A 116,389-nucleotide genomic window follows, 5' to 3' on the forward strand; every position below is an offset into this window, starting at 1 on the left:
GACATAAGCTTCAACACATAATTGTGCTTAAAGTAACCAAAAATAACCAGAGCATAAATTTTTGTCATAAATTTTTGCCTGAGCATTGATATTGCAGACCTTTTTCTTGACAATTAGAAAAAAAGAATCTTTTTTTGGTTGCTTTTGTTATGATCACCATACAGAGGTGAATGAGGGCATTTTGTGCTCTGGCTCCAAATATACTGTGGGAATCTTAAAGGTTATGGAGGGCACAAAGGACCAAGTGTCGTTTGGAAATAAGAGGTCTCAATGCTGATGTATTTTCCTGCTTACTAAAGTAGGGAAATTTCCCTACTTACTAAAGCAGGGAAAGCTCAAGGGTTAAGTTCATGACTTTGTCGTGCTCTTGAATGTGAGACCTGCTAGCTTTGATGCTGTCGACAGTGACAGTGTGATTAAACTTATGGTGTCCCTACATAATTTCTGAGGATGTCTGCGAGAAAAGAAATTCAGGAGTTTGTCAAAGTGTGAGCAACAAGGGAATAAAAAAAGTTAGGGTTGTGGTTGTTGACTCCTATTGCAATAATCTTAGATATCAAATACATTTCATACAATGAAAAAGGTCAAAGCTGACAGTTACAAAGTAAACTTGAGTACTGATATTATTCTGCTTTGAAAAACATTTTACCACTTTTTATGTTCTTTAAGAAAAATACTTGATATTGGGAAACGTGTAAAAGAGAATGTACAGAGAATGGGCAGGGGTTTTCTTTTTTCTTTAGCTACTACTCAAGAAGTGACTTTAGTACTAAAAGGGAATTATGAAAACAGCAGCTGCAGCAGTCCATCCTGGGTGGAGCAGCAGAGCCAAGTCTGGTGAAGGAGTGTTTTGCCAGGGCATTTAATAACCAGTGGAGACATGGCAAGACTCCCTATTTTTCTGAGTGAAATAAGCTATGCCAGCTCTTTCGAGTGTCGACATGTTGACACCAGGGGCCCTTGCCAAGCTGTGTTGATATGGGACTGTATCTTTTGCCACCTTTCCCTAATTTACATCAGGGAAATTTTGCAACTTGTATCTGACCTGTTTAATTCAAAAAAGAATAAGTAGGCACTGGAGTAACAGAGAACAAATACATGCTTTTGTCCCACCACTCTTTGTTGAAGTCCGAGTAGTAGGTGTAGAGGCAGAAACGTTTTGGAGTTTTGCTCTTATTCTTGATGTTCATTTTGTTCCGTGGGCAAATCAGTGTACTTCTCTTTGCCCTTCTTTCTCAATCTGTGAAATGGAGATAATGTTGCTCTGAGATTTGAGATGGCTGGGCAGTGCCATTGCGGGCTAAATCCCACGGCAGTTTCAGAAACCTGAAGAGGTCAGCATCACTGGGACTTAGTTGGGAACAGTCCTGGTTTGGTCTGGGTATGTGTCAGCAGAAAAATTGACCTCAGGAGGATAAGACTGAAACTGTGACTTTTCTATTAGTGATGTAATGCTGCGAAATGCAAGGCAAGAGCTGCACTGATCTGTACTAAAGGAGACGTGCTTTTTGGTGTAATCAAAGATGTACGTGTCTTGTGGCTGGTTCTACAGTAGCTGTAGATCTGGAAGGAAATTAGGAAATGTGGTTGTGAAAGAAAAAAATATGTTGACCAGAGCATTAGGAGACAATTTCCCCCTTTTCTATAGGAAACCAGGAATTGACTGTTTTCTTTAATGACTGGAAATAAGATATATTCTATTTCAAAGAGACTTTTGAAAGACTGGCTCAGTTATACCAACCTCTCCTCAATCGCACTCCAGCTTGCCCTCTGGGTAGCCCTGTAAACTTGCCCATGGTTTGTTTATAGCCTCACTATCTGCTGTCTAAGGCTCACAGGATGTGCAGGGAAAATGGCAGGCAGGCAGTAGCTGCACTGTGGGAAATTGTCTTTCTGCCAGAATGGAGGCTCTTAAACTCCTATACTATTGCTCTTGTTCCTCTCTGCTTTGAGGAGAACAGAGAACTCCAGGTTATATGCAGATTGTAATTTTTTTCCAAAACTACCTTAGCAGCAAAAAGAGATCAAACAAAATCCCTGCAGGGGAGATTTAACGTACTGCAGGGCTCTTGTCTAATGTGACATGTTACCTGAAAAGTAAAATCTCAGAGAGCATTTATTGGAGTGACAGAAGCCTGGTGTCCTCACAAATCCTTATTTCTAGCTCTCCATTCCCCACGCATGCCCTGCACGGAGTCTGTGCCAGAGCTTTTGCTGCATTGCTGCTGGCTGATGTAGCTGGTATGCTCTCAGTTTCTCTCTGAATGGTGTTTGGGTAGGAAAAGGTCATCAGAGAACCAACACATACAAAGAGTAAAATTATAGCTGAAAATGGTCTCCTTTCAGTTTTATGCCACCAGGATTAGCAGGATCCCACTGACCACTGCTGTCTGGCTGCTCGGCTCCCAGGAAGTTTCTTAACATACCAGAAAATTGCGCTAACCCAGAGCGGGTCAGGACTTCCTCTCCTCTCTTGCTGTATCACATGTGTAAGAGGTTGATGATCCATTGCACCATGCAATGGAAGTGAGTGGCTCTCCTGGCAGCAGCTGCTGCAGATCTGTCTCCGTAAATCAGTCCCAAAGATACTCCTGTGTTGCACCTCTGTGCTGATATGAAGAGAGAAGGGAATTAGGGACCTTTTCTTTAGATGTTTCCTCTCCACTCTGTATGTTTGGACTGCTACTTAGGGTAGGGGAAAAAGGGTGATGGCAAGATTGTGTGTTGCCTTCTTGAAGGTGGGGTGTGTAAACCATTCTGATGCTGTGCTTGTGAGAAGAGCTGGATGTGGGAAGGGAAGCTAGGGTATGAGATGACTGCAGTTTCAGAGGGAGAGCAAGCAAGAAAAGTGCTGCCAGGAGAGAGGAAGGGTATGCCATGGGATAAATGACAAGGAAGAGGGAATATTTGCAAATATATTGCAGGGAGAGCTTGGTGTCGAAATTATATTTGTGATCACTGATCCATCATAGCACCTGGGAGTAAGGGAACAAAAGGCTCTCTGCTGACAGAGAGGCTGCTTGGAAAAATGTGTGCAGGTCCACAGTGAAGTGGTTTGTGCTCACAGACATGGTGGGGCTGAGGGATAAGACAGACTATTTCTCCAGTTCTATCTGACCATTGGCCAAACTATATATTTAAAACAAATAATATTTAAGTCTGTAACAAAGTCTTATAGTCCAGAATTGTGCAAGGGTCAGGTACTACTCCATTCCCCAAATTCCTGACCTCTGCATCAGGTGTTATTTCTGTTCCTTTTTCAGAATTGTGATCAATACTTTAAGAAACAGAGTCCAGGCGCTTGTTTTTCGGGTGTGTCCAAAATTTCTGACCTTACTGCAGTGCCTACGTGTCTTTTCCTTTTTACTCTGTTTGTGCTTCTCTCAAGGCTTTGGAAAATTTCTCCCTTCTTTCCCCACTCATGTAAATTAGCTGAGCTTATCAGAGTGCTCAAAGCCTAGGCAGGGCAGTTTGGGCTCAGGATTGCGGTAGCACAGCTTGAACCAGTCAAACCTCAGATTCCCCCCACCTTGCAGCACACAAGAGCTCTCTGAAGCAAAAGCAGTTCCTCCTTAAAGGCAGCTGTGATATTAGGATAGCTCTGTATGGCAGAGGACAGCTCAGGACTTCTTGTTTCTTTGACACATCCTTGAACAAACATGCCAATGTGTGTATAAACCTGAACAAATACTGTTTCTCTCGGACTTCCACGGGGAGTACGGATGAATGCGTGGCTTAAGCACTCGCTGTTCTGCCGTACAGTGAGTCCCAGCAGCATGACTGTAGACCAGCCAAGCTGTAAAACACCACTGCAGAGAGAGGTTGTGAATTCAGAATTCAGCTGCTCCATCCTTTCTGAAGAGGTGCCATCTCTACAAGCAAACCTTTCAGTGCTAAATTCCTCTCTCCAGGCAGGAAAGGGAAGGAATAGCCCACCTGGAAACAAATTGACCCTAAGAACTTTCTCCCCTCTCAATTTATTAGCATATAAAATCCTTGAACTGACCCTAGAGCAGATTTTTATGCAGAAATGAAGGCAGGTACCAAGGGTTTAGTGGACTTTTACCACTATTGTTGAATTAATGTGGAAGATCACCTGGTTTTGATGGCAGTGATCAGCAGTGCCGAAATGTGAAACAGCTGCCTTTGGATGTAGTGGGTTTGGAGTCGTGGGCTGATAGAGCTCCTACTACCATGTGCTCCTGTCTTAAAGAGAAAGGATGAAAGAGTTATTTACTCACCAGCCAGTTCCACTTAGAAAATAATTTCCACCCCATCATCTTTAAATTGCTTTGTAAGCCTTGCAGGTTCCCAACTCCGCTGTCTGTAGACACCACACCTGTGCAGTGTGGATGTGAGTGGGTAACCATACAAATCAAGCATTAGCAATCCACACTGAATAAGCTGATAAAGCTAATCCAGGGAAGCAGAAGCTACTTGAATACCTTCTTTCAAGGTATTATTGTAGCTAACATTTGGTTTGGGTAGTCATGGAGTTTTTCCTCCTAGCTGGCCTAGTTAGAAGGAAAGAGAGAGACCTCTATTTTGACTTGCCATGAAAAGGAGGTCCTAAATAACTGTTAAGGTAGTTGATGGTTTGCTTAAATGTAACACTGCTGGAACAACCCTTCCAGTCAGTCAGAAGTATCTGGGGCCATCTGTCTTCAGGTCCAGCCTAGCACTGTATTACCCACTCCTGTCTCACTGAGGGTTTATTACTGATGCTTGCAAAGAGCTCTGATGATAAAAGACCCGACGTTTGAGATACTGCCATACTCAGAATTCATCAGTCACCTATCTGTAGATGCTTTGCACTACTTATTTCCTAATGAAAATGGAAGCTCTTTTCCCGGAAAATGGAAGCGTGACTGGTAGGGGAGTAGAAAAGAAATGAGGAAGCTTGCCAGAAAACCTTGTGAGTCTGGGGGTTGTTGAGCCTTGTATTGTGTAATGGCAGTAGATGCTGGGTTTGGACGTGCAACTGAATGTGACATTCCACAAACAGATGTGACAAACATGAGGTAGCAAAATAAAAATATTTGGATAAGCTACTATTACAGCATTTGCACCAAAATAACACTCAGACACTTGGTCTTTCAACAGGTGATGTGTGCAAGCAGCACAGTGTGCTTGTGCATGTATGAAGTTTCAAAAATTAAGTTGCTGTGTAAGTGAAGCTGGGTAGGGGGCTGGGGAAGAGGACTTTGTTACAGCAAAGGTTCAGTCTAATTTCATATGTCTAGAGGCCTGGAGGTGACTGAGCTTTGCTTTGGGCTCAGCTTGTTACAAAGAAGCGAGGATTGCTGAAAAGAACAATTTTCGATCTTAATTTCTTCCAGAACTTAAAGGTTAAAGGAGAAGTTTAGTCTGTCATCACATGAATGTAGCTTCTAAGCCTTTTAAGAAGAAAACCGTGTGCCTTTTTGAAGGAATTGTGGAGGAGTCAAATGCACTGACACACAAATTTGGCATTTGACTACTCCTGCAGGCACTGCAAGGTGTGTAATGCTGTAGAGGGTGGACAAAGTTGGAAGAATTCCCTGTACTTGGAGCTACATGTGCTTTTCCCTTACTGCAGAATGATAGGAATATCACTAACCAACTTTCTCATTTTCGAATGGCCACAAATGATATTAAACAGCCTTCTACAGCTGTGCAGTGGCACTGGCTTGAAACTCTAAGTGTTCCTTTTGTTGCTGCTGTTGTTCCCTTGCAGGTGATCCATGCTGAGTTCTGTGCAGCCTGCTATGATCTTGGATCTGTATTGGAGGGGAATCAAGCTAAAGCATGGTCTGGGGCACAGGGACTGTCTGAAGAGCTGCACTGTGCCATTTTCTGCTGTGGCAAGGAGATGAATGTCCACAGAAGGCTGAGCCTCTCCAGCTCTTAGTGACTGCAGAGAGGGAGCTGCATTTATTGAGCTCCTCAGGTAATGTTTATTCAATGCAACGATGCCAGATAATCAGCTATTCAAAGCCATTTGGACTCATTTGTCTAAGCAGAGTGTCAGCTCTGGGCTAATCTCGTCAATTATTTAATCATCTTGTACCGCCTGAGAGCACTAGTGTGGAGATGTCTCTGAAGCACTTATTCATTTGGGTTGTTTTATACTCCATTTATACCTATGCTTCCATTATTTTGCTGCACCATGGGAAGATGCACATGGGAAGGCTTGGGAAGGCTTCGCTGCATTGGGGTTTTGTACCCAAGGCACGGGGTGGAGGCTTCATCATGAGAGTGATGACTTTCTCCTAGCTTGAGCAAAAGCTTCTTGGTTTTCTTTCCTTTTAACCAGGCTTAACCCAGCAGGTGCTCATGAAGGTTTTAATTCCTGATTTGTCTCTCATGGCTCACACCCATGCTCCTGAGAGCCAAACTGGGGCTGATTTCCAGTCCAGATGTGACAGTAGCTCTCCAGGGCACCCTGCTGCCCTGCTGCAAAGAGAGGGGTGAAGTATATAGATGGTTCTAAGTAACGCTGTGACGCTGGTTTCGCAAGTCCTTGCTGGTTTGCCCTTTTTATTTGGCCTAGGATTTGGATTACCCAGCAGTGGGTGTGTCAGCTCAACTGTTACTGGTTACACACCGTAGTCCTCTACAGGAACCTCAGATAAATGTTGTTTTAAACACTGCATCTTTCAACTTGGTCCACAATTTACCAATGTGATAACACAGCCTGTATAAGACTGTTCATTTCTAAGCCTATAAAATAATTATTGATGAGTGAGCCATTTTCCTGGTGTGGGAGACAGGGAACAACTGTGCCGGGGTAGCAGTGCAGCAGAGGAAAGGGAAAATGCAGTCAGGGTGTGGTACCAGCATGCTGACTATCAGTGCACAGACTCTCACCTGAACAAAAATTTAGCAAGTAATGATTAAGATATTAAAACAAATTTTCATCAAGTAATGGTTTTACCCTGAGTATGAAAAAAACAGATAAAGGAAACTGAAAGTCTACAAGGTAGCATCATGTTAAAAATTAATGTTTCATAACCATCCTGAAACACAGCGTATGAGTTCTAGACTTATGACTTATTTCTAATACTTGCAAACAGGAAAGAGAATTACTAATCCTGACTAATTTACCCCAAGCAAGTGCTTTTCTATGACCTAAAGGACCGAAATAAAATCTTTTTTTTTTTTTTTTTTTTTTTTTTCCTGCGTGGAAGGAAGTAGGACAGAAATGTGGCTCCTGGGGAAGAAAGGGGAATTTATCAGTGGTGAAATTCCTCTGGTTCTCCCCATTGATCACAACTTCTCACTCTTGGTCCTCTTCCCATTTAGTACAAACAAACAAAAAAAAAAAGGCTCCTAATATATGATTTTATAAAAATCCCCTCTCACTTTCCCTAACTGAAAAGCTGAAACACTTTCATGCCAGAAAGTTATTGAAAGAAGGAGCAAGCAGGTGCACAGTGAGCTAAGCAAGAAAGTCTGAGGAAGAAGAACAAACTCTTTTTACTTTTTTTTTTTTTAATTAGGGATTTATGTCTGATTTTGGAGTTGCTGGTCCAAAGAGGAAACATTAAGCAAATTGGAGATGACCTTCTTTTTACCAGACCTTACCATATGAGAAGCCCGGGGAATCTTGTCCTGGATTTCAGTGGAAGTAGGGCTGAGAGAGTCACACTAACCTGTAAATCCCTCAGCACCAAGAGGTAACTTATTTCTGTTGGACTGGGAGTCATTAGTAAAGAATTTTGATGTACACAAATAATCACAGTCTTAAAACTGGGGTGTCATCTGAAGGATACAAATATCTTCCTATAAACTGGAAACAGAATTTTTGACCTTCCACTTGGAATTTGTTTCATGTTTTTATTTCTGAAGGATAATTAACTCATTACTTTTATAATTGTGGTCTCAAATGACTGAAAACCAAGACACTCCCTCCAAAAAACCCTACCTAGAGTTCTGCAGTATAAATGTTCAAAACATTTATACTGCATTTTTCCTAACCAGAGGTGCTGTGCAGCTGCAATTTAGTGAGGGGGCCTTTCCACATTTGCATGTCCTGCAGAGAAGGCCCTGTTTGGTGGGAGGGTGCTGCTGCTCTGCCAACACACCTCCTGCTCTCTCAGTGGAAAACCTCTTAAAGGTCCTTTATTGAGAAATATTTTTGTTACACGAAGAGTTTGGATACTTGAAGTTTTTAGGTTTTCAGAGACATTTTGGTCAAACCCCTTTGCTTTGGTGCTGGAAAACTCTTCAGGAATCCTTCACGGATTCTGAAGGGAATTTTTTTATTTGCTGGAGAACTTGCATTGTAAGACATACAAATTCTTAAACTGTATGTGTCTTTAAAATCTGATCATACCAAGGGTAAATACAACTGTGTGAAACCAGTGCCATTTTACTGTAGATAAAAACTCGCTAAGCAGCAATAGATCTTTTAGGCAGTACACTTCACCCACTGTGTATTATTAATATCCTAATTTAGATTCTCTTGAAGTTAGGTGAAAGATTGTCATCAACTCCAGAAGAAGTTGAGTGAGATTATTAGCTGACCCCAGTGTTCATGTGCTCACATAATCACATAAAGGACTTCTAAAAATTCAGTGGTGCTTTGTTAGTTACTATGGTGATAAGGAGGAGACCATTACTGTATATGGCCTGTTTGGACTGGTTAAAAAAAAGGCTGAAGATGATCTCTGCATTCCTTCCGCTCCCTTTGTATTTCTATTTCACAATCCTTATTGAATTAACCTGTCAGAAATGTCCCTGTGGTTCATCACCCTATGCTACAGTAGGTGATAACAGATGTCAGGAAACATCTGTTGATGGCTTCAGTTGGGTAGCTTTTCCTGAAGTTTAGAATTATATAATTTTCACTGTGTTCTGAATGACAGCACCATGCTGCTGGACACTGACACACTTTCCTGGCATTCCAGGAAAGCTCAAACCACCCTCTCACAGGAGGGAGAACTCCTTTTGCAAGGGGCAAAGCCATGCCCTCCACTACTTTCTGGTAATATGATAAAGGTCCTTTCATCCCTGTGAGAGCAAGATCTCTGATAACTCGGCATAGTTTGTGACTGTGGCTGCTCCAGGGTTTTGTAGGCTTTGAAGGGTTTTTCGTGCTTGGTGGGGTAGATAACAGTTGAAAGAAAGTTGCATTCTACAAGCCTTTGAAGGCAAAAAGAGAATATTGAGTTTACTGAACTTGTATTTTTACAAAGCTAGAAGCTACTTTTCGGCTTCATCACTTACCACTGATGATTCAAGATGAGCCTATGCTTACCGAAAGGGACATGCTACAGGATGCACCTGGTGTAATGTTGCTTCTTTCCAAAGTGGGTACAGAACACAGGGATCACGTGCCCTGCAGCCTCAGAGGCCATGGGCCAGCTGCAGGAAGAGCAGAGCTGTGCCATTACAGAGGGCAAAGCAGCTGCCATGAGGGCGAAAATATTATCCCACTTTCTGGAAAGGTCACTAGGTCTTGGATTTTTTTTTAAATATTTTTTATTAACAGCTAATTTTAAATTTCTAATTTTTCTGATTTGTTAGCAGCTAATCTCTAAATTGTTACCTTAAGGTTACCTCTGCTTTATATTGCCTGTTAAGGTGTGTTAGCTGAAGAGAGCAGAGGGAAGTTTGCATTTGCTTTGGGAAAGAACCTGTGCAAGCTGCACATTTGCAATTTTTTTTTTTATGTCCAAACTTGAAAGGGAAGTGTAGGATACTGAAATTTTTACCACATTTGATATTTGCTCAGGAGTTCTGAAGTTTGTGGTTTCACTCTAAGATGCCATGGGTTTAGTGAGAAGAGAAGCAACTGTATTTAACCTTGTAGGTGTGCAGTTAATAATGTAAGAAAAAAAACAAGTAAGCAAAAGCTTCCTCGTCTGGGCTTATAGGATAATTTTCAGCTTGTCATTAACTCAGAGAAGCCAAACTGATGTCTTTTGCATTCTTCAATGATTTGTGCCAAATCATGTTTCAACCTTTAGTAATTTCAGCCAGAAGTGTATTTTAATCTTACTTTCATTTTTTTATGTGCTCAGCGCTCCATACTAAACCCCTGGGTCCTCATTCTCCATGGTCACCTCAAGAAAGAAAAGTTAAAAAAAACCCCTGCCCTAAATGTGTGCTTTATTAAAATTCTGTCAGCAAATGCTCATGTAATGGAAACTTCATGTGTAACTACAGCAGTACCTGGTGCCACACAGGTGGAGTGGGAATGCAAAGGCAGATTTTGTTCCCGGGCAGTTGGGAGCCACAGGCTTCTCCATGACCTTGGAGTGAGCCTTGCCACCTGTTGCCCTTTTTACATGAAAGTAGCCTGTGCCAACCAGCATGAGTGAGTGCTGACCTCTCCGGGGAGAAGCAAGCAGGGCACAGGAGGGCAGTGAAGCAGCCTGGCGGAGCTTCACTTGGTTTGGAGCACATGAAGTGCTTGTGACCAGCACAAGAGCCCCAGGCTCCACACGCTGCCAGCACTGCTCCTGCCTGCTGGCACTGCCAGCACCTGCACCTCGTACTGCTGTTACCATGTCTGGATACACGAGGCAGTGCTGGCTGCTGGTGTTGCAGGGAGCCCAGAATAAAATTGCTCTCCCAAATTGATTGACTGTGTGATTTCTCTTTAAGCGTTGTTGTACTATTAGTAACTTCAAAACACAAATAATGAATGGGGGATCAAATAGGAAAAGAAACTGCAAAATGTTTATACAACTTGAAATAACATAACTGCTTTCAGTTTAGCTAATCTAAACTTAAGGTTGGCTCAATCAACTCAATTTTTATTTAACATTAAACTATTTTGTGTAGACAACTGGATACATACTCATAATAATAATAATTTGATTAATAGTGGTTCCTTCTAACATAGACATAGACAAACAAGCTTATTTTCCTCTTACAATCAATGTTTTACCAAGCAGAGGCATATTTAGCCTGGTTTTCATGTCTATTTCCCATAAACTCAAGTTTGCATAGGCAGCTTTGTTAGTCACAAGCCAGACCTATTTGTTTTCCTGTGCAACGCTGTGAATTACCCCATCACAGTGGAGGAAGGAGGGTGGAATTGTTTCCACCCATTTCCAGAGACAGGTGATTTATGATGAAGGGCCTTGACAGGTTGTTCAGTTAATCCCTGGATTGGCTTTTATCCCAAATGAAGATGTAGTTTACTGACATACCTTGCTGTGGAATATTTTAATGAGCTGTACGTTAGCCATGCTGATCTTATCCATGTCCTTCAAGCCTTTTATTTAAAGTATTCCCAGGACTCGTCTTTACCACAACCTTAACTTGTGAGTTGGCTCTAGCTCTCTCCCTGTCTAAACACAGGAGAGAGTGCAGGAAGGAGTGCACCAACTGCCAACCTGAGCTCCGTGCACTTATTCCCTCTTTCCCCCAGAAGCCAAGCACTGGAACAGGGCTTGCCACATGTGGGAATTGTAAGTCTTGTCCAGAAGCCTGTGCTTTGGCATCTTTTTTTTGCTTACATGCATGGCTCCTGTGGATCTTCTCCCTTTGTTTAAGGAAGGCAGTTGATAATTTCCAACACCTGCTCACCCATTGTTTTGGTCTGGCATCTTCAGGCTCGACTTGTTTGGCATTTGATGGCCTTGGGCAGATGAGATGCGGGGCCAACCTTTGAAAGCAGAGTTCTGTTTACACACATGGTTCAAGCTGTTGTGACATAAGTGTTGTATGAAAATGCAACCAACAGAATTAATGTACGTGTTCAGTCTGCAGATATGTTTTGTAAGAAATAAGGTTTGTAGAAGCTTTTTTGAATGCTAGGCACTAATTTAAAATCAGAGTATCAAAATCACTACACACAAGCTTTTAGGCCTTGGGAAAGAGAGCTAATTCTTTCTGTTTTCCCTTTCTGAGTCCAAATGAACCCTTGCAGTGCTGCAGCATGCTTTTTAGCTGACAGCTTTGGGGAAATGAGCACACAACTTGAGATATCCTTGAAAAGCAGATGTTCCTTGCCATGACATCTAGCCTGCTCCTGGGGCTGAACTTGCGCTTGTGCATCAATTCTCATTCGAAACAGTTGCAAGGAGGTGTGGGTATGTGAAGAATGTGAGAACATGCTGTGCATTTAGAGGTCATTGCTGGCAAGGGACATTCAGTATACTGTGGGCTGGCAATACCTGGGGTTCTGCTATTAATTTGTGTGTTAAACATGTACCAGTGAACTGTAAATTCTACCAGATAAAACAACTTACTCCTTTTGGGAGCCAGAAAAGGTTGTGATCAGGATATGTTCCAGCAGTAGAGATAATATTTTATTTTTTGATGTGGACACTTTGCTTCTTAGCTGCAGTTTAACCATAATAAATATTTAACTTCTAAACTTTCTTGCTCTGATTATCTCTGTGTAATATTTTGCCTGATATTCAGTTAAGCAGATGGAACATTATTGTTGGTTTATATATTTCAGTAATATAGCTTTACACATTGTAGCTGCTGTTCTCAAATAGATTTTTAGAAGTAAAGAACTTAAACTTTATCTTTTTTTTTGTGATGCCTTCGACCCTCAAAAAGATGTATATACAGAGGAATGATGGTTGGGGAAAATACTTTACAAGTGAAAAAGCGAACAAGTTGTCTTGTTCTGTCAGCAGAACATTCTTCTTATGTTTGTGGTTTCACTTAAATAACTCTCAAATTTGAAAAGCTTTATATTGATAATTTTGATTAAGCAAGTAGTAAACTTGCACACGTACAGCTCAGGGGAGGAAGGAGGTGGAAATGCAATCTGTGAACCAAAGTTCAGAAAATAAAGGACTAGTGGCAAATGAGCTGACACAATTTGATCTGTTGCTGTTTTAGGCTGTTTTTCTAGTCTTGTGTCATTACACAGGTACCTTATCACATGAGGAAATAACATTTTTGTTAGCCTGACATAAGCAAGCTGAATCAGTTATGGCCAGGTTGTCTTGTTTTTACTGGACAGAATACTATTTCCATACATCTCCTCTATCTTCTTCATATCTTCTGGGGTTCAAACTGACACCTCAATGCTGTGAGAAGGGCAGTTTCTGTGTGCTGAGTATGAACTAAACAGAGACTTCGTCAGTTCATACAGAAGTTCATCAGAAGATCCTAAACCATAAGCTACACATTCATCTTATAGGCGGTAGGGTAGCAGGAGAAGGAGAACTGTTTCATAAACAGAGACGGTAATAGAAAGTGGAAGGAATAGTAAGTATAGCCAAAAAATCCTTCCTGTATTTTAAACCCCCACAAAATCATCAAAACACAACAAAGTCATTACATGCTTATAAACTTGGAATTGCTATTTAAGTTGGCTTTCTCGTTTTGTTTCTATTTTTTTTTAACCTCTTTAGATATATTTGTTTATGTATGTGTGTAGATCTATCTATCTATCTATCTATCTATCTATCTATCTATCTATCTATCTATCTATCTATCTATCTATCATCATCTCCTGTCTCTTTTCTGGTGTGCAATAGAAGTTTCACAATTTTTTTTCTGTGCTTTTATACAGAGGATTTTGTAAACATTTTTTTTTTTCCTGATTAGGTATCTCAAGACCTGTGTTTCATGGAACTCAATGCACTCATGAATTCCTTACTTCCATCTTTCTAAGCTGAAGGACTATTTAAGGTCACATATGGAGGGTGACTGAAGCATGGTTTAGGCTGGCTCTGCGCAGACCTTTATGCAGAGTGCCCTGCCAGTCCAGCTCATTCATGACCTCAGTATGTTTGAGTTTGTGTTCATCCGTGTGTAAGGAAGGCAGATGACTGCAGTCTGCAGGAATCCTCCTGCATATATTTTTCCTCTCTGACCTAGGACAGAGTTTCTTACTTCTGGGTGTCTCTTACCTTTGGGTTATTTGCTGCAGTGCCCAACATGATGTGTTGTTTCTTAGAGGAAAATGCACTTGTAAAATGACACAGACTTGTGGGAAAAAAATGCATAGAGATAACCAGATTCAGTTGTCCTCAATAAACCAGTTTATCTATTACAAGCCTACAATATCTTATTCTAGTATCTTCTTCACACAGTACCTTTTTGTCCCATTTAGGTTGGAAAAGACCTCTAAGATCAAGTCCAACCATGCTATAACTGTCATATAACTTCAAGAAACTTAGGTCCCCGTGTCACCATTGTCTTTAGTGTGTGGCAGGAATATGTGCACTTGTAGCCCAGAAAGCCAACTGCATCCTGGGCTGCATCAAAAGAAGTGTGGCCAGCAAGTCAAGGGAGGTGACATACGTCCTAGCCTTGTCTTCCCTGGTGCTGGCTCCTGCTGTTCTCCACCGGGTCTCCACATGGCCCCAAACCTGACTTACCACCTCAAATTACCCAAGGCTGTTGGTCCTGGAGAAGAGCATTGCTTCTACTGGAGTTGTCCTCAGCTCGTTGCTGGTCCCTGACTATGGAGGTACCCCACTCCTCTTTCCTCCTCCCTGTCCTCCCATCAGGACAGACATTCCCTTTCTCCAAGTGTATGAAAGTTACAAATGCAAAATAAACATTATTCCATTTCCTACTAGGAAGAGCATTGAAAAGACGTAAGTAACTTCCTGCTCCATGGACTGGTGTAGATGCTTATGTTTTTTAATTGCTATATATGCTAGACATTTTGAAGTGCTTATTTACATAACATTTCTTTGTTTTTCTTCTTTTGAGATTGAACACAAGTGTTAGCAGATGCAGATACAGAATGGTAGGCTAGACAATCTGTTTTGTATAAAAATGATACACTTGAGATGGTTCTGAAATGATACACTTGGAACTGCCATATTCAGTAAAGTCATGTGCAAACCCTGTAAATAAAAATAAAAGGAACACAGCTAAGAGATTTTTTTCCGTCAGATGCTTAATTTATTTTGTCAATGACCACCAGTACATTTATATAAGAACAGTACTTTGATATCAACATTACTGGGAAAAGCAAATAACAGTGCTGAAAATTCTATAATGTCCATTTATTGCTGAAATGGAAATCTTTTGTTTTGGGTAATCTATTTACGGGATAATTGCCCTGTTAACATCGTGGTCCTGGAGAGAAGAGGGGTCCAAGAAAGCTGATTGATTTTTTAAGGATCACCTTCTCCAAGCTCAAGAGTAGTCCACCCCCCCATGCGGTCAAGCAGACATGATCCTTCCCCTCTGCTCAGCGCTGGGGAGGCCGCACCCGGAGCACTGTGTCCACTCTGGGCTCCTCCATACAAAAGAGACATGGACATACTGGAGAGAGCCCATGAATATGGTAAAGGACTGGAGCTTTTGTCATACAAGGTGAGGCTGAGCAAAAAGGGCTTATTCAGCCTCAAGAAGGAAAAACTTGGGGCTGTGGGGTGGATCTTGTTGATGTGTGTAAATACCTGGTTTGGGGGCAAAGATGGAGGCAGACCCTTCTCAGTGATACTCAGGGAAAGCACAAGAGGCTATGGACATAGGCTGGAATACAGGGAATTCGCTTTAAACAAGAAAGCCAGAATCTCCTTTTGGATGTCTTTATTAACTTAATTTGGTTTATCAGACATATTTTATGAGTGGATTTCCCTAATTAAATGGGTTTAGAGTCTGTATGCCATGTACACCAATAAAAAGAGTTGCTTACACCTCAAATATAATTAAAAATGTATATGTAGTTGCTAAAGGGTCCTAGACCTTGCTGGTCCACAAGAACACCAGATTCCTTAGTACCCCTGTGTAAGTCATTCAATATTGTTACTGTAGACCTTGTTTATGTACAGCTCCTACTTCCACTTGGTCTCAACACAGTTTCTAGAAACACTATGTTTCTCAGCACAGTTTGGTTGAGACTGGGTCCCTATCTTTTCTGCTCAACTGGAAAAAAGCCAGTCTCAGAGAGTAATGTAGTCCCTGGATGTATAATGTGGTGTCAAGGAGCATCAGAGACGATACCTGGCATTAGTGAGATAGCTATTTAAATAGCATGCAGCTGGGACTTCTGCAATTTCATGTTGCTGACAGAATTCATGAAAAGGTATATATGAGAGAGAGAGAGAGAGAGAGATTTTTTAGAAACTCTCTTTCTGGTGAAAGACAAGAGAAAGTCAGTTCACTGAAGTTTCTCGGAAAAAGCACTAAAATGTGGTTTATGGCCTGTGGAAGCCCAGGTGTGGAGAAAGGATTAATTAGCATACTAGCTAACATAATAATAAGTTTTGGCATTTGGCAGATGGAACCTAGATGCATTCAAGACAAAACATGAAATCACCAGTGCCTGAAATGGTGTATGTATTTCTTCATCACTTGTTTCCTTCATCCAAAACCCTGGAAAAAATGCAAAAATCACTTGGCAGAGTCCAGCTGTGTCTACATGAGGACAAAATGTGGTGCAACAGGAGCAAAGCAGCAGATCCTACCCGTGGGAGAGCAGCTGATGTCCATGCTGCCTGTGCTCTGGGGCCTTACTCAACTAGCTTTAACATAGTGCTATGGACTCCATGCCCATGAGCAGCTGCAGTCAGTCAAATGCACTCCTGGATCACATGTTTCCACCTCCTTTCCTGAGAAAGGAATTTATTTTGCATTTCTAAGCCACTCCACAGTGTGAACCCAAGTGAAGTTAAGTGGGGCCTATCACCAGCTTCACAAGTGCCTTCCTCCTTTGTGCTAAAAAGTGAACACAGGTTCCTTCTTTTGATAAAACTCTGTTCTGCAGGAAATCTTTTGCCTGGTATATTCTGGTATAAACTGAAGCATCAGCAAATAGCAGTTGCTTTTATGTAAAATAAAAGTACCTTAGGTAATTTATAAAATATTATATATATATATATGTATATATATATATGAAAGTGCACAGCCTTAACCTCCCCACATTAGACTCTTAAAATAACCCAAACAATACCCATGGGACACAGGAAAATTATGAAAATGCAGAATGTGCAACATTGTGGAACTTTGGCATGTGGGTTGGTGATTTACAGGTCTAATAGACTGATGCAGCAGATGGCCAAACCAAGACCAGGTGAGGTAACAACTGCCACCCGAAGGCACCTAGACAGAGTTGAGAGGTGGGCCTGTGTGGACCTCAAGGCCAAGTGCAAGCTGGGTTGGGGCAATCCCAAGCATGAATATAAACTGGGCAGGGAATGGATTGAGAGCAGCCCTAGGGAGAAGGATTTGGGGGTGTTGGTGGATGATAGGCTGGACATAAGCTGGCAATGTGTGCTTGCAGCCCAGAAACCCAATTGTGTCCTGGGTAGCATCAAAATGAGAGAGGCCGGCAGGTCAAGAGAGGTGATTCTGACCTTCTTCCCCGCTCTGGTGAGACCTCACCTGGAGCACTGCATCCAGCTCTAGGGTCCCCAGCATAAGGACATGGATCTCTTCAAGCAGGTCCAGAGGAGGTCCATGAAGATGATCAGGGGGCTGGAGCACCTCTCCTGTGAAGGCAAGCTGAGAGAGTTGGGATTGCTTAGCTTAGAGAAGGCTCCGGGAAGACCTTACAGCAGTCTTCCAATATCTGAAGGGGGTCTCTGCAGGACAGCTGGAGAGAGACTTTTTGGAACGGCATGTAGGAATAGAACAAGGGGTAATGGCTTTAAACTGAAAGACGGTAGGTTTTGATTAGATATGAGGAAGAATTTCTTTACTGTGAGGGTGGTGAGACTGGAACAGGTTGCCCAGAGAAGTGAATGCCCCGTTCCTGCAAATGCTCAAGGCTAGGTTTGATAGGGCTTTGAGCAACCTGATCTAGTGGAAGGTGCCCCTGCCCATGTCAGGGGAATTGGAATGAGATGATCTTTAAAGTCCCTTCCAACCCAAACCATTCTATGGTTCTGTGACAACTATCAGGGGCTGCTGACATGGCCCCAGCTGCTTCAAGATGCCCCTCAAACCCACAGCCCCTCACAAAATTTAGCATAGATAAGGAGATGACCACTCAAATTTCAACAAGGCCCTTGTCTTCTTCCAACACTTTCATACTGAAACATGCGTTCTTTTAGGATATTTATACGAGATGCAGATGTCCTTTTGGAAGCCGTAAGAAAACCGTCCCTTGACAAGCTGTCACCTCAGACCTGTAAGATGTTAAGCGAGGCACCCTGCAAGTGCCAACGCTCCCCCTGAGCTCCCTGAGCATCCCTATCATTCGTGCCCGCACAGCACAGCACTCCCACAGCCTCCGTGTGGGTTCGTGGGCGCTCCCGTGGGCAGGAGCCGGGGCCGGGACCGGGGCGGGGGCAAGGGCAGGCGGGCGGTGCGGGGCAGGCAGGGCCCCAGCGCCCGCCGGGCGGCGCGGCGGGCAGTGGAGGCGGAGTGGGAGGAGGCGGAGGAGGTGGAGGAGGAGGGCTCGGCAACGCACACGGCGCTCCCGCCGTGCTCGGCTTAAATAGGGCGGCGCCGGGGGAAGCCGCGCATAGTCGTGGTCGCCGCCGCTGCCGCCGGGAGGTGAGCGGGGTTCGGGGGCGCCGCTGCCGGCGGGGCCCGGGGCTGCGGACCTGGCCGCGCTGAGGGGCCGTGGGCTGTCGGGGACGCGCCGCCGGGAGAGCCGGGCTGGGCCTGCCGGGGCCGCCGCCGCGGGGCCGGGGTGGCCTGCGCGGCCGCTGTCACCCGCGGGGCAGTCCTGTCCCGCCGCCGATGCCCGCAGGCTGCCGCTTTCCTTCTCGTCCCGCAGTGGGATCAGCGTCCCGTGGAGCCGGCTCGGCGTCCCCTCGCACGAAGGCGTTCAGAGGAGCGTAGCCGGCCGCCTCCGGCCTCCCCCCGGCGCTGCGGCAGCTCGGGCTGGCCGGGCATTGTTCGGGCCGGCGCTGCCCCCGCGCCCGGCACGGCCCGGCCCGGCCCGGCCCGGCGGGGAACGGCTCGGGCGGGCCGAGCAGCAGGTAGCGGCGCTGACCCCGGGGCTCGGTCTGGTCAGCTGCCGGACCTTGCCTTTAGTGAGGTTGTTCTTTCGGGCACGAATGCAGCATGTACTTGAAGCAGCTTCTTTCTTTTTTTCTTCTTTTTAAGCAGTTTAGGGTGCGTATGGAAACGCAGCGTGAGGCAAACTGGCCTAAAATGGAAGGTTGAGTGGCTTTGACTTTGCAGGCCTCCTCTGCTGTTAGGTAGGACTTGCAGTGCTACAGCGCAGGGATTTTAGCCTGGTTACACGACGCTTTTGTTCTAGGATGCATACATTTCTTGTTCCTGTTGAACAGGAATTGCAACACTTGAAGCCTTCTAAATTTCTAAATGGCATCTCTGTGAGCTCTGTGGGGTATTATGGACACGTTCTTGGACTAAGTAATCCATCTAAACATGCCTCACTTGGGTTAGTGTCTGAGATGTGATGGTCGGGTCCTGTGATAGGAAAGAGCAACTTCTAAAGCAACTGCTGCCAATAGCCCATGGTTCTCTGTCTGTACCCGGACCACAGAACTGTTCCACGTTAGCAGATTTCCTTTTTCATCCACGTTGCTTTACAGGGAATCATGCAGTCTCCTGAGCCTGCTCAGGAGTGTTTACGTTTGCCCTTCTGCTTTGGAACATGCTCTCAAACTCACAAGCTGAGATTTCTCAGCTCAAGGATTTGGATCAGACTTCTTGGATCAAGAAATTCTGAGTGTAAGAGGGCATCACGGTTACTGAAAAATACCTTTCTTTTTCTCCTGCAACAATAGCAGTATTAATAATGCAAAAACTGATACACAAAGTTCCTCCTGGAACCTTGCTGTTACTCCCTGACTTTTTAAAGTTTAAGGATATGTAGCTTGCTTGTATTGGTATATGGACATATTTGAAGGATGGCTGATGGTAAAAACCTTAAGCTTGTCATTACGACTAACTGTTGTGTGTAGTGTACTCAATTCAAGGTCTTGAGCAAACGGCCTTAGCCTAGTCTGAGGACTGCAGGATTATAATGAATTTACAAAGGCAGCTTCTAAATTTGGTAGATGTTGTTTTACAACTACCAATTGGCCAACATGAGGTTTGAAGTAAGTCTTCCTTCTTGAGAAGGAAACCCCCAAATACCCTTTTGCTTCAAGGGCAAGTACAAGGTTGGTATCGGTGGAAAAACAGCCAGCAGTTTGAAATGGAAGGAAAGACAACTTTGAAATAGTTATCTGGGTGAGTGACTATTCTTCTTTTTCTTGAGCAAACTCTGTGTAGCTGCTTGTCCTATCTCATCACTCCACTAGAAGTGAATACTGCATGGAATTTTCTGGAGGAGACAGAGGTGGGTTATGCCTTCCCTGTCCTGTGGATGTTGCTCTCCAGTGGGGAAGAGTAAACAGTTCATTCTCTCTCTTTCCCCTCCAAGAAAACAACACTTGGACTAATGAGAGCAACATAAGGTAATAGTAGGTTTCTGTACTTCGTTTTGTTTTTCTAGATCTTAGTAATATTTCTGATTGAATTAACTAATGGCATGAAGTTTTTTGAATGTGCAGCAGGAGGAGAGAGATATTCTGGCCCAAGGAATACATTGTTTGATAAAGTGGGTTTCTGGTGGTATTATTAATAGACTGCCTGCCATATCCTGCTTCTCTGCAGTGCTAAATTACAAGTTCAGATACGTTAAATATCTTAGTCTGGTAAATACGACCAGTAGTAACTCCAGAGAAATCCTCACAAGTAAGAGGGACAAGGGTTTGTTCATTGGCAAATGGTTTTGCATGGGAGTTTACAGTGCTGTGTGGCTCAGGGAAACTTTGCTGTACAGCACTGACCTTTACAGGCTGTAGAGGGGACCCTGGCTGCAGATAGGGGGCTTGCATTTGTGCAGGTCCTCCCTGACTCCTGAAACAAGGACACTTTATAATAACATAAGGCTTCTGGTCTCTTTCTGCCTTTCATGTTGGGGGTTATTCATTTACATAGGGTATAAGATGGTTCCCTGCCCATGGCAGGGAGCTGGGAACTAAATAATCTTTAAGCTGCTTTCTAACCCAAACCATTCTGTGACAGTAAAATTCTTCTTTTTGATTAGGATTTGAATCTTAGTATTACTGGTAGTTTTTTGGCTGAAAACAGCTTGCATGATTTTATAGAGATGTAGAGGAAAAATGGTCTTTACTTTTGTAGTTGGACCATTTAAGGATTATAGCAGAACAGTTTAATGTCCTGTTTTCAGCAGAGAACTTCTGTATTTTTGTATGAATGACTGTTCTTGAACCCAGAACTCTCAAGCTTTAGTTTGATACTGCTCATGCCATGTTTGGAAAACTTGGCCTCTGCAGTTGGACTGCAATAATGGGCTGGTAAGGTTGAATTGGTTTCCTAGGAAAGCTAGAAGAAAATGCTTACTATCATTGACTCAGAGTAAATGCAGGCATACCTTAATACCCGAGGTCAGAAGGTTGCTTGGTTTGTTATGTTCCTTGTGCTGCTGGTGTTGGGAGGTCACTCAGTGAACCAGTTGCTTTTCATAACTTATTGATTTGTCCGGTCTCATAGGGTTAAGGGATACGTCTTTAAAACAGCCTTCTGAATGTAAACACTATCTAGTGTGATGCAGTGGGGCTTAGTGTGCCTGACCCAGGTTGTCTTCTGCAAGACTTCAGGTGTCATAAGTATGAGTAAGAAACTCATTCTCATGAAGTCTCAGGTGAGCACTTGAAGCGTGTGTTAACTTGATGTTGCATACTGGGTTTTCTGAAGTAGTAGCCTTTTCCTGGGAGGAGCAGAATGAATAAGTTGGTATGATCTACTCAAGCTGTTAAGCCATGAGAAAGCTTCTGGCTTGTAGCAATTTGCTTCTGTAGGGTGGTTTTCATCTCTACTGTATTTGGATTGACGTTGCATTAACAGGGCAGTACCGTGATGTACTTGCAAATTAGAGTTGTAGGGATGTAATTCTGATGGATAGCAGTTGGGGTTGCAAAATAAGTATTTGTAAGCATCTTCTCTGGTTCTTGAAGATGAGAAACCGGTAAGACTGCACAGTGGTATTGTGTGTGTGTTTGGGCATGTATTAAAGTAACTTAAATCAATCACTGTCTGAAAGGTTTTAGTGGTAAGTATTGGTTTTCCTTAATACACAGGGTTACCAAGTGCTGCTGGAGTACTGTAATTGCACAAAAGGCACTGAGCAGGTTCTTGTCATGTGATTCTGCTCCTGAACTTGAATAAACTCCAGTGACCTCACTAGTGTGCACTCAGATTACTTATTGGACATCATTAAGAGGCAAGATTCCAGGTGATGTTCCACTTGATTGCAAGAGGATTGCAGTCAAATGTCTGAAGACAGGGCTGTGACTTTCCTTGGAGATGTGAACAAAGCGTTGAGGCATCACTATCAGATGCAGTGCTCCGTAAAGGTTGCAGCAGGAGCCTTAACTTCAGTTGCAGTTTATGAAGTAAATCACTGTGGCCAACTGATGGGTCTGAGTCCAGCTTCTAGGGTGTTTCACTGCAGGTCTGCCTTGTACCAAACGCAGAAACAGAAGCTGAACCTGCAGAGGCACCTGAACCCCACTGCATGATGCCCTGTGGTTGCTTGGAGCCAGACTGAGGGGGCTGAAGAGGAGTTGCATGAGGGGGATGAATATTAAGGACCTGATGGTTCTTCTCTGAGCGTGGGATGTGTTCTTTACTAATAGCTTTTTAGTTCCTCCCTTTTTACTCCTGCAGGAAAGTAAATTTGTCAGTTACTGCTTTAAAAGGAGGGTTTATAGCTCTGATGGTTGGCTTGGTGAACTTGCTAATTCTGGATGAGATATTTGATTTTTTTTTTTATTTTAGTTGGGGACAGGGCAGGGAGTGAGGTATATGTGGAGATGGAGGGCAGAGTAGGGAATCAGACAGTTCAACAGTTCTTGGTTTGTTCAGGAAAGTCTTCTGTGGCTGAGGAGAGACTGTCACATCATGCATGATATGAGAGGCTGCACCAGAGGAGGCTTCTTGCTGGCCTATTTGCATTATACAGGACTTAAACTGGGATTTCTCCTTCACATCTCATACTGGAGCTCCTTTGCTGTATCTCGAGGGTGATTGTGGTTTGCTCGCTGGCTGCAGTTTGGCAAACAGGTGTTTGCAAGACCTCAGTGAAGTTACTGCCTTGGCTGCAGGGCAGAGGCAGAAAATCCTGGGAGGACTTGCATGCAGTGTTTGGAGTTGCATGGCTTAATGTGTGTTATTGCAACAGTCTGTCACTTTCCCTGGCTGTGATGTTTGCATCTGGGAGCTAATGGTTGTCTGGCCATCAAGACAAGAGTTGATCTAATTGAGAACTAGCATCTCAGCTAATCCAGGAAAACGGTGTTTGCCAGATCACCTCCCTAGTGATGCAACCAGATGACTGCCTGGCCAGCATGGAGAGGGTTGTGGGAACCTTTATCTAGGACAGGTTGGGTTGACTCAAATTTAAGCTAATTGTAAATGTACTCTGATACTAGGATTATGTATTCTATTTGGACAAAAGGATTTTTCTGGTTAATAGCCAAAGCCATTTGTTGTATTTGTTGTACCCTTTCTGATATGTAATATAAGAGCTAGAACATGATCGTTCACTTGCTCTTTCAAAGGTTGAGTGGAAAAAGGCTTAAGTAGAACAGATATATGGGAGCTGTACGGTGTAACCTGTAAGAGTAAGAAAACAATAAACTGCAGTGGCAGGTATCTGGCAGAACGCAAAGGTATATGGGTGGCTGGCTCCTTGTTCCACCATGTCATAGTAAAACATCTTATTGCTCCCAATAAGAGGTAGACAAATTGTCTTGTAGCTTTCTCCTGCCTGCAAGAGGCTGTAGAAATAACACAGCCCCTTCTACACCATGTGGTGGACCTGCCCTTAGGGCAGGCAACTGCAGTGCTCTGGGCCGTTCATCTAAATACAAGAATAGAAAGGAAGAGAGGCCATTGGTCCTTGGGGTTGTTTTCTTTGCTGTGCAGAAGCTGACAGCCGCTCCTGTTCTCTTCCGTTGCACTCGAACGATGTCTGGCTATGGATAGACAATGGGCAGGCTGCTGCCGCCTGTAAATAGACCATTGTACGCCGAGAGTAGGAGCAGCAAAGAACGGCACAGTCCTGCCAACTTGGGTCGTTGCCTTGAGATACTGGCTCTGCTGTAAAGAATGAGTCTTGGGTGCTGCAGGGTGTGCGTGTGTGAGCAGAGAGAGCCGGCATTGTCTGAGTCTTACATATCAATTCGGTTAAGGAGTTCTGTGAGTTCAGAGGGATGCCTTCTTGGGCTGGATTTTGGGAACTGTTTCTGTGGACGTGCTCAGGACAGGTAGCTATCTCTGAGGTAGTTTTGCCTGGTTATCAAAACCATTCTCCCATATCTGTCTGGTTGTGTTTCTAAGAGACCAAGGTCTCCCGCTTGCATTGAGAAAAAGGTACTTTTGACCTCAAATATAGTCAATTCTCTGGGGTTTGATGTTGGTTTTGTTTTGGGTTTTTTTGTTGTTGGTGGGTTTTTTTGTTGGTTTTGTTGTTGGGTTTTTGTTTGTGTTTTTTGGTTGGTTGTGTTTTTTTCCTGCATGTAGCAACCTGAGGATAACAGACTATTACTTTTCATTTGGGATCTTCTTCCTTTGTGTCTCCAGCTGTGTTTCAAACCGGGGCAGAGCTTCTGAGTCCACCTTGTGGTCCAGATCCTGTCTGGTGAGAAGCAATTGCAGGACCTGAATTTGTGAAGAGAGCATGGCTTTTTTGCTTGTCTTGAGTGAGCAAATTTAGCTGGGCCCTTCCTTGAGGATAAAGACTGAAATCCAGATCCAAGCTCCACTGTGATCTTTGTTTCTCAGTCTAAAGGCTCTAAACCCACTACCACTGTCCTTGGTCATGGTGAAAACCTGGGATGTCTGATGTGGTTGGAGTATGAGCCAAGTAAATATAGAGATGGCTCAAAGAAGGTTGGGAGGCACTGATGGGCCATATTTGGATGCCCCATTAAGAATGTGAATTTATTCTCCCTGTTCCATCCAGCTTTGCCTTAAATATAGAAAACAAGAGCTGATGCGATTTAACAGGTAGTGTTAAAACCAGGAATTGCTTAGTCTTGCAGAAAACTCTGCCCTCACCTTGTTTTTTGTGCTGATTAGGCAGAAGGTATAATAAAATATAATCGGTATAAACATAAGCAGCAAACTGTATTACTACATAACAGATAACCTGTGGTATAACTGCTCAAGAAGGGTTTTTTTGTCACAGGCTGCTCTATAAACAGCTGGTCAAGGAAATGAAGAGCAGTGGTGTGCAGCCCTTGTCTTCACCTAGGCTGAAATCTTAGCAGCTCCTTGACTACAGTGAGACTCTTCCATGAATGAAATATGTTTACTTCAGTTCTTGTTGGCTGTAATGGCACCACAGCCTTTTTAAGGAGTAATAAGAATTACATTGCATTCCTAAATCATAACGTGTGTGCAGGGCACTTCAGGACTAATGCAGATAGGAAAGCAATTTTAAAAGTCCAAGGTGCTCACTGTGGAGCTTGAAGAAGCAGCTATGCTTGCTTTTAGCCCTTACACACATCAGAGCCCCCTTTTTTGAGTTTCATGGCATGGTGTCTAAAATATATGCAAAACTTAACTTGTAAGTGGAGACTTCATTGTTGCTGTGATTTTTTTTTTAATTCTTTTTTTTGTCTTACTGTTCATCTGTGTATATTAAAACTTGAATAGTTTTCATATGTGCAATGCTAGTGAACATTATTTGATGCATAAAAAGCAACAGCATGATATTCTAACTATTAAACCAGTAACTGATTTTTTTTTCCAATAAAAATTTAATGCCAAGGGAAGATGTTGTTAATATGTTCAGGTTTTTTTCTACCTTCCATCACTACAACCTGATGTGTCGTGAATTTTGAGTATAGTTTGCTGTGTATCACAGTGCAAATAGCCAAAAGGCATCTCTGTAGTGGCCCTGCACTGCATATCTAGGTGATGCAGTTCTGTGCTGTACAGCTATGCCAGGAAAGAAAGGGAGGTGGGGGGAGGGCAGTGTGTGCAGGCTGGGGAGTACTCCATGGGTCCAGGACTGTTCCAGGGGTGGAACTTGACTCCATTCTGACACTACCCCCCATCCATGACCTTACTTCAGCCTGTCATGTTAACATTGTGAAACCATGAGCCCTTTGAACTAATTTTATGCTTTTCTGCTGTCTCCAGCAAATCCTTGTCCAAATACTGATTAGACTTTTTGTGAACTAGACTGATTTTATGTTGCCTGGTTGAATAACTGATTGTAGCAGTAAAGATTTCAAGGTTGGACTGTGAACTAGAGATTTTCCTGTACAATTATGAAATCTTAACCTGATATGGTGGGTTTTAAAACTAATAAACATATAATTATGCCTATTTGGATTTCAGAGCCTCCTATGCTGCCATCCTGAAGCAGTGCATTGATACACACAGGGTTTCGTAGCTGTTTAAACACATCTTCTGACATTCTTTAGGGCCTTTGTTTAATTTTATCGTCCATAGGAAATAGCTAGGACCTAAATTGCCTGAGTAAATACATCCCTGCTCTTCAAGCAAGCAGGGAAGCGCTGCTCGCTGACAGTGGCCATTGCTAGCCGTCCGTGGGAGTGAGTGCCCGTGATTCCCGGTGCCAGCCGCGCTGCCCGCGGGGGTGCCCTGCGGCCGGCGGTGGGGTGACAGGCTGCGGTTCCCATTGGCCCCAGGCGGGCCTCCTGCTTACCTCTCACCTAGTGGGCACAGGCTGGTGGGTTTGGCATGTGACAAACGTCCCGGGAGACCTTGGCTGTAGAGGAGAGCATCAGCTGAGCTGACTGCAGTCCCTTTTTTTTCCTGCAGCTGGTTCTTGCTGTGGAATATCCGTGTCAGTGAGTGCTGGCGGGGAGCAGCCTCTTGCAGCTCTTCCTTCTGTGTGAACGTGACAAATTAAATGTGCTTCCTGTGCTTGATTATATTGCTGTGTGCTGCTGCCTTGGGCCTCTTTTGACGCTGCTTTAGTCTGCCTCATGACCAGAGATAAATTGCTGGCATGGTGCTGGGAGAAATCGGAAACTTGCTAGTAGCATAGAGGAGCTATGGGAGGATATTGGCTTTGAAGGCAGCTTGCTGTACTGACCTTTCTGTGTGTGACTGAAGGGAGAGTAGGAAAGAGTTTATTTTACTGGACTTAAATGAGTAAAAATCCTGCAACGCTACTCTAGGATTAGGGTGCTCTCTGTTATATGCAGGCAAGATAACCTATGTCCCTGTCTTTCCTCTCCCAGACTTCCCTGTTTGACGCTTAACTGTTTAAACAATCTTACAGTACAGCTACTCTAAAAATAACTATTTCACATTTGTGAAATGCTCTCCTTTACCAGAACTTCTGGGGTTTAATTTTAATGCAGTCTCTGTTAAAAGCAATATTAAAACCCTGAAGAAATTTCCTCCTTTCATCCTCACCTGTTTTTCTAGAGTATGAACCAATAATTGCTTGCATACTTAGTTGCAGCACAGAAGTCTAAAGATACTGCCTGCCTACTTGCAGATCAAGTTATTTTGGTAGTGGGAAGCCAGTAGGACAAAGTGTTTATTGCACTCCTACAGCAGCAGGGAATCAGAAGGGGATTTCAGATTTTTTTTTTTTCTGTACAACTTTCTTTTATACCAACAGATTCCAGCACTGGAACAACTGCACTGAACTGCAATGCAAGCACATGAGTTGTTTAGATACCTACGAATGCCAGAACTCGGGGATGTCAGACAGTATGTGCGCACCCTGCCGACAAATACGCTGATGGGCTTCGGTGCTTTTGCTGCTCTCACGACCTACTGGTATGCAACAAGACCAAAAGCACTAAAACCACCATGTGATTTAGCAATGCAGTCTGTGGAAGTCGAGGTAAGTGTTGCTTGATGGATTCTGTAGTTCACTGAAGTTTGAAGCTTAAATGCAGCATTGACAGAGACCAAACAGTTGATTTGCATAAGTGTTTCTAAACTTACAGTGTGTGGGCAATACATTTCTGAAATATGGCTTGAACTCATTATTTTGCCTTTCTGGGTTTGAAAACCAGCTTGAGGGTTGAGGTCATGGTGGCAATAACTGGTATGGGAGAAAAAGACTGTGCTGAGACAAAGCTTCTGATCTGACTGGTGGCAGGGAGCTTGTTAATGTTAGAATTAGCACAATGTAGTTTTCAGTTCCTTGCCATGTGTGTAGGTGATGACCTATTAAATTAGGTCTGGGGGTTATAGTATATATGGTAGTATATTACTGATTAGGTTAATACTTTACTGTTATTTTTGGTGTATAATAGCTGACACATGAGACTTTATATTGGGTTACAAGCATGAAGAGGGTACTAATTGTCCTCAGATGATCTACGGAAAGAAATATTAGTCTGCCAAGAGATCCCAGCCATAGAGTAGATTGAAATGAAACCAACCACCCGATGAACTCTGCATATGCCAGCTTAGCTTTTGTCTTATGCATTTTAGAGGCAGACAGAGTTACTGGTAGGTGGTGGCTTTTTAAAAGTGAAGTTAAACGTGCAGACAGTCTGACTGGGAGAAACTTGCAAATACAAAAGCAAATACAGAGGACTTATTACAAGGCTGAGGTTTCTTGAGCAGTGGTTATATTGATTCCCCTTTTTCACTACAGCATCAAGACTACTTATTCTTTCAAGACTACTTCTGTATTTCTTCAGGGTAGACAAAGTGTCTTCTCCTTTTGAAGGAAGGGAGACAGCTTTGAGAGGTTGTGATCTTCAAGGGAGATACTTTTAAAATGTAGGATTTGAAAGCTGACAACTTTTTGCAGTAGTCCTTAACGTTAGAAACTGTAGATTTTTTATATATATACTTCCAACTGTAAATTTTTCAACTTTCAACTACTACTTTCAAATGTAGTTTCCCTTTACAGCACATTCTTCTGCATGGATAGACAGCCTCTAGTTGTCCTATATCAAATGCAAATCACAAGACTCTTGTGCTTAGAGTAGATGTGACTACAAACTGATGTAAACAAATGTGTTGGAGCAGTTTGAAATTTACAGTAGGTCAACTTTAGCAAAGCAAACTCCTGTCATAGCCTCAGATTGGGCATTGGTTTTGATGTTTCATGATACTGAGACTGAAGAATGACACATTACTTGGCCCTTCCATTCAGAAGCTTAGTAAGTACCATTTATTTCCTAATCTTCTCAGTAAGCATGCAGTAAGCTTACTGACACAGCAGTCATGCTACTATAGCAAGTAACGGTCTGCCTCTAGAAGTACACAAATACAAAAATATGCTCTGGCAATGTGATAACTGCCAAAATTCCTCTTTTCAAGCAACATATGTAGAGTAAGGATTTAGATGTTAGATCTTACTTCTCTTGGTGAGCTTTTCCCATCCTGACAGCAGCCACTTAGACAGTGGGCCGAATTGTCTTGTAAAGCACCATGTCTTGGTTGCTGGAATAAACTAGCAGTGAAAAGTTTCCACTAAGCATGGCCTCATTGGTCAGTACAGACCTCAGCAGATTTTGGGGGGGGCACTGCATTTTAAGATGGTAAAACAATGGCTCTTAACTGTCCATAAAACCAGTGACAAATGCTTATTTGTTTGAAACTCTTGACAGCAGTCTCAGTTCACTGCCTTTATCTCTTCAAGCTAAATTACTTGTCACTGCTGGATTCTGAGATTGAAATCATTGTCTGGTGGTATGAAACTTCACCAAACTACTTAATGCATCATTGATCCATATTACACTAATTAACATTGGCTCTCTGATCAGAGCAAGATAGGTATAACAGCATTATTTTTCATTGCCTCTTTAGAGAATAAATTTTAATAGGAAGACTGAATAGTAATAAAAAAATGTAAAACAGCTGGTGTGCTAGCAGATGATAAGAGTTCAGACTTGGAGAACATGTTGAAATGAGCAAGATCTATCCAGTTTTGTTCACTTTAAGGGCTACATCTGAAGTATTAATAATTTGTGAACTGTACCAAACTGATCAAATGAGAACATATGTTTTGAAGCAAATTTCAAGTGTCTGTTGGAATTGGTACTTTTATAACAGTAATAAGACTGTAATACAGTGCTTGGTTTCAGTTTCTCACTACATTTTGCTTATAATTTAGTTTCACGTATTTAATTTTCTTATGTATATGTTAAGATGTCACTTCCACGGGAAAAAAAATAACCAAATTGTCTTAACATTTTTTTCCTGCCTAAGCAATACAATGTTAAAAGGTCTGAGGAGTAAAATGTGCTCCAAAAAAGATGTGGCAGAAGGCAATGCCTCTTCTCTACCATTTTAATATTTAATCTACCTGTTCACTAACAGTAACAATTCTGAACTAGAAAAAAAACTTCTATGTAATTCTAACTTGTGGTTAATGCATATTGGTGATCTAAGTACCACTTGCTAGTATACCTTCCCTCTCAGGTAATGAGAAATTCAGTCTCCTTCCTCTGAGGCATGGTGGAGTCCACAGTGTGTTTTGACATTACTGCTAATCCTAAACAGTGTATCATCCTGTGTCAATGAGAGGCAAACCTGTGGCTTGAACAAAAGCAGCTATCTTATATGACCTGAGTAGGAATTGATAGAGTAATATACACCTCTGTTCTAGACTAAATCTGTTTCCTTCAGCTGCTGCTATTCTGAACCAATGCCAAGGTTTTACTTAATGTCCAGCACTTGATGTCTAATGGGGTTAATTTCCTGCAACAACCTGAGCTGCTGCAATGGCTGCTCTACACAAGTAACCAGAAACTGCCCTTGGATTAATCAGATTTTATTGCTTGGTCCCTTAAGAACACTTTGTTAAAACTGGCAACCCTTTTGGACAGTTCTCTTAGATCCCATTCAGATAACTGGTGTGAAGTCCACCATGTATTCCAGTCCTGAGGTTCAGATGTTTGGTGGTTGTAACTACCAGTGATTCTTAGGCAAGTTTGCTGCAAAGAGAACTTGATATTGCACAAATATTCTGGATAAGGACCATAAGCTCTTAAAATAGTAGTTCTTGCTGCTCTGAAGCAAAATGTAGACCAATTCTGTTTTCTAGTAGATGAGTTAATTTAAATCTTGCCTTATGTTCGTGGTTTGACCTTCAGCAAATCTGGAAGTATTTTGCTGCATCAGTAACATTGAACTCCTTATGGTCTTCACACAAGGAACTGTGTGTTTTTCAGCAAAATTCTAAGACTGTTGAAAATCCAGTTAATTCTACCTTACTATGGGGGGAAAAAGAACAAAGTAAACAAAACTTTAAAAGGTTATATTTCCCTTTACTGAAAACTCCTAAGAGCTGATAGGATCTTTTCGATAGTAGTCTGTTATAATTTCTCTTTTTTTGAGACAGTGCCATCAGTCCTGTATCTATGCAGTGTGCTGCCTGACAACTCTCATCCTCAAATTTGGTTAGTGACCCAGGACTGGCAAAAACTGCTTTTGTGGTGCTGTGTAATAGGGCTTGTAAACAAAACAGTACTAGCTCACATGAAGAGAAAGAAATACCTCTTGACTGTTGCTAAGGAATAGCAACTTAGGGTATTGCATTTCACCTGATGCAGAAATTACAGCACCTCAAACGTGTGATACAATGCACTTGTTGATGTTACCTGTGACTGTGGTAACAAACCGCTTTGTGTGATCTTCCTCAGTTTGATTCCACAGGTGGCAAAACAGGGAAAATCTGACCAAGCTGACCTTGGTTATCCAACATCTGAGAAACCAGTGCAAAAGTCTTCCTTTTCTTTCCAGGCAGAGACATATACTAATGATCTGTTAATTTCCTCTAGAGTAGATGTTGGTGTGAGAGCAAGTATACTCTTGGATTTCTAATGTTACAAACTTTTAGAGGTGAGACGCTTATTAACTTGTTCTGGGTCACGTTCACACGTACGTTTCTGCGCACTGTCAAAGGAGTGGCAAGCACTGCATTACGCATAGTGTTTTGCTAGAACAAGTTAGACTTGTTTTAGTGTAAAAATATTTTTTTTCCTCTCTCTGTGCCATTAATGTACCAGTTCGTTTCTGTGGACATGGGCAATATGGTGTCTTCTGCAGATAAAACTGTGTTTATGTAACTTATACATGCAGATGATGTCTGGCCTTGCAGGATACTTTGAAAACAGGAAAAGAAACCAGTGGCCATGAAGAACCTATGACTGCATATGAAAAGTTTTTTTGATGTTGTGAATGATAGAGAATCCAGGCACAGATTTAGTAAGCCCAGGGCTTGACTTTATGCAAGGGCCAGCTGTTGACTACAACCACTGATAGAGAGTAAAATCTTATGCACTGTTTACTCAAGACCCTCTGTTTAACCAGCTGGGCTGTTTTGATAAGAACTTGCTTGTAGGTGTCTGTCATCATAACAGGGCTAATAACTGTGGCCCAATAGTAATTGCATAACTGCAATTTGTGAAACTTGATTGCTATAGATTGCTATAAAATGAGATTGTTTAATCAGTCACTCTAAAAAAGCGTTAAAACTGAACTGTTAGATTCTTGTATTGACTTCCAATTACAGCCTATGTTAAATGTTCACCTGCTGCAAAATTATGTTAATTCTCAAGGTAGCATTGTCTTGACTGCATTTAAATAGATCACGAAGAAACCTTTTTTTTCCAGATTGAACTTAAATTGGATTAAAGGGCTTTATTTTTATCTGGAACGAAATATTTTACTTATGACAACACTTGTTTAGGGTGTTGGTGACCACCCTTAAAATCATTTAGGTTTTGAAACCGCAGATTCAAATGTGATTGTGTTCTATAATCTTAAATGGAAGAGGAGATCAGGATTGTAGCATTAATATTCTGTATAGAATATTAATACAATACACACTGAGGCTGGAGTGATCTTTAGAAAGCTTGATGAAATTAATTATGCTATATACTGCAGTAATAGAGTAAAACATTTCTTAAGAAAAACTGTCTGACAAAATGCCCTTTGACAGTCTTTAGTATTCTCCTTTGTTCTGTCCTATCATAGGTAGCTGAGGAATAAGATTTTTCCTGACAGGTTTTTGGTAATGCAGGGAGCAGTCTGACTCTTGAAACAATGTCCTGGGAAACCTTGCATATCTCTCAAGTTCTCTCAAGAAGAATATGCCAAGGCTCATAACGAAACTTAATGAATGAAGTATTTTTATTCCTCGAAGAAATTCCTGTTCACTTACAGACAATAAGTGTGTCTAACCTTTCTAATTGATTTTCTTAGGGTGGTGAACATGCTCGAAGGTCCGCTCTTCTTAACAGTGATGAACCGCTGGTTTACTACTATGATGATGTGAGAACAGCTTATGATATTTTCCAGAGGGGTTTACAAGTATCAAGTAAGTTTAATTTTAAAGATAATATTTTCAATATGTCAGGAACTAGGTATTTGAGCTCTTCTGAAATGCAGTTGGGAATAGGGGATCTCTATCTAGAGATATGAAAAAATGTTTTGGATGTGAGGTTTATTTTGAAGGCAAATTTAACTGACCTCTTGTGAAGAAGAGTTGTGTGAATAAAGGCCATGCTGTGTTCTTAGCCTAAATGAGCATCTGTGTCTCTGTCCTTCCCTAGTATCCCTCCCTACACCCCTGAAAAAACCTCACCTTTGTTATCTGAAGGTGCCTGCAGAGAATGTAGAGGCTTAAGACTGAGAGTGGTGTCAGGGCGGAGGAGTCAGGGGTAAATTCTGAGTAACTTTTTTTTTTTTTTTTAGGTAATGGTCCATGTCTAGGTTTTAGAAAACCAAACCAGCCATATGAGTGGATCTCCTATAAAGAGGTAAGTGGTCTCTAACTTGGTGTTAGACCTGCTTTTGCTTGCTGAGATCGTTGATACAACGTCCAGTAATGTGATATAACAAATATGAATTATTTATAAATGTTTTAAAGTAGTAGCAGAATATTGCAGAAAGGTTCTAGTTCAAATAAATGCAAGGGAGAGAAAAGAGCATCTCCTGCACTTGGATTAGTACAGTTCTATTTCAGAATTTTTTGGGTCATCTTGGCAGTCTTAAGCATCTCGATGCTGGATTGTTTAGAACTTGGACACTACCTCTGAAGGGCTGCAGCTTTGAAGTAGTGTTCAGAAGCTCAGACTGCTACTACTTTAGGTGGTTGCTTCCAAGAGGCTCACTTTACGTTAGAAGTCCTATCTACAGGTGTTGCTTGGGCTTCTTGACAGCTTTTCTCCCTAGTGCTGAATGGTGGTTGTGTAGAGTGCTAACAGACACGCTTCTAACTAGCAGCATGCTGCTTCACAATCCCTGAAAATATCTGTATGTAAATCTAACAGCTGTGTTTTTAGCTTGCTCCGGCTTAATCACTTGGTCTTCAAATTTGCATAAACCTTGGCTATTGCGTACTGTTAAGGTCATTAAACACGTGTATGTAGCAGGCCTCACTTTTTCCCAAGGTGACTTTGCTAGGAACTTGTTAGGTACAACCTCCCTTCTAGTCAAGCTTTGCTGTTTGAGTCATGTGACTTACCATATGACTTGAATCCACGCTACGTGGAAAGAATTTAGAAAATCACCTTCTCAAGCTTTGTTTATAGAACTAACTGGGTTTTGCCTCCTTGTTCTCCTGCATTTTGAAGGGAGAAATGCTATCCCCATAGACACTGAATGAAGCAGCAGGATGGCATATGTAGTGCTTGTGATTTGAGCAGAAATAAAATGTTGAATCATTCCAGGGTCACTTCTTGAGTTTAACATAGATATAACAAAACAGCCTTTTCTGTTTAATACTTTCAAGTCTGACTGAATTACCTGTCTCCTCTGCTGCATATTGAGTGCAAGTGTAGTAAGTATAATCAGTGCAATGTTTAGGGTGTCAGAGTCACAGAGGACATTCAAAATAGCCTAGAAAACTTCTGTCTTATTCATACCAAATTTTGGTCTTTTTTTGCAAGGCATAGTAAAATAATGTTGAGAGGATTTTGCAATTATAAGCTTGCTCTTACCTTTTTTTTTTGTCTTCTCTCTCTCTTTTACCCCTCCAGGTTTCAGACAGAGCTGAGTGTGTGGGCTCTGCATTACTCCACCGAGGCTTCAAACCATCTCACATTCAGTATATAGGAATCTTTTCACAAAACAGACCTGAGGTAATTTAATTGAGTGTTTACATTTGTGGTCTAGCTGTTATTGAAATGGCCCGCTCCTGTATCTCTTGGCAGTGTACTGAATTTCCCCACTGAGATCCCCTTTGGTGTTGGAAAAAGGCTAAAGGCTGTCACTGTAGACCTACAAGCCATAGGCATGGCATCTTCAGCTAATAACCAAAACTGGTAATTGGCACAGCTGTTAGCGCCTTATATTTTTGTGGGTTTTTTGCTCCCAGAGCTAAATAGAGAAGGCTGGAAGAAACAGGGAATCCAGAAGAACTTAATTGATTATCTTCTACTTTCTGGTTATAGAGGAGGCTTGTTTAATAGGAAGCAAATGTAGTACTTAATGAATGTAAACACTGCTTGCTTTCTCTTAAAAAGTGACATTGGAGTACAAGGTAATTTAAAGTGGTTGGAAGTCACAAGTTCAATCTAAACCTGTATTAAGACAGGAGACTTGTTCTTCTGTTTTGTCAAAAGGATTCTGTCCCTCTTCATTAAACACTGCCGGCTGGGTGCCATTATCAAGGGCCATCTACAATGCTGACAGGGTTAGAAGCTCTGTCAATGTCTTGGTCTCTTGCTGTCACTGAAATACAAGCTGTGTGACAAATGACTTTGGCTTCCTTCTTCCTCTCACAACCTACACCACAAGAAAACCCCTAACTCTAGTCTTGTACGGATGAAAAAAAACCACAACAAAAAACCAACAATTTTTCCAGAGTCTTCAGGCTTCAGTAGTTTGCCACTCAGATTTTCCTGCTGGAATTCTGATTCTAACAGCTACCATTTTATTTCGGTGGTCAAAAAGGCTAGAATATATACAACTAGGAAACTGTTAAATTATATGGTGTTAGAGACACTACAGTTCAGTCTCCTGTGCATATAACATGATTAACTGGAAGTGAAAAAGGGAGATGGATGTTTATCTTGTGCCTGTTTGAACTGTTTCTCTATAGATCTTTGAGTGCAAAGTAACTGGATTACTGGATTTTCTGAAGGAGAGCATGGAGGTGTGGTTTGCTGTTGGACCACAGAGACAAAATGTGCTTGAGTTGCACTGCTTTGAGTTGGGTCAGGAATGAACTGAAAAGACTTGTTTAAACCAGCAATTTTAAAATCTGGGATTTTCCCTTCTGAAAAATACTGAATGAGTGTTGTGACATCCCAAACATAATCACTAATCCAGACAGGAGATTATGTGAAGTTTTTTTTGTATGAAATGATTCACATTTGTCAGTTCAGGGAACAACTGTTGGGGAAAACCCCTGATAGGGAAAATTCCAGCATCTTAATTGCCTAAATATTCACTGAAAAACAATCCTGGATTTGTAAATAAAAATATTACTTTCTCTTTCAGTTACTAAAGTCATCTTTTCTGGAAGTAAGTTTTGTTTTGGATTGAGAAAATGCAATATTGGTTCCCATAGCTCCTTGTTATTTGTTTTGTTTTTTTTTCTTTCCTCCTTTCAGAAATAAAAACTGAGTAGGTCTTCAAAGTAAATAAATGATACAAATTGACACTTTTTCTATAGAAAACTTGCCCAAATAAGCTCTGTCCTATTAGCTTCCTTGTTAGAATTTAAATATGAATCTGTCATGGAAGTCTGTTACAATAAGCAAAACATAGTGATTTTCATCTCTTCTTTTTGTTTAGTGGGTCATCATTGAACAGGGGTGCTATGCATTCTCCATGGTGGTGGTACCACTCTATGATACACTGGGAGCTGAAGCAATTACATACATTGTGAACAAAGGTAGGACACTTTCAGTAGTTCAGCAAGTCAGTATATGATGACAGAGCTGACTGAGGGCAGAACGGTAGCTTTCTTCAGAAAAGTCTTCTATTATGATGTACTGAAGTATGTATGAATGTAGTTTAAACTTGTCACATTGATAATGTAGTTCTCTTCCGTCAGCTGACTTGTCATTGGTTTTCTGTGACAAACCTGACAAGGCCAAACTTCTGCTAAGCAGTGTGGAAAAGGGAGAAACTCCAATACTCAACACCATTGTTATCATGGAGTCTTTTGGTGCGGATCTTGTGGAACGTGGCAAAAAGTGTGGCGTGGAAATCTTCAGCATGAGAGAAATAGAGGTAAGCATGCTTAACCTCGTTTACTGCTTTCATCCCTTTGTAATGAATTAGTTTCAAAATACTTAACTATCTCTTGGATTGACATGTACCCAAAAATATAAAAAATAATAGAAATAAAACAACTTGGTAATAGTATTTCACAGTGCTTAAAGTATAAAAGTGGCTACGCGAAGATGACAGAATGAAAGCTTATTAACATAGTCCAGACTCAACATTAGATCTGAGTGTTAAGGCTTGCCCATGTGAAGCACAACATGATAATTATATACCATGAGTAATACTTCAGAAATAGTTACTTCAGAAAGAGCTTGTGTAGGTTTTGGTCTTGCGAAAAATGACGTTTTTCCCTGTACACTTAATCTTCAAGACACTTCCTGGGGGAGAAGGAAAATGTCAGTAAACTTTTACAGAATAAGGTTATGATGTAGAAGAATGAGACTTCCAGGCTTTGGAAGTAGAAACCATTTTGTGTAACCATCTAATGTCCAAGTGTTACTTTTGCTTGTAGTTATTTTGTGTGCATAGATCTTATGCAAGTGTATTTCATAACTTCACTCGTTATTTGGAGAAGGCTCTCCCAGGATCAAATTGCATAAATTACATCTTTACTGTGAGATTATGAAACTGAATGTAGTCTGGTTTCAGCTGGAGTTCTGGCTCACTAGTCCTTGAATATCTCCAGATAAGTGCACTTGTCTTGTGCAGGTGTCAGTAACTCATGTGAAATGCCTCGTTTCACTGAACTTGTTTTCATAGCAGTTGAGACAGCTATGTTAATAGGGCCACCTTCTGGTAAAGATACAAAAATGTCAGCTTCTAAGAGTTGTTTGATTATATTGTAGCTAAATATTGTCAGCAACGCAGCCAGGCTGAAATGGGGCTAAAAACATCATGCAGAGTAAGTGGCATAGACCTCACTGGACTAAGGTTTGGGTTAGACTCAGAAATGGATTTTCCCGACTTTAGGTTGTTACACTGAAATCAGCATTTTTCCTTGAGTTGAACTGCAGCTTTGGACATAGGAAGATGCTTTCCACTGGATCTTTTAGCCACATAAAACCAAGACTAGGGATGAATGTTGTTTTCACATTAGAAGTTTGTATGCTTAATTAGTGACTTTCAGTAGTACTTTGTAGCTGCATTAATCCAAAACTTTGTGTTGTTAAGTAACAGGTGCTCCAAGAGCCTTTTGTTTAAATCTCTGAAGATAAGTTAGAGGCAAACTTAAATATTTCTAACAGTGCTTCACTGAACAGGAACAAGTTTTATCACTTTTTTTTTAAGGGATAGAGACTTGCTTTTTCCAGAAAGGTAACTATGAGCTGTTTAGGAGGTTAGGTTGCAATAGAACTACTATTTCTAGCTTGAAGTACTTGCTTTCTGGATTTCTGTCTTAGACTTATTGCTCAGCTGTGTTTGGGTTTTGTGACCACTTCCTCTGTGTATCCCCCAGATACAATCAGCTTGGGTTTTGACACCCAGTATCTTTATGTATCCTGTGGCTACTTATTGCTGAGCATCTATGAGTAAATGGCTCTTTAATAGGGAAAGATGGTGGAGTTCTGTTCTAGGAGATCAAAAGAAGTGTCTGGAAATCTCAGCTGTATATTCAGTCAAATACCAGATCTTGCTCAAAACAGGTTGTAGGGAAGTACTGAGCTTACCCTGGTACTTGAAATACAGATGATGTTTTGAGCAGACAGCTCTGTTGTCATACTGGCAAGTCTTTGCATAATGAACCCTTTCAAAAAGGCAAGTCTGCAGGTATGGGAATGTTAACTGTTTCCAGACATTCCTTTTGTCTTAAACATCTTTGGGTGATCTGAGAGGTACATCATACTAAAGGAAGTCTGGGGCTGGTAAAGGAATGCACAGTACTGTTGTTGTGTATTTAGAATGTAAAGGCAATGGTGTAGTTGATGTCTGTCCTCAAAGGGTGCTTTCAAAGCTATACTTAACAAAAGGTCTACTTCAACTTGTGTAAGTCCTGAAGCTAGAATTGTCTGAAACAGCCTTGACAGTAATGTCTTGATTTGAACTGAACCGTCAGCTTGCAAATATTTCTTCTTTATTTGTTGTATCCTTCAATAAAAGGATTTTTTTTGTGTCCTTTCCATTTTGGTGTCCTTTCCGCTTCTGCCTAAAGGCTTCTGCCTAAAGAACCCTGACGTTAATGGTCAGACCTGAGTAAATAAGGAGGGACATGGAAGAGGTTCTGCATGAGAGAGTCCTGTACCTCTACTCCTGTATAAAAGGAGTACAAACCACCAATGATCCCTTCCATGGGGAAAGTGTCTTCCTTCTCACAACTGTTGAATAGATGAAGCAAGACCCATCTCAGTAAGCATCTCTTCAACAGTTGTCAGTGGCACATCTTCTGCATGAAGTATAGGATTGTTTGTCTTGTCATAACACTGCTAAACCTTGAGCATGCCCTTGAGCATGACTTCTGGTATACTAGCTGGAAAACAAAACTCATGAGTTTTAGATAAGTTATCACTCTTGTATTTGTAGAACATAGTAATTATCACATATGTTTTTAACAAGTCCTTTAAAGTCTTTTTTACTCTTATAGTAATCATAGAATGGTTTGAGTTGGAAGGAACCTTAAAGATCATATAGTTGCAACCCTCTGGCTACGAGCAGAGATGCCACCCATTAGGATCAGGTCGCTAAATGAGTTAAAATGCCATAACAGTCTAAATAGTGAAGTATTAATGGTGTTTGATATATTTAAAGCAAGAAAGTTGCATGTATATGTCTAAACTCTCTCCCTTTTCTCTCCTTTCTGTAGGAGCTGGGAAGAGCACACAGGCAAAAACCTATGGTAAGTATGAAAACAGTTTGTGACAATCTGAAGCTGGTTAGCATTCTTTAGATCAAAGCAGCAAGTCTCCCTATCTCCCATAGCTCAAAAGTAATAGTAGTATCTTGATGTTTTGTCCAGAAGAGTATTTTTCCTTGTTATCTTAAGCATACTAATACTTTCTTTACTCTCATAGCCTCCAAAACCAGAAGATCTAGCAGTCATCTGTTTCACCAGTGGAACAACAGGTACACCTCATTACATTTTGCAGAATTTATTGTCCTGTATGTGTAAAATTAATTCAAAAGCCCTCCTAATTTTTTTCCCAAGACTTTCCCCTGCTACTGCATCTTTTCGGCAAGTAGTAGCTGGGGAAGTGTTATGATAAGGCTCCTGTTGATATATTTTTTCTTCCCCCCCACAATTTATCAATATGGGGTTGCAGTGCTGGGGGTGGAGGCGTTAACATTTTTGGTCTTGGAAATAAATTAAGTACTGAACCTGTATTTGCATAGTAATAAGGGCTCTGCATCAGACTTCAGATGATATATCAATTCTTCCATAGTCTTTCTTGTACTGTATTAGCAAAATTGTTCCATACCTCTAAGCAGCCTTGCTGTAAGACCAAAACAGAAAGACTGTCAAGATGTCACTTGCTTGGTGTTTGAGTTAATACCCAAACACAGGCACAGAGCAAAAGGAAAGAGTACAGTGACAGGCTACACTTTAAAATTTCCATGAGAACAGAAATTAGTCTTTGATAGCAGCATCTTCACAGAACAGTTGAATTTTGAATGAAAAGCTTATCCAAGAAACATGACAATTTCTTAAGGATTTATTCTCCTTAAAAAATTTTAGGCCTTCAGCACAAACTTACTACTTAACTGTTGCCAGCTGTTGTTGAAAGTGTTACTAAGTTTTCAGCCTTTGTTTAGTTGATATATAAGAAATGCATTAATATCAAAGCATGCTATCAGATTAGTTTTACCACTGCTTAACTTAAAAGATCTGAATTTCACTGAATCCTGACATCCTTCTTCCTCAGGAAACCCTAAAGGAGCAATGATCACTCATCAAAACATAGTCAGCAATGCTTCAGCTTTTGTGAAAACTACAGAGGTAAACTGCAAAGATTAACATTGTAGACTCGCATAAAGGGAAATAATTTCATGAGTAAAACAAACATTGAAATCTCATCAACTTTTGATTTTAAGTTTTTAGTAAGAGCCAAGTGAAAATGTAACTTGACAGCTCTCTGTCCCTGCTAGTCAGAAGTCAATGTTTACTGATTTCTTCTGTCACTGTCAAGTAACTGTCAGGTTTACAATTTGTTCTGATCTAAGCAAAATGTTATAGAGATCCTGATGTTGGATGTACGTCACATTCTGCTATGGGCATATGTTTCTCATTAGTGCAAGCTCTGTTAGAGGGTGTGTGTAGAACCTAACCTCTTTCCCCTGAGGATGGGAGAAGCTATCATGTGTTTTAAACCCTCAAAATATTTAAAACCTTTGCCTAAAGGAACAAGGAGCATGACTTTGTATTTTTACTTGATACAGTGTTAACTTATAGCTTACAGTAGACAACTAAAGTTCATCTGTAGGCTAGTTAAGAAGATGATTCTAACACATGCAGATGCAGAATAAAAATTCAGTTGTACTTTTTTTGGCCAAGTACTATGCAAATAGAACTGTCTTTAAATTAAGCAACTGGTCTCACAATTAGCTCAAGTAAAGCACTCTTGATATCAACCTTAGTGTAAATTGTTCAAGCAAACTTACTGATCTAAGATGAAAGTGCTTTTTTTTAACCCCTAAGGCATACTCTTTTAACCTTTTTTGTTTTCCCTCACTCCCAGTGTGTGTAATGGAACTTTCTGTGGCTTCTATCAGAGTTTATTTCTATTCATAGTCCTATGAACAGTAAGTTAAAATAATCTAGTCACCAATCAACTCTAAAAGACTATAATTTCTGCAGTGTGTGCGGACTTATGCTAGAAGTCATTGCTGTAGTCTTTTTGATGAAGGAAAGACAAAGCAGCTCTAGAGTTTAAATGCTAGATTTCACTGTTGTGTTTCTTAGGCAAAATAGAAAATCAATGAGAATTAAACTTTTATTAACACTTTCAGAAAACTTTTATGCCTTCCTCTGACGATGTTCTGATATCATTCCTGCCCCTGGCTCATATGTTTGAGAGGGTTGTTGAGGTAAGTATCTGTTTTGTTGTACTCAATTACTTAGAAGCTTGCTTGTCTTACAGAATGCATGTCTTTTGGATCCAGGTCTTGCTTCTTGACTCTTACACATGTATATGAAAGCTTGAAATAAGGTTCAGGAAAACTGTCCCATAAACAGTATCCAGTGAGCACTAGACCATTGGTTTTCATGCTAAAATATAAATATTAACCTTAGAGCTAGGATTAATAAGAAACTGGTTTACTACAACATGACACAATCCCTTAGCACAAGTACATTGCCTAGAAGTTCCTTCCAATATAATCAGTGTACTGTTAAAAATCCATGCCATTCTTTAGTCTGCAAATGTCAAAAAATTTTTTTATAATGTGGCATCCTGTTTGCTGACACAAAACTAACTTTAAGTTAGTTAAACTTATCATTGCTTCCAAAAAATTTCTGTAAAGTGGAAGGGGGTTTGCTTCTGTGAAATTCTCTTCCAGGAAAAAGAAGTGGCTTTTAATGCTACTTCAGTGACAAACTTTGAAGTTCTCTTGGATCACTTGTTTTACTGTACAGAAAAATCTGGGGCTTGATTTTTGAGAATGAGAGGGCTCAGGTTGTCTTAATACTGGCAGTCTTGAGGACTTCTGAGCCCATAGTTGAGTGCTGTACATTACTGAGAGGATGCAATTACCTCAAACTACTTACTTACTGCAGAGGCACAGGTATGAAATTACTGCACTTACTGAAGTTGAATAAACACCTCTTCCTCAGGTGAGATTGCAAATATATATGTTCAGGGTTTATATAGGGAAATAACATCTATGCAAATGTGAAAAGGCACATGGAGCCAGAAATTGTCCTGTAATTTCCGTTAGGAATCCTAAACTTTCTGCCAAGAGTGTGTATGTATACATAGAAAAATGTATATATGTGTGTGTCATGTGTTATGGAGATTATGAATAGGGCATAACTGAGGTGCACAGGCACTCCTAGGCTTTTAGCACTTTTTCTCCTGGTAACATTGATAGCAGTCATACTTCAGTGTCTGTTTTACTCCCCTGTCTTGCACCAGAAGGTATAAGCTCTGTAGGTAACAGCTCTACTCTTGATTATGCAGTAGAAACAGTATGGGGACTTTAATTCTAAAGGATAAAATGAAAAAGTGTTTGGATTGCAGAATTCCTCTGCTGTTTGAGGCCTGTACAAAGTAGGTGGTTACTTCTATATTTACATGGGATGTGAACCAAGAACGCTTTTGGTAGAAAGTAGGAAAGATTTGCTACTCTTTGGGGTAGATATGAACACAGGCTCTGTGAGAAGCAATGTTTAGAGTCCTGTTGTAAAGTTGATGTTTGCTGGTTTTTGGCTTCATAAGGAAGTTAGAAGGTCACTGAACTTGAGAAATATGTTTGCACCTAATAAAGCCAGTTGCTGCTTAGTCCATCTGGACTGATGCATCTGCTGCTTTTAGGAGATGGTGGCAAAACACAAGTGAAGGGGAAAAGTGACACTTTAGCATGTCTCATGCAGAAAATGAGAGACGGGAATGAAGGAGTAGGTGTTAAGGAGGAAGTTGGAGAGATAAAAACAGATAGGAATAAACCCAAGGAAACAAGAGATGTTAAAAAGAACAAGTTAAAACCAAAAGAAAAAAAAAAGGAGAAAGGGAGTGGGTGGTGGTGAAGCTTCTAGGCTCTTAACAGAGAATATAGAACACAACAGGATTAAGTCTGCCTTCCTCTGTGTGGATCTGAAGTGATGCAGAAATAAGAGGTGGCTCTGCTAGAATCTTTTTAAGAGCGTCTTGATCACCTAGCCGATCCTCTGCTCACATCAGTCCTGTGGCATGAGAAGGAAAATCGGAGTTCAAGAGAATGGGAATGAAGTAGCACAAGGCAGAAATCCCCACTGGACTAGTAAATAGCTTGTCCTGAATTTAAATGCAGAATTTCTTAGTATATATCAGGGAACATATGGAAGTCTAGTATTTTTAAATAAACTTATTAAATATTTCAAATGGAGAAGTTCTGCTTTTCAATCTTTTACTGTCTCACTGACACTGCCTTATTTGGCCAGCTGGCTTTTTTGCACAGGGGCTTTTGTGCTAAGCTTGAAAGTCTTTGGCTTGTCTACACTAGGCATGTCTTGCTACTTGGTCTTTCTAGTCCCATCTTATAGTCTGAGAATGCTGCAGAACTAGTCCAGAAGCTGAGAGTATTTAAGGTGGATTCTGCACAGGACATGTCATACATACACAGCTAGAACACATTGTATTTCCTGTGTTTTCAGAGTGTTTACTTTTTTCTAATAGTGCGTGGTTCTGTGCCATGGAGCTCGGATAGGATTCTTTCAAGGGGATATTAGACTACTTATGGATGACCTAAAAACACTGCAGCCAACTATATTTCCTGTAGTACCAAGACTGTTGAACAGAATGTTTGACAAGGTAAGTCTGCAGTCATGTGTCTAGACCTGTGCAGGGTTTTTAAGAGACTTCATAAAGTTTGTGCTGCCGGGGTAGGAGTAACTGTCTGTACTCTGGAGTATTAAATGGGGCATGCCGAGAAATGTGTGTTTGTTTCTCTTCCTAAAAGAGAGCTGAAAGTGCAGGGAGTAGTACTGATTGTATTACAACACTTTCAGGCAGCAAATACTAGTGTTCAGAAGTCTGACTAGGGAACTTGCTTCTCTCTGTCTTGATAAATGACTTACTTTGCTCTGAGCAAGTTATTTAGGTCCTGTCTACAACATGAAAATGAGGCTTGGCATCTGCATGCCACACTTTTAGCATCTGACTCATGGAGTGGAATTTGCAAAGCAAGGTCAGGTATTTGCCTGTGTTTGCATGGACACATACAAGTTTCCTACACAGCAGCCAGTGTGCTCTAGCTGGGAGAACTGTAAGCCAGACAGCTGGGAGTGCTGGAGAGAGAAGGTGTTGCGTAGCTCCACTCTCCTGTGTGTGCTGCTTGCCTGCTCGGGGTCATCTGAGATGGGAATTTGGAAGCAGATTCTTTCTTGAACTTCAGATTTTAAGTTGTCCTTTTGCATATGGACAACTGACTCTTTGTAGCATACAGCCAGAAGATTTAAAGGATATAAGTCCTGTGACTGCTAAAGAAATGGCAGAGCTGTCTATGCTGTCTTAGCCAGGACATTTCTCTGATCATGAGACTAGAGGAACAGCAAGTAACACAAGGTTATGTTTGGCCTCAGGAACAAAGATTCATTGGAGGGGAGGAAATCCTGAGACCAGCCTTTAGTGCTAAAAATGCAGTGCCTCATACTGCACACACATTCCGTACTGGAATTTGAGAAGCAGTGTCAAAGCTTGGGACTTCCTTCTCATGATGTCCTTTTGCTTCTTAAGTCTGATGCCCTGAGGCTTTCCCACTGCTACAGCACTTTCACCCTCACCCAGCCTCGCAGTAACCTGGCATATGAAATTAGCAAGTTGGGGAACTTGAGTGGTGTTGGGGGGGGGGGTCACAATGGTGAAGAGTGGCTGGGTCTTCCTTTTTCCAAGTGAATATACTAATGTGTGACTTGCTGTTGAGTCTGCTCTGTGGCTTCCTGAGAACAACTAGAAGGAGCCTTTGACAATTGATCTAAAGTGCAAGTTTGTAAATGCAAGACAGATCTCCATTTGGTGTTTCTGAAGTTGTCTGCATCTCCTCAGAAGACCACGTGTTACTTCATGTTATGATAGGGGTGCTTTTCAGAAAGCGCCTCAGCACTGATTGATTGTGCTCAGTTTGATGCTAGAATAGAAAAGTAAGCCATCCATTTTCATTCATACATTTTAATGAAGAAGTTATACATTGAAACAGCATCACACAGTTTGGGTATCAAGAATTAGTTAATTTCAACTCTTGAACTGAGGTGGAGATCAAAATAAAAATGCACAAGTATTTCTTACTAGAATTAAGATGTGTACCAATAAAGGTTGTTTTAATTTACTTGGTTTTCACTGTTAAAAGTCTCTATGCATGCATCTGTAAGAAAAAGGGAATGGTGGGTAGTCTGCCAAGCTTCTAACCATAGTTCATCTTTCTTAATAGATTTTTGGACAGGCAGATACTTCATTAAAGAGGTGGCTGCTGGATTTTGCTTCCAAGAGGAAAGAAGCAGAACTCAGAAGTGGTATAGTTAGAAATAACAGTTTCTGGGATAAAGTCATCTTCCGTAAAATACAGGTATGCTTGAAAGCCTCTGAGTTGAAGTTTGCAGTTACTGAATTCCATATGAATGTTTATAATCTGCTATGGCTTTCATCACTGATTAAAGACTATGTGGCTACTCAGAATAAAAATCAGAGCTGTCTTTATTTTCAACCTCATTTATCCAATTCCCTTAGTTCTCATAGTATCAGCTAACTGTATTAAGGAAGTTACTCTGAAACAGTCTGGTGCTTCTTTCTTGCCACTTTGAAAGCAAACACTGTCTTTCTGAAGGAGGAATGCTAAATATGACACAGTGCCACCTGTAGCCCCTACTGTCTCCTCCCTGTTGGTTACTAGTAAGTTATGCCTGCTGTTATATTTGACACTCACTTGCTATGGCCTTAACCTTGGTTGTACAACATGCCCCTGGCTGCTTTTTATAGCATTCAGGATGTATGAGAAGCTGATAGAAGGCAGTTAAAAATAAAGCCATCGCTATAAGGCCATGGCTAAAGCTCTTCAAACTTTTGGCAGAGTCTGCATTGCAGTGACACCACAGCACAGTCTGTATAGACACTGTTTGAGATACCATGTCTTCCAGCCATTAATGAGACTAAAAACACTGCAAGAACGACAGCTTGCAATAGTAGACTAAACTGTGTTGTCTAACACTTGTGGGTGGCACTGTAGGTGAACAGTGGCTGAGGGTGGAATAGAAGGCAACTTTGGAAAGATCTCTAAAATGCTTTTGGTGTCCACAGTATCTTGTGTCTGTTGTAGGCAAGTTTGGGAGGAAAAGTAAGACTCATGGTTACAGGAGCAGCACCTGTATCTGCAAGTGTACTGACCTTCCTGAGAACAGCTCTTGGTTGTCAGGTGAGTTGCCTGGCCTTAATCATAAAACAAAGGTTTTTAATACCTGGTTCCAGCTTTGATGTTAGAGCATTTCCAGTAGTCTGATTATGTGGATAGCTCTGGTATTCTTGGAGACTACACAGGCTCATACTCTTTTTCTGAGTTTCTCTCAGTCCCCTGAAATTTCTGCATTCATCCCAAAGTCTTTTAAATTAAGTAACCAGCTGACCTGTCTTAAAGGGAAGATTTTTTTTTGTTTGTTTGTCTGCTGTAAGCAATAAATTTCATATCTGGATTAAGGTTTTGGGGTTTGCCTTGCTTACAGAAGTATTTGCAGCTACTTTAGAGAATCTAATAATCCATGTGATGATATTGTTGTTTCTTTGAAGATGAGGTTGGGGTCAATCAGTTTGCACACATTGCATTTATCTTCAAAGCCTTGTCAGAGTTTTGGAGGTGAAACCTGAGAAACAATGGCACAGAATGGAGCAAATGTGTTGAAATAAATTTCAAGGATAGAAAACAAAAATACTGTAAAATATTAGACTTCTGTAACTTCTTCATGTTTTTCAGTGGTGTGCTGGTATAACTGCATTTTGCATAGAAAAGCCTGTCTCGTGTGTAATAATCACAGTGCTGTGGTGGGGTGTAGGGATTCCATTCCTGGCTGTCTCAGACAAACCTGTCTTTAAATGATGTGAATGAAGTCACTGCTAGTGCTATGGTTGGTTCTTTATTTCTTTTTCTTGCTTCCTTTGGTGCTTTCTGTTTTAATCTAAACATGTGTTATAAGCTATGTGAAATTGAGAGAAATTTTGGGTAAATATTGGAACTGGAGGTGGAATATAAGCACTTAAAATTTTGTATTGTGATAAAACTAATATAGTACTATTCTTTTTAGAAGATGCTGGGAATTTTGTTACACTCAAATTTAAACAACTAGAAAAAAGAAACAAGATATTAATTTAATTTTAATGAAGAATATATATGTGTAATGGTTAGATAACATTTTGATTCTGCATTCTAGTTCTATGAAGGTTATGGACAGACTGAATGCACAGCTGGATGCTCCCTGTCATTGCCTGGAGACTGGACAGCAGGTATGATGTTTAATAGTCTGCCTTTAAATTTCAGGGTGCTGAAATTTTTCAGAGGTCCCTGGTATTATTATTTAATTTTCAGTAACACCTACCATGAAGGATAACATTGGTTTTCTTCAAATGAAATAAAGTTTTGAAGGGATACTTTGAAGTTTCTACCTCTAAATAGCTATGAATAATCTGGAAAATTATATGCTGGAAATCTAAATGGCATTTTTTGGTGTTGGAATGAAGAGAGCCCTTCTGTCAGCTGTTACATCTCTGCCTCCCTAATTGAAATAATATTGATAATTGACACTATAATGGGACTTCTCCTGCTTAAATATGTCTGTAGAGTGAGGATCCTGATTATAAGAAAAAGCAGGCCTGAGTACATGATTCAGCTTGTAACATTCTGGAGATATCTGGATATTTAATGTTTCAGTGCCAGCAATCTTAAGCTACCTGAAGTCAGTTTTCCATCTTTCTTCAGTGTGAAACCAGCTTATTTTTTTTAAGAATCTGGCTAAAAAGCAGTTCAGACTGTGGAGGTGTTACTCTATTTAATAGGTCATGTTGGAGCACCAATGCCATGCAGTATCATCAAGCTTGTTGATGTACAAGAAATGAATTACTTGGCTTCCAAAGGAGAGGGTGAGGTAAGTCATTTCAGAAGGTCAACATGAGCCTCTTGTGAAATCTTGGAAAATGTTTTTTGTTATTGAAATAACTAAGTTTAGTAAAAGTGCTAAACATGGCCTGTTACCTAAAATCTAAGATGCCTACGTGCAAGACCAGTTAAATGATTCACAGAAGCAAACCAGGAAATAGTATATTGGAGGGAAGAAAAAGCAGCTTACAAAGTTATGTGTTATCCAACAGTATGTATGGTTGTGTGACCACCCTACCATCTTCCAGCTGTGCAGGATAGCTGAGAAGGTAGAAGTAGCTATCTCATACTGCATTTATCCTTCAGCAGAATGCTAGCAGAGAACTTCCCTGCTGCACTGCTGCCAAGTGCTGGAGAGCAGCTGATGCATGTAGCTGGTTACCTAGCATGTGATGTGTGAGATGAGGTAATTTAAAGTGGCTGCAACACTTTTAAGAGAAATGGAGGGAAAAATTCCATGAAGGCTGCTGATGATTTCTGGTGACTGCCTGCACATTTTTCTGCATTTTTTTATGCAGCCTGCACAAATTGCACGTCTTACAAATTGCACTATGAGGGCTCAGCTTTGTACATAATGCCATAGGCTGTCTTTTAAAATATTTTTTCCAAGTAAAATAAATACAGGTTGAACTTTGTGTATATACTTTGAACAGATGTCCGTGTAGTAATTTACTTTCCCCAAGCCGTGAAAGCAAATTAACTGTGGTGTCTTTCATATGCTTTTGAGAAGCCATGAGGGCAGCTGGGGAGTGAGAAGTGAGTAAGTTAAAAAGTAGCTTAAGAAATTGACTGCTTTGTGGCTACAAACAATTTATAATCTTTGTTTTGGTTGTAGTTTGTATTAGACTAGAGACAGAAATATTCAAGGAGTTTGTTGGGCTTGGTGGTGAGAAACTGTTTGCAAGTGGAGAGCAATGTCAAAATTCTCTACTGTCTTGCATATCACCTCATTTAGTCTTCATCAGCAATTTTTACTTCACTTTAGGTAGGCTTTTAAAGCCCAGTCTGCTAGAGGAATCGAGTATAAATTCTTATAATAAGAAGCAGTTGTTTTTTAAAAATATTTTACTTACACTTGCTGTAAAAGTTTGCTGCATTAGGAATTACTTTGGACCAGAGTAAAAATGGTAGCCCCTTAATATATTAGGTACTGTCTTAGGCCTGGCTAGACTTTTTAGCTAGTTCTTTGCCCATTTTACAATTGTACTAATCCCCTAGAATAATAGTTGTCCTAGTATTTTACTGGCCTTTTTTGATATTTATTCTCCATTTGTGCTTAACTTAGACTGTATTTTCTATCCCATATCTTCTAGATTTAGTTCTAGAGTTCTGATACTATTGCTCAGACCAGACCCTTCTTACTATCTCCTGTCATCATGTGTGCCAAGTCACTCCCATGCTAGTGTGATGGTTTGAATCCTTTGTTGCTTCTGAGGACTATTTTATAGAGCTTTTGAGGTTTTTGGACTCCTGATTCCTCAACAGTTGTGTGCAGTGGGCACTTTAAGTTTTGCTTCATTCTTGTTTATCTTGCCTATCTCTGTGCCCTCATTTTTAGGGAAGATTTTCTATAGTCCTGCCGATCCTTAAATAATAAGAGTTGTGTACTCTGTCCCCCCTCTCCCCACCAAAGAAAACGTACAACCTTGGGTGTTATACTGCAAAGAAAGTCTGGGAGTGTCACTGGATGCTTCAGGCTCTATTCCATGTTCCTGAAGAGTTGTTTTATGTTCCCTTACTGACAGACAGTCTATTGTTTTAATTTAGCTTGTAAGATCTGACCTGATTGTGGCAACCTCTTCACCTATAAACCTTTAATCATGTCGGTCCTTTTCTCATATTTTGTAAGCACATTTTTTTGATCCTAACAATTCTCATGCATCCAGTTATATTCAGAGAAGTTGTTCTTGGTTTTCTACTTGGTACACACATAGAAACTTTATTTAATTAAATTGCTGGGTTTCTTTATAGAAAAGGCTTTCGTGCTCTAAGGCCTTAGATGTTAACTAGTTTATTTTGGACAACAAATGTGTCATTTGCTTCATACACAGTTTTTTTTTTCCTACTAGTTTTAGCAAAAAAAATGCACAAAACCCTGAAATGAACATGTTGCCAGGCTGTATTTCTGGATCCAGCAGAATTTCTTCACATAAATAGAAACACTTTTCTTCTGATATATTGAAATTATTCAAATAGGGGATAGGAACACTGCTTCTAGACTGGAAGAGAACAGATGCTTCCCATGACTTCTTAGTATATTTAACAGTAATGGAAAATGTTAGGTCTCCAAAACCCATGAGTAGAGATCTGCACAAACACATGAACTTCATCTTGTCTTTTTAGCGGGGTTTTTTGACAACCATCGGAGAAAGCATTTGTTGCAAATAGTGATTGTTAACTTTCCTTAATACATTAACAAAATGCTATTTTCAGGTGTGTGTAAAAGGGCCAATTGTGTTCCGTGGCTATTTGAAAGATCCAGAAAAAACGGCAGAAGCTCTGGACAAAGATGGCTGGCTTCATACAGGAGACATTGGGAAATGGCTACCAGTAAGTTCATTTACATAGCTGAAATGGTACTTCTATAGCTATTAGCAGTAATTTAACAAATAAAATAGAAAACATATGGTAGTGAACAGAGGGAATTAGGTTAAATGCAAGTAATTTAAGGAGGAGAATAGTTACTGTTGTAGCTAAATGTGTATGCCTGGGGCAAAAGTACTGCCAATATCAATTCTAAGGCTTTCCCTAGTTTAGGTTAGATGGATGTGTAACCTGTTCCCTTCTACCATTAGTCTGACAGTATTCTGGCTCTAGCACAGTTTTACTAAGCATGGTTAAGCTGTGTAGATTGGTTTTTCACTTGAAGTGGCTCTTCTGAGTGAAAGTTATTTCTGTCAACAGAATGGTACGTTGAAAATCATTGACCGGAAAAAACACATATTTAAACTAGCCCAGGGAGAGTACATAGCACCAGAGAAAATAGAGAATGTGTATCTGAGATGTGAAGCGCTTGCACAGGTGTTTGTTCATGGAGAGAGTTTGCAGGTAAGCATTTTTCAGGTAACTTAAAAAATTACTGTAAAAGGAGATTGCAGAAATTTTTTTCTTTCTCTTCCCCCCCGCCCCCTAAGCTTTGGAACTGAAATCTTAAGTTTTTATCTTAACTCTTTATCATTACATATTTTGATTCTAAATGGACTCCAGCAGTTATATAGCATGCTTTTGTATTTAGTTTCAGACCAGGTAGGGGAGCTGAATTAGTTTAATTGGGTATGAATGACTGTATATAAATTGCTAACAGTATGGGGGGGGGGGGGGGGGGGGGGGAGACACACACAACAAAAAATACAAAAACCCTCCACCAAGAAAACCTCCAAGATATCCAAGTTCTTTCAAGTGTTAATAGAAGTGTGGGTCTTAAGACTAATTCTCTCAAGTGCAAGCTTCTGAACTGCAGTCCTGTGTTCAGGTAGCAGAGAGCTGCTGACTGTACAGCAGGATCAGAAACTCTCTCCAAAACCTAACTGACTAGTAAGAAATGTGTAGGAACTAAAGTGTTGGCATAAAGAAAAAAGCTTGAAAAAACTTCCTTTTTAGGCCTTCTTAGTAGCTATTGTGGTACCTGATCCTGATACTCTGCACAACTGGGCCAAGAAAAAGGGAATTGAAGGCTCCTATCAAGAGCTATGCAAAAACAAGGTGAGACATATCTAACTAAACAGCTGTTCTGCATAAACTTTTTCAACTTAGTGCTTATACCAGCATGAAGCTATACCACGTATTCCTGTATCCACAGGACGTCAAAAAATACATTCTGGAAGACATGGTGAGAGTTGGGAAAGAATCTGGTTTGAAGTCATTTGAACAGGTAAGACACGTGTGAGAATCAAACACCTAATTCTTTAGACTTCTCAATACCAATATAATCTGATTCTCCAGAAATTGCTTTTAATTCACATCTAGAAAACTTTAAAGTGATGGGCTTTGTGATATCTAGGCAAGTTTTTTAAAAGCTTTGTCTGTTTCAAGAAATGCAGATTGGCTAATAACTTTTTATTTTCCAGGTGAAAGACATTGTCCTGCACACTGAAATGTTTTCTATTGAAAATGGCCTGTTGACACCAACACTGAAGGCGAAGAGACCAGAACTGCGAAAATACTTCCAGTCACAGATAAATGAACTCTATGCTAATGCCAAAATGTAACTGCAAATGGAATGAGCAAAGTGGCACACATCTGATGTCTACTGTTGGTCTTCATATCTGTATTTTGACTACAGCAAACATAGGGAAGGAAACTGTGCAATCATTAACTTGTACAAAAATGGGTACTTGCCATAGGAACATTGAAGAAATGGAACACTGCCTTACTGTCAAGTTGTGTTGCATACTGTTTTTATGGTGACCTACAATTTCCAAAAAGAGCCTTAACTATAAATGGTAACTATATGTAAGTTATTTAAGATTTCCTTGGCCAAAAATGGGACTTGCCTTCACCAAGGAGCTAAGGTTTTATTGCCAGCATGTTTGCTGTCTGCAGTGTGTTTTGCAGTTGTCAATCCCACAAAGGGTTTGGCAGCTATGAAAATGCCTCTAAGTATCTTGCATCTTCAGAAAAATGACTTAAATCGGTTCAAAAAAACACCCCACCACCCAACCATCAAAAAACCCCAAGCCCTTGCAGTTGTATAGCTGGCATCACATCTTTCATTAGTCCTAATATTAACTGGGGCAAGGCATCTGAGTTGTATCTCCCCTCTATATCTGCAGCCAGTTCTGAGATGAGATGTACTTTCAGAAGGTAGAAGTTCAGCACTCCCCACAAAGGAGACTGATAAATAGAAGTTCTTCAGAGTAAGTCTACAGATGTGGTTCTGTACTGAAAGTGTGGATGCGGTTAAATCAGCAAGTGTATCCTCTGCTATATTATCACGATTCTGGAGTGGTGCCAGCCCTGCAAATGAGCTGATCCTAACTCTGGCAAGAACACTAGAGACTTAAAATCCAAACCATTCAGAGGCTGGGCTATGCTAACAGTCAGGGTAAACACTGCACCTGTACTAGCCACTTGTTTCCCTGTAATGACCTTGTATTTAAAATGCATTTTTAAAAAATGTGCCAGGTCCTCTAAGTGGAAGAGCTTCTGACATAACCTCTGTTTTCCATGCTTTATGTATGAGCCACTGAGTATTCTTCACTGAATAGCAAAATAGGTCAGGTAGAATGTTTTTTTGCCTGATGCTTTGCAGCAGTTGGAAGTATTTATATGTGCCAACAGAACTGTGTGTTGGCCCAGGGTAGGTATTTGTTCAGGGATAAAAACCTAATTCCCAGATAAATTGCAAAATAAGTAGTTACCTTTTGTTTGAGAAATCAGCAGAGATAAGCCTTATTACAGCATAAGTCTTTTGCTATCCTTAACAGAATTGGTTTTGCATTAGCATTCATTGCTGTTTTTTGAAAACATGGATATATGTAAAATACAAGCACAACAAGGTTTGCACTAAGATTTGTGTGTGATTGTAATGCACTACTCTGTAGCATAATTTCATACGTGTGCAATTAAGGTACACAAATCCAAGTCAACTGTTAGAGCAGTAGTTTGTTACATTGGAATTCAAATGTTTGCTTAGTGTTGGCTATTTCTATGTTTTATAAAACCAAAACAATTTTCAAAACCAATGAAGGAAACCAAAATAAATATTTCTGCATTTCAACTCCTTGATGTGTTTGTTTATCAAAGAAAAATGCTGCTGACTAACAAGCCCAGGTGTAATTTGCTAACTGACGTGCTGTAAAACTCCACTGCTTTAAACACGCTAAATACAGTATAAAGGCTGGTTGTTTACACTTTTTGAGAATAACTTCTTACATTAAAATTTTTGGCCAATATTTGTAAGAAAGGGATGCTGTTGTATGTAACTTGCTCTTTCAGTAGATTCCTAAACAAACAAATCTTCAGTTTTTTTATCTGTTTTCAGTATGGTTTCTGGCAGTTGTGTTCTTACCATCATCATAAATGACTTGAATGAAAGCTAGAGTTTTCTTAAAGTCTTACGTAGCTCATGGGTGGTAGTGGTTTTCCTTATTCCTGCCCTTACACTGTGCATCTGGCTTCAGTCAGGGCTATGGTATGAAAGATTTCATAGGCAGAGTTACCACACCAGGGTAGATGAAGCATCGTGATGCACTAGGGCAGTCCTTAGAGCTCCGTGTGAATACACATGTCATTGTGAGATGCTAAGCACACTTCTGTTCCTAGCCACGGTAGACTTTGTCCTCTAAGTGATCTTGTATGTTCCTTTATACATTTCCTCCATACTGAAGGAAATCTAAACCAAATTTTTGTCACTTACTCACTAACATATTCAAGTATGTGTGTATGCTGCTTGGAAAAACAGAGTGAAGTGTCACCACACCTTTCCTAATGGAGATGGCTGAGAGATGGATGACAGCTGGATCTAAAGTTCAGGTTCATAACACATTCAATCAGCTGCATGAGGCTGGCTGCTATAGCCAGCAATTTAGAAGTCTAAAGAGACCTTGCCAACTGTTAATCCTGAAGTGATTGTTTCACTTTGTTTTGGTTTATTGGTTTAGATAACAATGGGTAGCTGGGCATAGTAGTGTGAGCAGCAGATGATCTTTGGGAGAACACTGACCTGTGGATGAAGAGATGTGACATCAAAAGGGGCCCCTCTCAACTAGTGAGACTTTTGATGAATTGCTAAATCTCCTGTTAGCAATTTAATTGGTAATTTAAATGCCAGACATGGAATTAAATGTTCAAGGTAAAGCCTACTTTTTTTTTTTTCCCCACACTATTATAGCAAGTACTATTTTTGTGTGGTTTAGATTAATATCTTAGTATAAGTGCTGCAAGTTTTTGATCTTAGATTTCAGGTTATCTTTAATAGAAGTAACCTCGTCCACTTGTTTTTCCCCGATGCACAGGATCAGTTCAGGGAAGGGGGGGCGGGCTGATTTTTTGTTTGTTTGTGTTTTTGTCTTTGTTTGTTTGTTTGTTTTTAGTTAGACTAATTAACAGAAAAACACTCAGCAGAGTGATGGTTGTGTGAATTCTTGAAACACGGAATGAACGGCACGACTCCTCCCCCGCCTTCCCCGGCCTGGCCGGGGCGGGAGCTGGCTTGTGGCGGCGCTGTCCCGGTTCCTGTTCCGGCGCGGCGGCTCCTCCCCGAGCCTTCCTTTCCTTCCTTCCTCCCTCCCTCCCTTCCCGGGGGCGGTGCTCCTGGTTCGAACGGCGGCGGGAGGCGGGAGAGCGCCCTGAGGGGCCGGGCCGGAGCCCGCCGGTGTTTGCGGGCAGACCGGGCCGGATCTGCCCTGCCCGCCTTTGGGCGCTCGGCGGGGCCTCCTGCGTGAGGGGAACCGCAGCGGCGAAGCGAAGGTGCAGTCGGGGTTTATCCCTCCTATATGCCCGGCTCGTTACTAACTGGTGCATGCTATGTGTAGATAACTTATAATAACGTCGCTCTAGGCTAATGAAGTGAGTTTTACTGCTTTTGAAGTGAGCTGAGAGTAATTTAATTGGGAGTAAACGAAGATATCCCGTTCTCTCCCAGGTACGGCCACAGAGAAAGCTGATTTGTGTCGGGGGCAATTTTTCACTGACTTTCTCCTCAGCATATACTGGACAGCGAAATGTCCTCGAAGAAGAAAATAAAGAAGACTCATCCAAGCTATAAATTAGAGGTAGGTTTTGCTAAGACAAAGCTCACACTAGAGTACAGTATCAAATAGCACAATGTACATGTTTTATACTATCACTTCCCTTAGGGAAAAAAAAAAAACATATCCTGAGGAAAAAATCATCCTTACAATACTTTATGCCATGGCTCCGTAGTTAATGTGGTCCCAGTTAAATGTATTTCTAGTCAAATGTTCTTGAAATTCACTGTCATATTTAATCTGTTGTACATTCAAAACCTGGATAAACTGGCTGTTAATTTCATATCCACCCAGGAACACAAAGCCAATTCCAGTCTTCGCTGGAAATCAGTTCTGCCTGAGGAACTAGATGTCTCAAGGATATTGAAGGTAGCGGAAACAAAACACCTGGAGGAGCTTGATGAATCCTTTGGTTAGTATTAACTTGAATGTCATTTAATGTATGATTTTCACAAACAAACCAACCACAAGGGCAAAATACTTCAATGCTTACCTAGGAAGAGATTATTGGTTCTTTGCCAGGGAAAGTAATGGACAGGAGAGACAGAGGGTTTTTTATGTTATTTTCTATAATTTAGGAAGAAACAAGAATAATGCTGTTAATATGTGCAAGTTAAAGTTAACAGAAAAATACTGGCTATTCAAGTTTTATAGTCTGAACGATAGAATTTCACACATTATAATTCTGCAGTTATGTAAGAATTTACATTTAAAACCCGAAGTTCAATATCTTACTTTATTCTCTCTTAAGCTACACAAATTAGGAAGTGAAATTTTTGCTGTTGTAAGAATATTCATGGCAGCAAATCTGGACATTCACGGGAATAATGTTGTGCCAGTTTCAAATGTTATTTAAAAAAATAACATAAAACCGTACAATTTTTGGTGAAGGATTAAAACCATTTCCAGGCTTTGTATTGGGCTTCTGTAGTGAGGCCTCAGTATACAGGCAGAGAATCAAGTTAGATGAAGTAGGTGCTCCTGAGTGAAGTCCTCTGTTATTGTTATATATAGATAAATAATTGAAAAACCGTGTAATCGGAAGTTGTAGAGAAAATGCTAAGAGCTATTTCTCAACTGTACTTGTTACTACTCTATGAAAATCGTAGAAATGTACATGTGACTACCAGAAAGAGCATTGAAAATGAGCTATAAAAAATTTAGCAAGAGGGTTGTTATAAGGGCAAGGCATCAAGAAGAAGAGCTCTTCTTTTCCTCACTTCTGTGCTGTGTATTTAGACTATAAAAAGGTTGCCCACTGACACTAATGTAAACTGAGATAAAATTTTTGTAGCAATGTGCTTAAAAAAAATAACATTTATACTGCAGAAGGCATGCTAAATCCTAAAGTTCCCAAAGTTCTAACCTATTTTGGTAGCTACCTTTAAGAATTCTACATTTACAAATATTCTGTAGCAACTGTAACTGTCTTCTTATAGCACCCAATAAAGCAGCTTAAAATCTCCATTAACAAAAATTAGAAAGTAGTTGTTTAAATATGTAGAAGGTTTATGTCTGCCAGAGCAAAGAGAGACTTTAAAGGCACTGTACAAAATATTTTGCCTGCTATATGCCATACGTACCTGCCCAGCTTTCCTGCACCTTTGTTTTGAGTTTGTAAACAATAGCAGGTGGATGGGTACATAAAACTTTTCACTGCAGATTTTTTCCTAATCCTCAAATAATACTTTTAACAAGAACTTCCTTTTTAATAGCTAGCAAACCAGAAATACTCTTAACTAAATGCTTAATGGCAAGCAGTGCTCCTTGCCTTAAGAGATGGGAGCAGTTTTTATGCAGTTTGTTTTCTGTTCTTTGTAGATCACCCTTTGCACAGTACTGCTATGGATGCTTATGGAGAGGAGCATTCACAAAACGAGTCACTTGGTCGTGTTTCAGCACTGCAAAGGCAAAATACAGAAAGAAGGTCTGTTGAAAAAAAAATAAAGAATTGCCAGCATTTGATTTAATCTTTGGATTTTTAGATTAAATGGGAAAAACGTTCTGTTTGTCAGGTTTCCCTAGCTGCTTGTTAGACAGATGCTTTAACTTCCAAGATCAGAAACCAAAAGAGTGAGGTTGAAGATTGTGGAAAACAAATGGTAGGATAAATCTGGGTCTGCCTTTTGTAAGCAGTACAGTGATTTAAGTACTTACTGCTGTTTCTATATTGAAAGGATTTTAAAATGTCTCTGTGGTGTCTAAAGGTAAAATTGAAAAGTGGGTAGAAGCCAGTTAAATTATATGTAGCAGAGAAAATTATTTTAAAAATATTTTAATTCAAATCTTTGTATGTTTATCATTTATTTAATCAAATTTGGTTTAAATCTGAAATAGTTCTTATTTGAATTAAATAGCAAGACAGTAATAGTGCTTGTGTGAGAGCATGTTGTATTTGATTTTTCAACCTCACACCTCCCCAACAAAGCTGTCTCCATTCCTGCTAAAATACCCTCAACAATAATTTTGTCTCTGTTTCCAAGTTTCTGCTCAATACACCATGGCTATCCCAGTGTCAGTCGTGAGGGCTGCTGTTGAGGGATGAAGATTCCATTCCCTTTACGTGCCCATTTGTAACTTTTAGTGTAGTCTACATAGGAAGCACTGAGTGACATAGCTGTACAAAATGTTCCCCCAAACACAAGATTTTGTTGTGTAGATGATGAAGATCATTCTTTCTCAGTGTATAGCAGTGTATGTTTTTCTTTTCCCAGTAAAAAAAAGCAACGCTCCAAGACATCTGATGGCGATGGGGAGATACCCAAAATAGCTGATGCTGGAGATGGACCCCTTAAGGAGACTGTGGTACACAAAAAGCTGCATGAGTATCATCAGTCAATTTAATTTTAGCTTACTTCATGCCATGCCTGCATTAGAGGGTGGGGTGAGAGGAAGAACTTCCATTTGTTTCTTAGCACTGCCTTAGTACTTAATTGTATCCAAAATAATCCGTCCTCAAAGTGTTCCTGTGAGATAGCCAAGTGAAATGCTTAAAGCTACAGTCATCATGTCAGCATGGAATATAATATAATAGCCAGGTGTTCTGGATCCTGTAGCCTATTTTTTTTCATTTGAGAATATGTTCTTTCCTTCTTTCAAATATCTTCTTTGTATCTAGAATACATGAGCTTGAAGAATGGCACACCAGATGGAATATGAATCCTTTGTGCTTTTTCAGTATTGAAGTGAAACAACTTTATGAGAGAAAAAAATACTGATAAAATTAATTTTGAATATGCATTAGAATTAAAAGCCATCCAGTTTTGAATGACTGTTTTTCCACACTTACTCCACAATTAGTGTAAAATGCTCTTGGCCCACTTCCAGGCATACAGAGGAAGTTAACCATCTGCAGGCTCAAAAGTAGATCTGTGATAAAAGAAGCTGTGCAGTAGTTTGTATAAATATATGGCTTTTTACATATTGAAATTTATTGGAATTGTTGAAAATGATGTTGTGAAGTTCCGTGCAGAGTGTTATTCCGTCGTCGGTAAACTGGAGGTTATGCAGCACTTTTGTAGAAGTGCTGTTGGTGTCACAAAGTAGTCAAAGCATTTGAGAGAAGGAACTGGGACAGAATGTGGGTGAAAAGGAAGGTGATCAGGCAGTGTTGATCAGAGAAATGTTAATACTGGGCAATGACTGTGCTGAACTGAGGGTCCTTGTGCTCCTTGACATGTGGTCAGTCAATCGGTGCAGTCAGGCAGCTGCTGTCCTGCAGCAGTGTCGTGGTCACTGTGCTGGGATTCTGCTGAAACAGGCCTGTGTAAACGTTACCGATGTTTCAGTCAGGAAATGCTTTCCTGCATTCTGCCTAATTGCCATCTCACAGAATTTTAAGTTAATAACAAGGGTTTATTTTGGAAGTTAATCTGCTTTTTGTGTCACAGAAGGGTCTGAATGCTACTCAGTTCCAGGCGAAAAGGAAGCAGCCTTCAGAGGAGAACACGTCAGACCCTTCTGGTAAAGTAGACTTTTCAAAACTCCCCTATAGCTTTTCCTCATTCGAGATGAATGTTTTCCCATGCTTTTAATTTCTGGTATCTAGCTTGTAGATAAGGCAAAATGGGAAGGTGTATGCCCAGAGGAAGCAAGGTCAAGTGATATGGGAAGAATTCAGAGATGCTGTTTGCCGCTGTAGGGAGAAAATTTGTGCGGCCAAAGCTCAGCTGGAGTTGAAGCTGCCAAAAATGTGGGGGACACTAAAAAGAGTTTTTTCAAATACATTAATGGCAACAGGTAGTATAGAAATATCATCAGCTTGTTACAGGATGGGGATGGTCACCTCACAAACAGGGACAGAGAAAAGGCAGGGGTGTTTAACACTTTCTTTGCCTCCGTCTTCAACTCGGATGACGGACGGAGGAGGTCTCAGTGCCCTGAGCTGAAGGACCATGACTTGTATGAATACAAAATTTATACAAATATGAAATAAATGTAATAAATTTAAATAAAATACAAATATAAAAGCTCACGATTCTTTGCCCAAACTCAGCCTAACAGTTTTTACAAGAGAAAAAATTATGTCTACAGTACAGTATGTAGTTTGTCAGTTAGTTTACTAATGTGTTTCTGGACTTGCTTGTAATGATAAAGAGTAAGTTGTATATGATTGATCATCCCAATTTTAAAGGGCTTCTGGATAAATCTATCATAGTTGCTCAGCCAGAGACAGATGAAATAATTCATATATCACTTCTCAAATTTAACATTAAAATATTTATAACTTTTAGATGGTTATTTTGATGATGGGAACAATAATTTTTCTATTGCTTTAAAACATGTACCTGAGTTGTGCAAGGCTTATGTTTATTCTGTTGTTTCAGTGGATAGCCCACATTCTGTACAGGTTTGGTGTCCCAAAGAGCTGAAGAGATCTCCTAGAGATATTACAGAACTGGATGTTGTTCTGGCTGAAGTTGAGAAGATTGCAGCAAATTACAGGTAAATATTCTGCTTTCCTGTGATTGAATATTCAAAGTTTTAAAAAGAATTACCTGTGGTTTTGCTAGTGGGCTGTCCTTTAGGGAATGCAGTATTGCATGGTTACATTCTGATGTTATTTTAATGATTGTTCAGTTTCTGTGATACAAATGTTTTTTCGTATGTGATCTTGACGTGGTCTCCAGGGATTTGATATTTTTTTCAGACTTCTCAGCTGACATTTTTCAAGGTAGAAATTAAGCTATTGCTAGTATATGAAAGATCTGCAGTTGCCTAGCTGCTTAACACTAGGTTTTATTCATTACTTAAAGGAATGTTTTTGGATGAGATTTCCCCTTTACTAAACTAAGTGGCTTGTGTTTTGTCCCTCTGACTTCTCCAGACAAAGCATAGAATCAAACATTTGCAGAAAGGCTATCGATGACTTCTGTTCTGCTTTCAAGGGCCAAATCACCGATCTTGTAAGTCCACTAGAAACAAAATAAGTTTTGTGGTCAGAAATGCCTGTGGTTTTATATTGTCCATTACACACTTATTTTACAGTATGTAAGTTTTTTCCACTCTATTGTCAGTATAAATAACACAAAACCAGAGTCTGTTGTGTGCAGGTTATGATTTGCTGCCCCTGTGCAGGCTTTCCTTAGAATTGCCTCTAGACACAACACTGCTGTCATGCAGGTACTTTGCGAAATTGTCAGCTTTTGAGAATAGGGAAGCATCCAATAATCCTGAAGTGTTTGTCGTATCTAAATCATTATGCAGGAAAACTAGAGGGCTGCATAATTTGAATGAGCATAACAGCTGTGTTAAACACTGTTTTAAAACCTCATGGACTAGAGTTTTAAAAGGCCAATGATTTTACTTTTTATTACGTGTCTCAGTGACTCTTGTTTGTTGAGCCCTGAGTAAGGCCTCAAACATAGTCCAGGGAAAATCATCCTTTTTTAATGAGCAGTTTGAACATAACTGTAAGATGAAATTCAAGAACAGTCTGGACACGGTCCTGTGCAATGTGCTCTGGGATGACCCTGCTTGAGCAGGGAGGTTGGACCGGATGACCCACCGTGGTCCCTTCCAGCCTGACCCATTCTGGGATTCTGTAACAAGCTTACTGGTTTGGAAGACTAAGATTTCTTCTCACTAATTGGAACCATTAAAGTGAACTCAGAACTCTGTAGGAGGTGTGATAAGTACAGCGGATAAGTACTAAAACTATAGTTCTAAGTGTTTCATGAGAAGGAATAAGTTTTAAAAAGACTAGATTTATACATATATATACAGTTATAGAAAAATTAAGCTAGGTAATATTACGCTAATTGGTACAAGGAGTATTAGTTTCACTAACTAATTTGTGCAACAGTCTTTTTCTGGCATGAGCAGAGAAGAAAGACTCGATACACAAGTGATACACTTGTAATCTCACTTTGAAACAGTGTTAGTTTTTTAAATAGCTCTTTATGTTATTCCAATGTAATTCCTGCAGCCATGGTTTTGGGAGGATAGTGATGAACTCAAGATCCATAGTCTGTCAATCTGTAATTCTTCTTTTCCTCTGTAGATAGCGGGAGTCCAGGAATTAAAGAATATGAAGAGAAAAAATGCTAAGGTAAATACAGATATATCACTAGATTGCATGGCATACAGGAGTGGGCATTGACATTTCAAGAAGTTGACTGAAAGAAATAAAATAACTGACAAAAAGGTGTACTGTACTACAGAATCAACTGCACAAATAGGGGATAGGGAACCACCAGAGTATTTTTGGAAAAGATCTGAGTAAATATGATGGAATGCAAACTCCATACATATACTGATATAGGGTGTAAAAAGAAAGAATGCACATTAGGATGTGTAGATGTCTATGCATGTGAATTACTCTTTTGGTTTTTTGGAGTTTGGTGTTTTGTGTTTTTTTAATGAATACTTGTGAGGCCTCTGGAGAGCTAATTAATTATGGAGAGCTAACCTTCAAGAAACACAAATGAATATAAAATTCTAGGAGAGCAGCAAAGATGGTGACCTGTAAAGGTAGAATTGGATTTCTTAGGTTAAAGAAGTCTATGGGAACTGCATTCCCTAAATATATGCAGATTTTTTGTTCAGAAGAAGGCAGTTCCTCTGTTCATCCAGAACGAGTAGTAATTTACTGAAAGTAGTGTAAGAGCAGAAAAACATTGCAGTGGTTTTACCAGGGAGAGGTGAATGCCCTAGAGCAGAGAGATTTAAGAGAGGCTTAGGCACTGTCTGGCCTTCTGCCCAGATTAACATCTTCTGCAAACTTTTCAAGGACAAAATAGCTTTCAACAAATAAGGTCAACATGAGGCTTATTCTGGGATGTAGCAATTAATATGCTAAAGTCTTGTTGATTTGAGGTGATATGGCAAGCTACTCAGCATGTAAAATGAAAATTTTAATACACATATTGAATTCACAGTCACTCACATTTATCCATAGCTTGACTCATATACATTTGTTTAAAATCAGATTTTTAGTTGCTAAATTTTATTTTAGGATCAGTTTTGGATGTTGCTTTTTTTTTGTTTGTTTTTAATTGGATGTAATATTAAGGAAAGCTTAGTTATGGCAATCGTACTGAACACAGATTCATATTAGTTTTCATTTTTAAAACACAGACCTCCTAGAGTTGGTCACGTTTGTGTTCAAAATGTCACAAACTCCTTTTGTATGCTTGTAAACCCAGTGTTCCTTTAGAGAAATTTTGAATGGAGATAAAAGTTTGACATTTTAAACAAACAGCTTTAAAGTGTTTAAAACACAAATGTAAAATATGGCAGTTTATAAGGTCTGGTATCTTGGAATCTTCCATGAAAATCAGAAGCATAAAATCCCAGAGAATAAAAGCCAATCAAACATGAGTTATTTGCCTTTGAAACTACAGAAACTCTTTCAAAGACTTTGCTCACTATTTGTTTCAGGCATTAACAAGCATGAAAAAGAAAAGGCAGCGACTGGTGCAGCTCCAAGAAGAGCTAATTGGGTATGTTTCCAACCATGCACAGTAATAGCCTGAAGAGCTTAAGGAATCTGTGTTTTGTAGCTCAGAATGGAAAATAACTTTGTTTTTTTTTGTTTTATTTGATGAAATCACTGCTGTCTTCCTTTTTGTTTTTACAAAAGCTCGTGATGACCTCTCCTTTATATATATCAGTTGCCTAGATAGTCATTCTTGCAAGTTCAGAGGAAATATGTTCATAGTTATTCGTGCAATAAACACGCAGATACAAGCATCAAAGCCTTGATCCCTTTTCAGAGCTGAACCTCAAATGACACAACTACAAAGAGAATATGCTGAGATAATGGAAAGGAAATCTTCCTTGAGGGAAACAATTGAATTACTTACTGATTTAAAGGAGCTACAGCAAGACTGCTTGGATTATAGAGAAGAAAACCCAAAAGAAAAAGTGGTAGTAAGTACATATATTTTGCATTTTCCTGAACAGTTATGGGTCACAACCCTCCCCTCCCATTTTTTCTTTTCTGGACTGTTGGGCACTTTTATTCATGTTTAAGTTATATTAAATAGGAACATTTTGTTAATTGTCCTCGTGGAAGCAACTTGAGCATCACTGCTGTAACGGTACTGTGGTATCTCACTTTTTTGCTCTCATGTTAAAAGCTAAAGTATTTCAGAGAGGATTCTGCTGCCTTGCTCTCTATTTCCAGGAGTTCAAAGGACATAAAAGTCTAACAGTTGTCCTCAGTTGTAACTTTTTTATAGAAACTGAAGAAAGATTAACACTGAGAAACAAATAATTAATTTCTTTGGTTGTTATTGTTCAAAGAAAGGGAAAGCTCTGGTACTTCCATGTCTGTTCTGTAAGATATTTAATGCCTAGAACAGTGCTTATATTTCATGGCCAGAGTAACTTCTCATGGAGCCTTAGAACTCCTTCCCATTTTACCAGGACCTGGTGTGGTATTTTCTGTTGACAAGGCTACATGCCTGCCATGCATAAGGGAAATCCTCGCATTTCAGAAGACACTCTTATTAATTTTGGCTGTTCTTCACTTTTAAAAATCATGTTGTGCCAATCCAGATAGAGGAAAAATAACTACAGATAAGTAAGTGATCTTTCCAAGAGTTAAAAATGTTGCCTTGAAATTTTATTTCTGTATCAACAGTATGGAGCTTCCAGCCTCCCTGCTCTTCTGATGGAGTCACGGAGAATTCTAGGAGCAGAAAGACACTTTCAGAATATTAATACGAAACTGGAAGAGGCTCTGGCTGTACAAAGAGAGAGGTTATCAAAGAAAGACTAAGTGTTTTCTGACATTTTTTTAAAAACAATTATTAGAACGGTAGTGCTTAAAGCGTGATTAATCACTGTTGCTCTATTTTGTTTCAATGTTTGAAAGTCAATGACTTGATCGAGATTATCTTTCTATTGTCAAATAGTCTCAGTGTCAGTGAAATGATTGAAATAGCAATCCCACTTCAAGTAATAAAACTTTTCTGTGCTTGTGAACAATGTTGGGTTTTCATCTTGTGCTGTTAAAGTAATGCGATCTTGACAGCAACATATACTTTTAAAGAGAACACAGAGACTTTGGCTGATCTATTTATAGACAAATCTTTTTATTAATTTTTTTTTTTTAAATAAATAATTTCATCCCATTTCTGGAACTAAAGAAGTCTGTTTAACTTGGCTTATCAATAAAACTCGGACCTACAACTAGCAAAACGGAAACTGTACAGCAGAGAGCATTAAAAGTGCTAAGCTTGGAGGAGCATTCACGATGAGTGTTTCAATCCAGCACTTTTCAGACCCCATATAATCTTCAGTGATCTCCTCGTGCCTGTTCAAGATCATCCAGCTAATCTGCTCTTTGGTATAGTGCTTTCGAACTACGTCGCAGTCTCTTTCCAGGGGCACACAGCACACTGCAGCTGTCAGTGCTGGCAGTCTGTGTGCTGGCCAAGCCAGTGGTTAGCTGCCTTCTTTATTGCAAGAGTCTTCTTTCCTTAAAGCTTCCAAAAGAGCTTCATCTGGGATTTCTTCCATGGCATAATTCAGACTATCATTTGCAGCTTCGGCGAGTTCCACATCTTCGGCAGCTTCCAGGAAACAGGCATCAACGCTTGCATTTTCCCACTCACTGTCTAAGTCTTGAGACAAGCTGTTTGCCAGAGATACCGAGCTTTCTGACAAGTCTGACGCATTAAAATGTGGGTTCCACTCTTCTTCTTCTGTGTTCCCCCTTTCATCCAGCGGTGTATACTCTTCTTCCTTTGAGAAACAAGAGGACTACTTACTCCATATGAAAATGGTCTTCATACCTTTAACTGCTCTGCAAGTTTGAAACTTGTACTGTCACACATAATGGATACTACAGAAAGCTGGCCAACATTTTCCAGCACATTAATTTATAACCATGTTAACCCCTGGAAGACCATTTCAGCAGGAGTAGAAATTTGCTGTTTTTCTAGCAACCTTAGCGTATCGACAGGACAAAAACATACCTCTTTGAAAAGAGACAGGAGACATATTCCAGGTGGTAATGGAAAACCTAAACCAAATACATGGCATTAACATCAACATTCGAAAAAAGTGTTAGGTATAATTGCTTTGAGATCACAGACTACATACTTTGTGATTTGAAGTTTTGTTCCCTGCAGACAGGATCATGACACTTTTGATACCAGACTTCGTTCTTCAGATCTACCAGAATCCTAAGAATGAAATTATTTAGGATTTTCAGTAAGTAAATTAATTAACACATAATGAATTCATAAATGAATTCAGAAATGAATTAATTATTACATGTTTTGTCCAATTTCTGATAAACTTCAGGCTTCTTAAGTTAAAAGAAATAAATTTTTAAGACTAACATCTGGAAGTGAAATTCAGTTAACTTCATTACCTTAAGCTTGGAAGACAGTCATTAAAATAAGCTTAGCATACGGGATTTAACTGTAAGATAAGATTTTGTTGCTGCTGCTGTTACAGATAATTTCATTATAAAAGCCACATAAAATCACTATTTCCTGTCAACCGATTAGGCCATCCAGCTTTTTCAGCTGTGCTTTAGAAACACCAAACTTCAAGCAACTTGCTTGGGAAACACCATCTAGCGCGGTGGCTGCAGCGTTTTTTGAATATCCTTGTTTCTCGAAAACCTACTCCTTATGTTTCAGTAACTTTAAATGTTATATAAAATTATTTTTAAGTTAAAATATTTTTACTAATGATATACTGGAATTCTAATGTAATCTAAAAAAACCTGATTTTTCAATCACTTATTTTGCTAAAACTATAAGAAGTCCAACTCCTCGCAGAGTCACTGGCAAAACTCATCTGGACTAAAGCGGCAGCAGGAATTACCCTTCTAAGATGGTAATTCTCAATTATTAAAATGACAGAGTCATTTAAGGTGCACTGTAAATTACTTTTAAAAGTAGTGTGCTTTTTTTTTCTATTTTTCAGCTTCTTAGCTGGAAAGTATAAATGCATAGTACTGCTTAATAGCTTTAACATACCCTGACTTTTATGTTAGCATCTTTAGGCACATATTTTAAATACCATGAATACCTACTTTGTAGAACTATTAGAAATGCAAGCCCAGTTATCGCAAAGCAAACTTGGGTGAAAAAGTTTAGTTTTGTCTGGGTTTTTTGGGGTTTGGTGGGGTTTTTTTAACTGAAGCATTGTATCCTCATAGAGCAAGACAACAGTAATTGTAATAGGTGCTAATTCTATCCATAAGAGATTTTTCAGCTTCAGAGAATAACAATTGAGCAGGAAAATAAAAAAAGCTGTTTAAAACTGAACTAAAAACACACATTATGTTGTTACTTTTGTGAGCTCTTCCAATATTTTCACACCAGCGGTAACCAGAAATATCATATACAAGTATTTCTTTGAGAGAGAAGTAATTCCACTGCCGTATCCCTGAGGAAAAAAAAAAAAATTCTTTAAATTGTTTAAAACTAGTGATGCAGAACACTCATTTGCGAATAGTCAAGTGGTCTCTTTACCTCCTTGTAGCCCATCTTTATTAACCAAAGAATGAACAAAATTATCAATTTCTGGATACGGCGAACCCTGATAGCCTTCCATGGAATCTGTTAAAACAAAGGCCACATATACACACTGTTAGTGGCTTTGCCATTGTTAACATGTAATTATCTCACGTTACACATTATATAGACAGAAAATGCACAGGAATCACATCACACCCTCAAATGTGAAACCAGGGATAAACCCACTGTCACATTCTTGTGGATCTTTTAAACTGCTACTCCCACCCCCAAGAGGAGGGTAAATGGCACTCAGGTGCTGCAGAGCATCCTTCAGTACAGATGTGCTCTGCCTCCTGCAGAAGGGGAGCTGAGGAAGAGCCCTCCTAGAGATTATCAGGTGTACAAGTCGCAGTACATCTAATTAAAGATAACTTTTTTTTTTTCTACAGTAAATAAGGTTTGCGGTACCTTGGCTGCTTCTGGTTGTTTTACTGTTTAAAAAAGCAGACATTTTTCTCTCCTCCTCTGAAAAGCCAGACGACAGAACTTTGGTGTCATCACTGACTCTGAAGAAAGGAGAGAACACAAAGGAAAATGTGTGATTCTTACAGCATAACACAGTACCATGTGAGTTACCATAGTATGGCACAACATAACACAACAAAGCCTTGGGCCACCAGCTCCAGGGGGCCCAGCTGGAACAAAGGGGTGTCCAGGAGACCTCCAGAGGTCCCTGCCAACCTCAGCCAGCCCGTGATTCAGTGTGCACCATTCCCTATCCCCGGAGCACTTTCTCTTCTCACTTTGGCAGCTTCCCTGACTGGCACCAAGGGCAGGGGTTCCTCCTCCTCAGCAGCAACATTTGGTTCCTGGTGGAAGTCCAAGGACCTGCTGGTCCACACTCCTACAGCATATTTATGTAAATACACCCTTTGAAAGGTTTCAATTTTTTTTGTCTCTCTAAAATGAACCCTTTTTTTTTTTGCCATGTTGCTAGCTGGAAACCAGATGATCAAAGAAATCTAAATTCAGCACAGCAGAATTTCTCAGCCGTATTTATGACAGACTCAGCTGATGCCTATGATCTGAATACACTACATGATTTATGCTACGGGGTTGCCAGCATCAGTTCAGGATAATGAATATTTCAGGCTATAAGACCTGAAGTCAGAACAAATCCATGTTTTGAATAAAAATATTACACCATTTTAACCCTCTTTCTGCTGCAGCAATGATTAGGATCTTCTTAAGACAGAGAGTGCAGGGTATGATATATCAGAGGTTTAGCTTAGATACAGAAAAGTTAATTATTGTACATACGAGTACCCAAAGTAAGGAGGGTGTTTGCACCAAATCTGGTATGCAAGTAAACACAGGAATCCTTTTAATTTCTTATCCTACTTTGAAAAATATTCAGACTCTTCATATTTAACTGAGTGGAAATCTGGAATTTTTGTTTTCAGAGCCATACAGAATCTGACCAAACTTATTAATGGTTATGTTTTGGCATTTTGAGTGTGTACAGAGAAATGAGGCACAGCTCAGGGGCTGTGCCACGAGTTCTGTGTTCTTTAAACACTTGAAGGTAGGTTAAAAAAAAAAACCCACAAACCAAAAACCAAGACTCTCAGGAATTTTGTTCTTGTTTTTTCTTCAAAAACAAGAAATTCTACTAGGAACTCCAAAATTACACCTTAACAATGTCAATGGAATAACTGCTCATTTGAAGTAGGTATTTGTAACTGCTGAAGGAAAATTATCTTTTAAATTATCTTATATGATTACCTAATGTTGCAGATTAAAGAGGAAAGAAAATATGCTTCTTCCAAGGAAACATCCTTTTCACAGCTAGGGATAAACTTATTATCCTCTGCTATCTTCAGAATCACATTTTTTCCTGCTTTTGATGATTTATACATCCGGAAGTTTCTATTCTTTGTATAAACTCCTAGAGGAAAACAAATATTTCATAACATAACAATGCTGGCTAGGATTTAGGGTACTTAGCACTTGTAAATTAAACAATTTTCCTTAGACCCAACTAAGAATCTCATGAATGGACGAATACTAACTACAGCTCTCACCCCATAGCTGAAATGCAACAAAGCAAGGTCATGACGCACGTACATTTTTATGTCATAGAAGAACTAAGACAAACACTCAACACCCCTACACAGGCATCTTAATGATTCTGACATTATAATTGCTAAAAGTTTCACTTCAGTATAAGAAACCCATGATTTCACATTAATTTTGTGAAATACAACTGAGGACAAGAAGCTGCACAATTACCATCATAATTCTTAGAGGGTGACACAGTCAAAAAATATGGTTTTATTTGACTTCTAGGTATGAATATGCTTGAAGGAATTTTGAAAAGTATTTGAAAGTAAATCCTTCTGAATTAGTAACGGAGAAGCCTACTGTAGGGCCCACTCTGGGATTACGTTTCAGTAGATCAGACATACTGAGGAGGCCTGCAATAAAAGGGATCCTGAATTCCTCCAGAAGAATCTGAAGGAATGAGGGTTCTTCAGAGGAGTCTGAGAAAAAAAAGACGGTAAAGTCTTGAAGTACATAACACATTGCCGTGCAAAAGCGTGCTGAGCTGTTTTCATTTCACTAGACAAGGCAGAAAGCAGAAAAAACAGATATGGGAATGAAAAAGGGAGGAACTTTCAAAGTTTAGTTTGATTGTGGGTGTTGTGCTCCTGGAGATTAGTAACATTTTAATACCACGAACAGGCTAAGCCCAGCTGGGCCATGAAGTGCCCAACCCAAAATTTCTGTTATTCCATCACTGGAACCTAACAGCTGCCATTCCAAACAGGGAAAGAAGGCTCAATTCATACACGTAGAACAATTCAGAAGGCCATGCCTGTAAGACTTATTCCATAACTAGGCAGCTTCTAATTCAAATGAAATAACAAAAAAATGCAATATATGCTATCCTCTTTTAATTCAAATGGGAGCATTAAGTATTAGGTGAAAAAAAAATAATTAGAGAGTCTTGTGTGGCAAGAATTTCTTCAAATTTCAGAAAAAAAAAATTAAATGTAGTAATATAAGAAGTTCCATGGACCAAGAATCTAAGGTTGCTTTAAAGGATAACACTTATGATCACAGTTTCAGCATGAATTGTATTTCATTTAAATTCTGACCATAGGGACAACAGTGAGAACACCACTGTTCTTACTGTCTGTAATAGAAGATTAGGAAACATCTCATTTCTTAACCTTTGTTGCATCCCGAAGAAGTTTAAAAGCACTAATATTTACCTAGATCCACGAAAAGTTGCTTGTTGCCTTCTTTATCATTTACTATTAGAAAGGAAAAATCCGAATTTTCTCCCTGGTGTGACATTTCTGTGTCCTTTGTTTTGAAAGCAATGTCTGGCCAGCCTTTGGAAGCATCTGCGAGGTTTGTTAGAGAACCATCTAATCCAACTGCTTCTGCAGAAGACTGGAAAACATGTCTTGCTGCTTCTTCTGGAATCACAGCAGCAGCAGCAGCAGCCTTGCTCTCCATTAATCTTATGGCAGGCTGCAAAATGGTTCTCACAAAGTTACCTTAAAAACAAACAGAAAAGGACAAGAGCAGACAATGTCATTTATGAGTCAAGAAAGAGAGTTTCTGTGCAAACATTCCTTAAAATAGCCAAGATGGAAGTGGTTGGAGTTCGGAGTCTCTTTTAGCCCCTTCTGCATTTTTAAAAAAGCCTTTTGATCAGCACACTGTACAAAATGGTTCTGGCCAGTAATGAGAAAACGATGCTTGGCAAGAATTTGTACTAAACCTCTTAAAAAAACCCCAAACACATGAACAAGCTCAAATTTAGGATTCTGAAAAACTTGTGATTCTCCCTCTCACTACTGCTTTCCCTAATATCATTTCCAGAATGATTGAAAATGTTTAGTTGTAGCTTTATAGCGCGTTCATTGATCTAAGAGTTTGATCAAAGCTTACTCAAAGAACAAATTATTTTTACAAAAGTATTTTGTAATGACTTTTCAAACTCCCAGTATTGTAATTCAAATCCATTGTGCCTCCAGGCTCTGCTAGATGGCAACCAAAGACAAACAAATAAAAACCATGGCCATGTTACTTCCAGGCAGAAAGCGGAGCAAAGAATAAATACAGATGGGGGAAAAAAACTACGAAGTCAAAGGAATACTGGCAAGGAGAATTCTGCAGTTGCTGGATGAACCTTCAGTGGGGAAAATGAAAGAACATGAAATATAAGTCTTCCTATGCTATCAACAGAATGACTCAGCATATCAAGCATCGGTGTCATCATTATCCTCATAATTAGTTACAGGACTACTGAGGCACACAAATGAGTCACAGTCACAGACAGCATTTTAACCCTGTGTGTCCAAATACACACAGAGCAAGTCTTAGTTTTAAAACAACAGTTACTTGGATCTTCGGTTCAGGGAGAAAATGGACCTGTTTCAGAACTGAAATTTATTTCAATTGCCATAAAAATTAGAGTATCTGTAGAAATCCTGGCTGACTACTTCACTTTTTTGTGTCTGTAGCTGAGTAACAATCACTGGTGTCAGAATAGCGAGGGTTCTGTCGGTGAAAGATTTAGTTCTTTATCATTCACACACGCCTTTGTTTTCTCTCTTCCAATGCCTTCTAACTGGTCAGATGTGGGAAACAAAGCCTGCATTTCATACTTTTGATCCTTGACTGTATTTTTTTGTATGTGGAATCTGTTATCTGAGCTGAGCAATGCAAATTCATTGATCTCCACAGCTTTCCTATGGACATACATGACCTCTCTCTTACATGAGCTATGAACTCAGCCCCTGTATTTTAATTCTAGCTAGTAACTAATTCCCAATATTATATACCAGAAGTTTTAAATCATATTTAATTTTAAGTCCATGCACTTTGTGCATGACTCCTGACATAAAATGCTTATGAAACAATATCATCCAAGATGTGATATTTCTTATTCTAGTTTATCCCACACAAATACCACTAACTCATCTTAAAGAATTTTTTGCATGAGGCAGAATACCACAGAGCTGAATATAAGAAAATGTGTGAAATATATATATATATAGGCATATGTCTGAAAAATGTATTAACCCTTTCAAGTTTAATATTATACAAAAACCTTTCCATCACATAAAAAATATATTTTTTTTCATACAGATTCTGGGAAATTACTTTATGTAGTTATCTGCATTTTTAGTCATTTACTACAGCAGAGCATTTTGCACAAAGTACAAAGCTAACACACTTTAGCACAAGTTTGTTACGCAGGTTACTAAAATGCATTAATGAAAACTCTCCAGTATAATATTATTGGCAGCATGCATGAATTTAACACTGACATTTATATATCTCAGTTATAAAAATTTGATTTCTACTGTGACTTCAATATCTTGCTGTAAAGGCAAAGGCAGAGTATGAATACACAAGCTAAAAATGTATTTTTAAGTCTGGCAGTTTGTAAACAGGTCAAATTCACGTCACAGTGGAGACACAGAACATTTAAACCAATGGGCCAGAATAAACAATTCAAGCTTCTACTGAAAGAACTGACTGATGTAATTTAGCTATCAAGATCAGAGGCTAAAATTGCTGTCATACCATATTATTCATCATCCATGTATTACTTAGGTGTTTATACTGGCAGAGGAGTTAAAAGGCCATACTTCTGAACTGAAAATTGCAGTACTCTCAGTTAAGTCTTCAGGATTTGTAACTCCTACCATGGTTCAAGTGAGAAATAACTGCTCTGTGTCACGCTTGGAGCTGGCAGCCAATAGTACAGGCAGTATTCATTTGCTTATAACCAAGACAATCTGCTTGGCTTTCCTCGAGCTACTCCTCAAAAGATTTAGGGACACAGATTCCACTACTCCTGAGAATGAGAAATTGGGTTTTTTTTAATGTTAAAAAAAGCTGGAAAAAAAAATTCCTCAGTTCTGGAAATACCCTGTCCTCTTTGTGTTAGAGTTAGGACCTGAATTTTGGCCCGAAGTGGTGCTTAGGCCATGGACCACACGCTTATACTAAAAATACTTGGGAAAAAAATTCATATGTAAGTGCAGGCTTACAATATCCATCCTGTCCTTACAGTCTGCTCTATTCCTCCAGATGTTCATGCTGACAAGACCTTCCATAAATGATTCCTCAGAACAACACAAAATGTGTCAACCCTATACCACTTCAATCCAGGAGTATGTGTGTTCTCCCCATGAAATAACTAGATAAATTCAAAAGGAAAATAAGATTTTCCCTAATGCTGTGCTGGGCTAGGCAGAAGGCCAGCACTTTGTCATTAATAACAGCATTGCTGTGCAGTCATGAAGTACGAAAAGCAAAGAGCTCATCTTCCCTGTGCTCTCTACAAGACCCTGCTAGGTCATACCCAGTGCCCAGTAAGAATCCACTTAAAAAACACAGGAGGCATTAAAAATTAAGAAATACGGTATAGACTTTACTCAAGACTGAAATGAAGGAGGGTGCAGAGCTAGAGAAAGAGGTAAGGGTGAGAAAGTGAGGACTGGGCATGAAGACAGACAGATTGTGACAAGCAGACAGCAGAATAAAAGTGGGAAACTGAGTGGGATCAAAATTTTGAACAAAACACCCTGAACCCTTCCTATTCTATTGCTGGGGGAAACCCAGTAACAATACACATAACATCTTGTAATCCTACTGCTGTTGTCACAGTTCTTCCTGAACACAAACAGTAGAGCTAAATGTCACAAATCTCATCCCTTCTAATAACCCCTGAGATATTAATCTGTGTAGAACAGCATTTCTGCTTCTTTTCCCTCACCATTTTTGTTTATTTGAAAAAAACCCAATAAGGAACAAAGTTTACAAAAATAAACACTCAAATATTAAGATATTACAAACCCAAGGTTGCAGGTGCAATGTTAATTTTAATTGCACCACTGGGCAAGCTGTTTTCCATGAGTTCCCCCTTCACTCAGACAAAATTTTGCAAATATTCTACTGTGCCCTCATTGGTCAAAGTATGTCTATAAGACTGCTTCACTGCACACCACAGAGAATAAACATAAAAGAAGAAGAAATAATGAATTTCAACATTAACTTTTCTTAATGTTCACTGCTAGCACTTCAGTGCTTCACAGGCAGTATTTTAAAAGCATATTCAAAATACTTCTGTTAAGTGAGGAGGTATTATTATACTTACGCTAAAAATGGAGTCAAGACAACCCTGATCTGGCAACTCTTTTTGTTGGGAGTTGCCATATCCCAGGAAAACCCAGCTTACAATCAACAATTAAAATTGCTTTCAGCTTCCTCTTAATCATGCTTATGCACAGGTGGCCTGAAATCACCTTTGTCCTGCCTTTCTGACCCCGTGCTGAGCACAAATGAGCTGTGTTTAGAGCAAATAACAGTAGCTTGAATTATTAAGACTGACATTAACCTGCAAGTTAAGGAGTCATAGACTCGCCAGTTTCACAGAAGTCAGTCTTGTCCATACTTTTATAAATAAAAGATACATGCTAATTATAGGAAAAGGAAGTAGAAGATGAGAAGAAACGAGGCTTGATGACACTGATAGTAATTTCTGCTGGGATTACATATTTGTTTCCACATATAATTCCATTAAAATAAATATTCAAATGTGAGAGGGCACTGCACAAAGTCAAAACCTCATCTTTTATTTCTAAGTGTAAGAGAAAAGAACGCACTTACCAACGTGAATATTATCCTTAAATACAGTCTTTTGGGGTAGAAATATTAAGTGCCGACTAAATTTTTCATCAGTACTGGAATCTAAATTCAAGACATCTTTAGTTGAACAATTTACATCATAAAGTTCTTTTAATTTTTGGCTGACAAGCTGAAATCATAAACATTAATTACGTTATTTTCTCTAGCATTTTTAGTAGTGGTATCTATACAACCTAACACAAATGCAGATTCTACATTTTTTTTCAAGGTTTCTTTTTGGGCTTTTTTTTTATTTTAAGCCTACAATTAAGTTAATTCAGACTAACTCATATCAAGTTTTAACCAAATTTGACACAGACCATATTTACATAAATGTGCAAGTCACTGACTGTACTACCAGTGATAATCTGAGCTGACTTTCAGTCTTTCAGGTCAAAGTCTAATTTAGTGGCTTTATCATCTAGCGTTTTTTCCACCACAAAGCAGTTCACACCTACACTGACAATATTTGTAACGTAGGTACAAAAGTAGGTGACAGAAGTCTTACAAAAGATATTCAAATTTAGGTACCAAACTGATAAGTGCAGTCACATGATGTTCTCTGCATCATCATTTAACTCAACTATAATGAACTGTTGTCTAAAGAACCTTACAGTCAGGAGGGATTTATTTAAACTTTGATATACACTCATATGGCAAAGGGAATGAACTCAGGAATATCTGAATGGAACTTCTATTGATGCTACTTTAAAGAATACCTAAACATTCCTTCAGTTTTACAGCTTTGAAGTGGCAGAGGACATAAAACAATCTCCAAAAGTAAACTTACCAATAAACCTACAGAGAATACAAACATTCCAACAACCATCATTCTTTATTTTTTATTTTCACTTAAAGAAGAGAACCTTTGCTCTAATTAAAACAGTATTTTTACTTAATTAAAAATAACCAGTAAGTCTACAATTTTTTAATTTTACTATAGCATAATCAAGATAAAGTGTTAAATCCTTTTTTTCATATTAAATCAACAAGAAATTCATATTAATCTGCAACACGACTTTGATCCACTTTACCTCAATTAGCTTTGCAACCATACTCTTGCCATCTGCACCAGGATTTGCTGGTTTGTAGAACTCCAAATCAAAATAAAGTTTGCAAGCATCTTTTTCAGGAATTACTTCATAGCAATGCATAAGACTTGTTTTGTAACCTTTGCTAAGGATAAATAAAAACAAATCACAAATAGACATTATACATACTTTTCAGTTGCAAACAAGGATCCCACAAGTCCTAAATATTTTTTTTTTATTTTTCAACCAACCACCCATATTAAAAAATGTAGCAGCCCTATAATGCTTTGAAAAAAATTGTAACAAACTTCAGCATCAAATATCAACAAAGATTATTTGTCTGGCCTAGAATTTAATTTTGTGAATATTCTCCTCCCCGTGCCCCCACAAGTCTTACAACGCATACAGAAAGGCTGTTGAGCATTTAAAGAACTATGAAAAATACAGCAAAAAACTGAAGTTTTCACACATATGTTTTAAACACGAACAATGAGATTATACAGAGTTTTTTTCAAATTAAATTAAAAAATAATCTCATTTTCAAATTGAGAAAAGAAAATTAAAAAAAACTGACTCAGATTTCTTTTACTTCATAACCAAATGTCTTATTATAAAACAGCCAAATGGGGAAAAAAGTTCAGCACATGATCAAGTAGTCAGTACTTGAAACTACATCATTTTTCCCATGGCCAAGATGAAACCTCAGGCAACCGATTACAGCTCTGTTCTCGTCAGAGCAGCAGGCAGCTCCTGGGGATGGCTATCCAGTCACAGCTCTTACTGGGTAATGGGATATCCAATATACTACTTTTAGCAACATACAGGGGTACCTTTTCCCATACTCACGTGTAATAAAACCAAAGCTCTTTATATGATGTCACAAGGTAAAACCTCTGTCCACTCCGTGTATTCTTTTCCAAAGCAAATACATGAACATCCTTTTTAAATAAAAACATTGAAGGTTTTTTGTTTTGGTTTTATGCATAGAACCATTTAAACTCTTCCTATTTGACATTAATCAAAGGCTAGTAAGGACCAGAGAACTACAAGCAGATCACTTATCCTTTTTCAAGCTAAGTAGCACCTGGTTTTAATGTAGAACATCATTCTGATATAAGTTACAAAGGTGAAAATGTGAAGCCTTTCTTTGCTGAGCATGAACATAACCTCTGCTTTCTCTGTAAAGTCTTCTTTTGTCTGGTCAGTGGCAAGTGCATCTAACAGGAGGAGGAATAATGTCCTCAAAGGATCAGCCTCATGGACATGATGGCAGCATATGTCTTTATGGCAAATATTTTTCAGACATTATGTTATTCAAATTAAAAAATAGAAATCTGAGAAGAAACCCCCCCAAAAAAACTACTGCCAAGCCAGCGAGAATCCATTTTGGGAAACAAACTGTCAAGACTACCTAAACACCTAAAACAGCGTGGAGAAAAACACAGTACTTTCTTTAAAAAGACCAATCAATTTGAAAAGTATTAAACTGAAAACAGAAGATACTTTTGCATAATATTTATTTGATTCATCACTTCTTATCATCTGAACTTGCTACGCTGATGCCACTGGAGAGTTGTATTGTTTTTTTTTTCTGTTTCCTGTTTCTCTCTTTTTCTTCCTCCTCTTTCCTCCCGCTCAGTTCTCACTACCTTCCCTTTCTCCTTCCAACCCTGGCAGCTTGCTTATCTTCAGGAGGAAGAAATCTAGCATTACAATGTTACCAAAAAGCACTTTACTGTTAGATGTTAACATCACATATTAGTATGATAGATGTATGTTAGAATTAGAACTAGTCCTTCTTAGAGATACCTGCAGTGCAACATGATCTCCTACAAAGACAAAAAAAACAAACTTGCTGTTTCAGGATTGGGAAGAAAGAAACCTGATCTTGCAATCTGATAAAGACTTCATTGTCAACCAAGATTTTAAGTGATGTTCAGCCTTGAAAGTACATAAAGACTAGAGACATTCACCTAACACGTAATATACCTCTTTGCAGGTTTTTACATAATTAAAAGCTTCGGCCTGTCGAGAAAATATTTTCCAAACAGAGGATGGCTGAAAGGGTTTGGACAGTCTTGGTCTATAAACTGTAGGAAGAGGGTTTCTTTCATAGTAGGATGCTAGTTCTTCCACTTTCTTCAGTCTTTCTTCCCATTTTCTCTTCATTTCTCCTAAAGCAATTACAAATAGCCAATTAGTATCAATTTCTGTTTGCAAGGCAATTTTAATTTTAATCATTGCTGCTTTTGATTCTTGTTTTGTTGAATGTAATTTATCAATTAACTGGGAGTAGCCAATATTCAAATCAACACCCAACCTTGCTATGATACTCATTTTAATTAAATCTATCCACACTGCTTTGGAAGTACAAGAGCTTCATATTAACACTATCAAAGATAAACACAATAGAACAATCACAATGAGGGAAGGCCTAGGAAGTTTCCTTTCTCCCTACAGAATGGTGTTGCACTCCTCATCAAAAAGTATACAAACTCTGCCAACTAGCCACACAACATCAGTAATGAGTGAAAAAATAGTATTATTTCTGCTTTATGACTGGGGAGACAAATGAGGTCATTAATTTGTATGGGTAGAACAGCACTTGAGTTCCTCAGAAGAATTAAGATTTCAGTGACTCTAGCTCTGAGCTTCATATCTCAAAGCAAAAGAACTGAAATCTAAAATGAAGACTCCATTCTCCGATGCTGACCTTTGCTACCTATCAGTGATACTTTCACCTACTTTAAAATCTCATGTACTTTCTCCCAGTCTTAAGATAGCAACCTTATCTCTTTTCAAGAAATAGCACCCTACAGTAACACTTGCTTATCTTGTAACCTTTAAACTCCTAGTTCCATAAAGTAATACAAATGCTACAGAGCAGTGTAGTATAGCACAAACACACATATGTACAAATATCTGTAAGTTGAACACCTGCAAATCAGGACAAAGCATTGCTAAGAAACGGGGAAACAGGGGAAGAGGGGCAAGAAGGAACAAGCACGAAAGGGAACCTTTTTGTTTTGCCCAGCATAACCACTTGGTTGTCATAACAACCTACCAGATGCAATGAAAGACAAAAATGAAACTGACTGTACTCAAAAGTATTCAAACCTTTAACAACTTGGATCCACAAGGTGAGTCTTAAGTATTTAAATATTCTTGTGGGGCCCCGAAGGCCAGATTTTATATCCTCTGAATTCCCCCTCTAAGTTTTCCACAGCAAAAGTTCCTGGACACTTACATTTCTGCCCACTGTACCTCTAAGCCTGCCTGTGTTTTGATAGTTTAGTGCCTATGTCAAGTCTAAATAACAGAATGTTTTTTCTCCAACAGGGGTCAAACATTATCTCTATAGACCTTGTCAGTCTTCTGACCTATGCACTTTCTCCACTCCCTTTTTGTGCAATTAGTTTCTTCCCGGGGAATGAAAAGTTAAATTATAGACAGCAATCAGTATTTCTCAGAAGCGCTGGCAAAACCCTCAGTTTCATTTTCATGTTGTTGTAAATTAACTGTTTTAAATTAACTGAGTTAAATTAACTGTTGTAAATTAACTGAGTGCAAAGGACATTCCCTACATCAGCACTTTTCCACAAGGTGACCATTGAAGAAGGAAAGTGAAAGAGAATTTCTATAGTTCTCTACTCATCTTAAAATTTCTAGTTATATCAGGCGATATTTTTGGAGAAACACAGCTGGGAGGATATCTGAACCTGGGAGAAGGTTGACGATCCTTACTTAAAAACTTAAACCTATCACTGTTCTTTGCAAGTCCAAACACTCTCAGATTCTCAGCAGTCCAACATGTCAGGTCTTTTCCAGGTAACTTCAGTTCCTGCATGAACTATATCTAACACAGCACACCCATTTACAGCATGTACAGATTACACACACAGACTAACCTTCTGAATTCACTAGGGAATTCCCACTTCATCTTCCTCTCTTCTGTCCTACCAGAAGTAAGGGGAGAACTTATTTTTATTTAACTTAACAGAGAGAAATTTTGTAACCAACGGTTGGACTTCAGCGTTATTAACTGAACAGGATGACTGCATGGAGAGCCTGGGAAAATGTCTCCTGAGAGATGACTTCAAGAACTTGCCATTTCAGTTTCCCTGTTTGATGGAAGACTACTTCTCTGGTTACTGCTGAGCACAGTGGATATCCTGTATTTTTACACCCAGTTATATGGCTGGTTTGAGATATTTTTGGTTTGGTGGTTGCATTTATTTATTTTTTACTAAAATGTAGGGACACATACGATGAAATCATGCTTCTATGTTTGTCTTTCCCCTGTAGCATGAGGGATTTCTGAAATGGTTTTAAAAATGTTTTAAAAAAAACACTCAAAAATCTGTAACGATTATGATAAAACACACTATCCACACCTGCTGAGAACTGAAGCTGACACATGCAAATCAGTTGCTACTCAAAATAACGTGATTACAGTTGCTTCCTGGCCGGTGTGTATCATGCAACATAGCTCTGTGGCAAAATTCATGGTCCTTGACACAAATAAATCCATGAGATTTTCCCCCAGCTACTGATTCCAGCCTTAGAAGAACATAATAAATAATGATGCCCCTACTGTTAAATTTCTTAATGTTAGTGAAAATTAGCTGAGTTATCCTTATGCTGAGCTGACAAACACTACTCATCTTCCCTCAACAACAACAAGGAGCATCAAATTTTCATCTTGCCCTCCTAAGAGAGGAAGCGGCCTGTACAATCACAGAATCACAGAATGGGTCAGGCTGGAAAGAACCACAGTGGGTCATCTGGTCCAACCCCCCCACTTAAGCACAGGATGTGTCCAGACGGTTCTTGAATATCTCCAGCGAGGGAGACTCCACAACCTCTCTAGGCAATCTGTTCCAGTATGCAATTTGTTCTTCAAATTAAGATTTGAGGAATTCTGTGTAAAACTCTGTATTAGACCAGGTATGTAAGACCTCAAAAAGTAGGTTAGTACCTGTTGTGAGAAGCTGGAATAGCAGTTTCCGATGTTATCTTACTCTGACGTCTGCTAGCGAAGGTCACTGTACAAATATGAAACTGACCTGAAAGTTGATGATGAAGCCAAAACCAGCCCTCAGCTTCAGACAGCTGTTGAGCAAGGCGGATCATCAGGCAGGCAGGGACATTCAGACTGTCCCTGTCTGTCGGTGTTATGAGCCCAAGGCTCTCCCTGTGGAGGGTGGGCAATAACCTTGCCCAAAGGGCATGCCCCGCTGCGGTACAGGCCAGCACACCCGTGGGGATCTCGCATGCTGAGGTCTGCAAGGTGGTTGCTTGTTTGGTAATTGTCCCCACAGATTACTTCCTTTTACAAACCACCATTCTGTCAGAATCGCAGAATATTGAGTTGGAAGGGGTCCATAAGAATCATTCAACCCTTAACCCTACACAGGACCAGACACAAGAATCACACCACATGCCTGAGAGTATCATCTAAACGCTTCTTGAGCTCTGTCTGGCTTGGTGCTGTGACTACTTCCCTGGGGAGCCTGTTCCAGTGCCCAACCACCCTCTGGGTGAGAAATCTTTTCCTGATAATCTAACCTAAACCTCCTCTGACACAAGTTCAGGCCATTCCCTCGGGTCTTTTACTGGTTGTCAGAAAAACGGGATCAATGCCCGCCCCTCACAAGGAAGTTGTAGACTGTGATGAGGCTGAACAGACCGAGTGCCCTCAGCGCTCCTCACACGGCTTCCTCTCAAAGGCCCTTCACCATCTTCGTTGCCCTCCTTTGGACGCTCTTTAACAACTTAATATCTTTCTTACATTGCGGTGCCCGAAACTGCACACAGTATTTAAGATGAGGCCGCACAAAGGTACCAGAATGCTACATTTCTCTCAGGTGGCAGAGGAACTGAAACAACACCCCACTCAAAGCGAGGAGCAGCGAGCGCAGCAGTTCCCGGCTCGGCTCTCACACCCCGCAGGGCGCGGTGGCTCACAGTGCCCCCGTGTTCCGGAGCGCACCCCTGGAGCCCGGACCGACCCCGCGGCCCCACGGCTTAGCCTGGCCTCGCACCGCCTCCCCTCGGCTCCGGCAGCCGCCCTGCACGGCGGGACCGCCTTCCCCGAGCCCCCGAGGCCGCTCCTCGCCGGCACCGACTCACCTCCCCCGCCGCTCGCCGCCGCCATCGGGGCGGGCTGCTCGCCCTGCGCGGGGAGGAGCCAGCGCTGCGCCGGGCGGGCCTACGGCCGCGGGGCTCCGTCGGCACCGAGCGGCGTCCAGCGCAGCCCAGCCGAGCGCAGGGGAAGGCAGGTCGGAGCACAGCGCCGAGAGCGAGCGAGCGGGCGGCAGAGGCGGTGGGTGCTGGCGGTGGCAGGGATGCGGGCGCGGCGGGGCCGGGGCCAAACAAAGCGGCGGGGGGGTGGGGTAGACCGGGCTGTGGTTCTCCAGCTCCGCGTGTCCGCCCGCATCCCCCCCGGCGGAGGTCGGCTGCGGGGGGCAGGAGGGCAGTGGCGTGTGGCCGGGGACGGGCCTGGCTCCGAGCGCCGCCTCGCCGCTCCCCGGGGCCTCGCGGGGCTCCCGGCGGGGCGGGCGGTGCTGCGGGCCGGGGTCCGGGGTCCGTCCCGCCCGGCCGGGCGGCAGAGCGGCCGCGGTGCTCTCCCGGCCCCGCCGCTTCCCCCTGCCCGGGGCAGGGCGCGGCACCTCGGCTGTGAGTTTTCCGGTAGCTTGAGGTAGACAGTTTGGTCCCTTTCAGCCTGTTTTTGTGGAGAAGCTGCCGAAACAAACAAACAAACTAAACAGGAGAAAAAGAGGAGAAAAAAAAAAAAAGGCGCTTTAGTTCTAAGCTGCTCTCTGGTGTCCCCCTCGGTAGACCATTAACTAACCGGAAACAGGGTCAGAGTCTGCATCTGGATCTACCAAAACAAAGCGGGTTAAACCTCATGTGTACGGACCCTGCCAGTGCTGGAGGAAGTTAGTTTGATACCCTGACACACTGTGACTAACCTTTTCTAATGAAGTCTTTTACCCTCTGACTCATAGTTCTCGCCTTCAGCTACCTGCCTGTCAGATGGTAGGTTTCGGACTAATACATCGTGCCCTTAATGTTAAGGAGCCCGATAAGACTATTGCTTATTGCATTGGTGATGTGATTAGTTGGTATTGGTGAATTAATAAGCAAGGGTCCCATCTACACTCGGAATAATTTCAGCTCTTGCTAATTTTGCAGCTTAGTGTTGACTAACTAAAAGTCAGGGTGCTGGCCCGGTGTCAGGGCTTTCCAACTACTACATCCAAACCAGAAATAAGGGGAAGGGTGGTCACAGAATTGGCATGCTTCCGTCAGTGGTAGCAGTATTTAGGAGGGGGGATAGTGTCACATGGAAAATATAATGGTACGTTGCAAATGCTTTTTGGTTTTTCACGTAGTCAGCTTCTATATTTTCCTTATGTTATTAATCAGATAATTATTGGTTAGCACTATACATTGTAGAATGGAAACATTTTAATTTGCTTGCATGCAAATTATTGCAATATGCCATATATATGTATATGTACATAAAATATCTTCTTTGAATGCTTGACATTTTCTCTTGCAGTCATGTGATGTGGAAAACTGCCCTTTTGTAATCATTAAGGACATGTTTTACAATACTGATGACTGTTTTGGAGATGTGTTTTAATACTGCTAGAATCATTGCTTTGTAGCAGCAGATGTATACTGAACATGTGTTGTCTCTCCTGCTTTGCAATTCAGTTATTTGCTTCCTTCTCTATCTGAGAAGCTTTGGTATTATTTTTATTGCTGTATTATTCATTTGTCTTGTTGGTTCTCATTTCAAATAAATACCACTTTAAAAAGAAACCTGATGTTTTGTATGGCAGTGGTGATACATGAGGATGTGAATTTATTTTCATTAGGTCCAGAAGGAGTAAGTAAATCCAGGCTGGAAGGGAGTAAAAAATTGTTCTATATCAATTGTTCTATATCATTTTCCTATTAAAAGAAAAGTATTGTAACAACTGCATTTATAGAAGGAAAAAATATTTTTTTTCTCTTACTGCTATGCAGAGAGACATTGGTCATTTTTTGTTAGCTTTCTAAGCATAGCTTTGGACCTTTTTTGAACCACTTTGATTTTCACTACTTAGTAGCTGTAAAGATCATCACAGCATAATTTTATAATCATTGTCTCTGTGTCATAGGATTTTTAAAAAACTAATTTTTTAAGATGAAGTACTGGAAAATAAACTTCCTAAAACCTACAGATTATATTCTGCTGGATTACAAAAATGCTGTTGCTCTTTACAGCCACTTGTTTTTTTTCCATCTTGCATAAGAGAAAATAATATCAAGGATAAGAATAACATTTTTTCATTAAATTCTTATGTATTGTCGTGATTCCTACTCCCCTCACCCCTTCCCGGACCCCTGCCATCCTTAATAGGATGAGATCATCCTCCATAGGGAAATGTGTATTCTGCTTGAAAGAGGATGGCATCACTGCATTACCTAAACCAAGATGAGGCAATTCTTAGTCTGTTAGAATCAGCATCATCCTCTAGAGAGCACTGCTGTTACCATGACCGGTGCTTTAGAGCAGAAAACGTGCTGCCGGTTAAAACGTGCGTTTGACTGCCTAGCAACAAGAGACACCTCCTTGTGGATGTCTTTTGTTCTTTAAACAAGTGCAGATGACTTGGTGCCTTAAGGTGCTCAGAAATTGATGGATATTAAAGGTGAGTTACAGATTCTATTATGAAGATAAGGCATGCGAATTTCAATTCCTAATGAGTTACAACCAGCCTTTCTAGATAATCTCTCTAGCTTCAGTAAAGTCTCTTAGACAAGCCCAAATTGTGATGAAGTAGAATGCAGTGAGCTCTAACACGTCATTAAACAATTGAAACTGTAGGCTGCAAGCTAGGCTTGCTGAGGCTTTAGTAAGAAATGGTTTTATGACTGGTATTAGAAAATGTGTTTTACATTTTTCAGAAACAAAGTACTATAGTTTGTTTTAACTGTAGGTTTTGCTAGCTGCTTTTTCCAATTTCATTGTTTCTTTGGCATTGGATCAATTACAGCAGTTTTAGTCAAATTTTAAGATCACTTAAATGTTGCAGATCTCTCTTAGTGTTTGCAGCATGCTTTAACATTTATGTTGTAGAAGCACTCAGTGCTTGCAGCCAGTTAGGTCTCCAGTTTGCTTTCTTGAGTCTGCTGCTGTTCACCAGTGCTATTCTCACCATTACTAAACCAGCTTACTAAAACCAGCCCCTAAAGGGATGCAGCAGTTTGGTTGGAGCACACCTGATGTGAACTCAAGACAGCCTAGTGATCCACTTACCCTACCTAATTACTGCAAGATCTTATCTATTGGCCAGAGTTGTTAGCTTGCCCTATACTTTGGGTGTCTTTCTTCAAGTAACCCTTGGTAGCCCAGGTTGGCTCACGTGATGGAGGGGAGCTGACCACAGCTCATGCAGGCACACGTTTACTAATTTACACTCTGTGCTTCATGTACTTGCAGTGCTGGCACTGCAGATCTTCACAGTATCAAACAGCTGGGATAAACACCTGGGGGTTTAGCAGAAGTTGATTTCTGTGCTGATATGGCTACACTGCTGTCAGTACACCTGCTGGCACGTTTCGATGATAGAGTTGGTAAATGATGTGTGCTTTTTTTATATGGCGTAGTTGTTCATTACTGTTGGTAGACAAAGAACGAATGAGGAAGGAAGTAAACCTTTTCCCTGTCTCTCCCATTAATCTGTTCACAGTGAAGGGTTTGGGTTATGCTTTTGTACATAGTGCTTCTCCAGAAGAAGGAACAGCACTGAGTTGCATCAGAATTGTGGGTCAGTCTGGTGGGATGTTTTCCTACAGTTAAAATTTTGCTCAAAAGTGTCAGGCTGAGACCTCAGGAAAGCTGGAGACCAAAGCCAAGGATGATTGTGGTAGGGAGAGGGTTGAAAAAAGCAGAGAAACTCCCGGAAACTGGGCTGTGCAGGAGCAGGGGAACTCCAGTGTTCTTGCCAATGGAAGCCATTCTTTCTGCTTCCCAGGGATCAGAAGCTCTACTCTTCAGTTAGAGCTGGGTGGACACACCAGTTGTCGCTGTAAATTAGATTTTATTGGCAGTGCACAATTATAAGGCATAGAGTTGGATCACTGTCAGGCCACAGGTCATAGGTAACCTTTGGAATTGCTTGTCTTTTTTCCTCATAGGGAAGTTTTAATTAATTAGACTTTGCAGTTAGGATGAGTGAATCCAGATCATGGTGCTAAGCAGGCAAGTTTGTCATTGCTGCTTTAGTTCCTGCCCCATGATACTGTCTTAAGAGTAAATTTCTAAATTTCTAGAATGTATTTTAGACATTTTAGTTCTAAAATACTGAGCTCATTTAATACTTATGCAATTTGGTTTTCAGGAAATTTCCTGTTTGCTGTATTACATAATACAGTTCTCAAGTCGGGAATAATTTGGTGAGGAAGATTTCTTAATTACATCGGTGCTCCAATATACAAAGAAATAGTATTCAGAATAACCCTGAAGGTCTTTTGAAGTCACTAAAAACGTAAGTAAATGTCTTGTAAGAAACAAGGAAAGAAAGAAAGAAGGTTATACATAACCAGATTAGTGCTTCTGATGCATCAGGAATGGTTGCCACAGAAATGTGGCAAAATGGATGTTTCTGATGTTCTGTAGATATGAAGTTGAGACTTAATATAATAATTTTATGATGATGGAAGGTGGCAAATATGGTTTGCCACCAAAGAACTTAAGCCTGTAATAAGAATCTTCATCATATCTGACCAGCAAACCTTACTACTTGGTCTGGTTATGTATGCATTTCTACTTACCGTAAATATATCTGCTAAGTAGTTTGTTAAATATATCTGCTAAGTAAGTTTGTTAAATTCTTGCCTCGTAATACCTTGTTTGTTTCTTGAGGTCTAAGCACTTCTAAGCATTTATCACTTTGTCCTGTCTGGTGATTGCAATTTATGATGGTTAACTGTTTTACGAAACTTGAGCTTAAGGTAACTTTTGGTAATGTGTTCCATGAATACACACAGAGTAATTGTGGGGGAGGTTTAATGCTTTTACACTGATTTCTGGCTTGGTATCCATCGTAATTTATTGTCCTGCGTTCTGATAAAAGTAAATAGCAGCCCACAGAATAAGGTTCATTTCATCAACTATTTGAAGTTACATTGTTATAGTTCTATGTCATTTATTTTGCAATTACCTTCACATACACCAACTAGAATGGGATGTAATAATGTTTCATTTCAAACAGAATGCAGAGAAATTACTCATTTCTCAAAATACTATGACCCAAAATCTAATCTTCTATGTTAATTTTTGCACATGTCCAGTAGCTTGTACTGCTTGATTTTTGGTTCTCAATTGCTAGCGCATAGAGGAACACTGCAATATTTTAAAGATTGCTTTTGATTTGTTTGTCTCATAGCCTGCTTTTTGTAGGCCTTTTCAATGATTTGGTCCGACCGTTTTTCCCAGAGTTCTTTTAGAATGCAATAATTTAGAAAAATATTTCATGTTCTTCTTTCAAAGATAAAATATGTAGGAATTACTCAGAGATGCTATTTTTTTTTCTGTGAACTGTCATAACATTTTTATTTTCTTACATTTTCAAGCTGATAATTGAAAGGCACAATGGCAGACATCGGAGATGGACCGCATGTGGGGGGAGATCTGACAGATGCAAAATCTGTTCCAGGTTTCAAAGGGTAAGTGAGGTACTTTTGGTTTAGGTCTTCAGTTTAAGTCTTGAAGAATCTTGTGCTGCAACAGAAGGCAAGAGTCATAGAAGAAATAATGCTAAGAAGAAAAGTTTCAATTATGGTGAATGGTAATAATTGTCATAGCTGTCATAAACAACTATTAGAGTTGTACTGACTTTGAAAATGTACAGCATCTGACAGAACAGGCCACACACATGTACAAGGAACTAAAAAGCAAAATACTTGAGGTGCAGTTAGGCTGGTCTTAACAGTATCATGAAGTGGTTAGCTCTTCTTGAAAAGAGACATCTGTGTCTCACCCTAGACTAAATGCTCACCCCTTTCCTTGAACTGCTTTTAGAGCTGACCTGAACTTGTGGCAGACAGCCCAGCTGGTTGAGCTGACCTGCTGTAGGGGCTGTGTGTGTGGAAGCAGAAGTGTGAGAAGAACTTATGGGGTGGAAGGGAGGAAACGCAGGCCTGTTCTTCCTGGTGCCAGCTGGTTGTTACACTGGTCTAGCGCTGTCATCAGATTACACTCTCTCTGGGAAACTAATTTGGTTCTGAAGTAATTCTTTTTAATATTTCAGTGAAAATCAGGTTTAAGAGTATTACAGACTTTTTATTTGTAAAATACGGTATGATAGGCCCCCAGTCTTGTAACCACTTACCCATGTGCTCAAGTGAGAAAATCCATACCAGCTTCAGCATCTGTGGACTTCTTAAAATTGACAAGTGTTGCAGAGTTATGAGTGGGTGGGAGGGTTGGTGATTCTTATCGTTAAGGCAGAATTACAGCTGCATATAGAGTCCTGGTCTTTTGTCATGGATGGGGTGATGCACTTCACTTGTAGGAGAGAAGTAGCAGTACATTTATTGATACAAAACAGTGATTTAACAAAGTTTGATAGTAGATGTGACAATGGTCTAACAAGATTCTCTGGCAAGGTACACTTGATTGTCCACTGCGAAGAGGATAGGGTCAGACAAAACAGTCACAGAGACTCTCCTGTTGAGTCATGAGGTTCAGAAAGGACCTCCTTGCATTCTAAACTTCTTATGGGAGGGGAGTCTGGGTGTGACAGCTTATGTCTAAAGGATTATATGTGCACAACGAATCCTTTCAATCATTTAGACAGACTTTTAAAGTTATCATGCCATCAATTACTTACCAAGAATCTGTTGCAGCAATGAATCTCAGCCTCAAGGAGTAATCTTGAGAGGCATCCCTGTTGAAGGGGAGATCCTGGTGTGCGGCCCACTGCCAAACAGGAGAGCTCAGGAGGCCCTGGGCTTTATGCTGTATATGTAGTAAGATAATTGACTTACAGTCATATTTGCATACCAGCCATGTTTCGGGATGGTGCATGCTTAAACAGCCCTTCAACGCTGAGGAAGACTCATGGCCCTCAGCTATTGTGTTATTTGTCTCCCCAAAGTCCAGCTTCATCCAGATGCGGCCATCGTGACTACTACTGGTGGCTATTGCTTAAGCAGAAAAGGAGCACATATCTGCAACATCCTTTTAGGTTTTGAATGTTTACCTGTGAAAATTCAGTGATAATATGACTTTGGGTTAGAATTCTGAACACATTTGCATTCTCAGAGCTAACCTTGGCTCCAGGTACGTGGCTCTCAAAAGATGATAGTAAAAAAAATCCAACTGATTTCTTGTTGATATAATAACTGGCATCCTTAAAGTAAGTTTTCATATTCTCTTGTGCAGAGGCATTATAGTTTTAAACACAGTTCTTCCTTGATTATAAATTTTAAGCTTGTTACAAATTGATCAGAAGGTTACTACAAATAGAGATGACACTTTACTTTTTTATTAAAATCCATTGTGTATGTGCACATTTTAACCGAATCAAAAGTGTAATTTGGGAGCATAACTCTACAAAGCAGTTTCATTCATTTTAACCTCTGGGCAAGTACAGTCTTCACTTAAATCTACCAACTGATTTCACAGATGTAACTTAGAATCATAGGCTGATTTGAGTTGGAAGTGACCTTAAAAATCCTCAGTTCCAACCTTTGTGGCGTGGGCAGGGACACCTTCCACTAGACCAGTTGCTTAAAGCTCCATCCAACCTGGCTTTGAACACTTCCAGAGGTAGGGCATGTGCAGCTTCTCTGAGCCACCTATCCCAGTGTGTCACCACTCTCACAGTAAAGAATTTTTTCTAATATCTAATCTAAACCAATTTTCTTTCAGTTTAAAGCCATTCCCCTTTGTTCTGTGACTACCTATCCTTGTCAGAAGCCCCTCCTGTCTTTCTTGTAGGCCCCCTTTAGGTACTGAAAGGCCACTAAGAGGTCTCCCCAGAGACGCCTTCTCTCCAGGCTGAAAAACCCTACCTCTCTCAGCCTGTCCTAGGAGAGGTACTCCAGCCCCCCAGTCATCTTCATCATGGATTCCTCTGGATTCACTCCAACAGGTCCATGTCCTTCTTATGCTGGGGACCCCAGAGCTGGATGCAGTGCTCCAGGTGGAGTCTCACCAGAGCAGAGCAGAGGGGCAGAATCACTTCCCTCGACCTGCCGTCCATTCTCCTTTTGATGCAGCCCGTGGTGCAATTTGCTTTCTGGGTTGCAAGTGGACAGAGACAGCTCGTTCAGTTTTTCATTCACTAGTACTTCCCAGTTCTCCTCAGGGCTGCTCTCAATCCACTCATTATTGAGCCTGTATCCGTGTTTGGGATTGCCCTGACCCAGGTGCAGGTCCTTGCACTTGGCTTTGTTGAACTTCATGAGGTTGGTACAGGCCCACCTCTCAAGCCTACTTGACATCCCTTTCCTCTAGGGTATCAACCACACCCGTTCATCTTGGTGTCATCAGCAAACTTGCTGAGGGAACTTCTAGAGAGGAAGTAGCAAACATTACAAGTTTCATTGGGTTTGCTAAAATAACCTGTTGTTGTTGTTGCTATTTTGAAAATAGAGAGATCAGGAATTAACACCTAAATTTTGTCTGGTTTCTATGCAGAAGGAACCTACCTGCTAGCAAGTCCATGGACTCTGGAATTCTGCCAGACTACAGTTACAGAATGGATTATCCAGAAATGGGGGAATGTATAATAATAAACAATAAGAACTTCCACAGACATACTGGTACTACTTTCAATTTTTTAAATTTTTCCCTTAATTTAGATAAATTAGTGCCATGTGTTATTTTTCAAAATTAAATATGCAGGCCAATTTTGATTGCAGTTTAAAATTAGGTCATTTGAATGGCTGCGATTCATTTCAGTACATTCTTCCAAATGTGCCGAGAGGGAACACATTAGGGTATAGCAGTAAGAAGGAGACAAATTGATAGGCAGTACAAGTCTGTCTTACCTTTAAGTCATGACTTCTATTTTGCAAATAAAATTCTTTTTATGTCCTTACATAGATAGGTAGATATAAAAATAAGATGTAAATAAATCTACAGTACAAGTACAAGAGTGGGAGATGGTGTGCATGTGACAGTACAATGTTTTTTCTGTTATAGTGGATCTGGAATAATAGAATATTTCAGATTGAAACAGTATAAATGAAAAAAAGAATTTGGCTCAATCGGACCATGCCATCTGTATCATATAAAAATATGACACATTTCTTTTATGTATAGGGATGCTACCCCGTTCGGGTACAGATGCAGATGCTGCAAGTGTCAGAGAGGTTTTCATGAAACTGGGATATAAAATAAAGATCAACAATGATCTTTCATGTGGGGACATTTTTAAACTACTGAAAAAAGGTAAGTAATAATGTGTTCAGTGTGTGTATTAAATTGGCCACTGTTTCCAAATACATCTCGAGCCCTCACGTCTCTTCTTCCATGGTTCTTTTAGATGACATTTCACACCTTCCAGTGGTTTATTGCTAGGATGGCATGTACGTCATAGTTTCTATGTTTGTTCATCTTTGCTGTCTCTCCATCTTTTGTGCCATGACTGTTGTCTCCATATCCTATCTCATCTTCTAAAGAAGGCTGGAAAAAAGGCTGAACCTTAAATGCAGACTGATTTATATTCTGACCCTGGGATCACTGAAGCTCTGTGAGTTGGAAAGAAACCTGCTTGATTGGGTAGAGGGGGTCTGTGCTACATGCTTAGTGGTGTGGCCCAAGAGGGGTTCTGACTGAGGGACTAGAACTGCAGGTGTGTGGAATGAGTTACTCTTCTAGAGAAACAACTCAAATTTTGTCTAACTTGTGAAACAAAACACCCTTCTCCCAAGTGAGAGCTTTATACTACTGTGTTAGTCCTGCTTTGTTTGGACTTGGCTTCATCTAGACACTTAAATTAAATGGTGCCTGAAGGTATTAGCCCTGGAGCACAGCCTATTCTAGTTAACTGCTGGAAGATGACTTATGCCTACTAGTGCTTTCCCAGACTCTTTCAGGTCTCAGTTCAACAGTAAAAGTCATCCAGTGATTATTCCCAACAGCCAGTTAGCTTGCAGCAATCCTGGGCTTGTGTGGGGTTTTTTTTTTGGTGTGGGTTTTTTTGTTTTTTGTGTTTTTTTTCTGTTTTGTTTGCTTGTTTGTTTGTGGGGGTTTTTTGCCCTCCTTTTTTTCCCCCCCTTTTTTTGTTGTTGTTTTTTTGTTTGTTTTTTGGTTTTGTTTTGGTTTGGGTTTTTTGGTGGTTTTTTTATTGTGTGGGGGGGTTTTTTGTTTTTTTTTTAATAGATGTAGGTTCTTTGGTGCTGGTTAATGTTTACTCCAGACAATGTTCCCAGGCACGATTAAGTTATTAGTATAGTTGCAGCCAGTCTATTGACAGTAGCTGAAAGTGTGACTCTTCTAAATGCAGTGCTTGTCCAAAGATTGTAGAAATGCCTGAGTGTGCATCACTTGAGAAAAATATAAGTAGTTCATTTTTTCCAGAATAGAAATTCAGTGTTTTGGTAAGCAGTAAACAGTAAAACTTCAGCTTTACAGACTGCTACATTTTTCATGTACAAACTTCTGCATCTTCTTGCGTTACCACTCAGCGTTTCTTTTGGATCCTTTCTTTTAAACTACATTTGTATCTTTTCATAAATTCAAAAGATTCATCTTGGCCCTCAAGTACAATTCCCACAATGTCAGGCAACAAAAGACACTGGAGAATATCTGTGTTATGTTCTTTGTCTATCATAAGATGGAGGGGAAAAAAAGTATAAATCTACAGACTCTTTATATCAAGCTTAAGTGTCTTAATGTTTTACTTAAAGAGGCTTGAAAAATCTTTCTAGACCGTGCTACAAGTCAAAGTGAGAGGAGAGGGGTACTGCTAGTGCCTAGGTCCCTGCAGTAGCAGCAGTTTTCATGCTGCAGTCAGTTCCCATGTAATCCAAGTAGTTGGAGCATCTCCATTCGGAAGGAGAGAGAGGTAGGATTTCTCCATCCTTTCCCAAAACTCAGAACTTTCCATCAGTCCAATCCCAGATCACAAGACTGACCATTACTGAATGAGTGAGGTTTGTCTTCAAAACACTCTGTTTCCCTGTGGTATTCCTGGCCTAGTTCTGTGACCGTGTCTTAGAATGGGTAGGGTTGGCCTTTAATTTGGGGTTTTCTGTGTCCAACCTCCATAAGTAAAGTAGGCAGATTACTTTGTTGAGAAGTGAAAACTGGCTGGACATTTCTAAACATGGGAATTAGTTCTTAAAGATTGCAGTCACATAGGAAGGATCAAATGTTTCAAATTTTTAGGGAATGCAGGAAGTTAAGGTAATTCTCTTTTTTTCTTTCAAGTTTCTGAAGAAGATCACAGCAAGCGAAGCAGTTTTGTTTGCGTGTTGCTAAGCCATGGTGATGAAGGACTAATCTATGGTACAGACGGCCCTCTTGAACTGAAAAGGCTAACAAGCCTTTTCAGAGGTGACAATTGCCGAAGTTTAGCAGGAAAACCCAAGCTCTTTTTCATTCAGGTGATGTACAGCTGAACAGTGATCATCAAATCAGTCAGATACTTCAAAAAATACTGCTTCCCACTAATTATTAGTGCAAAAAAGTTAATTTTTTCTAAATTTGATTTAAGCGGAGTTACTAAGATTCTTTTCAGGTCTAAAAGTGGCACAATCCGCCCTATTAGGTAGGCAGTATTTGTAATAGATGAGATTGCGGATTAAGTAAAAATTCAGCCAGTATTTTAAAGAGTTTCTGAATGAATGTCTACCTTATCCAAACTGTGATTTAAATAAATGCTAGCTACTTTTCTTCTGAGTCAGTCTAATGGAAATGTGACACATAAATTGTTTTAATTTTTGCATTTTTTTTAGTCAAGATATTGTCATCTTGAAAACATGAAAAAAACCAATATTCTGATTGTGATCCCTGCCTTTTCTTTAATTTTATTTTCCATTCTTTCCACCTAATAGGCTTGTAGAGGGACCGAATTAGATTCCGGTATTGAGACAGACAGTGGATCAGAAGAAACAATGTGTCAAAAAATACCTGTAGAAGCAGACTTCCTGTATGCATATTCTACAGCTCCAGGTGGGAGACTGTGTTTATATGTGAGCCTTTATTGGTGCTAAAAATTACAATTTGTAGTTGTATCCAGTCAGTGGGTGGCTTCACTAGTATGGAATATCCCTTTGGTCAGTTTGGGTCAGCTGTACTAGTTGTGTGCTTTCTCAAGATTTTGTCTCCCCCAAGCTTAATGGTGGGGCGGGGGGGAAAGGTTGGAGAGACAGTGCTGATGCTGTGACAGCGCTGTTCAGCAGTAGCCAGAACTGTGTTGTGTTATCAACACCTTTCTAACTACCAGTGCAAAGCACAGCACAGTCAGGGCTGCTGTGGGGAAATGAACTCCAGCTCAGACAGACCCAATACACTCTTTGATGAAAATATGAGTTTTCTTCTCTCGGTCACTTTTTGTACACTGATTTGATTTCTTTTTGAGGTAGTTGCTATTCTCAGTTCCTACAAAACCGCCACCAAACCCTGAACATATATCTTTCTCCCTATCAAATCCGCAAATGTTCATCTGCTGGAAATTGAGTTAATCAGGGTTGTATAAATAACTTGCAGCAGGAGGAAAAGGTATTATTCTGAGAAAGCAAAGCAATCTGATATGCAGAAGTGGATAAACACAAACGTATTGTTTGCTTATCAACTCTATTTACGTTGCATCCTTAAGCAAAATTAGTAGGGGCAGAGCCCCTGAAATCCATTCTGCATCTTGGCTCCATCTTTACTGTCACCTCTCCTTTGTGTTCATGTACTCTGTGAAGTAGTAAGTGATCAATGGCTAAGATTGTTGCAGCAGAAGATAATTTTCCTGCCTTTTGATTTTCTACCTACTTAAAGTTTTCTTAGATTATAAAACATGAGAGGATTAGAAAAAGCTTTCGAGTTGGAATTTGAAGAATCTAAATTTTGTTTGTTGGTGGTTTTGAGTTTTTATTTTACAACATTGATTGCTATTGGAAACAATGCGTCGTTCCCTTAATTGCTAACCTGTCCTGTATCAAAGGCTGCTACATCTGATCACTTTGACATTGCTCTCTTCCACAGGCTATTACTCCTGGAGGAATTCAGCTGAAGGCTCCTGGTTTATTCAGTCACTGTGTAAAATGCTGAAGGAACATGCAAGGAAACTTGAACTCATGCAGATTCTAACTCGTGTAAATCGCAGAGTGGCAGAGTATGAGTCCTGTTCAACCCGAGAAGATTTTAATGCAAAGAAACAGATTCCATGTATTGTCTCTATGCTCACCAAAGAATTTTATTTCCCTTCCTAAAAGAGTTTTTCAGTTCATGTATTTATCTGCAATTTATATGCAGTGTTAGTACAAAATACCACTTTTGATAACTGTTTACTACTGTGTGTGGCACAATGAGCTATCTCAAAGTTAGATATGTCCGTTATTAGAAGTATTTCGTAGTATGGCTGTGTTAGAAATGCAAACTTGAGTAACTGAAGCACAGGCAGATTTCAAAGTAGTGCTCTGAGTATCGCAAAAAATTAGGAAGGGGAGCCTGAAGAAAGATCACACCATTTTTCAGAACTACTTGGTGCTACATTTCACTTTGCTGAAGGGGCAGAGAAAAACAGTTCTTGTAAATAGTTTGGTTTCATATCTTACAAAGAAGATTCAGAATGTGATACGTGTATTAGTTATGATTATATGATAGTGTTGTCACACATTTCTTCTTAACTTAAGTTCTTGAAGTTTAGGTTATAAATTAACCTAAACTACTTTTATAATTTTGGGCATAAACTGTGGAAAACAGCCATTTCAATTTTTTTACATACAAGTAGGAAGCATGTTTAGAATACAGTCAGTTTTTCTTGATAATTTTTTAACTTTGTGTATGGAATATTAGATAAAGCAATTACATCAACACAGTAGCTGTTTCAAAATAAATTTTGTATTCTGACCTTGAAGCTGAGTGCCTAAGGGACCAGGTCTTCCAAAATCTCTTTTTCTGCAGCTTCCTAAAGGGTAGAGCTGTTGGGGCATATTTGGGGCTGTATCAATGAATGCAAAAGGAAATCTGCATTCTGAACAGTCTGTTTTCCTCTTTCTGGCCTTAAATACGAGTGTGTTTGCTCTGTGCTACGTGTTTACCACATGTAATCCGTGTGAAAGCCTAGATTTGTGGCACTGGAGAAATTTAACTTCTTTAATATCAATTTGAGTAAATAACAAAACTTTAGCTAAAATATGTTAACAAAGAGTAAATTTCTTGACTCTGAATTTTGTGAAACTTCTACAAAGTTGTAAAACGTTTCTGCTCATGTTTCAGCTCGCAGCAGTCTCTTTAAGATCAGAGGAGGACAATACTAAATGACTATAGGGTGCTTGCAAAACAAGACTTGAAACTCTTCAAATTGTGTAGCATAAAAAATGTTGGCAAATTGATGTTCACTTCCAGAGGCATTTGGTACTCTTTTTAAAATTAAATACTGTTTCCTAAATTGTATCATGCTTTTCTTTGTGTGTTATTTGTTTAGGATCTGATAGCTTTTGCAAATTCATTGTAACTTTAATCATGTCCCTTTTCCTATACCTTTTCTCTCCTTACCACCTGAAGTTGAAAAGAAGGCCCTTTAAAGCATTCTGTGCCATATAGCCAGGTAATAAGAGTAGTCCAGTGATTGAGACCTGGCTAATGCAGGTTCAAAAGGGATGCAGAAGAGGCAAATTTAGACATCATAGATGAGTTCCCTGATGACTGCATGCTGGATAGGAGGAATCTTTTCACTCTCTTGTAGAAAAGTTTTGTGACAGAGGATTGGTCTATTTTAACTCAGTTCTAGGTAGATTTATTGCTCATGCTTCTGTTGAAAAATTAAAAAGGCCTCTTCTTCATGTAGGTTGTGACTTACAACATCTGCACAGTTATATTTTGTAAATGACTGACAGGACTTCTGTTCATCTGCTTCAAAGTAATGGGGGATAGGGATGTTCAATGAGTTCTTAGGTATTTTCTGTGAAAAAGTCTTGTCGCAGAGTTTGCTCTTCCCTTGGATTTAATAGCTTCTGGTCTTGATTCTTCTTGGTCCTTAAAAGGAATATTACTGTACAACTTTTCCAATAGTCTTCAACATAGAGCAAAACAAAATCAGAGCTAAGCTACGATGAGCCGAGATGAGCCGATGAGTCGCCAGTTGTAGGAATGAGGCCTGTAGCCATGAGATAACGTGGTAAAGGGATTTCCATGAGATATGCCATTAGATATGTAGTGGAGGGATTACAATGGGCTTGATGGCCTGGTGATGGGGGTGATGGGTTACCAGGTAGATGCCAGATTAACCTTTATCTCTGCAATTGATCAAGTGGAAGAGGAAGTTCCTCCTTTGAGCAAGACCCACAGCCTTTGTAGTCTCTCTTTTTAAGTCTCAGATTTCCTCTTTTACATACAAAGTGGCTGCTCCACCCCACCATTTATGATGGCAATAACACTTCTCCCAAAAGTCTAACTTGGCATTTGAAATCCTCCATGGCAGAGGATGAGAATACGACCACCATGCAGACCAGTCAGTGGGCTTGCTCCTCTCTCCTCCCTAAAGCAGGAATGTCTCTTCAGTAAGATTTGCTCCTCCGCCTGTGCTGTAGCATACCCAGGAACACTTGTGCCTAGCACTACACACTTAGATTTTGTAGGCCTAGTGAACTGATCACTGGCAATCTAACAAGAATCTATAACCTGTTGCTTCAATAAACTGCACTATTGGTGACTCTGTGGTTGCAAATGAGACCAGACTTACAGTGTAACGTGCATTTGGGATCTTACTGGACACAACCAAACTGACAGGGCCAAATTGGTTATAGTCAGAAATTAAACCTGGCCACACCCAGCCTCTCTGATCTCTGAGGAGGAGTTGGAAAGCAAGGGAGTTTATTTTCTGCCAAATTTCTACACTCTTAACAGCTGTTGTTTAGGAAGACATAGAAATAGGGCTTAGGAAAGAAGGTAGTATTCCCATCAAGTCCCTTCAGGACAAGAGCTGCATTTTACTCCAAGTCAGTAAATTCCTTCATGGTGCCAAGAAGGCATCTATATATTTCTAGTTCAGGGCTAATGTTCCAGTCAGTGGGACTTGCAGGTAGAGATGGAGCTTGCTGGAGAAGGCAGAGGGTGAGGTGATAATGTCCTTTTTCCTCATGTCTTGTCTCAATTGGCCTGTTCTCCTCATGTCTTTCTTAAACACTTACTCTATTACAATCTTCCATCCCACTGCCTCTTACCCAAATTCAGCCTTTCAACTAGGATCACGTTTTCCCAATTACCATCGGTTTGGCTTAGCTCACCAGCTCTAGTCAGACCTCCTTGCCAAACAAAGTCACCAGTGGTGGAAGGCTGGTTGAAAACACTTCTCTGAAAGTGTTACACAGCTTTGAATACACTACACTGATGGGAACACACCATCACTTCCCCAGGTGAGGCCTTCGGGCCTAGTGTGGCTGCAGTTTCCAAACTGAGCTGGAAAGCCCATAGCTCTGTTTTCACCTGCAGATACATATATTTGCATGGTTAACTGGATCATCAGTTAAATCTTGTCCAGGAAGCTTTTAAAAGGCTTGACCTTAGTATTTTGCTGATTTGAAAAGCCAACAGAACAATGAACTTTTCAAAAATCAATTATGACATTAACAAAGAACATATGAGATGCCTAACAACTTCTACTGTTTCTAGTAAAACTGAAAAAAAACCCCAAAACCAATTTTTTTGGTTTTTTTTTGTTTTTGTTACTAAATGCATTTGATGGTAAACAAGGGAAGGATGAAGAAATAGACCTGGGCTGAAATCAGGGAGGCAGTTCATGCTGCCTGGTTTACACCATACATTCACATGCAATCTGTATTTTTAACTATAATTTCAGTTACTCGTTTTGTGCTGAAGCCAGGCAGTACACATATGAAATCAGTAGTAGTGATTAGAAATATTAATAGTATGAATAATAACGGCTAAATTATAAGAGTAACACCAAAAGACTTGTCACCTCATATCCTATAAGGACTTTTATTACCAGGAAAAACTACCTTTCTGCTGTATACTTCCTCCTGCTCTTGACTGCAGGCAGCAGGACAGTCACGGCAAAACCCCGGCTTTCTCAGGTAACAGGGGTCAGAGAGAAACCACTGCTTCATCACCACAGGGTGTCACTGCAGACAGCACAATAACCTCCTAAACTCATATTAACGAGTCATTCAAGACCAAAACCTCCTGAATGAAGCAACCCTTTCTCAGCTCTCAGTGGTTGCTTGCTGTCTGTCAGCTTGCCTGTTTATGACATCCTGGGACTTGCATCCCAAGGTATGCGAGAACATCTCATTGCTGTTTCCCAAAAAACCTCTCCTGTTTTATTCCATATCAGAATACATCAGAATCAGCTGATTTTGAGGCAAAAAGGCTTGTCTCTGATGTCCTAAACCTACTCAGAAGAACATTTACAACTATGCAGCATCTCCCCATGCGGATCCCTGTCATGTCACTGATATTTCTGTAATGTTTAATAGAAAAAAATCCACAGCACCTCCCAAAACAGGCTTCTGTCATACCTGTGGTGATGGTCTTTAAACCAGAAGAGTGGTGCAATAGCTTGCTTTGCCTGCATCATGACAGTCAATTAGTGGAAAGAGAGAGAAGAACTTGCCGGGCAAGCTCCTAAATTTTATTTTTATGTCTTAAAATCAAATTTTGAAGTTAAGACTTTCCTGGATAATCACAAAACAAAAAAATTAATACCTGACATTTCCAATTGAAGTGCCTCAAAAGAAAACAAGATGCACACCAGTCATTTTCCAAAAGTGTTTTTGTTTAGTGTTGGCTGGCAAGATTTGGCATTGGATTCAATAGTTCACCACTGCTGCCCCCAGCGTCAGAGGACCTGGGATGCTGCTCTGCCTGCTGTGCACAAGACCAAAGTATTTCTGTCTAGTTGAACATGGTGAGCTTCACAGGGACTTACCCACTGAAATTACATAGGACTGGGTATGTAGAAGACCATGATTTATAGGTCCTTCTGGCTTCAAATTGTATAAAGAAAGGGGCCATGCAAAGCCCTCTCACTACCTTTGAAAAATGACCAGGTAACAGGTTTTCCTGTATATGCCTAAAGTTATAGTATCTGAGTGGATTGAGAGCATCTGATGTACAAAGATTTACCTGTGGATGAAGAGTACTACCACAGTACTCCATGACCATAAAGAAAATAATGGTTCTATAACCACAAGACCTTTGAAAATAGGAGTGAAAAACCATCACTGTGCAATTTACACTCATCTGCACAAAAACATGATTAATAGTAAACACAGGGTGATTTGTATTTGTAAGATCCTTCTTAACAGACACAAGCATTTCCTCTTTCTCTTTCTGTCTACTTCTGGTACTGAACCCAGAACGTTTTGTGTTTCCCTTTTATCCCATTCAGCTAAAACCCACTTCCTCAAAAGCACAGCCCATACCTCTCCTGCATGATGCAATGCAAAAAGACTGGCTAAAGGCAGAAGTAACCTTCTTGGCATGGAGTGGTTCTCCTGCAGAGCCCCTTCACCCTTCTTTGCCTCCTTGTCCTCAGCTGGTTCTCCATGCTCAGCTCTCCCACCTCACTTCAGCTGAGGCTGGGAGCTCTCTGGGCGAGGGTTGACCTTCAGGTGTTGGGGATGACACTGCTGCTGCAGGAAGGCTTGAGCCTGGACACACGCTCAGAGGACTGTGGCTTCCCCACCTGACATCTGGTCCCGTTGCCCAAACTGCTGGTAAGACTGGTGACCCCATGGGTGTAACTTTCTCCATTCAGCCTACCTGTTATTAAGATCTCAGGAAGCCAATAAATAACCCCAAGTGGGCTATGGTCTCTCTGCCCTTCAGGCTTGGCATTTAAAGGAGATATAGGCTCACATAAGAGTCCATAATTCTTGGTTAACCTTTTCTTATCCAGGATGGGGCATAATATATGTATATAAGAATGCACTATGATAATTAAATTGTCTCCTGAGATCTATGGAAGATGAGAGAAGCATCAGAAGGATCCAGCTTTACCAGTCTCTAGCAGCATGCCAAGAGCTGGTACCACCTCTGCTTTATGCTTTCTGTTTGCAGAAATGCTACTGAGCGAAAACACAGAATCATAGAATGTTTTGCGTTGGAAGGGACCTTAAAGATCATCAAGTTCCAACCTCCCTGCCATGAACAGGGACACCTTCCACTAGACCAGGTTGCTCAAATCCCCAGCCTGGCCTTGAACAGGTCCAGGGATGGTACATCCACAACATCTCTGGGCAGGAGAGAATTTCTTCCTAATATCTAATCTAAACCTACTCTCTTTCAGTTTGAAAGGCTTTGTCCTATCACTACATGCCCTTGTAAAAAGTTCCTCTCCACTATTTTTGTAGTCCCCTTTCAGGTACTAGAAGGCCACAGTAAGGTCATCCCAGAGCCTTCCTTTCTCCAGGGCAACCAACCCACGTCCAGAGGCAAAAGGAAAACCAGATTCTTCAACCCCTTTCACTAGTCCCCATATTTTATGCCTGCTGTCCTTCCAGGGGTTTCATGTGATGTGTAAACCTCCTTGGCTGGCACCCTGCTCTGGTAGGGCTTCCTTGCAGACCACCTCTAAGGGCCAGCACTGTGCAGCGCTCGGTGGTCTGCAGGGCTCAGTGGCCCACAGGACCCCAGGTTTCTGTAGGCAAGTCCAAAGGATAGCACTGCCTTACTTTTCTAAGTAAGTCACAGGAAAAGAGTGGGGATTTGGGTCATGCTGAAATCAGTTCAAAACTGATAGGTGGCTTAGCTGCCCAAAGTGACCTGACCCTGTGATGGTGGCAGAACAACAGCCACCTCCTGCTGAAACATTGAGTAGCAGGGAGGGACAGCAGCATGGTGAGCATTGTCATCTGTGTCTCTGGTCACCAGCTGGGTGTTGCAAGATCCATATCCCCTCGGGGCCAGACACAGGTTGGGTGAACCGGGAAGACCCTGATGGGGAATATGACATGCAGGCTTGACCAGCATTTCAACACAGGCACTTTTTGATCAGCTTTCCCCAAAGGTAGCACTGTGGGAGGCAGTGGGGAGAGCAGGGGAAGCAAAAGGGGCAGCAGTGAGGTGGGAGACCTGAGCAGGAGGTCAGGAGGTCAGAAGGTGGCAGCCTTTAACTACCAGCCACGAGCTCTGGAAACCTCTGGTGGAGAGCAGGTTTTGAAGCAGTGTATCAGCTACACTGAGTCTTTTAACTTGGTTGTTGACCTTAGGAATGTAATCAGAGAGCTGATTATGAATAGTCTGTGCAGTTGTTGATGAAATTAAAATGTGTTGCGGCAGGCGTTTGGAAGCAGAGGGTTACTCCAGTGTGTGCCCAGGATGCTCTACCCCCGTCACCTACTGCTGTACAGCAAGTCTGAAAAAGGGAAGTGCTAAAAAAATACTCAAAACATGGTCCCAGTGAAGGGGGGAAAGAGGAAGCAGCCTGGCTTACAAAACTGGGGATGAGGAACAAGAAGGAACAGACCAGGGAGCAGAGAAAATTAAGGAGGAGGGAGGACAGTCACTGTGAGAGATTACAGTCCAGGCATGGGGCAGACTCACCTTAGGGCTAAAACACAACAGTGACCTGTAATAAAAAAGATTGCCCTAAAGAGCAGAAGTAAAAACCTCTGGGTAAACCATTTGTGCTAATTTGTGTTCAGATGGCAGCATCTGATGGAACTTGGCAGAAGGAGAATGAAAAGGAGGTGGGGAAGTGCAAGATGTGGGTCCGGAGCACCTGCTGTAGCTGAGAGTTGCAACAGCAGTGTGAAATGGGCACCAAGTGTTCCTAGGAACAGCTGATTGTACCAACCATGAGTCTGAGCAGGAGTTGCTGCCAGGTCTGTACTGCCTCAGAGAGTAGAGGACAGCTACTGCCACCTGGAAAGCCCCAAACTTTACGATGTCAAAAAGATTTTGGAGTTGTTCAGGAAATAACTGAACGTGGCACTTAGTGCTATGGTCTAGTTGATAAGATGGTGATCTTTCAAGCATTGGACTCAATGATCTTAAAGGTCTTTTCCAACTTAAATGATTCCGTTATTCTCTGACTTCACGAGCAAAGGACAAGGAAAGAAACAGCAGGCAGGACCAGTGGGGCAGAAAAGGAGGCAAGGAGATTGTGCTTAGCAGTGTAGAAAGAGGTGATATCAGCCTGCTGTGGATTTTTCTGAAGTTACTATAAAAAAGTTTTAAAGAGTAATTGGAGAGATGCCAGGAGCTGTGCATGGTTCTGCTCTAGAGCACTGTCCAAATGGGGGTGGGAGCTGGGAAGAAAGCAGAGGAGCACTTGCTGGGCAGCAGGACAAGGATGGCTTTGGTGGGCAAGGGGGACCAGGAAAAGCCTTGAAAGCAGACAAGTAGGCTATGTCAGAAAACTGTATTTGGAAGAGAAGAGTGAAGCAGCAGAGAGATGCAAGAGCAACAGAGCGATGACCAGTGGTGGGCTGGGAAAACCACCAGTACAGCCACCTCCAGGAAATAGTCCGTGGGAAAACCACCTGCGGGAGGCCTCAGCAAAGTATTGGCGGTGGCCAAGATGTGGAGCTCTTGAGCAAGAGTTGTAGCTGTGTGGATACACTGGAAAGGCCGAGTCACGGGATCCTCTGCAGGCTAGTGTGTAGGTGAGGTGAGCTCTGCTGGCGTCAGTCGCAGGCTGCTTCCACTTTTGGAAAGGCGCTGAGGTCTCCCCATGTTGCTTCCCTACCAGGTCACAGTGCAGGCAGACAGAGAGAGAGAGAGAGAGAGATTGTTCAGGACAGACTGACCTGGAAGATTCAGGTTTCTCTCTGTCCTGCCTCTGAGAACAACCTGGTTTTCAGTTTGACAGGAGAACTGTGCTGGAGCAGAGAGTGGATCAGCAGCACAGGGGATGGAATGGGTGTGTGTCTGTGGATGAAGAAGTTCCTGAGGAGAGGTGAGTCAGGACAAGAGAAGGAGTTAAGTATGGGGTGCCCCTCATTCACTGCTGAAAGCTGGAGTATTTGGGAGAAAAACTGCTCATCTGTGTAAACTGATAGATGGGAGAATTTTGCTGAGAGAAGTATTGTGAAGGGTTAAAAGGAGTGCTCCGACGGATGCTGCAAAGCACATTACTTTCTCTCCCTTACTTCAAAACAAAATAGTAGTTACCAGCCTTGTCCTAGTGACTGAAACATATAGGGCAACTGAAGGGAATCTTGTGACTGGCATGTGAGTGCATGCACAGTGTGACAGCAGCAACATTCATAGACACTAAGCTCTACAAACCCATTTAAATAAACACAATATTCCCATCGATACTGTCTTCCCAAGTTCTGGCTAGAGCTGTGTGCTTACAGCTGGATTTCAGCATTCCCTGGTGTGAATTTTTAGAGCTTGGTGTCACCAGGTTGTAACACTGTGGGAGGCAGAATGGAATGTAAAGCAATCCATAACCTAAAGGGATAATAATTTCAGTATTTTTCCTACCCGAAGTCTGAGCAGAGTGAGAAAGTGAATGCTTTTTACTGACATAAAACATTGCAAGAGAGCTAGTAAAAAAAAAAAAAAATGCATCTATGAACAGAGGAACTTCAGTTATTGAATTTCCTGTGGCTTTATGCTTCCTGTTTATGTTCCTTTCGTGCCACATGTACGAAGGGGTGAGATCTCCTCTGGGTTTTTTGGGTGCCCATGGCTGTGGCAAATGACTTCTGCACACATTTCTTCACCGGGGAGAAGGTGACAGTAGCAGCTGCAGTGGGTGATTTGTCCTTGTACTGATCATCACAGGGGTCTCTAGAGCCCCAGAGATTACCCTGGTGTTGAAACCTATGTGCAGCTGAGCAGAGTAAAAGCAGTGAAAAGAAATCACAGCCTTCTAGGATTCCTTAATTTTAGTGCCAGAGGTAATTTAAAAAGAAAACCCAATCTACATTTCACAGGACTGATAGAAACCCCACTGAATCTGCTGCTACCTAGCATTTAGGTTACAAGTACGAAGCACTGGGGAGATTCATTGGGAGCCAGTTCACTCACTGGCCTTACTCTGGGTTTAAGCTGTGTCCCTTGTAGTGGCACCTGCAGCTGAATAGCAGGGGATAAAACCATGGTGGTATCACGCTTTAAGTGGGAAACAAGATTCCAGCATGGACATAGATGCAGATGTGGCACTGAGTAACAACACATTTCTGTGCAACAGCCCTGCAAAAGATTGGAGCAAAATGCCACAAACTTCTGGAACCCCAAGATAAGAGCACAAAAAGTGTAAAAATACAGAGCAAGCTTCCTCTGCCACAGGGTTCTTGTTTCACCTGCATCCTGATCTCTCCGTAACTGCAAGAGATACCTGCCGTGGAGTTCACCACTTGCCTCCTTTCTAAAACAGAGGATTGTTTGCTTTTGCCATCTCGTAAAATGTTGCAAAACACTCCAAACACTGATTGCAGGCCTAAGTCAACAGCATTGCAGGTGCCGCCCATTTCCAGGCTGCTTTAGCTACACATCCCAGAGGCGTATATGGGAGACAGCACAGCCACAGCCAAACTCTGCAACTCAGCTTTCTGAGGTCCCATGGGGATTTGGTTGGGAAACAGCAAAATTGAAACTCAGATCTAATGAGATAAAGTAAGATCCTGAGCCAGGGGCAGGGGGAGGAAACATCAAGGAGAATTAAGAGAGTTTAGTCCAGGATTTTCAGCACTGTTTTAAGCCACAGACCCTGCCAGCCTCAATGGCACGTTGTTGAGCAGTGAGGAGAGGTCTTACCTGCCTGCCCCTTCTTACTGCCATGCAATGTATCAGGGCTTCCTGTATTCCAGAAGTTTAACTTCCAGCAGGCATTAGCTGGCTTTGACCTGTCAAAATCAAGACAGCCATGCTGGGTCATGTGGGCTGCTGGCTGTGCATCCACTGATCCCAGTTATTCATAAACACGGAGTAACAGAAATGGCAGGTGGACAGAAGGAGTCCTATGATGACGGACGCTCAATGAGCCCTCAAGCCACATGGGTTTTGTCTTTAAGGCATTTCCTTCAAGTTAGCAAAATAAAGAGCAGCTTAGTGTGCAAGCAACATCATATGAGTTCTGGTACAGAGTGGGAGATGAGGATAAGAGCAACCTCTCATTACTGAGCTTATAGAGAGAGGTTATGTCTTTTACCAGAACCACTAATAAAGTGGGAGAAAAGAGCATTTTGAGCAACTTGTCTTTTTTGCTTTATCATATCCTCAGCTCATCAGGAACTACTGCAACTATTGCATCAAAAGAAGCGTGTCCAGCAGATCAGGGGAGGTGATTCTGCCCCTCTACTCTGCTCTGGTGAGACCTCACCTGGAGTACTGCATCCATCTCTGGGGTCCCCAACACAGGAAGGACATCAACCGGCTGGAGCAAGTCTAGAGGAGGATCACCAGGATGATTAGAGGGATGGAAAGTCTGAGAGAGCTGGGGCTGGGGTAACCTGACTGAGGCCTTTCAGTACTTGAAGGGAGTCTACAAGAAAGATGGAGAGAAACTTTTTACAAGGACATGTAGTGATAGGACAAGAGGGAATGCTTTCAAACTGAAAGAGAGTAGGTTTAGATCAGATGAAAGGAAGAAATTCTTTACTGTGAGGGTGGTGAAGCATCCGGTTGCCCAGAGAAGTTGTGGATGCCCCATCCCTGGAAGCGTTAAAGCCAGGTTGGATGGGACTCTGAGCAACCTGGTCTAGTGAAAGGTGTTCCTGTCCACAGCAGCAGGAGAAGCTGGAACTAGATAATTTTTAAGGTCCCTTCCAACCCAAGCCATTCAATTGATTCTATGAACCCAGAGCCTGTGACTTCAGGAGAAAATATGCTTTTGGTTGATATTATAATTTAGCTGTGCTGTCAGGTCAAGGGACAGAAGAGCAACAGTCAAAGTACTTGAAATGAGATGGGGTGACAAGCCAGGTACTGAAGCTCTTCTCAGAGCTATCTGCCATATCTGTTCCCTTTTGCACATAAAACCAGTTAATGCAATGGCATTTGGCTCTGGCCAAGGAGGAGAAGCCGTTTGACTGGACAGCCGGTGACTTCTTGATTGGCAAAGTGAAACGTCGGTGCTGAGAGAGTCAGGTGCTAAAAATCACACTGCTTTGAACAACTGGTCATGGACCAGCACTAGCAGACAAGCAAGTACTTGTAGATGAATTGAAATGTTCCTCTTAAGGAATAAGATTCATTTCCCCCCTCTATAAGTTGGGAAGAGAGGGGAGATACTGCAATGAAAACCTTAAATACATGGTACCATCAGAAAAAAAGGGGGGAAGCCTGTGCAACCACCACCAGCAGATCTGGTAACAGGTTTTGTGTAGATGTTCTCTGCAACTATTCCACCAACCATTTACAATGGGTTTATGTGCATTAAGTGTTGGCTTGCCAAGCAATGAAACATTACCCTTTCTTTGAAGCTGACTGGGAACTATTAATACCTGCTTATCAGACTTTTACATATAGCCCAAGGTATAATTTTACAAAGCTTTCCCACACAGAGAACTCTTGACTCTTCATCCAGATCCACTTCACAAGTGAAATGGCAGTGCGGGAGGAAAAGAAATGCAGTGAAATGATGCATAATTGCTTTTTCTTCATCTCTATTTATACAGGGAGAAGGTGAGTCAGCATTCCCATAGAGCTACTTTACTGTGAAAGGAGGAGCTCTGCCTCAGCCTGGCAGCTGTTTGTCCTTGCCTCTGCTTTTGGTATCTGCATACTAAAACTTTCCTGCGGGGTTGGTTACTGCTTATAAGCACCATAACATGCATACCTGTGGAGTCCTCCTTTCATTAGAAGGAAGATTTGCCACCCCACATGAAATTATTGAAAGCAAGCTGAAAATAGGCAAATAGTAACAACAAGCATCTGGGTCATTTTTCAGAACAGTCCCACTATTGCAATGTACTGCTGAAGTCCAGTTGAGTTCATGGGTCCAGGTGTCATGCCATGACTTACAGAACTAAGGAAGCAAGCCTTCTCCTAGCTTTAAATTGCCTAAATAGTTGCTTCTGGTGGTTGCTGATTTATTTAAGATATTGAAAACACAGGTACAAATAAATTGGGCTACTGGAGAACCCCTGTACAGAGCAATATTACTTCTTGCAGTGTAGTACAAGAGCAGGGTTCCTGAGAAAGTGAGACACATTTGTGCCAGGCACTGTAACACTGAGTAAGAGGAGATAGCTACTACCTCGGGGAACTTAGCATCAACTTGGACATAAAAGACAAACTCTGGGAGAAATAAGAGTAATGAGGAAACCTCACAGCAGGCAGGTAAGACTAGGAAGGTAACTTAAATTTCCTGAGTCTGAGTTGGCACTGACTCCACTAGCATACCTTCAGAGACAGTCCCTCTGAAGATCAAGGTTGATTGATCTCCTGGTTATTTTTTAGCTTGGGCATTTTAGCTCCGCCTATTTAAAACTCTCCTGCACAGCGATGGACTTTTCTCTGTCTGCCTCTGTCTGATCTGTGCTTGGGAAGTCAGCAGGTAGAGTGCATCATGGGCCTTGCTTCTGCATTACATGTCACTAATTAAAGAAGCCATTCAAAATAAAGCTCCTACTCATGTTCGCTATTAATAGCCAACAGTTTTCCTCCTCCCTCCCCTCCCACGACCTCTTTCTCTTAAAGTGATAAAGCAAACCTGTCCAGGGTTTTGAGAGTTTCGAGATGCCTTGCACTCTCATACCAACTCAGCATGTCTCCAGCTGCATTACAGCAGTTCTTTGGGGAACTCAAGGCAGTTTCCTCAAAAAATTGCTACACAACACTCCAGTAATTCCAACAAGATTGCAGTACAACAGCAGATTCTGGGAATACGTGACTTAAAATTGATGTCAGCTTTTACTATGCCATGAAAGATTTTCTTGTTCAGCCCCTGACAGCCACTTGGCTCTGAAAGATCCTCTCCCCAGTTACATGGGCTTAGCAAATCTGAGACCAGGGCAACGACCAGAGTGGCAGAAATGACTTGTCAAAAGAGAAATGCAGTAAGATGGGCTGCAGGAGAGATGAGTCATGGGAGAGCTGCGCTCCAGAAACAGCTCAGCAGGGCCAGCTGCTGCCTTTCAGAAAATGAACTTGCTGGACTCAACAGGCTAGTACTGGACCCTCCTCCTGTAGCAGAGGAGCTCAGCTTCAGCTAGTCCAGTGCATTCAGAAGACGCTGTATCTGGTCTTGCTTTGAGTGGATGGTCAGTTGGATGTGTAGAGGCTATGAAGAAGCTCTCTGGAGATCAGTGTTGCCAGGCCACATACAATAAAGACAGTCAGCAGACAGGACTCATTTGAAAATTACTGTGCTATTAATAATTAAGCACTGATTAGGAAAGGTGAACGAGACAAAGCTTTAAAGAGGGTGCCGACTTGGAAGTGGATTTGTAACTTGTAGCCACCATCTTAACGTCAGGGAGAAGAGCCTTAAACTGAATGCTAATAATTGCCTTCCTTTTTTTTTTTTTTTTTCCTTTTTGGGGTCACATTGGGCTGTGTTGCTGTTGTATGAGCTGGGAAATGCACCAAAGAGGAAAGGCTCAAGCTATATTTAAACAGCCCCCCAAACATGCAGCATTGGAGGCTGCTGCAGGGTCAGACAAGCTGGTGGGCACACAGAGCACCACCTGTTTTGTCAGCAGGAGACCTCCTGAGGAGGACCCACCCTTGTTGGCATCCCTCTGCCTCCACCACCCTTGAGTCCCAGCACTTCCCTGCCAATTCCTATTGCCTAGCACGGGAGTGCACTGGCTTGGACCATGAGATGTGGGGATGGGAGTTGGGATGCTGGTTAATCCATGTGGGCACATCTGTCAGGGGATGCCCAGGGCAGTCTGGGGAAAGTCCCATGGGCGGGTTGGCTCCTCTGTCCTCCTTAGTTTTGGAGAGGAGGAAAACACCCCTAGCATGGAGTGGGACCTTCCTCCCCACAAAGCCATGGGCCTTGGTAGGATTTAAGGAAGGGTGTTACCTGCTTCAGACAGTGATTGATGGGAGAATGTGCCTGGTGAGCATTTCTGCAATGAGTATCCCTGGAAAGTTTTCCTTTATAAGCGACAATGCACTACAAACAGGAAGGTGAAAAGAGAAAAGTCTCTTTCCCCTCAACAAAGAGAACTGACTTGACTTTAACAATAAACAAGTTTTGAATTAATAAATCAAATCATGTGTTTTTACACATGATATGAAGCAAAGCACTTAATCTCTCATTATTATCCTGAAGAAAAAGTATTTGTTCTGCTTTGTCAAGCTAATAGGTGACATATCACTTATCTTTATAATCTACCTCAGTTTCACTGGGAAAATTGCCATAAAAGCTTCCACTTCAGCAGAACACTCCATTAAAGCAGGGCTAAGCGGGATCACTTTCAGGTATGATCTGCTTGAAGCAGCCTGGCTCCCATCCAGGTTTTCTCCGCCAAACCCCAGTCCTGAAATGTCAGGATGCTGTCCATGTTTTTAAAGGACTTCTATCCTCCCTAAATTTTGCTGTGAGGGCCAAGAGACATGAGTAGCCAGAACTGTCTCACAGTGCTGGTGTTAAGCAAATTCCTTGGGGTCACTGAAGAAAACAAACTGCTTACAGTAGTTGAGCTGGTAGAGGTATGGGCTGAAGTACTGCAGCCAAATAGAAGCAATGACAAGTTATGTGAATAGGTGCTATAGCCCTCAGTAGTGTTCTTCTCTGTCGTATATATGTTTCTGGCTCAGGAGACAGGCTCTTCCCAGCTACTCATCCTCTTAGAGCACGTGACTTTGGCCAAACCAATACGACTGGGAAGGTATGAAAGTTCCTTAGTAGAAGAGATGTTTGTCATGGGTTATTATTTTATCTCTTATCTCTTTCTGATGGAGTTCACTAAGGGCTGGATAAAGCAGTACCTTAAGGAGGACACGGCTTTCCTGAACGCGTAAGAGGCTTTGAGTTGTGATGGAAAAGTTTTATTTTGCGGTCTAGAGAAGCTACTGTTCAGAGATCTGGTCTGAGCAAATAGATTTTTCCATCCTGGAACAGTTTTATGTAATTGTTACTTTAATTATTACCAGTAAAAACAAAGCAACCCTCCTACCACCTCATTTCTTAGCAATCAGAAGAACAGCACAGCTGGAATATGAGAGCTGAGTTGTATCCACTAATTTAGACACCCTGTTAAGCCTCTAAGGGTAGGTGTCCCTGCTGGCATAGCCCAACCCAAGACAAAGAATTATCCCACGGGTGGATTTGCTCTGAAAGGCGTTAAGGAAATTCCCTCTTTGTGCTGCCTGAATAGCACTGGGGTGGTGCTGCCAGCACACAGCACTGCCACTGCTGGTGAATCCCTGCTGTAGCTGGCCAGGAGGCCCACAGCCCGTGCTTCTGATCCCATGAAATGACATGGCTGAGCCCCACAAGGAAGAGGCAGGGGTCCACATCCCACAGGAGCAGCATGAGCACAGCCATTAGAGTGGGAGAAAAAAAGGGGAAAAGACCATAAAAAGTTTGAGTTAAGATATCTGGGCAAAATGAAGGCAAAGGGTGAGAGGTGGGAGGCTCTCCCCATAAACACTCCTGCACGCATATGGAAATTCAGATGCATAAAAGCTCTCTCTGAACTCAAGAGGTGTTGTTCATGTCCTTGTATTTAAGGGCCTATTTGCTCAGTTTGGACTTAAGTGAGTTAATTTTTTTCCCCCAGAGGCTGGGTGAAGAATAGACCCAGCTGTATCTCCAGGGCTCCACCTGCAACAGTTTGCAGATGCTTCTTGACGTTCACTGCTCTGCCCACTCCCTTTCCCTTGCAAGGCTGGGGCACAAAAGCAGCAAAAAAGCAACAAGCTTTAGTTTCTATGAATTTTAACATGAGCATAAATACTTCTAGAACACTGCAGAAACACCAAAGCGCAGACAATCCTTTTATTTACAACAGTATAAACACAGAGTAAATGAAAAAAAAAATTACAAACCCTCCAACAAATAAAACTTATTTCAGAGAAAAAATTATTACAAGTTGTTAAGGGTTAGCCAACACTCCTCCATGATACTTAGTATAATGGAATAATAGTAATGATTATTTGTATTACAGTAACATAAAACTACTTCAAATTTTTAACTATAATCAGAAATTTCAAGGGGCTTTTTGTTGTTGTTTTTTTTTTTTTTTTAATAAGAAAGGTATCATTACTATCTAGTGTTTAAAATGTCAGTGCAGGAGATTACATTAATATCAGAATGTTTTTGACAGGACAAATAAAAACCATGCATTATGTTTAAACATGGGTATAGGCACTCAGGATGATGTGGGTAATACTATTAAAGCAAGACTTATAGGACTCTTGCAATTGATTTATTTTCTTGATATTGGCTTGTAAAGCAGATTAGCTTTCCTACTTTAACATACTAGAAAAATAAACAGGTCAGCTGTATGTGAGTAGGTAAGCTTGCGGCCCAGCTCCATTAGAAAATTCAACTCCAATTGTTTGTGTAAATAGTCACAATGCCTGTAACAGTTGTTTTAAGAACCAAAATGATGGTATAGTCAGCTCCACATAAAGACAGGGTGAAACCACAACAACAGCAGAAAGAGAAAATATCTTAAATGTTATTAACCTTTTCAAAAATATTATTAAACTTTAAAATTAAGATGGATGGCTTATTAATTTACCTTCCGGAACTGAAGGGATTTCCAGTTTCAAGGGGTTTTTTTTTGTCACAGAAATGAAGGCCAGTGACTCTTTTGTGAAGGGAAAGCAGGATGCTAATGCAAACAACTGATTCCAGTAGCTGAATCCCTAAGGAAGGTGAATAAAACAGTGAGTTCCAAACTTCAGCAGTTTTGTAGAGAAAAAGCTGTGGATATATGATGCTTCTGGTTTAATTTTCCGGATTTTAAAGCTGCCAAGTCTTACTGAAACAGTTAAGTAACAAGAGGTAAAAGTCTCTTTTTGGAGGGAATGAGTCACTGCTGAAAGTTAAGTTTAGAGAACAAAAGCTGCCCATTCCCCCATTACCTTTCAACACTAAAAAAGGAATCACAACAGAAGATTTAACTTCTGGTATATTCTCTGAACTTGTGACACTGGAAGATGTGGAAGGAAATGCCTTTGTTAATGCACAGAATGCAGCCCATCAAGACCCTTGAATGTGCTCCACTGAGATCAGGTGAAGGTTAGGAAGAAATAGCAAGAGTAAGCAGCTAATTCTGCTTAATGATTTGGGTAGTGTTTCTCAGGGAAGCCAACTGTGTTTTCTTTGACCAAAACCAATTAATGTCATTCATGGAAGTGCCACTTTGTGAATAAGCAGTCCTCTGAGTGTGATATTAAATTATTTAAAAGATGGTAAGCATTTTTCCCACGCAATAACTACTGATACATAAACTCCAGTCTTTCACAGCTGGCTCATTCTGCAAACAAGTTAGAAGGACATACTAGAAACAACAGCCACTGAGCATTGCAAGAGCCAGCCCCAGACACTCTTCTCTGCTCAGAGGGAGGTGTTGGATCAGCACTGGACACCTGCCCTGCCATGAGCCATTTGCAGGCATTTCTACTCCTCACCTTTTTCAAGGCTATCAAAGAGCTTTTAGCCCCTAGACATTTGTGGCTTTAGGAGCTGCTTTAGGTAGAGTCAGTGTCTTTACATTTAATAGACCCCATGGAGTTTTTTCCTTCTGTGAATGTGTACATGTGCTTTTTTTGGATCCCCTGTGAACTACTGGCACCTCAAAGCAGATGTACCACTGTTTAATTACCTGCTGCATGAAGATCCACCTTCTTCAGTTTGTCTTTAAATATGCCACCTACTAATTTCCCTTGATGGTCTCTAGTCCTTATATTTGAAAAGAAAGTGAATAATCCACCCCTATTCCTCTCTTTGCGGTTTCTGTTACATATGGGCCAGAGTCGTCATTGGGAGGTGTATTGCAGCGCTTCTTATTCTGTTCTTGCATTCCGTCCTGGTATGTCCCACCAGCTTTGTGACAGTTTTCGAGTGCTGAACCATGAGTTATTGTGACTGCAAGATCTTATTTCTGAGTGGGAACAAGTTGGCTAGAAATTTCTCATTTTCAATCACTTTACTGCTGTCTAATTAACCCTGGCACAGTACCTTCATGTCTTCATCCTGATCAGAGGGCATCAACACCCTACTGTTTTCCTAGTTAGACCCTAAGTCTATAAATATTTATCTTTAGTTGCTGGAGTTTGCTGATTTTGCTCCTTTTATTAGCATGCTCCTTCCCTATAGCCACAGCCTAGCCTGACCCTCCCATACATACTGTGTCCTGTCACTACCGTATCCTGCTGATTTCCCTGCACATCTCTTCAGTCAACAACACAATGTGAAGCCAAGTGTCCCATGTCCCTCTTTCTCATTCCACCATGGCTTCTCTTCTCTTCTGGAAGTATCTGGGAGTATCTGCCATATGAATATGACACTTCCTTGCTTCTGCTGCACAGCAGCTCTGGGAACCTATGTCCCTCCACATCAGTGTGGACCTCTCCATGCTGCTGGGAATGTTTCTAGAGAAGTTTTGAAGGAGATGGTTGATTTTACTGTCCAGCCTAGCACCCTACATTTTGCTTCCAAAACCTCTTCCTTGCCCTTTACTTCCGTGATGCACACATGGACCACAGTCGCCTTCTAGGCCCCAGTGTTTTTTGGGGGGTGGTAGATTCCTGACATCCATGGATCTGTTTCAACCTAAATTAGATTGTGCTTACGTTCTCCTCAGTGCAAGGAGAGCCTTTTCAAAACAGGAGGACTGGTTACCCCCTAGGGTGGACTTGCTACCTTGTTGCTAGCTCAGTGGTCCTCTGCATGTCCAGGGCTGCCACCACAGAGGGTTTTCACAGCTCACAGCACCTGGTGAACACCTCCCACTCCTTTTGCTGTCCAGCTGGAGTACATAGCTCCTTAACCACCCTGCTGTGCCACTCCCTGCAAACCCCTCGTGTCCCAGCATTCCTCTTACCACTGATGGTCGTGCATCATGTGGCTGCACATGTAGCTATACCACTGGCTTACCCAAATATATGTATGTACGTGCATATAGCATATGTATAGACATGTGTGCATGTGAGAAACATGCATACACCTCTGTGTCTCCATATATCACCTCTTGT

At 40.6% G+C, this 116,389-nt stretch overlaps 4 protein-coding genes across 18 annotated transcripts; 3 read left to right on the plus strand and 1 right to left on the minus strand.

Annotated features, from left to right (window-relative positions):
• Positions 1-18,327: 18,327 nt before the first annotated feature.
• ACSL1 (acyl-CoA synthetase long chain family member 1) lies at positions 18,328-54,484 on the plus strand. 2 transcript variants are annotated; one of them, XM_027879855.1, is made up of 21 exons: positions 18,328-18,363; positions 27,471-27,700; positions 33,031-33,145; positions 33,523-33,587; positions 34,809-34,910; positions 36,571-36,670; positions 36,833-37,011; positions 39,806-39,838; positions 40,014-40,065; positions 40,863-40,936; positions 41,947-42,024; positions 44,310-44,444; positions 46,060-46,194; positions 46,942-47,037; positions 48,044-48,116; positions 48,666-48,754; positions 51,199-51,315; positions 51,670-51,813; positions 52,366-52,467; positions 52,565-52,636; positions 52,833-54,484. In XM_027879855.1, exons 2-21 carry the CDS (start codon positions 27,506-27,508, stop codon positions 52,971-52,973), a joined length of 2,097 nt encoding a protein of 698 aa, XP_027735656.1. In that variant the 5' UTR covers positions 18,328-18,363; positions 27,471-27,505; the 3' UTR covers positions 52,974-54,484. The 2 variants fall into 2 exon arrangements, with proteins under 2 accessions (XP_027735656.1, XP_027735657.1); XM_027879856.1 differs by lacking the exon at positions 18,328-18,363 and adding an exon at positions 18,942-19,019 and having other exon boundaries at positions 27,473-27,700.
• Positions 54,485-56,102: 1,618 nt separating this feature from the next.
• CENPU (centromere protein U) lies at positions 56,103-70,014 on the plus strand. Of its 4 annotated transcripts, none has more exons than XM_027879871.1 (12): positions 56,103-56,175; positions 56,351-56,480; positions 56,751-56,868; positions 58,278-58,383; positions 59,171-59,261; positions 60,347-60,419; positions 61,283-61,400; positions 61,783-61,861; positions 62,959-63,006; positions 64,338-64,399; positions 64,673-64,829; positions 69,851-70,014. In XM_027879871.1, the coding sequence occupies exons 2-12, from the start codon at positions 56,430-56,432 to the stop codon at positions 69,896-69,898; spliced, it is 951 nt and encodes a 316-aa protein (XP_027735672.1). In that variant the 5' UTR covers positions 56,103-56,175; positions 56,351-56,429; the 3' UTR covers positions 69,899-70,014. The 4 variants fall into 4 exon arrangements, with proteins under 4 accessions (XP_027735672.1, XP_027735669.1, XP_027735671.1 ...); XM_027879868.1 differs by lacking the exon at positions 69,851-70,014 and adding an exon at positions 65,545-65,888; XM_027879870.1 differs by lacking the exons at positions 56,103-56,175; positions 69,851-70,014 and adding exons at positions 56,258-56,274; positions 65,545-65,888.
• PRIMPOL (primase and DNA directed polymerase) lies at positions 66,159-83,355 on the minus strand. 10 transcript variants are annotated; one of them, XM_027879857.1, is made up of 13 exons: positions 83,266-83,355; positions 79,123-79,307; positions 77,980-78,071; positions 77,137-77,278; positions 76,085-76,232; positions 71,662-71,952; positions 70,169-70,331; positions 68,852-68,949; positions 68,399-68,485; positions 68,204-68,312; positions 67,011-67,093; positions 66,884-66,930; positions 66,159-66,650 (listed from the first exon to the last, which is right to left on the minus strand). In XM_027879857.1, the coding sequence occupies exons 1-13, from the start codon at positions 83,288-83,290 to the stop codon at positions 66,351-66,353; spliced, it is 1,770 nt and encodes a 589-aa protein (XP_027735658.1). In that variant the 5' UTR covers positions 83,291-83,355; the 3' UTR covers positions 66,159-66,350. The 10 variants fall into 10 exon arrangements, with proteins under 10 accessions (XP_027735658.1, XP_027735661.1, XP_027735660.1 ...); XM_027879860.1 differs by lacking the exon at positions 83,266-83,355 and adding an exon at positions 82,979-83,000; XM_027879859.1 differs by lacking the exon at positions 83,266-83,355 and adding an exon at positions 81,042-81,290.
• Positions 83,313-97,759, plus strand: CASP3 (caspase 3). 2 transcript variants are annotated; one of them, XM_027879874.1, is made up of 8 exons: positions 83,313-83,414; positions 87,534-87,680; positions 88,768-88,860; positions 91,841-91,965; positions 92,468-92,596; positions 94,580-94,755; positions 95,206-95,323; positions 96,347-97,759. In XM_027879874.1, the coding sequence occupies exons 3-8, from the start codon at positions 88,787-88,789 to the stop codon at positions 96,571-96,573; spliced, it is 849 nt and encodes a 282-aa protein (XP_027735675.1). In that variant the 5' UTR covers positions 83,313-83,414; positions 87,534-87,680; positions 88,768-88,786; the 3' UTR covers positions 96,574-97,759. The 2 variants fall into 2 exon arrangements, with proteins under 2 accessions (XP_027735675.1, XP_027735673.1); XM_027879872.1 differs by having other exon boundaries at positions 83,329-83,458.
• The last annotated feature ends 18,630 nt before the right edge of the window (positions 97,760-116,389 follow it).

Source organism: Empidonax traillii, unplaced genomic scaffold, assembly GCF_003031625.1.
Source record: "Empidonax traillii isolate 1590-97213 ecotype Southwest subspecies unplaced genomic scaffold, ASM303162v1 scaffold60:size2069287, whole genome shotgun sequence".
Taxonomy (NCBI): Eukaryota; Metazoa; Chordata; class Aves; order Passeriformes; family Tyrannidae; genus Empidonax; species Empidonax traillii.

Excerpts from the sequence above, each read along its gene's own strand:
- ACSL1 (XM_027879855.1), top strand. The coding sequence starts at position 27,506 with ATGCAAGCACATGAGTTGTTTAGATACCTACGAATGCCAGAACTCGGG. Across the intron at positions 42,025-44,309 it reads TGTTTGAGAGGGTTGTTGAG|TGCGTGGTTCTGTGCCATGG; the intron begins GTAAGTATCTGT and ends TTTTTCTAATAG. Across the intron at positions 52,468-52,564 it reads AAGAGCTATGCAAAAACAAG|GACGTCAAAAAATACATTCT; the intron begins GTGAGACATATC and ends CTGTATCCACAG.
- CENPU (XM_027879868.1), top strand. The coding sequence starts at position 56,430 with ATGTCCTCGAAGAAGAAAATAAAGAAGACTCATCCAAGCTATAAATTA. Across the intron at positions 56,481-56,750 it reads ATCCAAGCTATAAATTAGAG|GAACACAAAGCCAATTCCAG; the intron begins GTAGGTTTTGCT and ends ATATCCACCCAG. Across the intron at positions 58,384-59,170 it reads AGGCAAAATACAGAAAGAAG|TAAAAAAAAGCAACGCTCCA; the intron begins GTCTGTTGAAAA and ends TTCTTTTCCCAG.
- PRIMPOL (XM_027879857.1), bottom strand. The coding sequence starts at position 83,290 with ATGGCGGCGGCGAGCGGCGGGGGAG. Across the intron at positions 76,233-77,136 it reads TGGTTGCAAAGCTAATTGAG|CTTGTCAGCCAAAAATTAAA; the intron begins GTAAAGTGGATC and ends TTATGATTTCAG. Across the intron at positions 70,332-71,661 it reads GCAACTTTTCGTGGATCTAG|GAGTTTATACAAAGAATAGA; the intron begins GTAAATATTAGT and ends GTTTTCCTCTAG.
- CASP3 (XM_027879874.1), top strand. The coding sequence starts at position 88,787 with ATGGCAGACATCGGAGATGGACCGCATGTGGGGGGAGATCTGACAGAT. Across the intron at positions 91,966-92,467 it reads GAACTTCCACAGACATACTG|GGATGCTACCCCGTTCGGGT; the intron begins GTACTACTTTCA and ends TTTTATGTATAG. Across the intron at positions 94,756-95,205 it reads CCAAGCTCTTTTTCATTCAG|GCTTGTAGAGGGACCGAATT; the intron begins GTGATGTACAGC and ends TCCACCTAATAG.